We start from the raw sequence: 103,979 nt of genomic DNA on the forward strand, positions 1-103,979 counted from the left end.
GGGGAATATTTACCAATTATTTTGCAAAGAGCCACACTGTATTAAACATCTCCAATCATGCAAAGAGCCGCACTCTGATTGGCCAAGAGCCGCATGCGGCTCGAGAGCCGCGGGTTGGCCACCCCTGGCTTAGAGGGTATAATTTGATGGTTTCAGATGCAGCCTCAGTCTAACCTGCCAAGTACTCACCCTGCTCCATTCCGGACACCAGCCTCGTCCAGCCCCAGCCTTTACCTGGTCCACTCCGGCCTCCACCATCGTGCCCTCTCCGAACCCCGCAACCCCAGCTCCGCCCAACCAGCCTGCAGCCATTTTCCAACTATTGTAAACATTAATCTTGTAGTTATCTATTCTCCGGCTACTCTTTGGGTCCCCCAAGCTGAGGTCATAACACTGCTAAAAGCAAAGCAAAGTTAGTCTGAAAATGGAACGGATCAATGAGTACTTAGGTCGATACAAAGGCTATAGCTTTGCCCTTGGATGGACGACTCCGGAGTATCTCGATGCACTGCACAGTTTTCAGATTAGAGACAGTGATATTTTCCTGGTTACCTACCCCAAATCAGGTTAGTCCATTACAGTGTAAAGCTGCCTTAAGCAATGTCTTTTTAAAAAAAAAATCATCAGTAGGTGGAATAGTGAACTCTGCTCCACCACCGGGAGATTTTGCATTGACAAAGTGTTTTGTATTGACAAAGTGCATTGACAAAGTGATACAAAGTGTATCTGCCTATTCCTAATGTAGTCTATTATGTGATATACCTTTGGAATACATGCATGGATAAGTGTGAAACTTGTTACACACATAGAGTGAGGTGTGTGAAAGTCAAAAGAGTTGAGTTTTTGTGTTGACAATCTAATTTTATATTTTTAAACTAATACATATGATCTTAAAACGTTTTACATGATACAGTGGCAATAGCACCATCTGCTGACTATATGGCCTCATAGCGGTGCCCTTTGTCGAGAGCATCTATAAATCTTTATTTTGACGTGCTCAGTCTTACACAGTAGCTACATTGCACTTTGAAATGAGTCCATGGTTACACATTTTTGCAAATGTCTTTATTTTACGTTATCTTACGTTTAAAAAGTCATACATTTGAATCTACCAGCTGCATCTGAATGAGCTACGGAAATCTCAATAATCAAGCATTTATTTGCACATGGGACAGAGATGTGTTGGGGATGGTGCTGTGAGGTGAGGGAGGTGCGATGTGCAGCGCCGGTCTGCTTCTTTACGAGTGTGGCGTATCTGGAGGTGTTTATTGGTAATGCATCGGTACCGAACCAGCAAAACGGGATTTCCAAGAGTAGTTTTAAAGAACAGTTCACTTGCATTTAAAGAATTCTCAATTTGTGATAGATTTTAGTTCCAAATTGATTGCTTCTTTCCCAGTGTTGGGAGTAACTAAAATACAAAATACATGTATTTAGAAAACCTATTCAGAATTCTGATTTTGAGTAACTGTATTCTGGTAAAGTTACTTTCATTTGAGACTGTTTAGAATACATTTAATTTCCAAATATCAAGGGAATACATCCCAGTACTCAATCATTACATTTTAGCTCCACATTGTACAACATTATTAAGGAAGAACTTCTTTCGACAGTTCATACAAACACTGCACATGTGTCACATGGTGCTGTATCTGCTGCTCCTCTGCATTTGCCAAGAGAGTTTCAGTTCCCAATTAATGGTAAGTTTATAACTGGTGTTCCAACGATCGCAGTCTTCATTTTTGTAATTACACGGCATATTCATATATAAATATAATGACAATCAATGTGAAAGTATTCAAAGTATTCAGAATACAGTACTCTGATTAGACAGAGTAACATAATATGTTATAAAACACATTTTAAGGCAATCATTCAGTATTCTGTTAACGAAATACAATTTCAAAGAATTCTCCCCAACACTGTTCTTTCCACACAGGGACGATCTGGACGCAGCAGCTCCTCATCAGCATCTGTGAGTTGTCCGGAGGGTTAAATGAGTATCCCAACAACCGGGAGCAGATGCCGTGGCTGGAGTTCCCAGGAGGAAGAGAGGACTACGCGTTGCGGCCCTCGCCAAGGCTGTTCTCAACCCACCTCCCTCCTGCCCTGACGCCTGCGGGGCTCAAGGAGAAGACTGCCAAGGTGACATTTAAAGGGCCTATGTCATGTAAAATCGACTTTTTGGAGCTTTTAGCCATGTTGTTCTGCTATTTCCTTATCAAAAACACCCCCAGAGTGGTTTGTGGCTTCATTCACGCAGTTCTCAGCAATCATCCTGAATTTGGCTCTCTGAGCAGCTGCTCCACCCTCTGCTGGAAAACGACTGAGTTGTGACACTCTGACGTTTTTTACGTCATGGTGTCAAACAGGAAGAGCCCAACTTCTGTAATGTAATGCCTTACGGCCTGATTTTAATTTAAAAACAAAACAAGAAAAAGGAAGCGCTTCCAGGCCAGGGCTGAAAACAAACCCTGAGCGTCAATGATTTCTGAAATCAATATCATTATTTCCAAGGATTGAAAACTGTTCGCTTTCTACAAAACAAGGTTGAATTATGTTTGCATGTGGACAAGGAGAGTTGCGTCGTTCTGCAAAATATCCATTAATCCGTGTTTATGAAAACATCACGGTACATAGCCTGGCCCATCCGCAAACTCCGGCCAATTATAATTTCCCTACATGTAGGCTACGTCTGGGTCTGATCTCAGTGGCCGCGTAACATCGGTTGAATTTCAACCTACCATTCAGTGAGCGGGGGAGGCGGGTGTTGTGGGTGACGTCAAGCATTTGCTGGTTGTAGTTTGGCTATTGACGGAAGTGAGCGGGGGAAGTCTTTAGGAGTTACTGCGCGGACGTTTTGCTCCTCGTATCATTACACCTCACAATATAGTCCCCCTTTTTATCTGCTTATAAAATCGACATGCTACATTTCTGTGTAAATATACTTCGCATGAAAACACATCACGTAACTTTATTTAAATAGGGAACACGTGGAAGAGCTTGGTAGCTTCTATCGTGAGCTTTTTTGGAGCTATGTGATATGTGGGAGAGGCTGCGTATGTGCTCCGTTTGCGTGACAGAGCGCACGGACAAAGATCAGACGGGGATATATTAACTCGACTAAGTGAGGTAAGAACATATCTCGGTATGTAAAAACGGTGGCCTATTCCTTTAACATGTTTGTTCTTGTGACCTAAATGCATCACGCTTTAAATTAGCATTTCTTTTGACTTCCCAGATGATTTATGTGATGCGGAATCCAAAGGACAACATTGCGTCCTATTACCATTTTCACAAGGTTATGGATGTCATGAAGAATCCTTACAGCTTTGAGGAGTTTTTGGAAGAGTATTTAGCAGGAAATGGTAAGAAACTACCTGTTTGGTCTTGTATATTGTACCCTACTCAATTGCTCGCTAAAGTAAGTCCTTTTTCTGTGTCCAACATAGTGCCAGCGTCCTCCTGGTTTGACCACATCAGAGAGTGGCATTCAGTCTGTGACCAGTACAACATCCTCTACCTGACATATGAGGACATGATTCTGGTGAGGAGTCTTTTAAAAAAAAAAAAAAAAACGTATATTCTTCCTTTGTACTTACTGTACTTATTACTGTTTTGATTGTAGGACCTGAGGGGAGCAGTGGTGAAAGTTTGTGGTTTCTTGAGTAAAAATCTTAGTGATGCAGACATCGATAAAGTGGTCGAGAAATCAACATTTGATGCGATGAAGGAGGACTCCAAAGCCAACTATGCGTTTTATGAGCGGCTCAGGGGAGACTTCATGCGCAAAGGTGACCCTCAGCCTTGTAGTTTAGGAATTTATGTGAACAAGTTACCTATGCTGGTTCTCATGTGGTTTTGGGACTCAACCAAGCTTGACAAGCCACGATTGAATTTAAAATATCCATCCATCCATTTCCTTCCGCTTTATCCGGGGCCGGGTCACGGGGGCAGCAGTCTCAGCCGAGATGCCCAGACACGCACACCTCCTTCAGCTGGGGGACCAGGCCAGCTCGGAGACATAGTCCCTCCAGTGTGTCCTGGGTCTTCCACGAGGCCTTGTCCCACTAGGGGAAATTAAAATATTACTGACAATATTTCGTTCCACTAATACCCTGCCCCCGCCGTCTGGAACTCACTCCCACAACCCATCAGGAACTCAGACTCACTATGTAGAACATTAAATCTCTTTTCAAAAACCCCTAGGCCCGCTTTTACTACAATTCTGTGATATTTTTTTTTGTACAATGTTAAGCATCTTTGAGTGTCAAAAAAGGCAAGTTTTGTGTGTTATTAATATTATTATAATTATTATTATTATCATCACACTATTTTCGAGATGAATCTGCTGTTGTGTCTTTGGACTTCAGTTTTATCCAATCCAGAGGGTTGAAACGCATTTATCCTTGGGCTTTTTTTAAATTGTATTTATGAATGACAAATTTTATGTTGGCAGGTCGTATTGGAGACTGGAAGAACACCTTCACTGTGGCTCAAAGTGAAAGAGTGGATCGAATTCTGGAGGAGAAACTTGGAGACATGAATTTGCAGTTTATCTTTGAATAAAACATGTCAATATGAATAATCTCCACAATAGCTGCAAACAGGATAGATACTGAAATGCATATGTATGTACTTTGATGATTGTTGCAAAGCATGTCTTTAGAAAGCAGTTCATCAACAGTCTTGTTATTTGTGCTTCAGAAATCATTAAAAATGCGATCACAGCTATTGAGGGATCTTGGCTTATTGTATTTTCTATTTGCAACCATTCAAACAAACAAAAGATCCCGATCCTTGCTTTATAGTGGCTTGGCCTAAGTGTGTAAAAGGCAGACTAAACTGGGCGGTTGAGAAAACACATTTCTGAGTAAACTCCCTCTGATCCTGAATGACAATGCTACTCTTTGACCATTCTTCCAACTGCAGGATGAGGCTTGAGTTGAACTTTGCACAGGTTTGTGAAACAACTCAGGAATTAACTATATTATCGGTCAAAATTGTGGTCCTTAGTCAGCAGTAAGGGGAGACACTACAGGCAAAACTAAATTTTTTCAGTTTTCAGGTTTTGGGCCAAATTGGTCTCTGAACATACAAGCTTTCACCCGGAAACAGAAAATATGCCTAATCTTCACAATAACATGTTTAAATATTGCACTGATTCAATGGTTGCCCATAGACTTATATGGGACAATGCAATTTCAAGGGCCTTTTTTCCAGCCTTGGACTGAACAATATTTGGAAGATTTTTTCAGAGGGATTTTTTATTATCTAATCCCTAGCCCCATTTATTGAGTTTTGAATGTCAAAAAATAAGGCGAAAATTACATTTTTACAAATTTTTCCACTAAAAAACAGCTTATTTTAAAACTAAACAAGAAATCCAAAATCCCCTCTGAAAACGTCTTGGCAACTCATTTATCAATAAAATGAAAATTTGAATGTAGCTCTATCTATTATTCAGATTTCGTCGCCGAAAAGTGAAATTTGGAGCATTTTAGGCATAAAACACCTTGTTCTTATATGAAAAGATAAAATGACAGAAAACTTGCAATGTATTTTTTTCTCACATTTATGCCAGTAGTCTTCAGCAAAAGTTTCAAATTGATATCTGCAAATATACATTTTTTCCCTTTTCACCCTTAAAGGGATATTTTAGGATTTTTGACACAGGGCCTCATTTCCTTGTTATTCAGAGTGTTGTTGATTTCTGGAGATTTTTTTTTAATTCATGCAGTCCTTACATTTGAAGAGTTTAGTGGTGCTAGTGCTAGGCTAGCGCATGCCTATGGTAACTAGCCTGCATTAAAAACAGTCTAACCCAAGCACAGTGCACCTGAGGCAAGTCACTTATAACACCAGACTATATAAATGTCTGTGTTGACTAAGTAATTTTGAAATATAACCATTTTGCATTTAAAATAACTTATATTTGAGCAGCATCGGCTTCCAGGTTGTAAGCTACGAAGCGGCGGAGTGATCTGCTCGGTTACCGGTCCTACAGTAGTTTGTTTACCTGTGGCCGGCATTACTAAACGTGGAATTCACCGAGGAGCATTCTACAAATCAGACATGGCAACGTTTGGGGGACGACCCCTTGATTTTGAAGGATTTGAGGTTTTTAATGCAGGCTACTAGTTACCATAGACATGCACTATCTAGCACCACTAAACTCTTCAAAAATAAGGCATGAATTTAAAAAATGTATACCTTCAGAAATCAACAACACTCTGGATAATGAGGCCCTTTGTCAAAAATCCTGAAATATCCCCTAAAGGCTTAAACTTTCTAGCATTAATTTTTGAATCACTGCTTTGAGATTTGAGATAAAAGACAATGATGTATTTTGGGTTATTCATCCCAAATCAGGTCAGTGCCAGCTTTACAGCACCGTTTTACTCTTCAAAAGAAAAGTCCTTTGTTACACTTAAAAATAAAAGCCCTTTGTTACTCTTCAAAATAAAAGTCCTTTGTTACTCTTCAAAATGAAAGTACTTTGTTTCTCTTCAAAATAAAAACCCTTTGTAACTCTTCAAAATAAAAGCCCTTTGTTACTCTTCAAAATAAAAGCCCTTTGTTACTCTTCAAAATAAAAGTCCTTTGTTACTCTTCAAAATAGAAGCACTTTTCCACTCTCCAAAATAAAAGTCAAATTTTACTTTGTTTTCTAATCAAAAATAAAAGCCAAGTCTCCCTTCGATTAATTCTGATTAATTAATTACATGAGGCTTAATGTGATTAAAAATATTAATAAAAATGTATTAGGTAGACTTTACTTTAGCGGCCCAGACATTTCTTAGGAGGAACATAACCCTTAAACAGTTTTACAAATTTGATCCAATCAGATCCAATATTATCTGCAGTTTGCAGCCCTGATGGACGTGTGAAAACAGTGCTTTGTTCAAACAGACAATAGCTCATTGTAAAATCACCATCATTTCAGTTTAGCTAACACACCTCAAAGTAAACTCCACTGGCTAATCTGATCCTGGAAGAATAGCTCCCGGAAGAGGATGGACCTAAACCTTTTAAATACGTTTGGGACAAAGGTTGAACTTCATTCAGTCTCTGTGAAAATGATGGCCCTAAATCATTACAAAGGCTTTAATTTTCCGAGTAACTTGACATCGGCCGAACACATCGAATCACTCCAGAGCTTGGAGATACGAGACGATGATGTACTTTTGGTGACTTATCCTAAATCAAGTAGGCGACACCGATGATGTCTTTACTGGTGTGGAGGATGGGAATTATAGGGCTGGAAGAATCAGGAACATAATCAAATTGTATTTTTTTTTTCCCTCACATAATACAATTAGATTTGTAAATTAGTTCTGAAGTCAAAATTTCAAGACGAGACACTGTAGGTGAATAGGGAAAAAAATTAAATTTACAGAGATTCATTTGAAACTTTTGCTGTAGATTACTGGTATAAATGTCATTTTATATTTTTATATTCGCCTTATTTTTTGACATTCAAAACTCAATGTAAATGGTCTCAACTAATATAGCGCTTTTCCACCTACATTAGGCACTCAAAGCGCTTTACAGCAAGGATCCACTCACCCATTCATACACCAATGTACGCAGACACTGGGGGCAATGTGGGTGAAGTGTCTTGCCCAAGGACACAACGACAGTGTGCACCTTCTGGAGGTGGGATTCGAACCCCCGACCTTCCAATCATGAGACGACCCACTCTACCATCTGCGCCACTGTCGCCACAGGCCAGGAATTAGATATTAAAAAATCCCTCTGAAAACATCTTCAAAATATTGTTCAGTCCAAGGCTGGAAAATTTGAAGTCGGTTGGAGCTCCTGATGTGGAGATAGTGTCGCCACAATGAGAGGAAAATGCGTTTTGAGAGAAAGGCCCTTGAAATTGCGTTGTCCTATATACATCTATGGGGAAACATTGAATCAGCACAATATTTAAACATGTTATTGTGAAGATTAGGTATATTGTTTGTGTCCGGGTGACAGCTTAGCATGTTCAAAGACCAATTTGGCCGAAAACCTGAAAACTGCCTGTAGTGTCTCCTTAAGACCCTTTTGCTAAGTATGTCCAGTGGAAGCGTGAAGTTGACAGCAGGTTTGCTCCACACAGGCACCATCTGGACCCAGCAGATCATCATCTCCATCTATGAGTTGTCCGAAAAGCTGCCCGAGTATCCCACCAACCTGGAGCAGATGCCGTTTCTAGAGTTTAACCCATTTCAGGAAGATCACTCAAAACGGCCCTCTCCTCGACTGTTCTCCTCTCACCTCCCTCCCAACCTCATACCACCAGGAGTCAAGGACAAGAAATCAAAGGTAAAACTAAAAGATGCACAGCTATAAAATTACACAATGGAGAGATTTTTTTCCCCTCAAACTTGTGTGTAAATACTGCTAAAGTGGTGCTAGCCCACAGTTAGCTTTGCCTGTTAGCCTGTTAGCTTCTTCTTCGTGATTCCGTTAATGTGTATTGCGCCTCCGACCCGGTGCAGGGAAAGTTGCAATTGTGGTTTTCTAAACACCTAAACCTTTTCTAAACAGATTTTGTTTTGATGTTTTGATTTCATATTTACGTCTGTTGTTGCTGTTTCAATGCAGATGTTCATTAATGTCCACTGTCCAAATAAAACTTTAGTGCATGGCATGAATCAGTATAAGTTGTGGTTATCATAGTTTTTGTAAATATCTTCAGAAAGTCAATATGCAGTGAAAAAAACATAGAAAACCTCTATCGTGCAAAAAGGCAAGGCCGAATTTTGTACTGGAACTGCTTTTAATTTAGTTTCTTGAGAATGAGCCAAAAACATTGACTAGCCTACAATAGAAGATGTACAAAGTTTTTCATTGGCCCTCAAAGGGACGATACGGAGTTTAAAAATGTTAAAATTAAGTATTTTCCTCCCCCTTCATGTTTCAGCAATGTCCTAACGTGTAGAATGAGCCCAGACCTGTTCACCACAACTGCCGCTAAAATCCTGCACTGTCACTCAAAAAGGTGTTAATTCGGGTCCGAAGTGCCGTCATGCACGAGCTTAATATAGATGGTGCAGTTACATGTATGACCTGAGGTGGCAGTAGTGAGTATAAAATGGCTAACTTGCATCTAGCCCCTTTAAGGCACATGCAAGAGGTTCAGTGAACAAAAGGAAAAAAAGAGGTGAAATAGGACAGCCTTGCCTGGTTGCTCTAGAAAATGTAAAAGTCGGCCCATTAACACTTGTATTACCCCCAGAGGGACTACGGAAAGGATTTACTGAAGTAAAAAAGTTACTTAGTTCTTCTTTAACGAGCACACCTTAATATAAAGCGACATCCATGTTTCTCCTTTCTTCTAATCTATTTCCTCTGTCTTTTCAGGTTGTGTACGTCTCGCGAAATCTAAAGGACAACATTGTGTCATATTATCACTTCAGCTACGCCTTTAATGATCTGGCCAGCCCTAAAAGCTTTGATGACTTCCTGGAGTGCTACTTGGCCGGACACGTGAGTATGTGAGAAACTTACATTTATTTTACATTTATTAAAGCAGTACTAAGTAACTCTTGCCCCTAGAGGCCATAAGCGCATCTGCAGGTGTCGTAGCATGTTACGATTTTTTACCTTATTAATTGTCTTGGAGAGTAAATACTATGTTGACAGAAAAGGCGAAGGGAGAGAGGGATATTGTACATCCAATTATACAATGGAAATATTTTTTTTCACTCAAACTTGGCTGTAAATACTGTTTAAAGTGACGTTAGCCCGCAGTTAGCTTTGCCCGTTAGCATGTTAGCTTCTTCTTCGTGATTCTATTAGTGTGTATTGGTGGCTCCGGTCAGGTGGCAGCCAAGTTGCAAACATGGTTTTCTGGCCAGAGACACCAGGGGGAGATGAAAGACCCTCTGTGGGGGTAACACTTGTATTACCCCCACAGGGACTATGAAAAGGATTTATTAAGGTAAACACGTTACTTAGTACTGCTTTAACTTTGAACCACAGGCCACAACGTGTGCATTGCTTTCGACAAACCTTTAGCTGGTCCTCCATTTAAGACAAATTAAGAACATCTAAATAAGCATTTCAGACATAAGACAATTTATACATGATAAGACCCCAAAGACAATACATTTTTAAGAGGACATTTTACTGAGAACTGTCTTGATGAATTTAAAATCAGAAAATTCATTTATTATTGCATATGCAAACAGTACAGCGCCTCAATCATGAAACACTACTTTTATTCTCACTTGCTACGTGACAGTATCACGATTTAATTAGTGACAGTATCACGATTTAATTAACAAGAACACAACCGCTAATGAAGGGCAGATCTGTCCAAAAATACCCAGCTTTAATTTTCTTTATCATGGATCTGCTGTATACGTCCACAGTGGGGGCTTCCTCCTGGTTTGACCACATCAGAGCGTGGCATTCAGTCTCTGACCAGTACAACATCCTCTACCTGACGTATGAGGACATGATTCTGGTGAAGAACCTTTGAAAACAATAGGCATTAAATCTTGTAATAACCTTTGTAATGACTTTTGTTTTCTTTTGTAGGACCTCAGGGAAACAGTGATAAAAATCTGCACTTTCTTGGGTAAAAATCTCAGCGATAAAGATATTGATACAGTTGTAGAGAAATCCAAATTTGAGACGATGAAGGAGGACTCCAAAGCCAACTATAAGTTTCTTCCAAAGGAGAGGGTCAGCGGAGACTTCATGCGGAAAGGTAATCCTGAACCTCTATTGCCCTGCACTTTATAGCATAGATACAGACGGCATCTTGTCATAAAAGGGGGGCGTGGCTTCGCCCTGGGGGAAAATAGAATCTTTAGAGAAACACAATTTTCCACTGTTTTTGCCATTTTCTGGTGAAATATGAACTTATCTATCACATAAAAAAAGTCAAGTGTAAATCGGGCCCATATGGATATTTTCTCACAGCAGATTGTTCAGTAGAAGTGAAAAAACGGCAGTCGAAGCTAGCACTAGCTAACCGTTAGCATTAGCCCGATGCTAACATGCAGCATCAAGTTAGCATTCTCCATTATTCATGTATTTATGGGCTGTTGAATCACTTTGCTCCTCTGCATGTCTTTGTATCTTTATTTAGTAGAAAACTATATTTATAATTCAGCATTTGTTAAAGTAGTTTTTGAATAATTAGAGAAAGTTTATATTTTTCTCCAAATTGTTTTCCCCCTTAACTGTTTTCAAACATGACCATATATGGGCGATTCTAGAGATGCCGTCTGTATCTATAGGAGGGAGTCAATGGAACTCAAGTCTCGCACTCAGCTTTACATAAGTATGAGGGCTGGACTCGAACAACAAGAACTCAAGGCTGACTTGAGACTATACAATAAGACTTGGTGGAAGAGTGAAAAACATGTCCTCCTTTAAACACTCAGATCTACAACCTCCCGCTGACACTTTTAACAATTTATGAAGAATATGGATACAAATCTAATGGTATTTCCACAGGCCGCATTGGAGACTGGAAGAACACCTTCACTGTGGCTCAAAGTGAAAGACTGGATCGAATCCTGGAGGAGAAACTAGCCGGCCTGAGTCTGGAGTTCATCTGGGAATAAAAGAACAGTCACAAATAAAAGATTTTGTTTTGGTGTTTTGATTTCATATTTACGTCTGTTGTTGCTGTTTCAATGCAGATGTTCATTAATGTCCACTGTCCAAATAAAGACTTTAGTGCACGACATAAATCAGTATAAGTTGTGGTTATCATAGTTTTTGTAAATATCTTCAGAAAGTCAATATGCAGTGAAAAAAACATAGAAAACCTCTATCGTGCAAAAAAGGCAAGGGAGAATTTTGTACTGGAACTGCTTTTAATTTAGTTTCTCGAGAATGAGCCAAAAACATTGATTAGCCTACAATAGAAGATGTACAAAGTTTTTCATTGGCCCATAAAGGGACGATACAGAGTTTAAAAATGTTAAAATTAAGCATTTTCCTTCATTTCCTTCATGTTTCAACAATGTCCTAATGTGTAGAATGAGCCCAGACCTGTTCACCACAACTGCCTCTAAAATCCTGCACTGTCACTCAAAAAGGTGTTAATTTGGGTCTGAAGTGCTGTCATGCACGAGCTTAATATAGAAGGTGCAGTTACACATATGACCTGAGGTGGCAGTAGTGAGTATAAAATGGCTAACTTGCATCTAGCTCCTTTAAGGCACATGCAAGAGGTTCAGTGAAAAAAAGGAAAAACAGATGTGAAATAGGACAGCCTTGCCTGGTTGCTCTAGAAAATGTAAAAGTCTGTGATGTGAGGCCGTTTTTTCACATGGGCTGTAGGATTATTGTACAAGGCTTTAATCCACTAAAGACAAACAAACAAACAAACAAACAAACAAACAAACACAAAGTTTCAAATTATGTCATTTTTCTTACGTTCTTGCATTGGACACATCTTCAGTGAAGGACCCAGGGTCATAGGGTGTCTTTGATCTTCACACCCTCACCTGGGCGATCCAACCGGCGTTGATCAGGCCCCGGTTGGGTCGAGGGTTGTGTCCAAGCAGCGTGCTACTCCATGCGTCTCCCCTTTTGATCCACAGCCACCGAAAGAGGCTTTTTCAGCTGCCTCACTGATGTTTTTGGTAGCTATTCTCTAAAGCAGGGGTGTCAAACTCATTTTGGGTCGCAGGCCGAAATTCAGCTCCCACGGCGGGTCGCGGGCCGCATATAATAGAGATATTTTTTCCAATAAATTAATAATAATAAGCTGTGATTTGGTCAAAGCCCCAACTTGACTGTAGCTTCATTAATAACAACGGCTTATACTTGTATTGCACTTTACAAGCCTGTGTTATATAGTTCATTCACTCCACACTTGGTGGTGGTAAACTGTTATTGAAGCCACAGCCACCCTGGGGCAGACTGTCCATTTACCACGTGGATATATAATGTGTTCATATTCTAAGCTCTTATTATGTCAGTGCCCTCTGCTGGACACGTGTGGAACTCTTTCCTTTTTTTTTAATTTAATGCCCCCTCGTGGCATTCACACACAGGAATGGGCTAGCCTTAGTTTTCATCTCGTGGGCCGGATGTGGCCCGCGGGCCATATGTTTGACACCCTTGCTCTAAAACAACCCTCTTATGCCAAGGAGCCTGAATGCCCGATGCACAGTTTGACTTAGAAAGCCCCTGCAGTCCACTTCTACTGGCTCACAGCATACCTTAAGATAAAATTGCAAATACTCGTATACTCTCACATATTCATTGTGCTGTGTACCTTTTATCTCTATATGGGATAACAGGGTCCAAAGTGCGAGATCCAGCTTCTTTAGAGCGGCGGCATGGACTTTCTTTTTCCTTTTCTCTCTCCTATGAACGATGGAGCAGATCTCAGAGCATATAAGCAAATACAAAAACTTCAACTTTGCCATAGGTCTGACCACGGCGGAGTATATTGATTCACTCCAGAGCTTTGAGATACAAGACAGCGACGTTTTCCTGGTCACTTATCCCAAATCAGGTCAGTTATCACAAAAAAGTGTGGTTGAATTGATTCTGTAATAAAGGGGGGGATCCAGGAGGACAAAGTCATTGTCAGGGCAGTGCTGGGCAGGTGTAAATTTAGATTTAGATAAACTATTAGGCCAGGCAAGGCGTTATTAATAGGTGGTGTTCACGTTTTAGGGGCCAATACAACTCTATGGGAGAAATACAGTTTTTGTAAGAAATCTCAAAAACGAAAATGAGCAATGTTTTCCCTTCTCAGTATTTGGTAGTGATTGCATTCACAAACCCGCCGTATTATTTTTATGGCTGAAAGTCCTTACTCCTTGACATCAGGCTCATGTTTTTGAATATTGCCACCACTTTTGCATGCCTTTCAGAGAAAATAATTGAACATTAGCTCACATAGTCTGACAGAGAAGACAATGACGTTTGAGACCGTTTTTGTTTTATGTGGATTCTTCCAGTACTGAGTAAGATATTAACCAAAAACTAAGACAAAACAAATGTGAGCAAATATTTCATGTGGTGGAACTTCATTTGAAAAGTTATACTGTTTTGTATAACAAATGATGCCTTTCTATATTTGATCTACTGCTTTTTTGTTTTTTATTATTCGGGTCATTCCGCCAAAACGGTGCCTTTTGTGTCCAAAGAAAATAAACAGCCACAAAATGGCTAATTTTTTTGTAATATTTAATAGTTTTGAAACAATTTCACAATTTTATTTAAAAGAAAGAGAATCCAAAAATAACATTTTCATAAAAATGTGTCTGTGATTTTTCATCCTTTATAAGGTATAAAATGTGTAAATTGTTGCTAAAACTACTTAATTACTTTGTCCACTAAGACATCTCATTATTTTACTGTTTTTAAGTATGAAAAAAAAATCTTATTTCTAAGAAATATTTGCAGTTTAATGTGTGTCCCTAAGCTTTTGTCATTCCTGTTACAAACTACAAAAACTCTCCACATATTAATGGTTCAGTCCAATGACGTCACAATCAAGAAGTTGTTACATTCAGAAGAGACTTTCCAAAGATCTAAACCAATCTGTGACTCTGTCTCTTCAATATTTTACTTTATGAACTATTTGTGGACATTTGGAGAGGAGGCAAATATACACGTCATTCCTGTTCCCAATGTTTAATATGTAAATCCAAGTATGTTTCTGTTCCAACGTATTTAATCAATGTAGTTTCAGTGGGTACAGTCTGTGCTTCTGTGTTAGCATTAGCATTAGCCTGGAGTTGGCAAATTGGTCAAATTTTGTCATTCATTTTACCGTCATTACTGTTACCATTCTGAGAAAAGGAAAAATCCATTAAAAAAAATTATATGAGAGACTGAGATGACCCCCATACATTTTTGTACACCTAAACATATGCTTATCTAAAAAAAAAAAAAATCGGAAAAGGCACCGATTTGGCGGAATGTCCTATTGGTTTTGAGTGTGAGATCTCTCTACCTTTTCTCACATGACATTAAAGGGGATTGTAAGAGGAACTCACTCCCTGGAGAAGGATTTTTGATTTTGGCTGGGGTAAACACCCCACACACAATGTTTTCAAAGGCTTCACAGCTAGAAGGTCCCAGGTTCGATTCCTGGCCAGACGAGGCCTTTCTGTGTGGAGTCTGCATGTTCTCCTGCATAGGTTTCCCCCAGGTTTTCTCTGCCACTAAAAAAATGTACAAGTTAATCCTCCAGCCTGCTGCGTCTATCCACAGCTCCTACAGGTTGCCCCAGCAACATTGAAGGATGGGTGAACAAACTTCCCTACAGGGATTAATTAAGTATAATTGAACTTAATTCAGATAATTTTATGCAGAAAGAGTGCTTTATGTGCCTTGCTCAAGGACACAGGTGCTGTTTAAAGCCAGCACAGGTCGAGGCTGGGTTTACTTTAAACCCCTGGCTTACAGTATAATAGTGAATACAACTGCCTTGTTTTTCAGGTAATGCGTGTGCTCCGATACAGGAGTGTGTTTGGTCAAAAGATATGAACACGATTTTAATTTAATTATTATTTTCCTTGATCGTGAGTTAAAGCTTTAATTCTGACAAAGTCTCTCTTCACCGTCGTCTCCTCCCTCAGGTACGATCTGGACGCAGCAGATCATCGTCTCCGTCTGTGAGGCGGAGGGCGCTCTCGGAGACGACCAGAACAACATGCAGAAGATGCCCTGGATCGAGTACCCGCAGTCGGGGCAGGACTCTCTGAGGTGCTCCCCGCGCCTCTTCACCTCCCACCTGCCCCCGCGCCTTCTGCCCCCCCAGCTCAGGGACAAGAAGGCCAAGGTGATCGTGAACTCCAACTAAACTTAAATGATCACACCTTTAAGCGCGGTCTTAAACCTTTGGGACCGTGCTTTGTGAAAGATCATATCATAAGTCAGACTTCAATAGGCTACTTATTTGGGGGGCTAGATGCATGTTGGTCATTTTATACTCACTACTGCCACCTTAGGTAATACGTGTAACTGCACCTTCTATATTAAGCTCGTGCATGACGGCACTTCAGACCCGAACAACTTTTTGAGTGACAGTGCAGGATTTTAGAGGCAGTTGTGGTGAACAGGTCTGAGCTCATTCTACATATTAGGACATGGCTGGAACATGTAGGGGGAGGAAATACATAATTTAGCATGTATAAACTCCGTATGGTCCCTTTAAGTCATGTTATTCTTGAGTAAATAGTTGGTAACTTCTACTTCTGAGAACAGGACAGATTTTTTTTTCCCGTTAAAGCTGTGCAACATAATGCAATACTAGAATAAAACAGCGTTTTCCAACCAGGGGTACGGGAGCCCCCTTTCAAAGAAAGGTTAGCTCAAATCATGTTTTTCAGTAAAAGATTAGACTTTGAGAGTATTTTAGCTCTATTTTGTTGGCAGGATCCTCAAGTTACGGGGTACTCGGAGTAATGCTTCAAGGGGTTAGTGGGACAAAAAGGTTGGGAACCACTGGATTAAAATACAATAACAGGTGGTCAAATATGAGATTTAAACAGGGATCATCAACCAAATATTTTACTTTTATAACCCACTGTAAGGTCTCATTAGGAGCATGATGCACATTTGCTTATGCATCAGTGGTTTATGACTGTAGTTGAAGTTTAGATGTAGCAACAAATAACCCAAAATGTTACGCAGTGCGCCTTTAAAGGAACAGGCCACCGTTTTTACATACTGAGATATGTTCTTACCTGAGCTTAGACGAGTTGATACGTACCTGTCTGCTCATTGTGTGTGCCCTCAGTCACGCAAAACGACCAAAGATGTTGTTAGCATTTGGCCTCTCCCAGTATACTCCTATAACTCCAAACGGGGGTGAAGTTGGAAGCTACCGCGCTCTTTCATTGGCACGAAGACCAAACAAGTACATATCAACTCGTCTAAGCTCAGGAAAGAACATATCACAGTATGGAAAAACGGTGGCCTGTTCCTTTAAATTCTCTAAACGCTGTACCTATAAAACAAACTATTACCTACTCATCGCCAATAAACGGCCAATATAAAACGAACAAATAAAGTGCAAGGTACATCATAAGCGTATTGTTTTATGGCTAAATATGCTTAGATATCTTCTTGTACAGAGGGAAGTGGAACTTTTCTGTTTGTTACAAAATGACACATGTAGACGTAAAACAGGGGTAGGCAAGTTTGTGTCATGGAGGGCCGATTTTCTTCAACGCCAAAACACCAAGGGCCAAAACTCACTATTGTAGCCCAAAGTAAAGTACCTTGTTTCTACAGGTATAAGTTTTGCACATAATATATGACCTAATGGGGAGTTTTGCTGGGAAATGTGAACATATTGACAGTATTTTCCACATTTTAGAGTCCTTTTCACAAATTTGGTCATTGGACATTTATGAATAAATGTTTCTTCAAAAATTCTCTTGGGGGCCAAAGGTTTTATGCTGGAGGGCCGAATTTGGCCTGACGTTGCCTACCCCTGACGTAAAAAGTGCAATGCCAAAGTAACATTCGCCTCTCCCTGCAGTCACTTTAACGTGTTTTTTTTTCTTACAGATCATTTATGTCATGAGAAACCCAAAGGACAACATTGCCTCTTACTTCCACTTCAGTCAAGTCTACCGCGAGATGGACACACCGAAGAGCTTTGACGAGTTTTTGGAAAAATATTTAGCAGGAAACGGTACAAGCAAATCAACATTTCACACAAAAAAGAATAATTGGGCTCGTGATTCTGAAAACTTTCTGTTACAGTTGAAGGTTCGTCCTGGTTTGACCACATCAGGGCGTGGCGTTCAGTCAGCGACCAGTACAACATCCTCTACCTGACGTACGAGGGCATGACTCTGGTGAGGAGTCGGAAATGAATTACACCAAACCTGACAATTTCCTTTTGTGATGACTTCTGTTTTGCAGGACTTGAAGGGAGCGGTGGTGAAAATCTGCAATTTCTTGGGTAAAAAACTCAGTGACGCAGACGTTGATAAAGTTGTAGAGAAATCAACATTTAAGAAGATGAAGGAGGACTCCAAAGCCAACTATACGTTTTTACCAGATGGATCTCTTCAGGGAGACTTTATGCGCAAAGGTAACACTGGCTGGACTTATTTATTTTTGTTTCCGACTGCCGTGACGCAAAATCCACATTAGGGTTAGATATCGAGATATTTTGCAATCTCACTGAGGTTTTATGCAACATCCGAAGACAAAAACACAAGGTGACTTAAAAGTGCGCAACGGTCATTTATAAACTTCGTTCCAAGGCAAAATATTTCTAAAGATAAAATATAGCCTGATAAAACTAAAGAGAAAACAGTCAATGTTGTTGTCATGGCAACGTGTAAACAAGCAGCTACCTCCCCCTCTTACTACAGTGGCGTTTTTATGCCTTTTTCTGTGAATAGCATTTGCAGTTTCTGTGTTCCACATCATTGTACTGGATACTTTTGTACATCTTTGCTGTGTTTTTTGAGGTTCAGCAATTTTTTTGCTACAGAGTCCATACTAATTAAGAAGGACCCAGCATTTAAAAAGTAAACAGCTGGCTCATGAGCTAAAGACATTTGAGACCAACATATTTCTTCTTAAACACTGAAGAGGCACCAAGAGCCGCCCACACCTGCACCACAGTGGAGGCACCACAAGGAGGCACTACAGGAAACAAAAAAGGGAGAAACAAGGAGGTATCCAGGCAAGACTCGCAGCGTCACACATGCCATTTGTCCCTATTGTTCTGACAGATGTTTGTTCACTGGAGAATAAGACGGATTATATTCGACTGAAAAGCACATCCTAGAAGCTGGTAAAAGACTGTAGAGCGGAGGGAATGGAAGGAGCTAAGGAGGAGATGGATGAGCTGACTAGTGCAGGACACCACGCTCTGAAACCGGGACAAACCCAACACCGTTTCAGAGGAGACTGAAGGCAGTACTCCGGATACCTCGATCTCCAGAAACAGGCTGCTCAAATCAGCCCACAATGGCAAATAATTTGTTGACAAATAAAGCACTTATAGTAGTTACTGACTTAAAAATAGTAACTACAACCTCGCAATAATGACTTAATAAAAGGGAACAAACTGAGCGGGGCAGTTTTTTCCATTGCATCCAGCAGACCAGGGGTTCGGGAAGGATTTAATTAGTTCAAATGTAGTCTTTTGTTGTTAAAATAATTCCATATTCTTTCTACAGGCCTCATTGGAGACTGGAAGAACATCTTCACGGTGGCTCAAAGTGAAAGAGTAGATGAAATCCTGGCGCAGAGACTTGGAGACTTGAATCTGCAGTTTATATGGCAGTAAAACAGTTTTTTCCCTCTCAAGGCATATTTATTTTTTACTTTAATTTGTGTAACTGTAAAACTGAAGTTGGAAAAAAGACAAAATGCTCAGAATCAGGCCATTGTCTCTTTATTTATGTTAAATCAATGAAATTGCAAGAGGCCACTTGTTTGGTCACAGGAGAATCCCCACTTCAGTTTTCTTCTTCTGAAAAGACAAAGTTCAAAGAGTTTACTGACTGTGTTTCATCATTGGACCTAAAGATGGCACTAGTGTACTACACAATTACTTCCCCATTCTAAACCAGGAAATTCTGTAATGATTACTGGTAAGCAACAATGTTCGGAGCGGCCTTAACTCATTTCCATCTGTGCAAATACCTCTCACACTTCCAGAAAATTCACAACTTAAATCACTAAACTAGTTTCTTACAAAAAAATATTGTGCATCTAATTATAAACCATTTGTATCAATTTCATGAACTTGCAAGTTGAAAAGCAAGAACATGGAATCTCAGGGGACCCAGGCTCCCTGCAGCTGCAGCACCCCCTGGTGGAGCGCTTACATACTGCAAGCATTATTAATGAATAGGAAATATTGTCCGTTCGCACTTCCTAACCAAAACACGATCCCTTAAAAGTGCTTATAGACTCATCTCTATGAAGAAGTTTGGAATGAGATTGGATTTTTCTGTTGTTTTCAAGGTACAGGGTTTTCAACCTCTAACCCCCCCCCCTGAACAAAGCACATTTTCTCTGTTTGGCTTAACCCAAATCTAAAGACTTTTTTTTGGGGGGGGGGGGGGGGGGGGGCAAAATACCGACAAAAAAGTGACAAAAATGTGTGACGAAAATGGAAAAAAGTAAAAAAGAAAAAGAAAAGTAACAAAAAAGAAAAAGACAAAAGTGACAATGTGGTAACAAAGCGAGGTAAAAGATCCCTTTAGATTAGTTTTGTAGGTCTTGGCTTTCTAATGAGCCATTACACTTTCTGTAACCCTTTAGATTTGGGCAAGGCTGAACTGGTTATGGTGGGGGTTAAGAGGTTGATCAAATGCGTTTGGGGTAAAGCTTTGTCAGATGGAGAGATGAGCTGGAAGGGGTTTTAAATGCATCTATATTCCAAAAGTGGTCAAAATAAGGCACATTTCTTTCACAAATAAGACTTTGTTCATGATTACCTTCTTCCTCCTCGTCCTCTTCATCTTCCTCTTCCTCCTCCTCCTCGTCGGAGCTGAAGGTGCCGTCGGGAAGACTGTACACTCTGATCACTTGCTGCAATGATAAAGTAACAAAGGATCATTGAATGCAGTTGTAACATATTGGATTTCATCTCCATTTGGTCTGGACTAAGAATCTGATTGATCCATCATTTTTGTATTAAAGGGAGAGGCTGCAGGTTTAATGTTTCACCAAAGTAGTCTGTGTTTGGCGGGTCAGTGGCTCACCTTGTTGGGGTCCTTGAGGATGAGGTACTTGCCCTCGTCCAGTTTGCGGCAGATGTCGATGACGCAGCGCAGGATTCCCCAGGCGTTCTCCATGCTCAGGTTGATCTGGCTGGCGAACTCGTTGGGCTTGAACTGCTGGGTGCCCAGGATCACGTGACGCGCAGAGTCCTTCGTGTGGTAACGGGAGACGTACCTGAACAAAGTGAGGAACTGTTAACATCTGGCAAAATGAAGATATGTACGAACGGTTTATGAGCAGCATCACTGTCCATATGAAACAATAACTGTATGTTATTGTATGTTATGGTGGAAAAGCAGGAGCAACTAAACCTCTAGCAAAATAATTTACAGACCTGTACATGATTTCTTTCCAGTGGTGGAACAAAACTTGTTTTACCATCCTTTGGTATATTGTAAACGCAGACATTTGTGGAAATAATACTGTGCATTTAATTAGCATTTGTACCAGTTTTATGAAAGTGCAGGCTTAGGTAAAAAGTGACCCTGCCAGTGGTGATATGTGCTTAGAAACTCGTCCCTTTCAAGAATCGTGATCCTAGCTGGACCACAACTAACAATTTATGTAACTGGCTCCTACTTTCATTGTTTGTAATGAAAAAAGAAAACTTCAAGGTTAGGGCCTTAAAGCAGTAATAAGTAACTCATGCCCCTAGAAGCCATAAGCGCCACTGCAGATGTTGTAGCATGTTACGGTTTTTTACTCATTAATTGTCCTTGAGAGTAAATACTACACTGACAGAAAAGACAAAGGGAGAGAGGGATATTGTACATCCAATATTATTTTTATCACTCAAACTTGGCTGTAAATGCTGTTTAAGAGGCACTAGCCCACAGCTAGTTTTGCCCGTAAGCCTGTTAGCTTCTTCTTCTTGATTCTATTAGTGTGTATTGGTGACTCTGACCTGTTTTATGTGGAATAGTATATTACATGTGTGAAGAATAATCCCAATTTTACAATGCAAACAACATGAAGACAAAGAATTACACAAGAACAAATGGAGACAATGTACTCCAAAGAAATGGCGGCAGTTGTCTCGTGCCACCACAATCTCACTGTTCTGTGCAGGGCCAGTCGCTTACCCCAGTTTGAGGTACTCGGACCCGGCGAGCATCGCACAGCAGGTCCATCGGGCCAGTTTGTAGCTGTTGTTCTTCAGCTCTGTGGCCAAAACCGCTCCCCTCTGAGAGTCCAGCTTCTGACGCCAGTCCACTCCGTTACAATGCTGCGCAGGAAAGAAGAATGCAGATTTAGTGCACAAAGCCAAACAGTAAAACAGGCCAAAACATGGTCAGGACAGTAGATGTGCAACATTGTTTCACTTAAATGAAGTGTTGTGAGCAAAAAACATCACAAATGTTACTGAGCTAAACAAAACACTTTATTCTAATGGCCCCTTTTTCACCCTTTCTTCTATTGTGTATTGTATTAGTTCATTTTTGATTGTAAACCTGGAAAAGCTTTGATATGTACTAAAAATGGAGGGAAATTGAATCTGTGTGTCACAAAAAACATCACCGTGCATCATCTTTCAGTGTTTGCACCAATTCCTTATTGTCTGGACTTTAGCCCGTTTGCTTCAGGCCTCTTTAAGTGTCTGGGTTTCCGAATCATCCTTGACTTGACTGCGCCGCCTCTCACCCGGGAGTCCCACTCGTTGAGGGTCTTGATGTTGATGAAAGACACCTCTCCGTTGGCTCCGGTCATCACTCCGTCATGTTCACAGCGAACGATCAGGTCGATGTCCTCTCCCAGTTTCCAGTGACGGTATCTGAACAAGAACGAAAGCTCTAAACAACTTTGACAAAACCTGCATCGCTTCATCATTTTAAAACTTAACTTTCTCCCCATTTCCCAGATTGTATTGTAGGAACTTGATTTATACAGTGAATATAATTTCCTCAGCCAATAACACTCGTGCCTCTATGACTCATTATCGCAGTTCATACTCCTGACCTTGCTTTCAAAGGCAAAAAAAAGTACGCAATTAATATTTGTTTTCTGTCTTTCAAGTGTGAATGCTCCTGAATGCGTCTCCATGTGCCCTGTGAACTGAAGCTTGAGTAAGTTGTTTGTGTAGCCTTGGCAGGTACAGAGTTAAATAAGGAGCTACAGGTATTTTATATCTACTGCAAATTCTCTTTAAAGATGAATCAAATTAAGTGCAAACAGTTCTTAAAGTTGACATTTAGAGGCCTGACATTAGTATTCTTTACAGTCATTTCTTGGCAATGATGAGGTTGAAGAAGCTGCTTTAGATATTGGTCAAATTGATAAAGCCTCTAAAAAGATCTTATTTCAGACTCACCTGTACGCGACAGATGCCACCTCGCTCTTGTCCATATCCTCCTCCACAAAGGGATTGGTGTTGGGGAATTTGTGACGCTCCCCTCCCTAAAGAAAAGAGAAGCTTTAACAAACCGTCTGTGCTCTGTGTAGGATAACACGAGGCTCGTATCCTGACCATGCGCAGACACTGCTGGCTGAAGTTGTGGTTGATGTAGGTCGCCTCCATGGCCAGGTTTCGGGGCGAGTTGAAGGAGTTGCCCTCGTCCTGCGGCGGCTCGTTGGCGGTCTCACTCACAGTCAGCAAATCTACACAAGGAAAGATGTTCAGCGGCAATTCGCGAATGGCTAAACGTGACACAAATTGTGATGTCAGGAGGAAGGGCGGTACCACAAGCATCTACTTTAACATCCACTAGAATATCACTTTGCCCCTTTAATTATCATTCACATCAGAAAAAATAGTGTGGGCAAACTCGCGAACACAAATTCAAAATAAGGAACGAAATACAACTGGCCAGAAAAGAAACGGAAATTGGTAGGGGAGAACACGCTATCTAAATGATTGGTTTGTAACAATTCAGATGGCTTTTCGAGATTGAAAAGGTAAAAAAAGCCTCACCAAAGTCGGAGTTGTCTCTCTTGTCAAAAAACAACTTGTTGCCGACTCTCTGAACGATGATGTCCCAGGAGTTGACGGAGCGCGTGCAGCACATCAGAGTGGCCAAGATGGCGTCTGTGGCGAAGACATTCCCCTGAGTCTTTGCCAGCTGCAAAAAAAATTAAAGATAATAAACTTACACTTACAAGCATCTCCTTATACTTTGTATTTGCATAGAGTTGGATTGATTTCAACGCTGTGTATTTCCTGTGGCCGCTTTCCGGTCGCAAAGCAGCATAAGAACTGAAAGGAAGCTCGTGGCTCTATTCGCTTCCGCCGCTATTGGTGTGAATCCGGTATAAACGGTCTCCAATCCAAGCACCAGTCAGGCTCTACCCTGCTTAGTGTCCAAGGTCTGACGGGATCGGGCAGGGCAAAGGCGGTAGATCGAGGGTCTCAGCCTATAAGCAGCACTGGTTTCTTCAGCAGCACATTACAGTCACATGCACTGATCAGCTTGCGCAGTGGGCTAGTCATCACCGACCCGTGGATATTATATTATCCGCTAAGAACTACATTTTCCCAGCTCAATTAGATTTATAATTATGCTCAGGTTTGCCTATAAGTGCTATCACATATTGTACAACGACGACATGGTTATGGCATGAGTGTCACAGCATGTCAACAGCACAGCAAAAGAAGTTAAAGAATGTCAATGCAGAGCTATGTTTGTTATGTTCAGCCTGGAATGTTGATGGCTGTCCACATACCCTCCATTGTCATGCTTGGTAATTGTATTGGAACTCTAACTTTCAAGGCAAGAAAAGAAGCATATTTTAAACATGCTTTCTTCTTTAAACTGGTCCTACAAGCTCAAATATTGACCAACTAAAATGTTTAAGTATCACTCGCACCGTTTGGATTTGAAGCCCTTCATTTTAAGTTAATTGGGATAGATGCATTATTTTTTGGAAGTTGAAACGAAGCGAGACCTTGCGGATGACCGGGTCGTCGGTCGTGGTGACCGTGTGGAAAATCCTCTTGATGCTCTTGAGCTGCTTCTCGTTGCGGGTCGTGATTCGGTCGAAAGCCTTGTCGTAGTACTCCAGGCCCCCACAGCACTCACTGAGGAGGAAGGGGAGACAAAACATGTTTATTCATAGTTTTCTAATAGACTTTAACAGGTCTGGAGCTCAGTGTCGAACGCACATGTCCGTTGGGTCGGCCACCTCCATGTATCTCATCTTCATCAGCCGCGGGAAGTCCATCTCCTCTTTGACCTCCCAATCACTTCTAACCTCCACTGACGAGTCTCGGGGCTTCAACTGCGCCTTAGGACAAGATTTAGCTGAAGGTCAACTCAAAATGAAAGAGTGCAGCAGTGGCACGATGAAGAGGAAAGTTACATCATGAACAAGACAACAGTTTTACATTTTCCATGAATGTGCAATTTGGTGAATGGACATAAACATAGTAAATATATCTTTAGGGCACACTTTTCTTTTAATAAGCGAAAGGCCCTGCTAACGCACCTGGGATTTCTGGTCCCATTTTTGACGAACGCCAAACTGCTTCTGAAACTTCTTCTGCAGTCGCATCCGATCCCTAAAGACAAAGGGCATTCACGGTCACTCTTTCAACCTTGAAACAGTGAATCTTTACCATTTCACTCTCTCTTCTCACCTCTCTTTCTGCTTGGCGCTCTTGGGCAGCGTCTGCATGTTGAACTGCGTGAGGTTCCTTCGATCCTTGTCTCTGCGCAGGTTTCTCTGTAGGAAATATTATAGTATTAAACTTTTAAGTACATTATGAGGAGCACCTTTGAAGGCTTGTTAGAATCATTAAATGTGTGGAAGGGTTACAATAAGTCCAGCTGTGGGGTAAACAATAAGTTTTACCTGAGCAAAACGCATGCGGTTCCTCTGGTAGGCCGTTTTCTGCGTTTTTGCAGTGTCCACCAGCTGGAAGCTCGTCTCGTCCTCTTCGTGGAAGTAGGCATACTGGCTCCCACCTCCGAACTGAGAGGAGTACTTATCTGAACACACACAAAAGAAAGAGTTATTAATGCTGATGTAAAAGCTACTTCCACACATCAGGAATGCAGCTTTTCTAACTCATTTAAATGCACCGACAGAATACACTGGAAAACACTGACAATAATGATGAATTAAGTTTCTCACTGGTGTATCTCTTGTCCTGATACGTTGCTCCAGTCCAGTCAGCGACCTAACAAACAGAAGATTAGTAACATTTAGTCACTGCCTGAGTTTACTGCATGAAGCCGTTTTAAACGGCGCTAAAACAAACCTTTCCCAGACGGTCTCCTTTGCTGAACGGCTGGTAGGGCATGTCCTTGAACTTCTCCGGGACAGCGCAGGGACCCCATCCAGACGGGTTGTCTTGGATGACAGGGGCGTGGAACTTCGCCATGACCTGCACAGATAATAATGTTGAAGGAAAAAACAAAACACTTCTCCTTCACTAACTCACAGCCAAGATAGAATAGCCCCTAAAACAGCTGTGATTAAGTAATTGTCTAAAATGAAAGGATAAGACTAGAGTTGACTATATGGAGGTGGAAGAGATAGAGGGTCTCAGCCTAAAAGCAGCACTGATATCTTCAGCAGCACATTGAAATCATATGCACTGATCAGCTTGCGCAGTGGGCTAGTCATCACCGACCCGTGAATATTATAGAATGAAGATGAATCTATTCTAGAGCAAATTACTACTGAATGGAATCAGGCATGAATGCTAACATATGGCACAACAAGTGGATGTGTGAGTAGCGCATATGTTAAATTAGCGTTACAACATATGGTTTCATCTGGTGTTATGAAGAAATGCACAATGCGATTGTGCTGACTGGCTTAAGAAAAGTTGACATACGGTTGCCTAGTATAGCTACAAGTACAGGTTGATCACATGTCGTTCGATTTAAAGGTAGTTTACAAATAAAGGCAGAGTTAAAAAATCGTAAGTATTAGTTGTAGTTGTGAGATTTTCCACATATATTATCCTGTGGCTAAACGTTAGCTTGATGTGGCTAACGCACAGCGCTAGTCATGCTGCCAGGTGGCCGTGCTAGCGATGCTAAGCTAACAGGGCGGCTGGCTGATATGTCTCACAAACTACGGACAATCGGTCGGTTTAATGTGGGATTAAGGAGGACATGGTCTACAGTTTCATCACACAGAACATAGAGCCTTACCGTGTAATGCGTGAAGCCCAATTGACCTTTTTATTCCTGTGGTCCAGACACGGCGCAAATCCCGGACAGAGTGCCGGTGTGAAAGGAAGTGACGACATGTCCCCGGGCCTGAGCTGTACGTACTTCCGCCATTTTTTTTATTTTTATTTTTTATTATTTTTACTTTATTTATACTGACGTCTCGTTTTGTAAATCAATAGTTATTAAAAAATAATACAAAATAAAAATAAAATAATATAAAATAAAATATAACAATATTGATAAAGAAAACAAAACAAATTCGATTAGTCAGTTGATCAAAGCCTTGGAACATCAAATTAATGAGCCGGTTCTTCCTGTGAGAAGTCTCATAAGTTAAACAAATTCATTATATCTCATTTACAAACAGGGCATATTGAAATAATTGATTCAAAATTGAGACCATGTCAAAAAGATATACCAATGAATATATATTTTTATTTATTTATTTATATAATTTATTTTGTGTGTAGGCTACATGTTTTCATTCATTTAAATTTCCTTGGCCTGGTTCTTGGAGGCGGCAGTAGAGCGGGTCGTCTTGTGATTGGAAGATCGGCACACAGTTATTGTGTCCATAAGCAAGACACTTCAGCCACCTTGCCTCCAGTGCCATTGAGTGACGAATATATAGGTAGAAAAGCGCTAGAGCCTAAATGTCACCATAAATTTGATGTATTTTTTTGAATAGAACTGCACAGAGAAACACTGCTTGCACTATACCTTTGCATGTCGGAAAGTGATGGAAATATGCACTTTCTAATACTAGGTTTCTTTTTTTAATGTATGTTTTTTCTTTTTTCTACTTGGGTCAACATCTAGTCTATGATAGTAGACTGCACTTTGATTGCAGTTTTGTTTGGAGCTGAGTTTGTCTTTCTCTCGGGAAACAACATGTCCTTGCTCTTAAATCAGAGCAGGCGTGCGAGGCTGATGAGGGAAAACGCTGTGGAATTGCTCCCACTCATTTTAAATTACTGCGGCGAAAGGGTCCGTGCATCCTGATTACACAAAGCTACGAGTGGAGCAAACAAGCAGTTCTACTTTGCAAACTGGGTGGGCGGTAAGATAAAAGAAATTCATATCATGATTTAGCCTGAGCATTAGGGTGACAATTTCGCCCTTTTCGCGAGTCAGGTTTTCTCCAGATCTCAAGAGTGGACCAGTTCTCCAGAAATCAGGCTCTAATCAAACAACAAGCGTATTGTCAGAGGAATACTGTGAATAAAGGGTTTATGGGGTCAGAGAATCTCCAAAAATGAATCTGCAGCTCTTCATCAGTAGCACATGTTTTCTTCTTACATTATCAGACAAAACTTAAAAGAAAAAAAGAAGTTAAATAGAGTTTGTTCTTACGTAACTGCATTGCCGCCCCTGTACATAAGCAGCATTAATAAAAAGTTGGTTCAGTAAACACTTGACTTCTTGTTTGCAGTTCCCTATTGCCATAAACAGAGCAAATCAGCCTCATAAATGTCCAGAGTGGGTGAGCGCCGTGGGAGAGGGTGAGTCATGTCATCAACACTTTTAATCGAGCTCTGTACATTAGGCACCAGGGGGCAACTCGGCGGGATATCAATAAGGCCTCACTACTGTATTTCAGACGTGTTATGTCGAGTGATTAAGAGTTTACTGAAGACTCGTTCTACAGTACAATGCAGAAATGTTTCTATCAATCTACATATGAAGTGCAGTGGGTTTTGCATTCTAATTATGTTGGAAGGGATTGTTCTGGTGGTGAGTCTTTTATGGATGTTTTATTAAGAAATGTCGACAAAAAGTTGTAATTCCATCCACAAGTAGAGAACCAGGCCTTTTCTTATGTCCTGAGCCCATGTCTTAGCAGGAAGCCTCTGATCTATTGATGACTATTGATCCCAAGGCTTTTTTGTGCACTTTGTTGAGAAAACTGATTTGAAATGCGTGTATCCATGATTTTGTAAAAAGTCAGTCAAAAAGGCCTTGAGCAATACAATATACATTTAGTTGGATGTAGGGCTGGGCGATATGGCCAAAAAATCAAATCTCGATTTCTCTACTTAGTTGGGACGATTACGATTTGAATTGATTTTATTTGAAATAAACTTTACAAAGTCTCCTGATCTTTGAAGAAAACTGTTCGGAGTCCTGCTCATTAATATTTCATAATGTAGCCTGCAGTTAGGACCATTAAAGGTACTAGATGCAAGTTAGCCATGTTATACTCACTACTGCCACCTCAGGTCACACATGTAACTGCAGCTTCTATATTAAGCTCGTGCATCACTACTCTTCGGACTCGAAATAAAACTTTTTGTGTGAGTACAGGATTTTAGAGGCAGTTGTGGTGAACAGGTCTGGGTTCATTCTACACATTGCTGCATTTTTAAACTCTGTGTAGTCCCTTTAAGATAACATAACCCTTTATTTAATTTTTTTCTTTCTGTTTTTGATATTCCTTGTCCGCTCTCAAAAGTAAAACCTCTTAATAAACCATGGAGTTTTCAAAAGTGTTTTAGTTTTATCAAGCCTCTGCTGTGATGGACAACCATCTCCATGGAGACTCAAGGGAAAGGGGCGGAGTTAAATGGTCCGCTCAGAGCAAAGTAAGAGAAAAAGGCACAAGAGCAGACCGGAGGAAAGTGGGAAATTCTGTTTAAGCGCAAGAAAACTCCACCTCGTCCTCTTAAAGGAATAGTTCACCATTCTTCCATACTGTGATATCTTCTTACCTGAGCTTAGAGTTGATACGTGCCTGTCTGGTGTTTGTGCGTACCTGTGAAAGATCTTGGTCGCTTCCAACTCCACCCCCGTTTGGAGCTAGGAATATGGTCTTATTTTTTGACTGAGTGCACGCACAAAGACCAGACAGGTACGTATCAACTCGTCTAAGCTCAGGTAAGGACATCTCATCTCAGTATGTAAAAATGGTGAACTATTCCTTTAAAACACAACACGCGGCCTTTGTGAAGCAGCAGATCGTCAGAAAGTCGCTGCTTCTCCACTGGTGTCGATTTGATGATTTAGCCATTTTCCAACTCGTCTGTTGAGCATGACTTAATTGAATTAATTCGATTTATCGCCCAGCCCTAGTTGGATGCTCCTTTAAAGCACAAATAGAAAAACAATATGTTTTGCCACACATAAAAGACCCACAAATTTAAGCCATAAAAACCGCAATTGTCTCTTTAGAACTGTAAAATACAATCTGGACATTGTTGTGGCAGGTTTAGTTAAAGCTAAGCTGGTAACCAAACTGGTGCCCTGCTGCCGGGTGACCAGACCTGTTTCTTCCTGTACCCTAGATGGGCCATCTTCTAAAGCATCACAAAAGATCCCACTCTCCCTCTACCGCCAGCCTGAATTCATTCCCATGCAATGCACCGTTTGGTCGCTTGCATTTACATCTCCAAATGTATCACCATGTCTTTGTTCTGTTGTACTGCCCTTTCATGTATGTGTTTAAAACCAGCTACGAAACCTTGCTCCGCAGATTTACTCACAGATTCTCCTGTGTGTACAATCTCCGCATTGCTTAATAAACTTCACATCTTGACTAGACAAACATCTCTTAAGCTTTATTAAGTAAGAAAATCCACAACAACATTCATCAACGTGCCACTGATACATGCATTTTCAACTGCTGGAGATCTAGAGAAAGAGGAATATGCAGGACCACTTCTACAAAACACACCACCAGGTTTTTCATTGGCCACATTTGGGAACAACAACATAACATTGTAAACAGAGGCAATTTCAGCACACACAGGCCGATGAAAGCATAAATTACTGAAACCAATCCAATTATCTTGAATTCTACCTGGGCCTAAAAGGTCACAACATGCATAAATCTATAATTACACTCTCAATCAATAATATTCTAATTGAATCATGTGGCTTAACGTCGTCCCTTTGTTGCAACGTATGTGAGCCTTGTACGACATTCTGCCGCACTGATCGCATCAAGGGCACTGCAAATCAAGTGCAGCCGGAGAAACGGTGTCCTTAATGTGGCTGTAATGACAGTTTTATGCTCCGCGCCGTGGCTGGGCTGAGGGTGCGTGGGCAGCATGGGGAAGAGTGAGAAGAGGAGCAGTACAGCAGAAAACAACCTGAAGTTATTAGCTTTTGTGCTGGGGTTTTCAGCAGGAGATGTTGTTTCCTTGAAAACACACTCTATCGCCTTATTTTGAGATTTGAACAGGTTTTCCTCTGATACAAAGAAGAAAGATGTGTTTCGTTCCTATAAGGCCTGTTTGTGTAATCATGTATTTCCTTATCAATAGTTCTAAACGCTTTATGCTTCCTGTTTATGCCATTAGGGTGACATTTTCAATTGAAATATGCATTTAAAACTCAAAATTGTGATTGTGATCTGCAGTGTGTAACTACTGGCAGGTACTGCAGGTATTCACAGTTCTTTTGATACGTTTATTTCATTATTATCATTATCATTATGTTTGTTGTTTTTGTCTTAGTTCATTGAGTCTATTTTGTAGGAATCCTTTTTAGTTACTTGATTGCTTTTTGTAGGCTTTTTCTTTAACACTTCGCTCCGACTACGACCTATGGAGCAAGGAAATAACACACACAATTGTAACCCTACTTTGAGTTACTTTGGGCAGAATATAAACTAAAAATAGCAAGAGTCCTGCAAAGATGTTCTTCTCCTTTGCTTTCCCCATTCCCTTGTGTTTTGTTTTGACGACCTTAGCTACTACACGCAGGTCTTATACACCAACTTCCAACTTGATTTGGTGCTGCTTGTAGCTTGACTTAAAGCAGAACTAAGTAACTTGTTTACCTTAATAAATCCTTTTCGTAGTCCCTCTGGGGGTAATACAAGTGTTAATGGGATGATTTAAGGGTCTTTCATCTCCCCCTTGTGTCTCTGGCCAGAAAACCACACTTGCAACTTGACTGCAACCGGACCGGAGCAACCAATAGAGTTCGGGAAATGTCACAGTTACCATGGAGATCCGCCATTTTTGCAGCTGTTAGCAAACATTTCTATTGACTTACTTTAGCTAAACAGCATAAAAAATGGGGGGGGGGGAAGGTGTGGAACAACTCCGTTAGCTGCTGAGTTATTGCTGGTAAATACACGCTATGGTGTCCAAGTGTTTTAATGTGAACAATAACTCCAGTATTTTAACTTTTAAAATCTTACTTACTTACTTTACAATTGCTGCTAATCCCATAATGCTTAGCGATATGACATCACATTCCCGAACTCTATACACACTAATCTGTCATTGTTGTGTGTGTTTTTTTGTTTTGTTATTTCTTTATTTCTTTATTTTTTTTAACCCCTGGCATACATGTTTGAAACATTAATATAACTGTCCAATAAAAAAAACTTAAATAAAAAAAAAAATCCATAGGAAAAAAAAAAAGAAAAAATAGAATCACAAAGAAGAGAAGAAGCTAACAGGCTAACGGGCAAAGCTAACTGTGGGCTAGCGCCACTTTAAACTATATTTACAGCCAAGTCTGAGTGAAAAAAAATATTTCCATTCTGTAGTTGGATGTACAATATCCCTCTCTCCCTTTGTCTTTTCTGTCAGCGTAGTATTTACTCTCACAGACAATAAGTTAAAAAATCGCAACTTGCTACGACACCTGCAGTTGCGCTAATGGCCTTTAGGGGCATGCGATACTTAGCACTGCTTTAAATTGTAATGACAAATATTATTTTCTTGAAGTAATATGTTGTATTCCTTTGGTACTGAAATAAAGTAATATATGTTTGTACCTTGTACCTTGTTTCCCCCAAGACAATAAGGGGCGCAGTGGTTGGCAAAGTTCTAATAACTCAGTCAGTTACTTAGATCATCAGCACATTTAATCAACATTAACAATCAAAATTATATGATCACAAATAACATTTACATATAAAATAGAAGTTTTGTAAATAACTTTAAACATGGACAATGACATTCATAAAACATGTTTTTTAACGCAATTATTCAATATTTTAAAATGCTTTATTTTCTCACGTGAAGAACACAAGCTGCTTTAGGAGAGAAACGCATTCAGATCTATATACAAAATAATGATATTGTACAAAAATATATATACATCTGATTGTTTGTGAGTAATAGAATATCTTTGAACACGGAAACTGCAGCAATGTGATTTAACATTCACTGTGTACATGAAAGTGACCTCTGAAAACAATTAATGATTAACCACAAGACTTTAAGGATATTTGAGTGGGTTATCAAAAGCCCCTTGAGATCAAATATTTACAAACGGAGCCAAAGGCGTTGAATCCCAAAGGCTTTTTTGTGGAGGAGCTACAGCGCTACTCCTTGAGCAGCCTGCCCACTTTGTTGAGGAAACTGATTTCACCCGCTTGTTTCCAGGATGTTGTCAAAAGTCAATGAAAAAGCACTTGAGAAATGTATAGATTACAGTCGGATGCTGCTTTAAAGCACACATGACGCAGAAAAAGCAAGGGACAGGGAGGAGGACTCAGAAATGTGCTTGCAACACATAAAAGACACACAAACCTGTGCACGTTTTTAAAGCCATAAAGGCCACGATTGTCTATTTACAGTAAAAGATGACGGACACAAGTCTGGACATTCATAGTGTCATTGTTGCTGGACAGGTCTGGAACGGTAGTGAGTATGCAAATAGTGAGACTTACGTAACACTGACATTTCACAGCTACCATGCCAAAAAAAAAATACCATCTTTATTCTCTTCTTTATATGCAACAAGGAGCAGGGGACAGATGTAAATCTTCTTACAATAGTGCAGTATCTGAATGATGTCACCGATGACAAGACACCCCTCAAAAGTCCTGTATGCTTCGTACTAACACTGGCCATGTGCAGTATACCACTGATTAATATCACCACATTTTTGCAGAATTTTCCTCTCACATGTAATTGATCGTCCTAAACATCAGCCGCAGCAGTGTTGCTATCTACAGAACATTTCTAACTGTGCTAATCTTAACAACGGCGAGTGACAAACTCATTTACTGCAGCCGAATTTAAGTCTAATAAATAATCATGTACTGGTGTATTTACAAGCCAGACTGATCCTCTATGTTAGAGATACATGGGGATACAGGCTGGAAACCAAGACGAGCCAATCATAGCACGGGAGGCGGGAGTTAATGGCGCGTCATCTTTCACGCTAGGATTTCCCATCAACCAGCGCTCCTCAGGGCCGTAACCAAAACAACAGTGAAGACAGCGGCCGCGACACAACCATTTTTTACCAGTGCCCTTTCCTCTGTTTTAAATGAGCTGGACTTGTCCTTAAAGCCAAAGTAAGAAGCTGCTCTGAGGGCTTTCACCGGAACATTTACTCGACTGCGCGTGCGGACGACAAACAATCATGGCGGAGGATGTAAACGCAAAGCGTAGGTCGCTTTGACTGATTCGCTCTCATTCAAACAGAGATGATTAGCCCCGCCTCGAGTCTCGATTTGGAAATTGCGTCCTATTACCACAATTCCAGTCTGTCTTATATATGTATTTATAAATACATAAATAAAGTCAGTCTGGCTTTATGCCAGGCTAGTATTTACACCATTTTTAACAACAGATGGAAGAAAATTCATCGGTAGCAGTTCATGGTAGTTTGGTCTCGGTTTGTATGCAATTTGAGGACATTTGTGTCAATAAATTGAGTCAATATTTATTGACTAGGTTCGGGAGCAGGACTACGTCTCAACCTATCACACTTTGCACACCAACCACTCTTGCTTTCACCTCACCACGCCTCTAATTACTCACAAGCCATTATATACCAAGCCAAGCCTCGTCTTCTCAGTTTGTTTGAAACTGTCGACCCCACCCTCCCTCCCTTCATGTCTGTTCCATTTCAGCAATGATTCTACTCCTTAGAAGGGGGGGTCCCGAAGAGCTGGGTTCATCCGAGACGGAGCCCCCACCCACAGTCTCGCCCAGCTTCCCTTCACACTATAACCTTGTGAATAAAATTTTAATTGCACTTTGCTGTGGCGTAGTTTTTACTAGTGAACAGATATACAGATGTACGTATACTTATTGATATTTTCATGTTTGTGGTTTTTGCGGTTTCACAGCTGAAATTGACACAGAACGGTGAGTTGATTGTAGTGAGCACAGTGGAAATCACTGGAGTCGGACAGAGTGTTTGTCCGACTATAATGAGATATGCACACATGTGTGGTCAGTCGGGCTATGTTTAGCTCAATTGAGAACCAGACACAGCCATATATACAACTTACAGTAGTTTGGTAAAAGCTGGAGGTTGTTGAGGTTTGATCAGAAGGAGGGGCATGGAACAACATTGGCGTCTGGATATAACCTGCTTAATTTATACAGGGACTGGGATATAATGCCACTATAATTTACATCCCCTCAGAAAACGCATGGGATTAAGCTCGTTTCATAAACACTTGTACAAAATATACATAATAAATATAGATCACAGTTTTCTTTGTGCTTCAAAACGTTGTTTTTTTTCAAAAAGCAGAAAACATGTTGAGTTACTATAGGTAGCTGATCTCGACAGATGTGCTCTGCTCAGCTGTGTTCTCTTCGGGCAGTGCTTTGATGTTCCCGCTTTTGGTCCCGTTCAGAACAACCGGGGCAGCGTGAGCCGACCCGTTCGCGGAGTCTTTCGCACATTTCGGGTCCGCTGTTTTGTCCCTTTTCTCGGGCGAGGAAAGGTCGGTCATGCCCGGCACGGTCCGAGCGTCCGAGAAGAGCATCTGCGAGGTGTGCTGCTGGAACTCGCTGTTGCCGTTCTGCGCGATCCGGTAGATCTCCGTCATTTCCGACATGTCTTCGTCGTCGTCGTCCACCTCCCGGACGACTCGCCTCAGACTTTCGCGGGGCATCAGCGCCCGCCTGCTTTCGTCCTGCTGCTCTCGCCGCTCGGCCGGTTGGTGATTCTCAACCCTCCTCGTCGATCTGCACAGAGCCTTCCGGAAACCCCTTTTGAAATTGTCCGACAAGAAACCGTAAACGATGGGATTGGCGCAGCTGTTGGCGTAACCCAGGACGACGACGAAAAAGTACAGCCCCTGGTAATCCGGAGGCAGCGCCACGAGCAAGTTTATGATATTGAGGAGATAGAACGGCATCCAGCACAGGATAAACAGAGCGACTACGATTATGACCATGTGCGTGACTTTTCTCTCCGACTTCCTACGCTTCGTCGACGTGGCGTGGACTTTTTTCCCCGAGCTGCGGATTTTGAAAACGATCAGCAAATAGCAAAGGCAGATGATCAAAAGCGGGGCAAAGAAGCCAACCGTGGAGGTGTAGATGATGAAAGCGGCGCGCCAAATGTTGGAGGGTTCGGGCCAGGCGATGTTACAAGTCCCTCCCTTTTTCTGGATGTTCGAAAAGATCACAACCGGCAGGACGACGAGAAACGAAAGCGCCCAGATTGTCCCGTTGATGATTTTGGCCACTTGAGGGCGCCGCCATTTCGAAGAGCGAATCGGGTGGACTACGGCCAGGTAGCGGTCGATCGTCATGACAGTGAGGCAGAAAATGCTGGTGAACTGGTTGATTGAGTCGACCGTCAAAACCAAACGGCACATGAAAGGTCCGAATGGCCAAGACTGTAGCGTGTTTTGTATCGCTAAGAACGGCAACCCAAGCATGAAAAGTTCGTCAGCGATGGCGAGGTTAAGGATGTAGATGTTGGTGACCGATTCGATTTTTGAATAGCGGAGAATTATGTGAATTACAAGAGTATTCCCGCCCAGGCCGATGATGCAAACCACAATGTAGATCAGTGGAATCAGCACGCCGGTGATGCTGGGTCCCGAAGAGTCCACCGGCAGAGAGCAGTTGGTGCCGTTTAGAAGGGTGTCGTTTAGGGCGCTATCGTTGAACATGAGCAGGAACAGGCTGACCGGTGTGGGACTGGCCCAGCTGTCGTTCGCCCACACCTCGTCCGTTGTGTCCGCCCCGAGAAGCGGCATGGTATCTACCAAATGTGAGCCGCTTTTTTCTTTCTTTTTTTCTTCAGGCACTGCGGGGCTTCGTCCAACGCCTTAACTCCCGGCCATCTGCTCTGCGAAAGGAGAGAATCAGATGGTGAGAATACGCAAGAAGTTTAGTTGTAAATACATTTACAAAAACAGACAAGTTCCATTAAGAAAGTCAGTCTATGTTTCACTTGCACTGCATATGAGTTTTTTTTTTGACAGGCAAACATACTTTAGACCAGGGGTGTCAAACTCATTTTGGGTCGCGGGCCGAAATTCAGCTCCCACAGCGGGTCACGGGCTGCATATAATAGAGACTTAAAAAAATATATATATATATATGAAAAATATAAATATTATAAACAAAAATAATAAGCTGTGATTTGGTGAAAGCCCCAACTTGACTGTAGCTTCATTAAAAACAACGGCTTGCACTTTAGAAGCCTGTGTCACAAGTTTCTACATAGTCATTATTCATTCACTCCACACTCAGTGGTGGTAAGCTGTTATTGAAGCCACATCTGCCCTGGGGCAGACTGTCCATTTACCACATGGCTATATAATGTGTTGTTCATATCCCTAGCTCTTATGTCAGTGCCCTCTGCTGGACACGTGTGGAACTCTATCCTTTTTTAATTTTTTTATTTAATGCCCCCTCGTGTCTAGAATGAGCAATCTGGTTATTCTTTAAAAAATCATAACTCCGCACAGGAATGGGCTAGAGACTTACTTTTTTACATACTCTGGAATTTATGCTCTACAGGGCAGATTAAACTCATCTCACAGGCCGTATTAGGCCCGCGGGCCGTATGTTTGACATCCCTGCTTTAGAGCAAAAGCAAAACAATTGTAGGTATTTCAGCTCAACAGTACACAACAGAAGTCTTTTCTATCGTCCCATCAGGAAGTTTTTTTTTTAATTTTTTAATTTGTCTGCAGTTGCCAAGTGAGGCGTCTTCATCGTCCATGACTGTTGTGAGTGGATGTAGGGTGTTCGTCAGATTTACGGGCGTACCAGAAACACCAGAGTAGGTGGCGTTCACGATTCAGATTGTGATGATGTCAGAGTGTCAGGTGGAGGGCAGGGCCTAATACAACTCCATGGGAGAAATGCAGTTTTTGTAAGAAATCTCCAAAACGAAAATTGACGAATGATTTTCCTCATCAGTATTTGACAGTGATTGGATTCACAAATCTGCCACATTGTTTTTATGTCTGAAAGTCCTTCCTACTGGCCAACATCACGCTCATGTTTTTGAACATTGTTTCCACTTTTGGACGGAGAAAATAATTGGACAATAGTTTATATGTGCTGGAAGAGGAGACGATGAACTTTGAGACAGTTTTTGTTTCATGTGGATTCTTTCAGTAATGACTGCGATATTAACCAAAAACGAAGACCAACAAAAATCTGCACATTGCTAGTTACCACAGTTACCACAGTTACCATAGTTACCACCACGGAATTTTCAGTTGCTCCACCTCAATTTTAAACTATGGGCTCTTTAGAATGTTGTGATTTCACGTGAATGCAACCAATTGACTCATAACAACGGAAGTGACTTGCTGTTTCTATCCAGCACACCAATGTAAAAGCACCATCTTATTCATTAGTTCAGCTGTTCATTAGTTCAACTTTCTTTCTGCCAAACTATTAACAGACAAAACACTTAAAATGTGTGTATTTAGAAGAAGATCTTTGTTTATGTAGCGCCTTTCACAGACATAGTCACAAAGCGCTTTACATGAGACAATTGTAATTACAATTTAATAATAACACTCCTGTAATGTTGCAAGTACCTGCTGAGCTCATCAATGAGACGAGTTGTGTGCTTTTATTTTGGTGTGCTGGATCAAAACAGGAAGTCACTTCTTGGGCGGCGTTGTTATTATTTGAAGTTATGCAATTGAGTCAATTGTGTTAAAAATATTAACGTGTTCAAATCTTTGTAATTAACTGATCAAAATGAACATGTTAAAGTCCCAGCCCGAATAAATATATTTCAAACCCTGACCTGACATTCTTCAACACACACATTATACCTAAGAATTTGTCTTTTTTTTTTTTTTTTTTTACCATTTTGCTTATTTGATACAAAATGTATTGGTGAATTTGGTCTTAAATCTAAAATTGTACAAATTATAAACAATCTCCCAGTGGGGAAAAAAGCCTTAGATTTACACCGCACCTTTCAAGAAACAGTACCTAAGCACTTCACATCGTCCTTGTTCTCCAGTCACACTCAATGATGGTAAACCCAGTCACAGCTGCCCTGGGAGTGACCGACAGAATGGTGGCTGCCTATCTGTGCCAATGGCCTTTACGACCACGAATAACCATACAATCAAGCTTAAAGATTCCAGCAATCTACCTCTTACAGTCAGGCACAGTCATTCAAAAATGGCCTTGTGAAGATTTCTGTATGTCATGAATAAGAATGTCCTAATATTAATCCTATTAAGCTTCATTACATTCCTCATTTATTATTTTTTCTCATCTAATGCCTCATCTCCATCTGCTGTGTGAGGAGCGAGCCAGACAGTGATGTGCTTATGCAATACATACTTTGGAGAATAATAACCACGCGCAGACCCTTCTAGTATACTGTACAATAGAAACAGACTTAAGATACGTTTTTGAAGACAATATGAATTAAAGTTTGAATACATTATACTTTTATCCATTTGTCGAGCAACTGTTTTACTTGAATGAAGAGGCCACGGTTTTTACACACTGAAATATGTTCTTACCTGAGCTTAGACGAGTTGATGTGTACCTGTCTGGTCGTTGTGCGTGCGCTCAGTCACGCACAACGACCAAAAGATGTTGTTAGCATTTGGCCTCTCACAGGATATTCCTATAGCTCCAAACGGGGGTGAAGTTGGAATCGACCAAGCTCTTCCACGGGCACACACAACTCGTCTAAGCTCAGGTAAGAACATATCTCAGTATGGAAAAACGGTGGCCTGTTCCTTTAAAGGGGGGGGTATTATGCAAAATTGACTTTTTCAAGCTTTACATCATGTTATTATGTCATGCCTGAAGTGCTGCCTTGACACATTCACGTATTTTTGAGTAATCTGTAAAAACTCTGATGGCAGCCATTTTAGGGATAGGTTTGCCTGAGTCCTCCTAGGAACGCCCCCACCTCCTGGAGACGCCTCCGAGCTTTCGTCACCAGCCGAGTAACCAACCACTGCTCCTCAGCAGAACCCCCTCCCCACTGATGCCACAGACAGCGTGTGGAGGGGGCGTGTCGGAAAGAGGCAGAGGTTCTTAAAGAGACAGAGGCCTATTTCAAGACATTCGCTGCAGCCATTTTGAGAGAGCAATTTTATACAAGGCAGTTATTCTAATTTACTGCATTTACAGACCAACAGAAGGTTTCGTCATCATTGTAGTGTGCTATAGACTGGAGCTATGTGATTGAAAAAAGCATAATACCCCCTCTTTAACCTCTTAACCCCCACTTGAACCAAAAGCTTTTTGAAAAAAAACATAAAAATAGGAACAAAAATGTGACAAAAACACCATGAAAAAGCAACAAAAAAGCCACAAAAGAGCATCAAAAAAGTGACAAAAGAGTGGCCAAAAATTACAAAAACACCACTAAAAAACAATAATGAAAACACGTCGACAAAACGTGACAAAAATGCGCCAACAATGCAACAAAAAAGTTACAATCGGGTTTGTAGGCCTTAGCTTTCAAATATGGCATTACACTGTTGCTCTCCAGTCGAGAAGCTTTTAGATTTGGATAAAGTCGAACTGGAGACAACACACTTGGTTATGGCTAAGTAATACTATTATCGATATCAAGTAGAAGTAAAAGTACAATGTGGAAAAAGTACTGGAAGAAGTACAGCTACTTCTTCTCAAGCACAGGTACTTGAGTAAATGTAACTGAGATGTAGGGTTTTTTAGACACTTCTGAAACAATACAACCCAGGGAGTTCAGATCGTAGCGCTTCAGCAGTAGCAGAAGAAACAACCAAAGTGTACGAGATTTTTGACAAGGAACAACGCTATAATAACTTTTAAAAAAAGAGTTAATTTTGCATGTGTCTTGTTTCATGCTTGACTGCAGAAAGATAAGTTGTCTCTATTGCTCTTTTTGTGTGTTTACTGTGTTTAATTATTATAAAAACTTGAAGTACCATTGAAAAGACTTCCAATCCACTGAAATCAAATTATTCCTTCCACCCACTCTAGATTCAACAATAGCGTGTTCCTTTTTTATGCATATTCAAAATTTGAGTGAGAACCTTGAGCACAAAAAGACAGGAAATGGGTTTGTAATAAAGAGCCCTTGAATCGATGAATCACAAAGGGCCACAGCAGCAAAGGATCATGGGAAAGTGGGTGAATGAGGCTGACTGTCTGAGCTGCTTTCGTCACAACCATTAATGAAACGGGCAGCATAGAAACAGCGTGTTCCCATTGATGAAAGAATAACAAAGGGTAATTTGAGTTCATATTGGCCCGGAAAAGCGCCTGACTTTTCCCTTGCATTGAGTAAAGAGAGATTTACCAGATTTGCTGTCTATTATAAAGTCATTTCATGGTGGCGCAGTAGGTGCAGTGTGAACCCATCAGTGAGAGCAGCATTTTCATTTCCTTGGGTACAAGTGGAGGCAGCTGCATGTGGTTTCAAAATTGAGAAGCATAAAATTCTCATTTGTCCTTCAAAAAGAGAAGTGCAGTTGCAAAAGATCAATGTTTAGCTTAAGACTATTGTTCCAGTGATGGGATTTGTGTCGCTCTTTACAGGGCTTTGAAAAATGTGTGGGAATGAAATCTTGTGGCACAATAGGTTTTTTTTTTATTTTATTTTTTTTTATTATTGATTTTATTTTAAAACAGCCAGAGGTGATACATGGCACGAGGCCTTTCAGCATAGCACATTGCTGTCGCACACCGAGCCACACAAACTCACAGCAAACAATTTAACAGAAGAAGACAAGACAATAATAAGACGAACAAAACAAAACAAAATATTAAGTAAATACAAACTGATAGCACAGACAATGACAAACAGAAGAGAGAGGCATTAAGTAGTTTTAAGAATATAGATAACAATAAGTAAGTAAGGATGTGTCCCATAGAGCGAGTGTACCTTGGGCACAAATAGAGGGGGTGAGCCTAACCTGAGTGCTTCTAGGGCAGAACTCCAACCCATACGACATATGAGCTGCTGCACAGATTATGTAAAAAGTTCATTATATATATTTAGTATTTTGATCGAGTTCTTATTCCAACCTTTGTTTATATACATTTCAATTTCATTTAGGAATATTTTAAGGAGGGGATAACTACAGTTTTCACTAAATTTTACTTTATGAATATGGAATTTACGCACAATAGGTGGCGTTCACGATTTAGAATGGGATGATGTCATAATGTCAGATGGAGGGCGGGGCCAATACAACTCTATGGGAGAAATGCAGTTTTTGTAAGAAATCTCCAAAACGAAAAATGACAAATGTTTTTCCTCATCAGTATTTGATCGTGATTGGATTCACAAACCTGTGATTTTATTTTTATGTCTGAAAGTCCTTTCTATTGGACAACATCAAGGTCATGTTTTCGCACCTTGTCACCACTTTTTGATAAAATAATTGGACATTAGTTCATATGTGCCGACAGAGGAGATAATGAACTTTGTGACAGTTTGTGTTTCATGTGGATTCCTCCAGTAATGACTGAGATATGAGCCAAAAAACAAAGACATAAAAATATGCATTTTGTCAGTTACCGCAGTTACCATAGTTACCGTCAGTTGCTCCACCTCAATGTTAAACTATTCACCTTATTCCGCCCCGCCCACTTTTGCCACTTTTTGCGTTGTCTCGGCACCTCGTTTTCCAGACACTTCCGGTCGAGCGCGAAGTCCGTTCATTAGAAAAATGATTCTCCGCTCAAATCTGATGTTTAGTCGATTGATTTGTGTAAAATGACCAATGTTCATCTGCACCAACATGTCGACACTGCAGCGTTTCTCTGGGCGGCCTGAAAACGACTTTGTTTTCATGTAGTAACTGATTTTATGCGGACTTCTCCAGTCCCATGTTAACACATAGGAGAAAAGGGGCGGGCACAATTCATGGCGGCGCCCACGCGAGCCTCCGGAATAAGGTGAAGAGGCTCTTTAGAATGTTGTGATGTCCCGTGAACGCAACCTATTAACGAAAAGAGGCCACAACTGTCTTACAAATCATGTTTTCGTGCAAAACGATTTCACTCGCGTCATCTGCTCTGTTGTTGGGCAGATTGTTGTGTTTCAGGGGAGCTAAAGTTGACGAACAATCCATTGGGCTGTGCTCAATATATTGTATTGGCAAGAGATCGTTAGAGCATCTGACAATATGTATATCACATCGAGGCACCTGTATCATGATATACAAATGCAACTAACCATAGTTTTTATTCAGAACGTATCACAACATGCTACTCTAACTACAGTGGGTTGCATATGTATGGGCCCCCCTTTAACTTTTAAACATTTTGCCTTACTATGGACCATAAACATAAATATGTTTAATTGAAATTTTATGTGGAAGACACACTCTAAGCGACACACAATCGTGAAATGAAATTCATACATTTTTTTTTTTTTATAAAACAAACAGTTTCTGAATGATCACATGTTGACCTAATGACTAAATAGAGTCTACCTGTGTGTAACCTAATGTCAGTTCAAATACAGCTGCTCTGTGATGCTCTCAGAGGTCTGTTAAGAGGCTATTGTGGAGCAGAAGCATAGTCTGGGATGATGTTTTATCTTGAGTGTGATTAACAGATGGGTTTAACCAACCAGAGGTTGGTCTGTCGTATCAACTCTCATTACGAGGACAGAAAGAAAGAATGATATACAGGATATGAGTCTAGATGCTCCTGCACTCGAAAAGAAAAGGTCAGGTATGTTTGAAACTTGTACTTGTGTCGATTTAATATCAGCTAACCACTAACCAAAGGATTATCTAAAGCTCCAAACACGAAGGTCAAACGTTCCAAAGCACATTGCAGAGGGCGCTTCACAACAAGTTTACATTCACTGGGAGTAATGTACATCATTAAATTATATTGATTCAGGAGAGAATCACTTTATTGATCCTTTGAGAAAAATAATTAAGTTGCTGTAGCTCCAGAAGACAGATCCGTAAAAGCAGTAGAACACACACCTACAGTGCATGACCATCAATAGTAAAGTCAATAAATTGCTGCAGGGATCGAGCGTGCAAATTAAATGTGTAAAACCTCAGAGACGGACGAGAGGACGCGTGGAACAGCCCTCTGTGGAACATCTGGGCAGGAGCTGTCCATCGGTCAACACCTCCTCAGAGCGTTTGGTGCCGTGTGAAGTTCTCTGCCTCGATCTTGTTCAGCCGTCTCTGGGTTTATGATTACCCTGCAGGATTTTGTTGAGGGCCCACTCAATAACATACAGTATGAGTAACAGCTCAGGATTATGTCGTCAAAACCATTCAGATGTCTGGGATTCCTGGCATGTTTTATTATGAAAAACTAATTAAGATTTTTATAATGTATAATACTGGAGTTACTGTTTACATAAAAGCATTCAATCAATTGTTTAGTATAGCCCAATATCACAACAGGACTTGCCTCATAGGGCTGCACCAAGCAATAAAGCAATGAAACAAAACAATGAACAAGCATCCAGGCAAACATAATGTCAAAATAAGTGTTAGCAGCCGGTGGGGACGGACTGTGTGGCGTCCCCTGACCTCACACTCTACGACACGGGGAGGAAAAACTCAAAAACCCAGTGGGACAAAAAAGAAACCTCAGGCAGAGCCACAGAAGGAGAGAGTCCTTATTAGAGCTTCAGTTCTTCTTACAACAAATCACTAACACGGCAGCTAAGGGACTTGTTCTGCAGCTTTTTTTCGGTACTTTCTTTGTATTGTTTAGCGAATGTTTTTCTTCATACAATTCAGTCCCAAAAAGTATAGCTTTTGCTCCAATATATGTATACTTTTTCCTGAGCATTTCCATTTGTACTTAAAGGAACAGGCCACCATTTTTCCATACTGAGATATGTTCTTACCTGAGCTTTGACGAGTTGATGCGTACCTGTCTGGTCTTTGTGCGTGCCCCCAGTCAAGCAAAACGACCAAAGATGTTGTTAGCATTAGGCCTCTCCAAATGTATTCCTATAGCTCCAAACGGGGGTGAAGTTGGAAGCGACCACGCTCTTCCAAAGACCAGACAGGTACGTATCAACTTGTCTAAGCTCAGTTAAGAACATATCACAGTATGGAAGAACTGCGTGCCCTCAGTCACGCAAAAAAAACAAAGATGTTGTTAGCATTTGGCCTCTCCCAGCATATTCCTATAGCTCCAAACGGGGTGAAGTTAAACAGGTACGCGTCAACTTGTCTAAGCTCAGGTAAAAACATATCTCAGTATGTGAAAAGCATATGGTTTATAAACGTTGGACAATGGACAAATTTTATCGTATCGGCCCCTGAGTGTCATCATACGTATCGGATCGTGACAAAAGTGTATCGTCCCAGCCCTACAAAGGTTTTCGCTGTGCTATACGCTTCAATTCATTTTTGTAGTACATTTAATACACGCACATGTAATACAAATAGTTCATTCACACACAAAAACTCAGTGCTATTTACAAATGGGAACAGGTAAAGTCAAAAAAGCCAAAGAACAATAGGCCTCCTGTCGGTTTTATCAACTTTTTATCAACTTCGACTGTTATCGAAACAAAACTGCAGCATCTCCATGACGACGAGCTGGTGACGTCCCGCGCCCAACAGTTATACTTATTGTCAGAAATGCATTGCTTGATTAAATTAATAGGAAATCAAAATGACAATGAAACAAGTAAACACAGAGCCTTGCCTTATTAGTTGAACATGTCCTTCACTTTGTTTGTATAATAAAGCTTTTCTATTTTTTTACTTAATTAAAAGCAGACAAACAAAAAAAAAAACCTGAACCTGATCTAACACAAAGGTCGCTGTAGTCAAGTGCGTTACATAAGCCGTATTCCACATTATCTGGCGCGTTGCCTCCCACTGACTGCGCCCACAGCCGCTAAAGCGCTCGCTAATGAGGCGTTTCATTGTGGCAGGTTCAAGCTCATCTGACGGAGGAACTGCTCAATATATTTGAAAATTAATTGGTACAAAAATATCTCTGAGTTTAGCACAACCCCGGGGCCACAGACTGAGAGAGAGGAGCCGTCCCGGGGGAGAAAGTGTCCAAAATGTGACACTTTTCTCAGCTGCATTGTCTCATTAGCTGCAGGACCAGAACCTGAACCCGAAGGCAAGCGAGGCGGGTCAATTTAAGTGAAGATAGAGGATAGAGCAGCCAAAATATTTACTGAAGTAACCGTCAAGTTACTTTAACCTCTTAACCCCTTCTCTCTTCCGTCTGGAGTTTACAGATTTGAAAGCTAAGACCTACAAAACTCTTCTATGCCTCTTCCTTGTTTTTGTTATCACATTTTAGAAGGTTTTGTTGCGGGTTGTTTTTTATCGTCATGTTTTCCTTGCGTTTTTGTCAAATTGTTGTCACTTTTTTGTCACTTTTTAATCACTTTTTTGTCACATTTTTGTCACTTTTTAATTACTTTTTTGTCACTTTTTTTGTCACATTTTTGTCCAATTTTTGTCACTTTTTAATCACTTTTTGGTCACTATTTTGTCACATTTTCATCACTTTTGGTCACTTTTTTGTCACATTTTTTATCACTCTTTTGTCAAATTTTTGTCACTTTTTTGTCACATTTTTGTCACTTTTTAATCACTCTTTGGTCACATTTTTATCACTTTTTTGTCACATTTGTATCACTTTTTGTCTATTTTTTGTCACTTTTTAAACACTTTTCATTATCATGTATTTGTCAGGTTTTTGTATTGGCCGCGCTTCTGTTTATTTTTCACGTAACTGTGATCAAACCACCAAAATGTGACCAAAACAGAAAGCACAAAAATGTAACAATCATAGGGAAGAGGCTTAGATCAATTTTGTAGGTCTTAGCTTTCAAATGAGGCATTACACTGTTGCTCTCCAGTCGAGAAACGTTTAGATTTGCGCAAAGCCGAACTGGAGAAAATTCACTTGGTTAAGGCGGGGGTAAAGAGGATAACATAAATATATTATGCATACTTGAGCCTAAAAATAATCGTTTAGGTTCCGCAGCATTGATATTTTAATTAATAAGGCGAGAGAGAAACAATCTTTTGCAGAGTACTGATATAAATATGAATAAATGTATTGTCTATATTGTTCAGTGACTAAATCTAAATAATGGATAGACCCAGGTTTAAATGTGTGGTTTTATTTTTGTTGAAATATTATTTATTTATTTATTTGAATGGGACAGCATGTATTAATGAACAGCAGGAGCTGTAAATACTTGGATTTAGCTCAAGGCTAGTTTCCATCCATAGTCCCATGGGAATTATTATTATTAGTTTCACAGAATATTTCAGAGGGGATTTTGGATCTTGTTTAGTTTTGGAATAAGCTATTTATAAGTGAAATTTAAAAATTTAAATATCTTCTTGTTGTTTTTGTGGTTCAAAGCTCCATAAATCAAGATAGGAATGAATTTTTTTTTTTTAAATCCAGTCATGTCCAAGACGCAAAGAGTTACGAGTCTGTTGGAGCAACTTAAGTCGATCCATTGACCACGACTGTCCCCCAGAAAAGTAATGACCATATTTGGATTACAGCATCATCTTGGTCGCCTTTCTTGCTACATGTGGTCACCGAATACTGTCAATATTTGTGAATGAATGACTGAAGTGTGTGAAACCGGCCGGTGCGGCGCAATATTGTGGTTATTTCTGGGAAACCTCTGGCTCGCAGACAAAACACTGTAAAAGAAGCATTGCAAAGGTTGAGTTTTGACTTAAAAAGATCTTATGGGAGAAAGCTAGCTAAAAATATCAACACTGGCCTGGCCACTGCGGAGGGAAAAAGTCTCGTCTTAGAATTAAACATGACAACAAAAGACAGAAGTGTGAGCCTGGGCTGGTCAGGATTTCCAAATAGCCTTGTACCAGTACCAAAACAAAAGACCGGCTGACCATGTATGAATTTGCAGCGGCTTGAAAACTGAATTGGCAATGGACTCCTGTTGATTCCCAGAGTGCATTGCTGCAAGGGGGGATTCATTTCACCCCTCACTAGCCTCATAGGTCCCTAGATTGAATTCAAAATGACTTCATAAAACTCCACTGAAAAGCACATTTTGAAATAACCTTACCCTCCAGCTCAGAGCGTCGCGAAGCCCTGGGGGACCACGGCCCCACTTTGGGAACCCCTAGTTACGTCATACATTCATTGGATTCATAGCTCTGGTCTAGACTGCTACTTGGGCATCATTGCTGTGCTTAGAGATGTCATGATTTTACAGTTAGCACAGTTATAAAAACTAGACCACAACCTTTTGAGTTTCGTTGGCTAAAACTATACTAAAACCCTTTGAGTTCTCATCGACTAAAACTAAACTAAAATCTTTTGAGTTTTGTTGGCTAAAACTAGACTAAACCTTTTGAGTTCTCGTCGACTAAAACTAGACTAAAACCTTTTGAGTTTTTGTCGACTAAAACTAGAGTTTCGTCGACTATAAAACCTTTTGAGTTCTCGTCGACTAAAACCGGACTAAAACCTTTTGAGTTCTCGTCAACTAAAACCAGACAAAACCTTTTGAGTTCTCGTTGACTAAAACTAGAGTTTCGTCGACTATAAAACCTTTTGAGTTCTCGTCGACTAAAACTAGACTAAAACCTTTTGAGTTTTCGTCGACTAAACCTGGACTAAAACCTTTTGAGTTCTCGTCGACTAAAACTAGACAAAAACCTTTTGAGTTCTCGTCGACTAAAACTAGACTAAAACCTTTTGAGTTCTTGTCGACTAAAACTAGACTGAAACCTTTTGAGTTTTGTTGGCTAAAACTAGACTAAACCTTTTGAGTTCTCGTCGACTAAAACTAGACTAAAACCTTTTGAGTTTTTGTCGACTAAAACTAGAGTTTCGTCGACTATAAAACCTTTTGAGTTCTCGTCGACTAAAACCAGACTAAAACCTTTTGAGTTCTCGTCGACTAAAACCAGACTAAAACCTTTTGAGTTCTCGTCGACTAAAACCAGACTAAACCTTTTAAGTTCTCGTCGACTAAAACCAGACTAAAACCTTTTGAGTTCTCGTCGACTAAAACCAGACTAAACCTTTTGAGTTCTCGTCGACTAAAACCAGACTAAACCTTTTAAGTTCTCGTCGACTAAAACCAGACTAAACCTTTTAAGTTCTCGTCGACTAAAACTAGACTAAAACCATTTGAGTTCTCGTCGACTAAAACTACACTAAAACCTTTTGAGTTCTCGTCAACTAAAACTAGACTAAAACCTTTTGAGTTTTTGTTGACTAAAACTAGAGTTTCGTCGACTATAAAACCTTTTGAGTTCTCGTCGACTAAAACTAGACTAAAACCATTTGAGTTCTCGTCGACTAAAACTAGACTAAAACCTTTTGAGTTCTCGTCGACTAAAACTAGACTAAAACCTTTTGAGTTCTCGTCGACTACAACTAGACTGAAACCTTTTGAGTTTTGTTGACTAAAACTAGACTGAAACCTTTTGAGTTTTGTTGACTAAAACTAGATTAAACCTTCTGAGTTTTGTTGACTAAAACTAGACTAAAGCTCTTTGAGATTCGTCGACTAAAACTAGACTAAAACCTTTTGGGTTTTTGTAGACTAAAATTAGACAAAAACTATCCCATTTTGAAATGACTAAATTGTGACAAAAATGAAAACTATTTTCATCCAAAAGACCAAGATTAAGAGGGCTGCCATAAACAACACTGGGTGCTAGAAAGGATTTGAGAAAATCTCAGTATTTTATTCCTTCATTTCAATAATCATAAAATCGCAACATTTTCCTCACAATAATTGTCACTAAAAAAATTTGAATCATGACTAAAAAGATTAGACTTGGTGACCTCCCTACGTGTGCTTTTCCTTTTTGTATGACAGTATTAGAGCAGATGTTATGTATTGAACATACGGGACCGAACCAAACAATCTAGAAAACACTTCAAGCAGTGACTTTTATGTGAGAGTAGCAGCAGGTGCAGCACCGAGATAAAAGCCACTGAATGAGAGAGGTGCATTCAATTTACCAATGCACATGAAAGAAAGAAAATAAAACAAACAAGAATGAATAAAAAATCTTCTAAGGCAAGAGCACTTACTTGTGATTGTTCCATTAATCATTTTTCAATATATTCGCTTCCATCTTGTTGGGGACCAAGCGCGACGCATTTGTGCGAGCTCCATGGAAACTGCGGCAAGACGATAACTGCCGTAAATCAAAACAAACAGAATAAACCACGGCACAACGAGGAGAAATGAAGAAGGAACGAAGCTAAGAGTCTGCTGCCAAAGTGCAGACAACAAGCTCCTGGGGAAGAGAGTGGAGGATAAATTACAACAATAACATCTCGAGTGAGCGCGGTCAGGGGTCTACTCTGGAGAAAGAAACATTACCACTCGCCTCTCAAGGGTGGTTTTATTGACATGTTTGGAGACGCACTTGTCCTGGGGCAATTCTGTGACTGCAGCCTCTCCAAAAAGACACCATCACTGAGCGCACACCGTGATATTTGATCTATCTAATGGAGTTTGGTATCAATGTTATAAATTGAGCATTCTCATATGACTTTAGGGGGTACAAGCAAACATTGTGCATAGATTACTTTAGCAGAACAATTTCAAAGTAGAGAAAAAGAGAAATGAAACAACTCTGTTCCTCCTTTTCTATAGACGGAGAAACAACAGTATGGTAAACATTAGCATTTGTGAAAGACCCGCTGTTCCACCAAAAATACTATGCTTGTGTACCAGCAGAGCCAGGGAACAGTTGTACATTGTGTACTTCCAAACTTCCAGACCAAAGGGTGAGGAAAGTGCTTCTCTTTGGTCCTCATGGCGAGGAGCTGACATTCCTGCAATACCACCCCCTGGTGGCCAAGGGGACTCCAAAAGACATTTTTTTTTAAAACAGATTCCAATGGAGACTTTTCACCTCTCAGACACTTCTTTATAGCCTGGCTCCAAAGAGTTTATTTTGTGAAAATTGCTATGACCCACATGTCAACACTGGGCAAGGTGTCATATTTTTGTTCTGTAGAATTAAAAAGTTTAAGCCTGACGCTTTGATTGACTGACCCTGGAGCACTGTGTCCGCAGAGATTGTGCAGCCGTCATAGATTCTCTCTCGAATGGAGTAATTCATGTAAATGCAGAGGAGTGAGCATAAGAGGTCTATCAATATTAAGTCTATGTTCCAGACGTGCCACTATTCCCTGTTCTGATGTCTCTGGGACCAAACCCAAATCTAGGCCTTCAACCCAAATGATGTTTCCCACTAGTTGCAGTTCAATACATCGTAAAAAAAAAAAATCCTATCGCAACATTAGGTAATGCAATAACCGTTTCGCAAGATGCCACATATTGCAATGTCACTAAAGTCACTAAAGTCCACCATATGACACAGACATGACACTTTTTTTGAGGCTAAAGCAACAAGAAGATATATATATATGTAAAAGTTCAGCATTAGTTAAAATGTTCCTAATTTAGTTCCATTTTAGCCTTGTTGTTTGTGCTGATTGTGTGTTATTCCTTCTTGTTTTGACACTCCAGCTGAAAGAACAAACAACAAATTACTGACTTATTTGTGTTTGAGTTGAATCAATCAAATATCGCACCTGTATCACATGTCACGAGATTGTTCAATCTATCCCCAACATTAGCCCTGAGGAGGAAACAGCTTCACAGCTGGAGATCAAAGGCGCCTCCAGCGTCGAGTGTGGCTGCTCTCTGACATCCCTGGGGAAAATAATTTGTCGTGTCCAAGAATGAATGAATATTTTGAGCTAAGTGTCATGTGCCCAGTCCACATAGGCTTATGACACTGTAAACATCATGAGGAAGATGACAGTCATTTAACAGTATATTCAATATGACAAATATTTGATCAAAATCAAGATGGATACAAAGCTTTCAGTCTCATTGTTGACGTTTTTGTCCTTCTAAATAACCAATTCAACATGCCAACCAAAATAAATCAGGATTATTATGTCAAATAACTGTACAATAGACTAGAACATTAAGTGAATCTCACCCTTCGTCAAACACAGGCCATATTCTCCTCAGAGACCCCTCTGCAACGACTCACCTCCACCTCTAGAGGCAGCACTCCTGCTCCGAACTGAGCCCACAGACCTGTCTGTACGGAAACTCATTGCTGCCAGTGTGAGTGAAACATTTTTGACTGCGCTTTCTCGTTCGAACGTAATACCATCTCGTTCTAAGGAGTTGCCAATGTCGTTTTAACGAGTTGCCAACTCGTTCTAACGAGTTGGCAACTCGTTAAAACGAGTTGGCAATGTCGTTCTAACGTGTTGCCAAAGTCGTGTGAACGACTTTTTAAGCCCAACGCAGACGCTTGTCGGTGCGGCAAAAGAGCCGCCTCCTGTGATCCAGACGCGGTGCCGCGGGGTAAACACATAGCCCTACGTTTTTGACCTGCTGCAGAGGCACAGACGGGTCTCGGATGTAACAAACAGGGAGACCGCCGTACACTTTGTTTAAGGGGATGATAGAAGCAGCGGAGACAGAACCATCATCAGGGCTCAGGTGGAGCATGTTTAACTCACCAGCCCCCTATTAACCTGCAAAAGAGAGCCACGTTTTCTCTCTCTCTCTCTCTCTCTCTCGCAACACGGACATACGTGTCTTATTTTATTAATGATAAATGTATGAATTACGCGTTTAAAGCACCACATGGTTTGAGGAAAAGCCTCGTTAAAACGACATTGGCAACTCGTTAGAACGAGATGGTATTACGTTAGAACGAGATGGTATTACGTTAGAACGAGATGGTATTACGTTAGAACGAGATGGTATTACGTTAGAACGAGAAAGTGCAGTCAAAAAAATTTCACTCACACTGGCAGCAATGAGTTTCTGCTTTTTAAATACATTTAACATAAATCTCTGTGAAAAAAAAAACTATCTTTAAACTGAAAACAACCTCTCAATTTAACTGCTTCTGTAGTTACCGAATAATATCTGCCTGTTTGATATTTCACACTGTAAATTAGATGTTTTTACATAAATACATATCGTTAACATTCCACAGTTTCCAGATGTTTAATCGTAATCTCAGAAGTCTTGGTGGCTTTGAGCACAGTCTTGAGCCCTCACCATAGTTACTGCCTTCAAATGGCCTTCAACTTACACAGAAATGTATCTATAGAACTACCCTCTATACAGAAGCCACGACTGACAGACGTGATGCCACACAGTAATCCTGGACTGTTGCTGCTTCATGGGCACCTCTGTGGATGTGTTGTGATTGGCACGGAGGGAGTGAGTAAATGTGCGGTGTCTTTTTTCCTGCACAATCGCCTGCTCTCTGCCTCTGCTCTGGGGGTTTTGAAACAGTGGGTGGGAATTTCTGGCTCTTGAAGTAAATAACCCATAAATGTATTTTCAAAAAGCAATGGATAATTGAGTGTTTACAGAGAGGGCAACGATTGGATAAATACTGATCGTAATGCGTTAATCCAAGCTTTATGTAACTTTTTGGTTGCAGGGCGCTCAAGTCTGAATCATTGCCGGTGTGCCACATGCATTTATCTAATCAGAATGCACTTTGTCTGAAAAGCATTCTCCTGTCTTATTCCTCCCAGTGAGTCACCCCAGTTTTTCTTATTTGGCTGTGTACCGGAGCCAGCGCATATCCACCCCGCATTAACTTTAATTGAATTACTCATATTCGAAGAAAAATGGTTTCAATACTGTGCCGCAAAAAAACACTCTGCTCTCCTGCAATTTCGGAGCTTCCGTGCATGTAAAAAACGGCACTGAAACGAGACAATACTGGTAAGGTCAGAAGCTCTGATGCTTCAGTTTAGCGCCGGCGTTAATCTGATTTCTTTGTCTGTTTGTCTGTAAGTGTTCTTTTGTTCAAGCTAAAGTAAAAAAAAAAGGTGACAGCTTTTGCTTTAAAAAACACATTAAAGTCGCTGCAAATAAAACAAAGCTGGGTAGCGCTTAAGAATACAGCCCTCGTTCCAGGTGTAAGTACGGGGCAACAAGAAAGTAACTACACATGTAAGTACAGGTACTCTTACATGTGCAACAAGGCAGTACAAAGTGTAACAAGGGGGAACAATGTGTGACAAGGCAGTACAACATGTAACAATGTGTTACTATGTGTCAAGGTATTAATTTTCATTTTTTTTTTTTTATTACATTCAAACATGACATCATACAATCATAACAAAACCGCCAAGCCAATACAGTTTGAACGAAACGGAACAATTATTGGTGCTGAGCTATCAGATAGTTGTGGCAAAAGGGAATGTGGTATTGTGCATTAATTTTAATGTTGCAGGACAGTGTTACTGTGGTGACAGTGTGTAATTACTTTCAATATAAAAAAAAATAAAGAACAATCAATAAAAATGCCTGGAGTCATGTCTTCTCTTTTACAACAGTAATACTGTTGTGATTGTGATGCATGTCCTGCAACATTAGCACAATTTATAATACCACATTCCCTTTTGCCACAACTATGTGTTAGCTCAGCACCATTAATTGCTCTTTGAATATCTTAACTACACCTTGACACATAGGTACACTTTGTACTGCCTTGTTACATATTGTTCCCCCTTGTTACACATGTAAGAGTACCTGTGCTTACATGTGTAATTACTTTGTTGTTACCCCGTACTTACACCTGGAACATGGGCTGTATTCTAAAGCGTTACCCAAAGCTGAATTTATAGAACTAACGATGTTTCTGCATTCAATGACATCCTCACACTCAGACTACTGTATTACACCCTGGTCACTCACTGGAGAAACAAATAGAAAACATAGAAACCCTTTTCAAAAGCAGATACACAGCCTTGGTCGTATCATCACAGCAGCATCCTTGAAAAATACAAGATGCTCAGTTGCCTTATGTACAAAACCCTTCGGCGATCATTTACCATGGGTTTGCTCTCGTGCAAAAGGAGTTGTACGTACACAAACTGGATCAGCAGCAGTCATTTCTGTGGCGTGTAAACAAGCAGCAACCTCCCTCTCTCTCGGTACAGCTGCATTTTTTTGCCTTTTTCTGCGAGCTGCATTTGTGGTTTCTGTTTTTCAAATGGGATACTTTTGTACATCTTTCCCATGTTTTAATGGCCCTGAAGAAAGCCAGCCTGTGTGCGCTCGAATCACATCATTTCGAACTGCACAGGAGCCTGGGGACCATGGCTGAAATCTTTGCATGGATTTGGGGACGAATCAGGACGAGGAGGGACGGCAAGACGATGATGCTATTCGTCATACGGAAGCTTGTCGTTTGTTTACGGATACATTTTTTTTTTTTTTAAGTTACGGATCCAACAGCAAATACGACGGCATCTTTTGATCAAGCTTTAGACCGTGTTCTAAATAGTTTAGCTCGAAAGTTTAAAGCCGGTACGTCACATGCCATCTGATACGATTGGCTATGGCTATGTGCAGACTCATATGTGCCCCGTCGCGAGAACCAGGGACACAAGTCGGCTGACTCACTTCCCCACAAATTCGAGAAAGAGAATCTTTTAGTTGAGATCCCGAAGAAGCCTCACCATGTTTTAGAAAACAGTATTGGTATATTTAAAAGTGTGAAATCTCAGGGTGAAAAAGTCAGAGAAATAGCGCACGCCGTGGGGGCGTGTCATTGTGTGTGTGACTTCATGATTATGCAACGCTGCCCCGTGTGTCTCACGCAGGCCGGCTGCTGTTGCTAACGCTCCGAATAGCTGAATGCTAACGCTACTACAATGAATACTATTACAGAAGTTTGTTTTTCTGCGTGAAACCAGTAAACTTTTCCAGGCTGACTTTTTCAGTGTGACAGATGATGCCCTAGCTGCAAGCATGCACAGCGCCCTGCTGACAAGTACGTTTCCCGAGCCAGCTCCTTGCCTCAGAGCGTGTTTTAAGACAGAAGGATGTAGCGCAGATTTGCATAACTATACTTTGAAAAGAACTGAGCGATGGACATTTGTGACGCCCAATAAACGACTATGGACGATCGTAAACCACACCTCTCCTACGACAAAAAGAATTGGTGGTTCCCAGACTAAAGATAACTTGCGATATTTCGTCTGGCGATAGCCAGGCTAGAAGAAAGCAGTACTTAAAGGAACTATACCTGATTGTACAAAGACACAGGGTCACTCAAATTTCCAATTGCTCTTTTTTTGGTCCAAACTCATCTCAAACTTTCCTAATGCATTTACAACTTCCAAATTTGTCACGGGACTGAGTTTAAACCAGGTTTCACAACTTTCAGGGCGGAAAACTGTCACTTCACTGTAAAATATGCCGATTAGCCTGACATTTTTTGGCTGTTTAAAAGGCTTTAAAATCAGTATTTTTGGGTAAATATCTGCTTTTACCATATACTAAAGGACAAAACAAATTTTATTCCAATAACAGAAAATAAAAAAATCAAGGATAGCTCCTTTAAAAGTACAGCTAGCTCACTGGCTAAACCCATTTGAGGAGACATTTGAGACCTACACATTTCTTCTCCTGAGGCACAGAAGAGGCACCGAGAGCTGTTTTTTTCTTAGCTTTAAGTGCAAAAATACTAATTGCAGTGGCCTGTTTTGTTACTTTGCAAGTCAAAATTCTTAAAATTAATGTAAAAAATATTATTAATATCAGTGAATTTCTTAAAAAGCTATATCTTTTGTGGATTCAACCACTGTGCTCTCCAGAAACATTCAATTTCCATTTCTGTTCTTTCTTCCCAGATAAATGCCCCCTTCATGTAAACCTCCTCCTCCTCCACATGGATGTTCTTTGTCCAAAAACATCTCAAAGTCAGAACCTCAGCCTTCTGTATTGCTGCCCTGCCTCACACACAAACCCCTTTGAGCTTTGTTACATGTAAAGTGTCGGGAGGATTCGCGGGGTTCAGAGGAAGTGTTGGTCTGATTTGGATCCTGGCTCTCAGCAGGATCCCCCCCCCCCCCCCCCCCCCCAAAGGCAGAGCTTCAAACAGACTCCGGCAACAAGGCTGAAATATAAACGAAAGCACGGCATGGCAGGAAGAGCGCCGCACACTCTCCCAAACTAACTTCTCCTGCTTCAAGGCTAGTTTCTCACAGGTCGAATAAGTGCCGGGTGAAGCTGATGTTTGAAAGAGAGAAAGACAAAGACATAACAAAGGCAGTAGGATTTGAATGAAGCCGCAAAACTTTTTTAAACTTCAATGCCAGTCAGTAGAATGAGGAGGTCTAAAATTCAATTACGAGATGAATGGGTTTTTTTCCTTCTTTGCCATCAATTACTCAAAAGCTGCATAAAGTGTTATGGTGGATTGACGTCTATGGTCGTCACGGCGACATTGCTGCGATACCGCCCCCTGTGGCTTCAGAAGGTTTGCTTTAATGTGGAAACCGCACATTTTCTCCACTTCATACACACAAAGACAAAATACTTATGTTTTCCAGAAACTTTCTTAGTAAGCACGAAGCCAGCTTAGTAAATGTGTCCACATGGGTCGACTCAGGTCTGTGAAAACGGCGCAGTTCATCTCCCAGGCCTGTGTGAGGCGCTGTGACGCTAACACAGATAATAGGACAAGATGTAGAGAGCGCATGTGCAGTAAACTTATGTGGAACAGTGAAAATGAAGCTGATTCAAGGATTTACGATCTACAGAAGAGACGAGGAGGCGAGTTTATTCTTCAGACGTAACAGGACTAAAGCAGAAAAACCTGTCAGTGACTTTAACTGTCAGCCCCAAAACACAGACTGACTCGGCCGTGTTTTTCTACTGGTCACCTGTGGCTTGTGAACTGTCAGAGATCCATGAATAAAACTCATTGTTAGGTCAGTAGATATGGATAACAGACACCACTCTGGAGCTGCATGTCATTGTTTTAGTAAAAGCCGCAGAGACGTTGTAACAACAGAGCTACGTAAACGGCGTTTTGAGATCTTTCCACTCTGGGCTTGTTTGGAAAATGATCTTTTACAGACCCCCAAAACGCCGGGCTCGTATGGACGATACACTGGATTGATTAAATATCTTTGCGTTTGGTCCACAGCTTGACTTCATATGGACAGGGCCTTAATCTTAATTACTACATTTTTTGTCATAATGTGCTTAGTGTGTGAGCGGGTTTGATAGCACAGATTAGCAACAGCGCTTCCCCAACTCTGCCCCAGGGCAGCTGAGGCAACATAAGTAACTTCGCCTGTCACCACAGCGTATGAGCAGCGATCAAATAATGGTCCTGTGAAGCGCCTCGTAAACCCGGGTCCGTGAAAGCTCTAGACAATTGAACGCCCTCCCGTCCCTTTGTTCAGAACCGATCTCCAAAAGTGCTTTTAACATCCCGTGTGATGTAGCGCCATTTTACTAAGTGCTCTCCAGGTCCTCAGCTCCCTTTTCCCTTTCATCGGTTGAAATGTGGAGTCGGAGTTCGTTATATGTGAATTTTATCTATTGCCTGTTAGCGTATGTATCCAATCCATAATCTAAGTCAGTCTGGATCCTATTTTAACCAATCCATACCCAAATTACTCCCAATCTGATAGCTTTGTCCTTATCCCATCTGTGAGATCAATAAAGTATCATCTTATCTTATCTTATCTTATCCAATCCCGTTCCTCTGCCATCGTTATTACTGTCATGTTCCCTGTAGACTCATGATCACTTTTTTTCTTGTGCTCTTTGTGAAAGATACTCTTATTCAGTTTCTTTTGTGCACCTGTAGCCAATAGGGCAGAAGGTCACCATCCTCTACAATGATAAATGTAAACCTATTCCAAGTGGTCATTACGAGCCTCATTGATGTGCCAGTAAAACCTGCTGTGAAGACACTCCATCACTGGACTCCTACAGTGCAGCCGGAAAGTATTCACACCCCTACACATTTCCCGCATTTTGTTATGTTACAGTCTTATTCTAAAATGAATGAAATTTGTTTGTTGTTTTCTCATAATTCTACACACATAATACTCTGTAATGACAAAATGAAAAACCGTTTATTTTTAAACTGTTTTGCAAATTCACCCCCAAAAAAAAAGTTTCCTCTTTTTGCTTTGTCTCTGCACTTCCGTTGTCCTGACACTTCCGGTTGAGTGCGAAGCCCGTTCATTAAGCGGAGAACGAGGGAAAAAGTTCACAGCTCAAATCATAATCAAATAAAATGTCCGATGTTCATTTGCACCAACATGTCAACACTGCACCGTTTCTCTGCGCGGCCTGAAAACGGCTTTGTGACTGTTTTATCTGGACTTCTCCAGCCCCATGTTAACAGAGAGTAGAAAAGGGGCGGGCACAATTCATGGCAGCGCCCACGCGAACCTCCGGAACAAGGTGAATAGCGATTTGCAACAGCCAGAAGGTGCACGGGACACTTTCCAGTACAAAAACAAGAATCACAAAGCATCAACAGACAACAATAAATAAAAACACAAATGTACATATAAACAGCAGTCGAGTCAGTGGCTACTAGGGTTGTCCATGGTTAACCGATCAACCGTTAAAAATTGCGTTAACTGAAATCTATAATTTGCTGTGGGATTGAATGTACTTGTAATACATTTTTGCACCACCAGAGACCGCCAGAGCGCTCCCAGACATTTGCCCAAGAGAAGTAGTCCATTGCGCATGGCTAGCTAGTTTTGAAGCGGGCCAAAAAAAGTACTTCAAATATATACACTTCAAATACAACTTTGTTGTTGTTCCATCTCAACAGCCGACACCCGGGCATCACTTAAAGGGGCTAGATGCAAGTTAGCCATTTTATACTCACTACTGCCACCTCAGGCCATACGTGTAACTGCACCTTCTATATTAAGCTCGTGCTAACGGCACTTCGGACCCAAATTAGCACCTTTTTGAGTGACAGTGCAGGATTTTAGAGGCAGTTGTGGTGAACAGGTCTGGGCTCATTCTACACATTAGGACATGTTGAAACATTTTTAAACTCCGTAGTCCCTTTAAGAGGTAGCTAGGTAAGCTATAGACACAAAACTCACCTTTCTCGTTACTGTTAAAAAGTGGTGGAGATAAGTGTTGTTGTTGTACGCACAAATTACTGTTTCTTTGGACAATGTTTCAAAAAAGTTACTGACCCTTGCTGCACTGTAATTACCACTGCGTTTTATTTCTATTCATTCATTTCGTTTGAAATGTGTTCCTGTTATTAAATTAAGTAAAATGAAAAAACCCTTTCGCGTTTGTCAGTATAACGTAATGGAGGGGGGCGGTGCTCGGGAGGATTGGTTAGCGCGCACACTAATGGTTAATCAAGTATTAACTGCTAAGGGCCTCGGTAAATGTCTTCAACTGTGATAGAACTTGGGAGTGACCATTTCCCATTTCCTCAGAATGACGCTGGAGCTCTGTCAGTGTGACCATGATTTGATTTGATTTGACCATCTGACAGAGGCCCTCCCTGACCACCCCTCTCCCCTGATTACTCAGTTTGGATGAACGGCCAGCTCTAGGAAGAGTCCTGGTAGTTCTGAACGTCTTCCATTTACGAATGATGGAGGCCTCTGTGCTCTTCGGGACCTTCAATGCTGCAATGCCGTGTCTTTCCAAATCAAGTCCAATGAATTCACTTTACCACAGGTTGGTCAAGTAGAAGTCTCAAGGACGATCAGTAGAAAAAGGATGTACCAAGAGCTCAGTTTTGGGGTTGCATAGTGCATACTTACAATCTAAAAAGAAAAGTATATCAATTTTGGTATGAGAATACTCAAGTGGAGGAGTTCAAGTATCTCGGGGTCTTGTTCACGAGTGAGAGACGGATGGAGTATGAGATCAATTGACGGATCGGTGCGGCGTCAGCAGTGATGCGGTCGCTGTATCGGTCTGTCGTGGTGAGGAGGGAGCTGAGTCGATCGATCTACGCTCCCACCCTCACCTATGGTCATGAGATTTGGGTAATGACCGAAAGGACAAGATCGCGAATACAAGCGGCCGAAATGAGTTTCCTTCGCAGGGTGGCTGGGCGCACCCTCCGAGATCGGGTGAGGAGCTCAGCTACCCGGGAGGAGCTCGGAGTAGAGTCGCTGCTCCTCCACGTCGAAAGGAGCCAGCTGAGGTGGCTCGGGCATCTGTTCCGGATGCCTCCTGGTCGCCACCTGCGGGAGGTGTTCCAGGCATGTCCTAGTGGGACAAGGCCTCGTGGAAGACCCAGGGCACGCTGGTGGGACTATGTCTCCGAGCTGGCCTGGTGTCGCCTCGTGGTCCCCCCAGAACAGCTGGAGGAGGTGTGTGTGTGGATCGGGAAGTTTGGGCATCTCTGCTGAGACTGCTGAGACTGCTGAGACTGCTGAGACTGCTGCCCCTGCGACCCGGCCCCGGATAAAGAGGAAGATGGAATGGGTGGAATATGAAACAAAATGTGGGAAAAGTGTAGGGGTGTTACAGGTGCACTGCGAAACCATATCATCCATGAAAATAGTGTGATAAATAGCCTAGAGGCTGAAGTTCTTTTCCCTCCGCTGGAAAATCTCTGTACGGTGTTGTGTGATCTTGTGAAGCACTAATATTAGCTCAGATTGAATCAAAATCAATGTTCATCCAGAGTCGTTTTTTCTCCTGCCGTGTATCTGACTAAAGCCTTAAATCTAATCTATATTTTCAACTTTCACCACTTGACTTCCATCACCTGCTGTGTTGAAAGGGGAAAAAATGGGGCGCCAGGGCTAAAATTACACCCAATCTTTGAAGTAGTGCACTTTTTATTTCATCGGCTTGAGTGCAAGAACACATCTCACTTGACCGCACACTATATATACTTTTCTTTTATGTAGACAAAGGGTGAAGTTGATGCAATGTTTGGAAATGGGTTGCATGTAGAGGGCAGCGTATCATCCTTAGAGTCTAAAGTTTAAAAATACAGACTTTTAGTGAAAGGCGCATCAGCTTGAATGAACGCATCTGCCATTAAAGTGTTGCAGATGACATGACCTGGTTAATCTGTCATTTCTAAATAAATATGATAAGCAATATGTTTACCTTAAAATTCCAATAAAGATTGACTGATTCTCAAAACGTCGGCAACTTTGTATAAAAATGGCCAGCGTGGTTTTAGCTTAAAGGAACAGGCCACCGTTTTTCCACACTGATATATGTTCTTACCTGAGCTTAGATGAGTTGATAAGCACCAGTCTGGTCTTTGTACGTGCCTGTGGAAGGGCGTGGTAGCTTCCAACTTCACCCCCGTTTGGAGCCATAGGAATATGCTGGGGGAAGCCAAATGCTAACACACAAAGACCAGACAGTTACGCATCAATTCATCTAAGCTCAGGTAAGAACATATCTCAGTATGGAAAAATGGTGGCCTGTTCCTTTAAAATGTATAAAAAGAAAACAGTCATGTGTCCAAAGTTTTTTAAACCAAATGACGTTTAGATTGAAAAGTAGCCTGGCTGTGATTTTAGTCTGGTGTTAGCCAGGCTAGGAAAACAAAGGAGGGCACATTAAAAATTCCTCCAAAAACAAGTGTTGAAAGTATTGCAATACTTGATAAAGTCTCGATACTTGGTATTGCAGCAAAAAGTATTGTGATCCGATCCAACATTTTCACCCAGCCCTACCAAGAAGCACTATTTACTTGCTTTTTTAAAGTATCTGTTTTAATTAGTCAAGCTTATGAGTTTTCTCAATAGAAACACTAGTTGTAGTCTATGCATTGGCAAGTTTGTTCATTTTCACATTGGATGGACCAACGCAGACTGGATGGGGTGAGAGGGCGCCCCTCTCACCCCATCCAGTCTGCGTTGGTCCATCTACAAGGGAGGTAACTATGAGAGCCTTGTGTGCCTCATTATTGTAAATATTGAAATTGTAAATAATGTATTGTTTGTTGGGTTTTTTTGTAGTAAGCACCTTGGGAACGTCGTTTGTATAAAGTGAAAATAAACAGATGGTGTTATAAAAAACGTACAACCTTGTCACGCCGTTTCTAACACTATCAGCCATACGAGCCCCGTCACAGTTTTCCTTTGTTTTATGACAAACTATTGCTGTAATTTGGCATCCATAAAAAAATACATAAAAAAAAAAAAGCTTCGAGAAATGAACTCATCTTGCTTTTATTTAATGGATATTTAATTGAATTTAATTGATGTTACGCTGTTGTTTGCCAGGTTTGGATGGTGAAGGGCACTTGTGAAATAGAGCCTTCAACATAAACAACATAAATGATCTGCAAATGAAGACTATACAGTTGTTAATTATCGGTACCAAATGTTTACTCTAATGCCTTATTTTCACAAAAGTGGTCCTTATTGTGTAACAAAAGCAATAAATTATAACAAAATCCATTTCAAATTAACACAACTGAAGAATTTTGTTTAGATTTAGCCCTGAATAATAAGTTGGTGATTAAAACTATGATGAAATGAAATGGTGCACATAACATGCTCCCATTTCTGCTTAAAATCCCAGTAAATACATTTGATGGCAGTACTTGAAGAGTCAGTAATTGCTAACCTTTGACCCGTGCTGCTCGGATGACATCCATTGTTTGTGGAATGGTCTACTCTGCGCCTGAACAAAATGGATCAATACGAGGCAGGCACTCCAAGGCTTCCCACTAATATAGTCAAGAGTCTGGTGCTTCATGCGGGCAGTCAATTCACGACAGAGACGGACACATTAGGCTCTATTCCACATAGTGCGACTCGACAGCGCACGCCATGATCTATGTGCACGTATCGACTCCACCCAAAACACATTTCTGTTTCCACCACACACCCGCAGTCGTCGTGTACGGCGCCCCCACAGAGGAGCACGCTGCAGATCAACATTAAAGTTTTGTAAACCGCGATGAGAACAAATGTGGACCAATGCTGCCTTCTGGTGGGGGTTTTGGAATCATTCAGAAGTACCAAGCTGTAATAAAACAAAAAAGAAACCGCTAAAATATGAACTATGAAGGTAAACAACACGTAAATGTTATGCTAACACCAGCTAAAGTTTTATTAACAATGGCTAATGCTAATAATGGCAAAATTCACGTCCTGTTAGTGCAGGTTAGCGCGCTTTGGCCACAGCGAGAGGCCGATCACAAAACCTATACCTGGTCAGACTGGTTTGACCCTGGATTCTGCAATGAAAAAGCTCGCCAGACCGGGTTGAACAGGCATTGGCCTGATACACTCCTGTCTGTGGAAAAGAGACCATACTGTAACTATTGATTTGCCTCAGTTGCTTTATGAGTAACTTAGTCAATACTTGCTTGTCTTTTGACAATGGACGGATGTGCAGACAACCCCCCCACTAACACAAGACATGAACCACTCCATAGAGAGGAGATAAATGGCCACAGAGAGGAGATAAATGTCTCTTCAAAGGCAAAACGGCAAAACGTATTCTTTTTTTTTTTTAAGAAGTCAGCCTTATAACTCAGAACTAATCAATGTGAGGCACACCTTTCTTATAAAAATCATACAGTTTATAATGTGACTAATGGACGGGAGCAACATTGGGGGCACTTTTGTTGAGTCCCTGCTTTCTCTGGGATTTTTACGGTTTGTCATGTCAACAGAGTCTCAGTCTAAGTCAGTGTTTGAGCTGCTCTAGACGTTAGCATGGTACCGGTTAGCATGCTACCGGTTAGCATTTAGCTTCAACCGGTTGATTCAATCAACTGTCAATGGCTTCAACACAATAAACACATAGATGTGAGATGGCTCATATCTGTGAACACTGAGGAAATACTACAGTAACAGCTCAGCTCTGACCTCTGTCACATGTTGTCTCCAAGGCTAGATGTTTATGGTCCAGGGCTTTCTCTTGGAGAAGTCAGAGCTGAGCTGTTAAAGCTAAGTGCTAACCGGCAGCATGCTAACATATTGAGCAGCTTAAACACTGACTCACTGGTTTCTTCACCTAAACGTGGGGCTGTGTTTTTACTGTTTTCTTCTTGAGTAACGATTACGAGTACATAAAAATGCCACTGTCAATCAGTTGTCTTTCATTTTAATCCTGAGTAGAGATATTGTTACATGTTGTAGTACTGCATAATTCCACTTTGGCTGCCATAACAACAAAAGCCACATGACTGAAAGGTATGTGTATTTCGCTTTCACAATATACAAAACTACATCGTGGGCTTCATAAATTAACTGCATAACTGTCCTCTCTGTTAATAATTTGAAGCAACAAATCACTTCCTATTTGTTTCATGATGTAAATTAGAAGTTCTCAGACGATCTCTGCCCATGGACGAGAGTTTCTGTTTCAAACACAGGGGGCAGTAATCTTGACAGTATAGTAAATGTTCCATACACTCGACATTATTAAAACCTGAACGTTGCAGCGAGCACAATTAGAATATTTATGAGAAAAGATTTCCCTTTCAGTACAGGGACATCTTTTCTCTTATTTCATGTTTTGTTTACACCTACGTCTGTCGCAAATATATCCATTCATAAGAGATAAATTGAACATCCTTGTGACTCTCTATGGCAATTCAAAATGATCTATTTGCTTTTATTTCCTAGGGACAGTGTATGAACATTTATACACATGCCAGATGTTATGGCCATGAGATCATTTCTACCCATCGACCAGCGCTCACAATTGTGTCTTGTGTCATGCTCATGGACTCATATATGACGACATTATTATCGCTTGCTAATTGTGGTAGTTGCGGAAGTTTGCGTGAAGAATCAACACAAACTTTTGAAACCTGTAGAGAGCTGGTGCGGTTTTCTGAAAGTATGCTCTGTTCAGATGCTCTCAAACCACTTTTGACCGCTACGAAGCAAGCCTGCCCTGAAAGCCTCCAAAAGGGACAAAAATGTCAGGCAATACTGCTCTATGAATAGACAGTGCATGGTGTAGCACAAAAATAAATACGTTTTTAGACCATATTTTTAATAATAAAGAAATATGGTAATAGCAAAAACGGAAGAAAAAAACAAAGTTAACAGGAATCCTCAAAATGCGTGAATGAAAAACGACTTTTTGATGGCCGTTACATTTGGTTTGATACATCTCCTTGTATGTGTTTGTCAGAGGGGAAAATGTGAATATAAATACAGAAACATTGGCTCTTGATCCACAATTAATCTGAAAACAGCCTGTACATCCACACATTTAAACTGTCTGAGGAGTGAAATGCCAGAATGTTAGCTGTCAAACGCCCGCACCACAAGCTGATCGCCCATCACAAAGGTCAAAGCTGCGCACTCTAAAGGCTTCAGCAACCGGCTTCATCTCCGGATCCGTGCCAATACATGGCAGCCGCTCACCCACGGTTCAAACAGTGCAGGATCCCGCAGAGATAGAGGATAAACATACAGGACTTGTTATAGACGCTATAGAGTTGAGCAGTTTTGCTGAAATATCTGTGTCCTTTTTCTGTCATGTTGTACAAGTTTTACATACTGTATTTTTCCCATGAATAGGCCTGTCACGATAACAGATTTGAAGTTCGATATATTGTGGCAGGAAAGTATCGCGATAAACAATATTATTGACTCTAACGATACTAGATACTGTCAACTCTCAGGCACAAAAATGGCAGTAAACCTTGTTCTAATGGTGCATAATCATGTCCTAAAATACCACACAAGCTGCAATAAACAGGAAATATAATGTAAATCAATTTGCTTCAGTTAAAAATCTAACTTTAAAAAGAAAAAATAGGGGGGAAATGCTAAAAAATGTACAGACGATAAATACAATAATAATAATAATATTGTTATAATATTGTTGAATTCAACAAACTCAAGTAGTGTTTGTACTTTTTTCTGTATAAATATTAAAATTAATGTTTTCTGGGAAAGGCTTGTTACAAATTGAAAACCACCAGTAGTGGTTCACAACCTTTTTTTTATCTAGCGCACCCGCTGAGTCTTTCATTTCTACTCAAAATAGGCGAGACCGGGGATATCTGTCATACGGAGTGATTTGTCAAATTGTTTTTATAGCAACATGTTTATATTGCTTCTTCTTTTTCAATAATAATTTCCTCCAAAGAAAAGATTTTTTTATGCCTTTTCCCAAAGTGAAATCTATCCCTTATTTCGAGGGTGAATTATTGAGAAACGTATCAACTAAACTCAGATTTAATTATATTTAGTACTTTATAATAAGGCAACGACAGGAAAATATCACTGAAATTAACTTAAACTCATATTAAAATGCAGTTCAGTTTCATCTTATTTTTGATCTGAAATCATTCCAAGGACCCTCTGCCAAACACCCAGGGTCCAGATCCGGACCTCGAAAGCCCTTTCATCCTCTCAATATACTTAATTTCTAAAGCTGAATTAAAAATGATCTAAACAATTTGAATAACATTGAAATAAAATGGAAAAAATATTGATTTTGATTCATTGGTCAGCTCTGCTATGTAAATAGACAACCTGTGCTCATGTTTTAACATTTTCAAGAGTAATGACTGATGCAAATGTCCGTCCCCTGGACATATGTCAAAATTTATGAAAGAAAAGTTTGCGGACCTCCAGCTGATTTAGTTGGGGACCCCTGCCCTATAGGGTTCTCGTACCCTGGTTGGGAAACACTGGTCTAGACTACAGATTTGGCAGGTTTTATGGCCTACAGAAGACTGTTTCATCGAGGAGGTTCAGAAAAAACATAATTTTCCCACATGGAGTGGCCGCCACAGAGTCCAGATGTTAACCCTGTGGAGAATCTTTGGGGTGTGGCTTTGCACAGTGGTCACACTCTCCCATCATCAACACAAGATCTTGGTGAAAAACAATTGATCGCATGACATTGCAGACGCTTATTGAAACAATACCACAGTTAATAGGCTCAATGTGGCCAAATGAAATATTATAGCATGTGACCTTTCTTGGTCAGGCAGTGTATTTATTTGTAATGCACACTCCAGCAGACGCTAATATAAATCCTATTAGACTCTCACTCTTTCATCTTGGATGTGGAGCTCCTCTGTGCTTTGTGCATCATGAACAGTAAAACGGTTGAATTCTGTGTGAGTCCTTGTTTTTATGCTGCATCTCTTGCTCAATTAAGAATTTTCCACAGAGAAAAGTGCGATCTGAATGCCTTCCGGCACAGCTCGTTTTTGCGAAGAGTATAAGAGAGGACAGGGAGCTCTCAGAGACTAAAAAAAAACAAAAAAACATCTAAATAAAAGAGGGGCCAGGGGTCTCAGGGATTGGCCCCATGAACTGTTTGGTGAGAAATAGCCTCATGTCTGTAACGTAAGTGCTGAATCACCTGTGAGAAAGAAATATATGGACTTTAAGTGTTGTTATCAGAATTCAAGTGCCCACAGTCGTTATCTATTACATTTCCACTTCTTTCATGAGTCACCTGACCGCTGCAGTGAGCCTGGCCTTGTTTGAAAACCGTATCTAACGTCTTTTGTTTGAGCTGCCACAACAAACGCCAGATTAACTCTAAAAGCTCATATAGTAACCGTGTAATCTCTGCGATGAATGGCAAAATAATTGCGGCTGTTTTCAAATCTACTGTTTGGTCTCTAACCTCAATCACTGTGTTCTGCAAAGTGGATAATACAGGCACTAATTACAATCCTGTGAAGTTAAAACAAGAAGACTAACGTTTTACTCTCCAATAGATGCAGACGGCAGCTTTGGAATGGCGCCAACAAAGAAGGGAAAAAAATATGAATAGTTGCTCTGATACAACCCCCTCAATCTAAACTTTGCACTAAATGCATCCAGACTTTCCAAAAGAAAATAACTCTCTGGTCAGAAACTGTTTAAAGCCTTTCAAGAAAAGAATGTGACTCAGACTTTGTCAGTAAATGCTTTGTGTTTACTTCACACACAATAATGTCAAATTTAGCACAACATCTCAAGCGTAATGGTCATGAGTCATTTCTATAGATATCACTGTCGGTTTGCGCACGCTGCCACTCATGTCACTGTCAAAGGGATAATTACAATAATAATATATCCATCATTCATCTGTATGACTGATGTGTGCCATTATATTGGAGAGAAGCTTGAGGTCTTAGCAGAGGACATCACGTCTTCAATTTTTGTTAGGCTTTAGTAGTGTAATGTTAGGGATGAAAAAAATACAATATTGGGTATCAGCTCCAAATAACCGATACTGAATACCAGTTTTGGCTCTCAACGCCTTAAAAACCTAACTTTTACCTCCTAAATCCAAGTGAATATGGGCTGCATATCATTCGCTGCGCAAAATGCCGCGATTAGCGTCAATATGCTAAAGCGAAAACTAATCAAGGCTGGGACAGAAACTAACACAGAAATACCTAAAGTTGCCTAATACAATAAAATCCACCACTGCTGAAGCCCAGTGTTTGTATTTTAGTTTAGGACATAACCAGTGCTTAATTTGTAAATTAGTATTTTCAGGAACACTTTTGGTCTGATGTGATGGATTGGGGAACAGGCCAAAACATTTGCCGGAACACTCTCATTAGACACCATTATATCAGATACATTTTTTGCCGGATCCTCCTAAATATTTCCCGGATCCTTTACCCTGAAAAAAACTGAATTGGGGGAATGCGTTCCCCCAAACGGGGGATCAAATTAAGCACTGGACATAACTGATTTAACATATTTGTAATGACCAGACCACTTCATGTGAGTTGTTTATTTTAATATAACCTAAATCGGCCCGGCCTACGCAATGTATTTAGAGTAGAAAAGTCCATTGATCCTTGTTAAATGTTTATCCAAGAGTTTATCAATAGATCCATTTTCCGTTGCCGGGTCATGGGGGCAGCTGTTGGAGCTACACCAGCCCCTATGGCTCCACCTGCAGGTGGTGGGTCCACAGAAGGACCCTAACCTGCCCTGTTGGTCTCTCATAAGGGGCTTGTGGACCGCTCTTTGTCTGACCCGTCACCTCGGACTTGTTTGCCCTGGGACCAGGGGCACGAAGCCCCCGACAACAGATGTCCCAGGATCATTCAGGTGCTCAAACCCCTCCACCACGTTAAGGTGGTGGTTCCAGGAGGGGTTTATCAATAGATATAATTGATAATTAATCCGTAATATCATGACAATAAAATATGACTTTATTAATCTTGAAATGGAGAATAGAGTCAATTAGACTTAGAGAAAGCCACTTTTAAGAAAGTGGTATCGGTGAATATCGGGTATCGGCAGATTCTGAAAACCCAGTATCGGTATCAGTAGCAAAAAAGCTGGATCGGTGCATCTCTAGTAATGGTGTCGAAGTTTGGTATTTTTCTGGATTAGACATGGTTCACGCCCACTTCAGGTCTACTTGGTGTGAAAACTGAGAAAATTCAATTCATTTGTTCTCTATAATTACAGATGCAGTGTACGGTGAGGTTCAGACAGTGTTAATGGTATGTTCTATAGGAAAAATCTGTGGGAAGTATGTTCATTAACAATGCATACATTATCAGAGAGTCTGCTGCTGTAAGAATGGAATCTGTGCCTCCTACACACCGTCCTTAAGCCCAGTGATCTAACCCTTTTCACTACAATACATTTAAAGCATTTTTAAACCATTAAAGCATTAAGGCATTGCAGACTTATTGATTTCACAGTGCATGATAGTGTTCATTTACATTCGGGATTATTCATTGTAACAAGAGGCACAACTCGATGAGTCTTGTTAATTGTTGAACAAACTCAAACCAATGTAAATATCACAGAATGGAAAAGTGATGACGATAGGTTTTGTCAGTTTTGCAGTTAATATACTGCTATAATTGTTATGGAGCCGTTGTCATGGCAGCAGCAGAGGTGTGCTATATGAAAAGAAATAGTACTAAGTCATAATATTTGATTAATTTACGCATCAAATTGGCTATAGGCAAGATTGGGCTTTAGGTTGTTGGACCTCTGGACATTGGAAGAACATGCAAAATCCACACAAAAGGAGTTTGTCTGGGAATCAAACTTTCTTCCTGTGAGGTGCAGCACACTGGAAAAATTAAATCTTAGACAAAAATGGCTTAAAAGTGCTCAAATTATCAGAAATTGTTCTGATTTTGAGAAGGTTTGGACTATTGCATTACAATGGAACTAGACCGATTTGTCTTGTCTTTGAATTTATTTCACATTTCAAGTATGTTTATACCGCCCAATTCGTCAATAATTCGCATTTCTTTGAAGCGCCTTTGCCTGAAGCCTCGTGTCGTGTACTATCGATTTAAGGCTCGAGGACATACCAGACCACTGCCACAGCTCGCACAGTGTTTATGTCAGAGTGGGAAGAGAAAAACGCAGGAGTCAGATATGATCCTGAACACAACGTACAAGTTCAGCCTTGGGTGGGCGAGATATAGACAATAACAAGTGTCCTTTACACAGTGCATCTAAAGCTACAGCCGCACTGGACTTTCTAAATGTGACTTTTTTCAGGAAAATATAGAATTTTATTTTCTATGCAGACCACAGAGTGCATTTCTAACATGCCCTAGATGCCTTCAACTCTCAGGCATAAAAATGACAGTAAACATTTGTTCTAAAAATGCATAATCATATCCTAAAATACCACACAAGCTGCAGACAATAAATATTGAGCCCAAAAATGCATCATTTATCTGTTATTATGTTACTTATCTGAACGATAAGTTGATATAGTAATGATCGTGACAGCCCTATGTGAAATCAACTCTCGGTCTAATCAAGTCACTACAAAAATAAATCAATTGCCTTCGTCCACTTAACAGTGCAGTATCTGAACGACGTCACCGCTGGCAACACCCCCTCAAATTACTACACACTGGCATGTGTAGTATACCACTGATTACTATTCACATTCACGCAGAATTCTTCTCAAATTTAACTTTTAAAAGTTTTCTCTTGCATATCATACTAAACATCGGCTGCAGCAGTGTAAAATTACGATCGACAGAACATTTCTAAGTGAGTGACGAACTCCTTTACTGCAGCCGAATCAACGCCTAAATAACCCTGAACATGTACTGGTGCATTTGCGGCATTTTTATCTACGAATGGACGAAAATGAATTGCTAGCAGTTCATGGTAGCCTGGTTTCGTACTCAATTCGTTTCGTACAAGGGTCTGGACCTTCACAATTGTGCTCCGTTATCAGGTGGGGGAGATGAACTCCTTTGAAACGATTGGATCTGATTTTCGCTAGCGTTTGGTCGTGACATATGTAATGCGCCCGAGTGAGTGAAGCAGCGATCATAACTCTTGAAATTCCATGCACATTCCAAGGCTTCAGTTTTAATTTCTGGATAGTTGGGAGCCGTGCCAGAACGAATGGAAGAGCTTCCATTCCCTTTGTACCCGTCGCCATTGCCAAACTACAACCAGCAAATCCTTGACGTCACCTACAACCCCCAACCCCCCGCTCGCCCCGATGGAACGCGACCACTGAGGTCAATCCGACAATGTAGTTTGGGCCTATTCACCTTATTCTGGAAGTTTGCGTGGGTGCCGCCATGAATTGTCCCTCCCCTTCACACCTATTAGTTTACATAGGACTGGAGAAGTCAAGATAAAACGAGTTACTACACAAATAGAAAGCTGTTTTCATGCCGCGCAGAGAGAGAGTGCAGTGTTGACTTGTTGGTGCAAATGAACATTGGACATACAAAGGGGCACAGTGTAGTCCTTATCAGAGTATCTTGAATCGCTCCGACACAAACCACAGCTACAGTGCTTTGTTATCACCATTATTCTGTGGTATACAGCTGAAATTGACACGGGATTGCTTGTTCATTGTAGCGAGCACATTGGAAATCAATGGAGTGGGACAGAGTTTGTCCGAATATAATGAGATATGGACACATGCGTGGTCAGTCGAGCTATTTTTAGCAGAGGTGGGAGCAAGTCACTAAATGCAAGTCTGGGGTCAAGTCCAAGTCGTGAAGGTCCAAGTCCCAATTAAGTCCAAGTCAATCGGTCATGGGGTCAAGTCAAGTCAAGTCATAGCTTTTGTCAAGTCTTGCTTCAGCTGGCAAGTCACCTCAAGTCACAAACGCCAGCGTATCTACTTTTTACAATGTGTTTAATCTTGAAAAAAAAAACACATGCTTTCTCAAGATATAGTCATTTTGAATTTAGGCTAAAATCAAACTTTTTAAATGCACCAGTCTATGTAGAAAATTACTGGGACAGCATTTTATGGAAGGGGGCCCGGGGGGGCTACTTAAAAAAAATGAAACAGAGCCTTTTGCACATGAGCTGCTTTTCCTTGCAGTCTGAAATATAAATATAACAAGTTTTTATTTTTGTTAGTTTCTGGCAGTTTTTTTGTCAGTGGTTCCCTGTAATGCCCCAGCCCCTGTATACTTGGATTCGCCCCTGCTCAAAATAGATTCCGCACAGCCTTCAGTCCCGCTGTCACTGGGCTGTGTGCGAATGCGTAAAATAGCCACTAAATGCTGTTAACTTTGTGTGAATGCCTTAAACATCCCCAAAAAAAAAATTCTGTTGATTAATCCAGCTCTTACGCATCGTCGTTCTGGAGGCCGCCTGTGCTGTAGGTACAGTCCATTGTTTCAAACGTTTTCCTGTCCATAAATCTCCTCCTCTTCACTGTCTTTGGAAAACTTTTAATGCATCCAAAGACACACATCATATTTCCTCCTGCCTTTTCACGCTGTATTGATTAGACAGGCAAACATGCATGTGGCTAATTACCATATAAAAACATAGATGCGCCGCTTTTACAAAATGAATCCTGATCTTTCGACAGTTTCACTCAAATAAATAATAACTATAAAATCACAGCAAGTCATTGAGAGTCATTGGCCTCAAGTCCAAGTTAAGTCTCGAGTCACAAACAGCAAGTCCCAAGTCTTTTTGGAGCTTTGGTCAAGTAAGTCTCAAGTCCCGAAAAGGTCATTTGACTCGAGTCTCCCACCTTTGATTTTTAGCACAATTGGGAAACCAGACACAGCCAGATTAATCTGTGGACATGCCATACCTCATTTGAAAGAACCTAACGGAGGCCTGCTCGGGCAGTCTTGATCGGGGGAGCTACAGGAATTTGTGAAAAGTATCAAGATCAGAGAATCCTAAGACGTTTACTGTGAAAGATTTAGAACAATTCATGCGCGTACTATCTTTAGCCGGGAGAAGATTTAAATGTAAGCTACTCAACATGTTTATAGAGGACGAAACCACAAGCTCAGCGGGTTTTAGACAACTAAGAGGCCCCCAGAGAGAGGATGTTCTGTTGTTTGCTGATGACATAAGACTTCCGAAATAACTGCAGCCGTTGTAAATTGCTTACTACCGCCACTCAAATTGCAATTTCAGTTTGGGAGTAATTAATCCTAACGCCTCAATCTCCCGTCATTAAGCGCTCTTGTGTGCGTTGACGGCTGGGCGATTAGTAATATGATGAAATCTCCATATTTCATTAAAACGCTGCATTATGGATGGACAGGCGTGTGTGTTGCTTTCTGTTTTGGGCGGTTTCTTTGGACATTGCCACAGTCTGTTTCTATAGAGATGATCGGAGCTTGTTTACAGAGAGAAAACATGGACAGCTGCGGTGAGACAATAATGAACAGATTTCTACGACTGACAAACTCGACAACTCCGCACACACTGCAAGAGTCTCTTGATCTTGATCTTAACTTGTACACATTTTCTGAAATTTTAACAACTGTAGCCGCTCTCTTTTTTTCCTGACAATCTGTGGAACGGTAGTTTTCTCTGGACTGAGATGTCAGAAGGTTTTCCTGGGATCTGCTGTAGCCACTCCAGCCTGGGGAATACTGTCCCGAGAGGCTCACGGTCACCACTGATGCCTCCATCCACTTGGATTCTCCGTAATCTTTAGTGAGCCTCTGGTGTTTCGCCTGGAGGGAACTGGGGAGCTTGTTTTCCCGTCGTTGTTCCCCAGTTAGTTTGCATTCAAAAACAGTCTTTCATCGCTGATTAGTGTTTAACTGAGTCAACCATTTAAATTTAGTGTTAGAGTCTCGAAGGCTAAACATAGACTTTCTTTTTGGTAGAATTAATTTGGGCATAAACATGTTACTCCAAGGACAACAACAGCTTTAGAGTTATTTTCTCCAATAATGCATCCAAATCCCAAAGCATATAGACAGGAGAGCTTAGAGCCTATACATGCATTTCAGTCACGTGACTTCTGTAGTTCCAACCGCCATTTTGAACACCGCTGGCTAATGCAACAGTATCTATCTGCGTCTCAACTGTAGTTGAATTCAAGATGCTACATCAAAAAATTGCACACTTGACAGCAGACTCTGTAGATTTTTTAACGCCACTTAAAACCAGTGACAGTTCGCATCATCTAACGTTTGCGGACATTTATATTATACATAATCCCTCTCCATACACCGCTGAAGCCGGACTATGCTTTATCTCAGGATGGGTTACGGATGCCAAGATACATCAGGGGAAGAAGCGCATAATGTTCTTGGTGACGGGAAGGGTAAGTAATAAATTAAAAAAAGGTATCTGGTTGCCTTTTGCGAACGTTAGCATGTGTCGGCACTCATCTCTCTCAAACAGTAAAGCTATGTGGGTTGTTAGTTTGTTTTAGTCTACTATGAGCCATGTTTTATCGATAGTTTATGGTTTTATCAGCTATGGATCAGGGCAACGTTAAGAGAAGTGTGTTTACGTTGCTCTCCCCTCTTTTTAACCTCTTTTAACCTCTTTGGCATTAACCAAAGCTTTTCGACTGGAGCTTACAGCCTAGGCCAGATATTCATGTAGGTAAACAGATAGCCTAGCGTTTGTTTGTAGCCTATCCTCGTTTGCGTTACAATGTTTCCGCGTTGCTTCACTTACCTGAACCAAAGTGCTCACTGCACCGCTTGGAGTCGGCTGTGAGTCCAGTGGTCTCTCCTGATGGCAGTTTTCCATTTCTGTTGACGAACTGGGTCTTTAGGAAACTTGCAGAAAGCGAGTCCCTTTTTTGAGACAGGGTATTGTACATCCCACAGCGGAACAGGTGGAAGGCATAACGGTGTTCGGTGCTTCGGTATTCAAAATGGCGGCCACAACAATGCGTGACATCACAGGAAACACATGTATATGTTAGTGTTTTAGCTCATGTGAAAGCAAAGACCTTCTTAATTCTAAAAATATGTGCAAGATCTGTGTGAGTGAAACACAACCTAATTATAATCATAACCCTAAACTTAACCCTCTACTATCAGCCGAACGGCAACTAACAGGTTAAGAGATGATAATTAAAAAATCTTCTTTTATCCTGAGTCCCCCCAGTTGTTTTCTCCTGTCGTGCATTTTCCACCTGGGGAAAATGTTTTCAAGTTCCCGATGACAACCCGAACGATGTATTTCTTCTTTCTCATGTTTCTTTTCCCTGATGTTGGCACTGGTATTGCTGTCAAGTACAACAGCTTAGTCATTCCTGGTTTTGTGCAGCTCTTGTGTGATTGTCACAGTCTGCAGTCTGTTTCTACCCAAAGGCTCCAGAGAAGGAACAGCGATAGACTCACTAGGCTACATTTCTTGATTTGTAATGTTGAAAAATAAACACAAAAATGCTACCACGCACTTTCTTTATTTTTCAAGTTAAGTGTCCTCTTCTCGTACACACCTGTCTTGCCTTCCTCCTACTATCTATTTGAATTTGTCATGTTTCATCACAATATTGTGCTATTTTCGCATGAGTAGGTATAATTATACGGGTTCTCTTTCAGTTGACATCTAAATCCCGGTGAGATGTCAGAGAGCTATATTTACTCAGAATTGTGTCTTATTTGGATTTAATTTGGTCTTCTGAAAGCTATTTTCCCCAGAATTATCCACATGATTCCACCTGATTGGGTCCCTCCCGTGGGTTCTGCTGCTGCCTTCACAAATGTATGTAATTACTTTTCAAATAGACAGGAACCAAATGCGAGGCAGTAATAATTATTTTAAATCAATGCTGTTTGATGAATACATTCTTCACATTTACTTCCACAGCAAAATATGAAGCAACAGCTGTGCTTTTAACACTTCTTAGCAAACAACCGGACTATGTCTTGTCGTCAGTGCATACATTCACTGCTTGATCCAAAAAAAAAGAAGAAAAGGCACCACCTGGATTTAACTAAATGTTATGATCTGGGGTTGATGCAGTTGGTCAGGTCTCGGTTCAGCAACATTATGTTCAGATCAGCTGATGACCTGAACATCTGGAATTACCAGGTTATTCCATAAGTGGACTTCTTGTTCCCTGACAGCATGGGAATATTCCAAGATGACAATGCCTGCAGGATTCATCAGGCTCACATTGTGAAAGAGTGGTTCAGGGACCATCAGACATCATTTTCACACATAAGTTGACCACCACAGAGTCCAGATCTTAACCCCATTGAGAATCTTTGAGGTCCTATTCCACATAGCCAGGGGCGGATCTAGAAAAAAAATCCCGGGGTGGCAAGCAGGGTCAGGGATAATTTTCCAATGTTCAATGTTCATAGCGGGGGCACGCAAGTTTTGCTTGATCACTAGGCAATTTTTCCATTTAGATGCAGGCAGAGCCCCCCAAAATTATAGACAAATAGTAGCATTATACGTAATATAAGTAGGGGGTTTCTAACTCAGGTAAAATGTAAACTTTTGTAAAAAAAAAAAAAGAAAAAAAAATTAGCAGGAGTTGGCACCTTGCTCCTTTTTTAGCTAAAAGTTGTTATAATTCTTTGTCCTGTCAAAAAAGTACTAACTGAGAGCACCCAAGTGGCTTCTAGAGCAGATGACCACATGACAATGGGATGGCAGCTGGGGTGGCAAGACCATTACTTAGGGTGGCAGCTGCCACCCTGTGCCACCCCTCTAGATCCGCCCCTGCACATAGCACGACTTGACCGGCACACCACGATCAAGGTGCACGTATCGACTCTACCCAGCACACACTTCTGTTTCCACAAGACAACACACCAGCATGTGTTGTCATTCAGAGGTGTCAAGGCTAATAAACTAGAAATGCAACAGCTAAAACATGGACTATTAAGGTAAGCAACATGCTCACACTAGCTAAAGTTGCGCTTACAGTGGCTAAATGCTAATATCGGCAAAATCCCCTTTTCGAACAGTGGTATGATGTTGTGAAATATTAAATCCGTCTGACCTGCTTGTCACTAGTGAAGGCTGTTCACTCTCCTGTTTGCAGCAGCCAGCAGTCTGTTCATGTCACGTTAGTACGATTCAGCGCTTTGGCCACAGTCAGAGGCCAGTCCCAAAACGTATACCTGGCCTCTGTTTTGGAGAAGCTCGCCAAACCGGGTTGACCAGGCATTAGGCTGATACGCAGAAAGCCTCTGGAAAGGCAGCTTCGGCATGTGCTGGAGAAGGCTTTGCCCAGTTACTTGATTGCACATTTCCAGTCTATTTTTCACCCCCTGAGTGTCTCTTGAGAGTTGATGGAGCAAATTTTCCATTGTGAGATCAAGAGTCTTATCTTATCCATCTCTTTCACATCATCAAAAGTAGAAGTGGGTGAAAAATTCATGCACCGTTGGATCTACCATTGCTTAAGGTGAATGCTCTCTCCTCTCAATCATCCTGCCATTTTGAGGACAACATGCTGTGCAACATTCCTTTGCTGCATCTCCACAGCAGCAGCAGAAAAGCAAGCCAGTCACTCCAGATCACACCATGGAGAGGAGCGGTCAAGTTCACTTTTGGCGTGTTCCCACAGGCAGGCCCCATCCAACCCATGTGCCTGTTCTACCCGGTAATGGAAACCCACAAGTGGAAACTCACAAACACCCCAAACCGCACCATATCACTCCTGTGAAAATGCAGGCAAGGTGTGGGAAATGTCTCTCTCAATGACAAAACGACCACCAAACCTCCAATTATAATATGACCACTGGCTCTGCGCCAAATCTGGATAAAGCCTAACTTAAATCTTACCTGCCCTCGGCCTTATCTGCACATGAAAACTTGTACGTAATTAGAGAAGGCATTTCTGAATATCCTTGTTGGCTCATAATCCCCCTGTCAATCACAGCGTACATATCTGCAGGGGATTTCTATATTCAGATGCTTGGGATTATGAAAATGTCAAGCGATATTTCTCTAAAGGCATAAAGACTGGCTGCTGTATAAATAAAGGGATCCATATCATTACAGTGGGACCGGATGCAAACGGAGGGCTATATATCAAGACACTGTTGAGCTCATTGGGGGACAAATAAGCAACCATTTTGGCCACAATCTTTATACGTCCAGAAGCGTGGGTTGAGGTGACTGTAACATTGGAACATATTACGCTTATATTATACTCTACATATTATTACAGATGTCATATCGTTGGGTTTCTCAATGTCAAACCTCTCCGATCAGCACTGGGGGTCAAAGTACTTCATACTTTCGTCACTTGAGTAAACAAAGTGCAGATTGTTCTGGTCAAATATGACTCCAATAAAAGTCAAAGTTGCCCAGTGAAATTATGACATAGTTTACAGGATGTGCACTGAAAAAGAAAGCCACTAAAACGATGACGAAACTATGAGGACAAATGGTCAGTTCCCTCACGTTATTCCTCATTTGAAAGCTGAGAACCTCGCGAATTCAGTCGCTGAGCGCAGACTGGAGGCTGCACTATAGCTGTAATTAGGATTTGATCGGGGAAAGGAGCTGGGATTGTGGGAAGATGAGGGGAGAGTTAGATTATGTTCACAGCAAACTGCTTTTAGCCATAGGATCTGGCAGAATAAAGAGTGCACGGATCTCATTCTGATTTCTGAGGGGAAAAAATGTAATGTTCTTGTAGAGCTGGGTGATTTTTTCTCCCCCAAAAATCTGCGTTTTTCTTTGTAAAAAAAACTCGATTTACGATTTGATTCGATTCGATTTCCATAACCCCCCCCCCCATTCAAATTATTATACTGTATTTGGATTGAGCTAATAAAACAACTAGAAATCCTGAGGTAGACTCTGTTCTTTGTCGCACTTCGTCCTTTTTTTGGAAGATATGAATCGATTTGACCTACCAACTGGATTTTTTTTCCCAGCCCTATGTTATGGAAAATTGTAAATAAATCAACATTACAATTGTTATCAGGAAAACAATATTTCATTGAACATGTTTACCTCATAGTATGGTAGACTGTAGACGGGTCATGTTTATGAAATACTTACTAAACATCGTACAGTATATATGTTAAAGCTAAAGTACTGATATGTGCCAATGAAAATACTTCAGCATTTAGAAAAAAACGTAGAGCTAATTTTAATGTCATTTTTTTTTAAATGGTGTGAATCATTACTTCTAAAGTCAAAATAGTTTGTTTGATCATGTCAATTAAACTGTATATGTAATGAAAAGGTTGAATTACGAAGACAAGAGACATGCGTGTGTGGAAGGAACAGTGTCACGTGTTCGTACTCCCACAGGTTAAAAATGATGGCAAAGGCCGAAAATTTAGATCCACCTTTTAATTACAGTGCAGCAAGAAAGAAAGTATTTACAAAAGAAACCAAAAACCTTACAAATTCAAGGCCTCCTCAGACCACAGCCAGCTCCAGACTCCAACAGAGCCCAAATGCTCCCCTTTAATACCCCCCAGCCCCTCCTCCGGGCAGACCAACACTAATTCTTATTAAACAATTTGACAGAGAGACACAAAACCAAAGAAAATAATACAAAATATTCACACCACACAAATGAAAATAACATTCTTTACAAGGGACAACAGAAACTCACATCCAAACACAAGAAATCACAAAATCATTACAAAACAGACGAAATGGAACCGCCCGGGTCACGTGGTTGGCCCAAGCGCGCCACCACGGGCTACATGACGCGGCCCAGGAAGTGCCTCGGTTTGGCCCCACTACCAGAGGCAACCGGACCGACAGGACAGCAGGAACGGGTGGGAATGTGGTGTGGCATGTAGGCAACGAGTGTGCACCCTCGTGCGCAACAGCCGGGAAAACCAGTTGTTACGGAGGGACAGTTTGTATGACGCATGACCGCGGGTGCGTGCGCGGCCTGCGGGGAACCAGTCTTGGAGCGAGAGCGCGCCCGAGCGCTCCCTGCGCCAGCACTCTCCCAGGCCAGGGGAGAGGAAGAGGCGCGGGGACAGAGAGTGACGAGGTGACTACTGGCGCCCCGTCACAAACAGATTGAAAGTTATATAATATTTTGCACATTTTACCCATAAAAATCTTCATTTGTTACTTTTTCAAACTGCCACAGATCTGACAATAAGCAAGACTGCCCCAGGGTTGAGACGATTTCAAATATATGACGCTCAAAAGTTTGGGGTCACTGCACTGCGTTTTTCTTTAAAGGAATAGGCCACCGTTTTTACATACTAAGATATGTTCTTAGCTCACTTTAGTCGAGTTAATATATCCCCGTCTGGTCTTTGTCCGCGCGCTCTGTCACGCAAACGGAGCACATACGCAGCCTCTCCCACATGTCACATAGCTCCGAAAAAGCTCACGATAGAAGCTACCAAGCTCTTCCACGTGTTCCCTATTTAAATAAAGTTACGTGAAGTGTTTTCGTGCGAAGTATATTTACCCAGAAATGTAGCATGTCGATTTTATAAGCAGATAAAAAGGGGGACTATATTGTGAGGCGTAATGATACGAGGAGCACAGTGTCCGCGTAGTAACTCCTAAAGACTTCCCCCGCTCACTTCCGTCAATAACCTTTAGGAGTTACTGCGCGGACGTTTTACTCCTCGTATCATTACGTCTCACAATATAGTCCCCCTTTTTATTTGCTTATAAAATCGACATGTTACATTTCTGTGTAAATATACTTCGCATGAAAACACTTCACGTAACTTTATTTAAATAGGGAACACGTGGAAGAGCTTGGTAGCTTCTATCGTGAGCTTTTTCGGAGCTATATGACATGTGGGAGAGGCTGCGTATGTGCTCCGTTTGCGTGACAGAGCGCACGGACAAAGACCAGACGGGGATATATTAACACGTCTAAAGTGAGGTAAGAACATATCTTAGTATGTAAAAACGGTGGCCTATTCCTTTAAGGATAATCAGAATACAGTCCAGACATTGTTAATGCAGTGAATGCCTATTCTCGCTGGAAACAGGTGATATTAATGGAATATACATCAGTGTGCAGAGGCGCATAGCAACCATCGCTCCAATGTTCTGGTACATTGTGTTAGCTAATCGTGTTAGGGGGTTATTGATGATTGAGAGAAGCTAGAACTGGGTGACCCCAAACTTTTGAGCGGTAGTGTATATATTTTTATTATTAGCACGGCGCTCAAATTCAACAATAACAGAGCTTTTGAGATCTTAAGATCTAGGGAAAATAGCCAACATGAATATTAATAACCAGAAATAGCCCCTATGGCACAAAAGAGAGAGAGAAAAAAAAACGGTGACACTTCTCAATCATTTCTGCAGTTCTTATTACAGTGTGTTTTTATAATTGGACCTAAAAGCAGAAGTCGGTCATTATGCATATTGTGAGTGGGCTGATACAAAGAGGGAAAACTGCATATGGTATGGGTGCTACAATGGCCAATGAAAACCATATAAAAGGGCAAAATTAGGGGGAAATTAACATAAAGACCATGTTCCTAAGTCATATAATACATCTCAATGTGATAATGAAGCTGTGAATTTGGCATGCTAAAATAGACATATAACAAAACAGCACATGGGGATTGAAACCATCCTAAAATAATGACCAGGCCGAAATTAGGAAATACAAGACAATGCCTAAATTAGGACGAGGACTGCACCAAGACCCAGTAGTAGTCGTAGAAATTATTATCCCTGAGTGGAAATTCATTTGCAGTGAGCAAAAATACACAAGGACGACAACAGACAGATCTAAACATTGACAACATGTAAAGAACAGACCTGAGCTCAAACCACGGCCCATCAACCTCAGTTTAAATTATGTTAAAAATGTTATATACATCCTTTAAAACCCTCTCTGACAGACCAGCTGTACAGAATAAAAAAGAAAAATCCCAAATTGCTACTTCATTATCTTCACATCATCTTTGTTCCCCAGGACTAAACCTGAACAAAATCGGGACTCTACAGGACTAATGAAGCCTAGGCATTAATTCAACCTGGTAGACTAGTTTCAGCATCACCTACCAGTGATCGCTTCCGAGTGGGCCACACCCCCACCTCAGCCCATCAGCGTAAGAGCCTCACCTCCGTAGCAGCCAATCATCGCCCTCGGTCCCGCTCTTAAGCCCCAGCAATCATTGTTCGTTTGCTTCCCGGCAGTGCTGCGACCCACCTCCGCCCCCGTCTCCACCTCCCCTGCTGCTTCCTTCACGGGTCTCCCATACCACCCTAACTCCAAGCTGTTCATCCATACTGACTTTCATACATACATCGATGTCTATACCGCCGCGGTCTGATCGCCAAAGCTAATACACACGTTAATAAATCTTCCTCGTCGCGGCTTTCGTCTGTTTGAGTCTATATCCAGGTTGACAATCAGGAATAAAGCTCAAGAGATGCGTGGAACAAAAGCCCATTTGTGCCATTGATCTGACCTGCCACAGGAGCAGATGTAGCCTATACTCGCCCACTTGTGAAAAGCAGGAAATTATAGATAATAGGCCTATTACACAGCACTGCCAAGAAAAAAATCTAATCTCTGTCAATAATTCATCATGGGAAAGCCAGCCTGTTACACAATGGGTATAGTCATACAATACAATGAAAACATGTGTGCCCCTGTAGATATCAGATAAAGCATTAATTGCATCTAATTTTCAAGCATTGTCTGGTTGAGAGTTTTGAAAAGCGTTAGACTCACTTTAATCTTTAGTTGTTGTTTTTTCCCCCCGTTCTCCTAACTTGTCGATAAGGCATAAGGTTTCCACTCGTTAGGCTATTTGTGAATCCCCACCACTGCCGCTATTTTTAGACCGTAGACCCGACACTATACAGCAACGCAGGTAAGGAAAAAGCCTCCGTCTGGGTTGGGGCATGGCCAAAAAAAAAATGCGTTCAAAGTCTTCCACGTGCGTAAAACCCCCAAAGCATTTATTTCAAAGTGCTCCAACAGTCTGACTAACTAAATGGCAAGTTTAGTGCAGCTACCCACTCACCTGTACGCAGGACACTTGTCAAACTCCGCTGGTTTCGTCAAGTCGTGTGTGTTTTGTTTTTTTTAGGGCTAAATAACAACAGGAGGGTGCCGTTTATCTCGTGTCCCCGACCCGGTTCATCGTCGGAAAGAGAAACAGCGGTGTGAGCTCTTCTCTCCTCTCGTCTTCACGCCCGCGTCCCCCTCGCTGTCCCTGGACCGAGTGATGCGCGCAGTCGCCAGCAGCAGCAGCGGGTCTCTCTCGGCTGTATCTAGGTAACGGAGAGGAGGAGGAGGAGGCGTCCCCGTGCCGGCTGTGTGCGCGCGCGAGAGAGAGTGTGTGCGTGCGTTAAAAAAAAAAAAAAAAAAAAAAAACGTGTCCTAATTTAGTTGAGAGGGTCCAGCCATTTTACTTTAAATCTCTATACCCCCCACTTTAAACGAGCACATGTTCTCCATTTCACCTTTGCCCAAATCTAAAAGCTTCTCGACTGGAGTTTGCAGCCTGTAGGCCAATGTAACGCTTCATTTGAAAGCTAAGACCTACAAAACGGAACTTTTGTGTGTTTGTGCGATGTTGCCGCATTCATGTCACATTTTATAAGCGTTTTTGTCTAGTTTTTTTTTTTTTTTTGCTTTTTCATCACCTGTTTTCGGTCACTTTTTTGTGGCTTTTTCATCACTTCAGCCAGCTCAAAAACCCATCCCTCCTGTATTGTTTGCCTTTCTTTATTTACTGCTGTTGCAACACTAGCCAAAAAAGGTTTACATATCAAAACCCCTATAATGTAAAAAGACACTTAAAGCAGTGCTACGTAACTCATGCCCCTAGAGGCCATAAGTGCCACTGCAGGTGTCGTAGCATGTTGCGTTTTTTTACTCATTAATTGTCCATAAGAGAAAATACTACACTGACAGAAAGATAAAGGGAGAGAGGGGTATTGTACATCCAATTACACGATGGAGATATTTTTTTTTACTCAAACTCGGCTGTAAATACTGTTTAAGTGGTGCTAGCCTGCAGTTAGCTTTGCCTGCTAGTCTGTTAGCTTCTTCGTCATGATTCCATTAGTGAGTATTGGTGGCTCCGACCTGGTGGAAGAGCAGTTGCAATTGTGTTTTTCTGGCCAGAAACACCAGGGGGAGATGAAAGACTCTCAATCATCCCATTAACACTTGCATTACCCCCAGAGGGACTACGGAAAGGATTTATTAAAGGGACTATAAGGAGTTTAAAAATGTTTTAAAAATTATGTTTTTTCCTCCGCCTACATGTTCAAACAATGTCCTAATGTGTAGAATGAGCCCAGATCTGTTCACCACAACTGCCTCTAAAATCCTGCACTGTCACTCAAAAACGTGTTACTTCGGGTCCGAATTGCCGCCATGCACGAGCTTAATATAGAAGGTGCAGTTACACGTATGACCTGAGGTGGCAGTAGTGAGTATAAAATGGCAAACTTGCATCTAGCCCCTTTAAGGTAAACAAGTTACTTAGTGCTGTTGTAAGAAAATTATAGCATTACATTCAAGGGCTGTTCCATGACTCTAAATCACAACAATAAGAAACGTTTGACTTGTTTCTCCAAGAGAGAGAGTCATTATTATTGTGTTGCGGCACACATGGACATCAATATCTAGTTATCTAGTATTATCTAGTTCGAGTTAGTGACTATAAAGCTCTCAGACACTGGTTAGCTCTGTTGCCTCACAGCAAGAAGGTCTCAGGTTCAATTCCTGGACCTTGCGGGTCTATCTATGGAGTTTGCATTTTCTCTCCCTGTGTCTGGATAGGCTTCCTCCTGTTATTGCGTTTTCCCCCATCAAACCAAGAACATTAACAATAGGTAAATCCAACAGAAGTGGAGTTGGGTCCCTGAGCACTGCACATGGCTGCCAATTGGTCCTCACATGTTGCCTGTAATCTGTCAAACATGTCCAGCAGATGACAAATAAACCAGACCTGAACAAAAATAGAAGAGTTTCTTCATCAGGTCAAATATTACAGAACTCTTTGGCTGTGTGGCTAAGGGGTAGAGTGTGGGCAAGTCGCCGCCTTGGCTTTTGTTTGTCAGTCTCTCTCTCCATCTTCTGCCTCCAATTTCCTGCTGCGCTGCCTTATCAACAAAGCATATGGGCCAAAAATATCAACCCAACAGATATAAGAGAGACAGAGAGAGAGAACAAAACTAAAAGGCCTGAACTTTCCCTGCACCATGGTCCGCCACTGCCTCTGTGAGCAGAACACAGTTAGTCATGGCTCTAATCCAATTATAATGATGATATCTGCCACTGAAAACACAGCAGTGGACCTCCGAGCCCTGAGCCACATGGCACATGGTGAATGGTGAGTAATGCACAGCCAATGTCCCCATGGATTAGTTACATACGAAACATGGCTGTGAGTTATGCTTTGAGCATAGCAATAAGCCTGCTGAGCCCATGAGAGATAGGCCGAAGTCTTCTCACTGTTTTGAAGAAGTATTGCAAAACTTATTACAATTCCAATAGAAAAAACCCAGGACTAAACCAAGACTGAAACTTATCTAAGCCAGCGCTTTCCCTGAGCAAGAACTCCATAATAATCAGTAGAATTAGAATCTGCATTTATCACGATCCTGAGCTGTTGTTTATTATAGTTGAGACATACATAAAGTTAAATCTTATCAAATAACTGAGGTTTTGATCAGAAAGAACTTTAGCAATAGGGGGATACAATTTGACACGATATGAATTAGAACTAAATCTGCTCCTACAACCACGTTTTTTTGTAGAAGCTGAGCCCAAGGCCGATTAATCAAAGATCTTTTGTGCAGAGGAAGCCAATACTATATGGAACACACAACCACCACATTGATTCCATCTGACTTCTTGTAATTTGATGTACCATGTGTAAGAATGGTGTTCTACAAAAAAACGTGTCTTGCCTTGCCTGCTTTACACGTTTGAATGAACCTATGACTAATTCAGAGTTCAGGACTGAACCATCAGCGCTAATTCACCCACGTATGACTCTTACTCCTGCGAGTCGACTACTTCATTATTCATGGGCGAAATCATAAATGATGTGTATGAGATAATTGAAGTGGGCATATCATGCATACTTGTGGCTTATAACCTACTTCTGGGCACCGCAGCTTTGATATTTAATAAATTGTAGCTTGAAATCATTTCCATGTATTGGAAGGAGACTCAACGTTTGAAAACACTCTCCATAGCTTCAGTACAGTCACTCTCAGTGCAAGAAGGAGCGCTACTGCAGGTCCTTCATCCCCACTGTCGGACTGTGCAGCCCTACTGTAAAGCAACGCTTGTACAATAACTTTTGTGCAAAACCACGTGCAATAACCTCTGCATCACTTCCCTATTCCCCTGCACTGACTGTAAACTGACTGTTAGAGGATAACATTACATCACTATTCATCATCCTGGGTCAAGGGGGAAGCTCAGGGAGGAGAGGGAAGGGAGGGAGTTCAGCATCCTGATAGCCAGAATTTTTAGGCTGTATGTTTTTTGGCTAATGTAGCTTAAATGATGAGATCTGATGTTAACAAATGTGGCCGAATTTTCCATTTGACGTTAATTTGATAAGCGTTTGAACTATTGTCGACTCTATTCTCTGTTGACAGATTTTGTTTGTCTTGCGAATTTGTCTTGTTCTGTGTCAAATTGTTGTTGTTTTTATCCTATTTTGTTTTTAAAAAGATTCAAAGATTTCAAAGATTTATTGGTCGATTCATTTGTCAATGAATTAAAATGATCGTTCTCTCGTCCTTGTTGTGGAGCAGGGGATGGGGAGTGAGGGTTCAGAGCACAGGGAGGAGACTGTGTGATGGGTGCGAAGGGTCCCTGGTGATTCTGACGGCTTTGCGGGTGAGACGGGTGGAGTACATGTCCTTAATAGAGGAGAGAGAGCGGCTCCGTAGATCTTCTCCGCTGCTCTCACGATGCGCTGGAAGCTCCTTCGGCAGGAGGCAGTGCTGGTGCCGTGCCACACAGTGATGGAGCTGGTCAGGAAGCTCTCAATAGTCCCTCTGCAGAAGTTGTTCATAAAGGAGATGGGACTCTGGCTCTTGTGGAGAAAGTAGAGACGCTGATTACTTTTCTTGACCAGTGATGTAGCGTACATGGTCCAGGAGAGCTTCTCTGTGATCTGCACACCCAGGAACTTAGGTCTGGTCACCCTCTCCACAGCAGCACATTAGCATCAATTCCCCCACCCCTGGTTTTTGTAGTTTCTTTTGCACCCCTAGAGTTCTTGAGAGCTGATGTAACGAGTGAATTTCTTCATTGTGAGATCAACGAGGTTCTATCTTATCTTAAAGGGACTATATGATGCAGTTACGCTTATGACCAGAGGTGGCAGTAGTGAGTATAAAATTATCAACTTTGCATCCAGTCCCTTTAAATAACTTTAAATAAACAAATGAACAAAAAATACAATAGTTAATAGTTGCCATAATGATAATCCTAACTCATAGAAATGTTTTTTGTTGTTGTTGTTAATACTGTACAATAGATGAACGATCTACGTGATTTGCATTCATATTTTACAATGCCCACAGCAAAAGCACACCTTTGTTGTCACTGACAGAACAGAGCTGCATGTTTCGGAGTGTGTTCTGAGAGGTATTGTCCTGTTTCAATGGCGCCTGTTTTTCTGTGGTTTCTTTGAGCATCTTCACCTTTAGATTTTTGCTTTCATCCTCTCTTCTCTCATCTCCAGTGGTGCCGCTCTCCGGCTCCTCTTTGGGTTTTTTATGGGTCCTTTTTTGAAATCTTGTGACAGAAATCATTATAAAAGCAACTAGAACTCAAGCATATCTGATTACTGTTATTATGTGTATATTTCAGGCTGGAACTCAAACAAACTAACTTGTGGGCTGCTGTAAAGCTATAAGGCTGGTATCTGTATGAGGAAGGCGTGGAGCAGCTCTGCAGGATTGAACAAGGTCTAAAACAGATAAAAGTCATGATTAAACCAGGCCTAAGAGACTTAACCAGGAAGTGTTAAATTATCCAAATAAACGCTGTGAAACTGTCTGGACTTACCAAGTAAACAAAATCTTTTTCTCTTTATTGGATTTTTCACATTCCAACAACATTAGTAAAGTTTCCAGATTTTGAGAATGAACACAATGCCTTACATGCGTCAGACATTAAAAATCAAATAAGCAACAAAGTATATTATTACTATTATGTATACTCTAAGACCAAGTTGGAAATACTGTGACAGATCACTTAGAAATAACACTGCATTTTGTATCTGTTCAATTACTCGCCCCATTAGACAAATTGTAAAAAGATGATCACACCGTCCAAAAAGTATCTTCCCGCCCTTGCAAAGAATACCTTATCTTTAAGTGCATCATTATCTAAACCGGTTCACATGTATGGGAGGCTCTGCCAGCTTCCAGTTCATTCAAATTCGCGCAAGTAAAAAGCATAACCTTGCGATGTGACTGTTTTTTCACTTATAATCTATTTTTTCAAAAATTGCTGAGAGGATTCAAATCAATAGTACCGTGTAAAGCCTTTGATAATGTTGAAAAGATATTTAACCAAAATGTTCACAGCTTAGAGCAACCCCAAAACATGTGCGACAGCGCCTGTTTGCAACGCACACACAAAGGATCCACATCCGGAAACACCTTGCTTAATTTGAGTCTGGACTAATGGAGCCTATGTATGATCTTAAACTGTATTAACCCATGTGGGGCACACATTGAGGCTGAATGAGTGCAGGGAAGGGCCTGCTCCCACTGTTCTTCTGAGATATTTGTGCCGAGCTCATCCTCCCATGCAAGTGCTGTAAAGTTTTACAGCCAGTAAGTTGGGACAATTTACTATACAGAACTGAAATGCCCCCTTTCGTAGCTGGATTATTAAGGAATATAGAATCAATAGTAAAGAAAATCTGTAGTTATTTTTGCTTCCAAAATAGTATTGACCTAGCCTTGTTTGACTAGACCCTCATGCTTACTTTGTTTCGCATAGGAGTCTGGACCTTCACCATTGTGCTCTATTATCAGGTGGGAGGGGTGAACTCCTTTGAAACGACTGGATCTGATTTTCGCTAGCGTTTGGTTGTGATGTATGTAATGTGCCCGAGTAAGTGAAGCAGCTCAATCATAACTCCATCATAACTCTATCATAACTCTTGGGAACATTCCTTGCACATTCCAAGGCTTCAATTTTAATTTCTGGATATTTGGGAGCCGAGCCAGGACGGATTGAAGAGCTTCCATTTCTTTCGTATCTGCCACCATTGCCAAACTACAACCTCCCCTGCTCGCTGAATGGTAGGTAGAAAGTCAGCCGATGTAACGCAGCCACTGAGATCAGACCCAGACGTTCATGTAGGGAAATTATAATTGACCGGAGTTTACGGATGGCTAAGGCCAGGCTAGTATTGATCAAGTCCACTGTGTTTTGTTTTTGATTGTGCGTCTAAATAAAAATTGAGAGCATTTGAGTAATGTTGCTTTGTTGTTCAAAAAAGAGTAATTAAACACATTTTCTCAAACACACATGCCTCTATACACAGCTTTGACAATTGAAACTACTTTTGTACTAAACATACCAAACTCTCTTGTCCAATATTCTTTGCTTGGTGGGAGAGACACGTCGCATGCTGCTCACCGTCATTTTGATCAATAGCCCGAGCTTCAAGCAGTGACAGTCTTTCGCCAAAAACCCCACACACACATGCTCGGTTTACTGGGGAGAGGGACTGCTTTGTGGCCATTGTGATCGAATGGCATTGTACGGAGTCACACGGAGAAATGTAGTAAATTCATTTGCAAACTGATGTTCAGATGTCCTGACAAAACAAAAAGTTTGGAGCTCAGGTGCCTGTGATCACAGCGGAAGGAGGGGAAGGCGCAGCGAGGTTTCAAGTTTGCTGCGACTTCAATGAGAAGAGGAGCTCAGGTTATGGGGCACTAACTATTGAACTGTTACATCTACACTCAATTCATTTAACTCTACAAATATCTTTGCAAAATGTCTTGCAGTGGCCCCTGTTAGTTTGTAAATGCTGTATTTTGCCACTAAAACTGTACTGCATGTTGGAGCTTTAACAAGAGTCACATTTTTAGAATGTTTGTGGAATGTTTGGGTACATTTAGTCGTTTGCAGGAGATATTTCTGCCTTTGTAATTCAACCATTTAAATTCTCAGTGTTATTAACCTTGCAACCTGAATTCCTAGTCTTTTTACATCACGATATATTTCTCACTAATAAAAGGGCTGGAGCAGTGGACTGAAAAGAGTCTTTACGAGAGTTGGATCGTGTTTTGGTCCCCTCGGCTTGAAACAATTGGAGTTGGATTTAGTGCACATGTCCCCATCGAAACCGTTACGTCTGTCTGCAGTGGATCACAATGACTAATAGATATTGATCTGTGCCGAAGATTAGATAACTTGCAATCAAGAGGCTTTCAAAGACGGCCAGGATATTTCGATTGTGTAAGTGACGACCCTCAGTTGTACGGATGCTCGAAGTCGTGAAAAAGCTCCAGTGATTGTTTTCATGAGATTGGAACATTGCACATATACAGCTTGTAGCGAAAGACTTGGCTCATAGTTGAAACGATTGTCCACGGTTCCAAAGGTCAGTGATTCGGATGACCGCTGTTGATGTGTCTTTGTGAATGACACATCTTCCATGGCGAATGGGTCAGTGATTTGTTCTTTGATTGATAATTTCATAGCGCCGCAGCAGTTGCACCGGCCTCACAGCGTTTTATGTCTACAGCTGTGATCACGTACAGTAGGGTTGCAACTGATATTCAAACCTCTACACTTGTGTGTCTGACACCTCACTTTCTGACACCGTTTTATGGAATAGAAAAGTTGGACATTTGCTGTTATACTTATAGAGTCTTTACATTTATACTTTGTTCCTTTGAGGACACTGTGTATTGATCATCTGTTTGATGTTTGAATTTCTAAGCTGTGCCTGTCCCTTAGAGCTTGCTGCCGATTGCATTTTATATCCCAAACATCTAATTTCTGTGAATGGTTATCCTCTGACCTTGCAGTGATATTTTTCCCTCTGAGGGTGCTATTTTCACAGCCCTTTATGAGTCTAACTCTGCTTTCAAATGGACTTGGAGTTGTCTACATCTAGCAATAAGATGGACAAAATTGCCAAAAATGACCTTCACGTTGTTGAAAGTTGTTTCTATACATGCCTTTCAGTCATGTGACTTTTGTTGTTGTTATGGCAGCCATTTTGAATACCAAAGTAGAATGATGCAGTAGTACAACATGTAACAATATCTCTACTCAGGATATAAATGAAAGACAACTGATTGACAGTGGCATTTTTATGTACTCATAATCATTGCTTAAGACGAAGATGACAGTAAAACACGGCCCCAGAGACGCACGTTTATGTGAATGCTAGCATGCTACCGGTTAGCATTCTACCGGCTAGCATTTAGCTTCAACAGTTCCGCTCTGACTTCTCCAAGAGAAAGTCCTGAACCACAAACATCTAGCCTTGGAGACAACATGTGACAGAGATCAGAGCTGAGCTGTTACTGTAGTATTTCCTCAGTGTTCATAGATGTGAGCCACACATGTTTTTATTGTGTTGAAGCCATTGACAGTTTCTAACCAGTAGCATGCTAATGTCTTGAGCAGCTTAAACACTGACTCTGAGACTCTGTTGACATGACAAACTGATGAATCACTAAGAAAGGTTTTCTGTTTTCTGTTTCCTCTTTAATCTGTTAATTTAGTCTGAGAAGTGAAGCAGATCTTTAGTTAATCCTGCTGTAGCTCGACAGACAGCGCTGCATCGGCTGTGCCACATTTTCTGGTTTTAATCACATAAACGTGCGTCTCTGAGGCCATGTTTTAACTGTTATCTTCTTGAGCAATGATTACGAGTACATAAAAATGTCACTGTCAATCAGTCTTTCATTTTCATCCTGAGTCGAGATATTGTTACATGTTGTTGTACTGCATTATGCTACTTTGGTATTCAAAATGGCTGCCGGAACTATGCGTGATGTCATTGGAATCGTATGTACGGTACGCATGTAAACTCAATACGCATGTTGTGGGTGTGATTGGAACGCACAGTATCTTGGGAGATCAATAGACGCAGCAAACCTGATTAAAAATGAGGCCCAAGGCTCGTTAAGTGAAATACCTCCGAGGTTGCAGACGCTGTTGCGACCATGGAAACTGCTGTCTGAATGGACGTAGGGGACGGCACCTGCTTCTCAGTCATTATGTTCCGTGTACCGACGTGTCCGCTGCCATTGGAGAAAAGGTTGAATTCTCCTTTTGAAAGATGTTCCACAGATCTTTTATGGGATGTTCCAGAGAATAATTCCAACAGAGTGGTTTCATCAAGGTTTTCTGACCTTAGTCGTCTTTGTATGGGAGTGGACAAGGGACATGCCACTTTCATTTCAAGTGCCTTTAAAGCAGTACTAAGTAACTTTTACCCCTAGAGGCCATAAGCGAAACTGCAGGTGTCGTAGCAAGTTGCGATTTTTTTACTTATTCATTGTATTGGAGAGTAAATACTACGCTGACAGGAAAGACGAAGGGAGAGAGTGATATTGTACATCCAATTATACAATGGAAATATTTTTTTTTCACTCAAACTTGGCTGTAAATACTGTTTAAAGTGATGCTAGTCCGCAGCTAGCTTTGCCCGTTAGCATGCTAGCTTCTTCGTTGTGATTCTATTAGTGTGTATTGGTGGCTCCGGTCCGGTGGCAGTAAAGTTGTAAGCATGGTTTTCTGGCCAGAGACACCAGGGGGAGATGAAAGACCCTCCAATCATCCCATAAACACTTGTATTACCCCCAGAGGGACTACGAAAAGGATTTATCAAGGTAAACACGTTACTTAGTACTGCTTTAAGAGAAACCGCTGTAGACACAGTTTGTGCTCAGAAAGGGTGAGGAGATGATTTATGTTCTAAGGGCTTTAACCCCCACTTACACTGAGCACATTTTCACCAGTTCAACTTTACCCAGATCGAAAAGCTTCTTGAAAAAAGCGACAAAAATGAGACGTAAATGCGGGTGAAAACGCAGCAAAACGGGTGACAATAAAGCAACAGAAACTAAACAAAAAAGTGACACAAGTCTCCCCTCACCTATGTTTTGTGTGTGTATGCCTACTCACCTGGGTGGAGCTTGCCATTTTCCCACACCTGCTGCTATCACACATCTGAGGTCCATCTACAATCAGTCCAGTCCTTCATTACCCGGGTTCAGCAGCCATTCTTCTCCAGTTCGTCTGTAAAGCAACAGCGGTACCTGTCTCTTGGCTCAAGACTTAGATCTTATATTTCGTCCCTATGTTTTGGATCTTTTTGTAACTTTGTTGTATCCTGTTTTTCGAGCATTTAACCTGGATCACTAACCTGCTGCACGCCATCCACCAATCCTCCTGGACCCAAGGCTCTGTTCCATCCTGCTCCAGCGGCTCACCCCAGCACCACCCCTACCAGCTCCCTTGGCCCCCCAGCCCGATACCTACCTGCTCCATTGGCCCCCAACCCAATACCCCTTCCTTTGAATACATTTGGTCAACTTTGCTTCGTGTTTGAGAACTGCTTTTGGGTTTAAAGTCTGTTCCGAAACATACACTGGCTACAGGCTGTAAGCTCCAGTCGAGAGGCTTTTAGATTTGGGTAAAACTGAACTGGAGAAAAGGTGCTTGGTTAATGCGGGAGTTGCAGAGTGTTTTATCTATTCCTATATCCGGGAAGTACCTAGCTGCATTTTACTTACTGAATTTTATTTGGAACTGACTGGATGCACCAGGAATCCAAACCCTCATTGCTGCACAAAATTCAAGCAAGTTCTTGTGATTACTTTTTGGAGAAAATGAGCTTCTGGCTTTTAAGAAAATCAATATCACATCCGTCTAATCAATGTTTCACTCAAGACCAGGTCTTCAGAGACACTGGATTTGCGTCAGAGTTTCTGCCATTTCGTCCAACTGATCACGCTTCAGAAAATTAATATAAATGTCAACCCTTGGGTATTATGAAAATGCAAACATCTCAAATACAAGAATACATGTTTTGCTTTTCATGGACCACTGACAATGAAAGAAGAACTTCATGAATGAGAAGAGGTGGAAGTCAATGTCGCTCACAGACAAATATATTTGCAAAAGATCAACACCGCGACTTTTCTGAAAGCCTGTGTCATCCTTGGCTTGTACACAATTCTCTCCAAATTACTTTCATGTACTTAGAACAAAATAAAAGCCTATTCAAAAGCCACAACCTGAATTTTTCTCTTGCAATGATCAACAATACATCGTGGCTGGTTGCTTTCGGAGAAGAGAGGCAAGGACCACTGTATAACTGTGCACAAAACCTTGTCCAATTAGATAATGACAAAACACTTTGCCTCAGCGTTAGGGGAGAAGTGGACCTTGAGATATTTCTGTTCATCTGTTGAAAGAGTCATGAAAAATACTTTGAAGGTAAAGTCAGATGTGTCCAGACTGAGGTGGTTTGGACAATTACAGCAAGTGAATGTATGAGTGGAAGGATGACAGCTGTCGAAACAGGAGACAGGAGCTCGATCCAGTACCAAGTAGCTCTCCTAAGACTTATACATTTCTACATATGCTCAATCAGTCAAAGTTTAGTTCTTAACATGTTGAGCACAATCTGTCAATATTGAAGTAAATATAGTAGCAACCAAAGCCGAGACTCCGGTCAGCTGTAGGATTAGATCAAAGATACTGTTCTTGTATGGGCTGGCTCTACACGACCTTTCTGAGCTTCAGTCGATCTGTGATCCAGGTCGAACTTAGTGATCATCCATCCGTCATCAAAAGACTCTGGATTTGCCGAAATTACAGCTGAAAACCAGAGGGGGCCAGGCTTTTACCGTTGACTCTGAAACTCCCTTGAGTTTGCAAAGGGCCCAGTCTCTTAAAGGTGCATAATGCAACTTTATATGTAGGAAAAAAGCTGACTCGGAGGCTGTATGAGTGGTCATCACGGCCATTACTTTCCATCACAGTGGTCTCTAGGTCTCTAAAAGTTGCATAATGCATTTTAATGTTTTTAAGTCTTTGTTGAAAACCCATCTTTTCGCACAGGCCTTCAACATAAGCTGAGCAGGTCTTTTGTATTATTATTGTGTCATGTTGTATATTAATGTATTCCTTAATTGCACCTTATAAGGTTGTACAGCACTTTGGGCAGATGTAGCTGTTTTAAATGTGCTATAGGAATAAAGTCAATCTTGGAGTGTAGTTGCAAAGTCAGTGTCGCATATTTTAAAGGGATATTTCAGGATTTTTGACATAGGGCCTCATTCCTAGTTTTTCCTAGAGTGTTGTTGATTTCTGTTGTTTTGTTATTGTTTTTTTTTTACTCATGCAGTCCTTATATTTGAAGAGTTTATTGGTGCTATGCTAGTGCATGTCTATGGTAACTAATAGCCTGCATTAAAAAAAAAACTCTTCAAAATCGTGGGGTCATCCTCCAAACGTTGCCATGTCTGATTTGTAGAAAGCTCCTTTGTGAATTCCCCGTGTAGTAATGCCGGCTGCAGGTAAACAAACTACTTTAGGACCGGTAACCGAGCAGATCACTCCGCCGCTGCGTAGCCACAACCAGGAAGCTGATGATGCTCAAATATAAGTTATTTTAAATGCAAAATGGTTATATTTCAATAACGACTCAGTCATCACGGACATTTATATGGGTAGTCTGGTTTTATAAGTGATTTGCCTCAGGTGCACTGTGCTTGGGTCAGACTGTTTTTAATGCAGGCTACTAGTTACCGTAGACATGCGCTAGCCTACCACTAGCCTAGCACCACTAAACTCTTCAAATAGGAGGACTGCATGTATTAAAAATGCATGTATATATATCGACAACACACTGGATAACTAAGAAATGAGGCCCTATGTCAAAGATCCTGAAATATCCCTTTAAGTGAGTATCTTCCAAGCATGATGCAAAACATTGAGCACCCCTGACTCATTATGGACTTGGTGAAAGAGAACAATAATCGTTAACTCTGCCAAGATGCATTTCTCCATAAACCAGGGCTAAACCATATGCCAACCAAGTAAACCAGGACGAAAACAGATTCACAATCATGTCTGAGACCAATTTATTTTCAAGGTTCTTCAGCCCACTTGTATTCTCAGACATTAGCATTAGGTCTGTGGCCGCAAAACAGCTTCTTTTTCCACATAGAAGTCGTGAATGGGAGACATATACCACTCAATTGATGGAGATTTAAAGAGGCAAAATTGTTCAAGGCCTTTTCATTGGAGAAAGCAATTAGACAGTACATTAGCCAGACTGCAGGTCAAATGTTTTTACCATTTATCAAAATAGCCTAATCCCTTCTGCTCTCAGTTATGAGCTTTACTGTTTGAGTATAACCATTTATAAAGTAGGCCTATAATAAAATATAGATTGTAAATGCTGCAAGATTTATAGAAAGATGCAGACATTTCTGAACAAGATCCCTAAAGAGATTTCCGAGGTTTCGCAAACCGTCTAGAACTTTGCTAACGGCCAATCACACTTGGAAAAGTTTTGTGTTGATCCAATCACAGAGCACGTTGTCACGACAGGAAAACCCTGCACTCACGGGGCGGGCGCAGCCTCCACAGAGCCAGTCACTGTACTTAAAAATGCTTCCAAATGTCGTACTGATAAACAAAAACCAGCGTGGTTATAAATATTTCACCTACATCAGCGTGGTCACATGGGTCATAGCGATTTTTAGAAAAAGAGAAACTCTTGGGAGCCAGGCTTTTAAGCCGTTCTTGGGACATTTCAAGTCCCATTAGAATCAATGCTCCCAAGTGTCTCTTGGAGTCCTCCTGACCACCAGGGGGTGGTATTACAGCATTGTCTGCTCCCCGCCATGAGGACCAAGCAGAAGCATGTTCCTCTCCCATTGTCTACTGGCCAATAACCCCCTACATACCTTGTTTACAAAATACGCCACATGCCGCTTGCTTCATATCCGTTTCTTTCTCTGATTGGTTAATACGCTCGTCAATCACGGCCATCAGGAATTCGAAGAAATCCCCCCTGATTTCAGACTTCACATCTTTGTAAAGAATAGGAAAAGTGTGAATTCTGTTTTTGATGGGTGAAAAAAATAAGGAGATTATTGTTTCCTTTTTGCATGATTTGTCTCCTTAATGCCGTTTGTAGAGAGTTTTATCCAACCAACAAAATCAAAATATCTTCTGAATAAACAGCCCACACTTTTAAAACTCACCTGCTCAACTTTGTTCCCTTCTGACATTCTTGTTAAGTTCTTGCTCATTGTCATGTCTAACTAAAAGCTTTTTTTGGAAAGCCAAGTCTGGTAATAACAAAATGTGGTATTGATTTGAATGTCCCCAGTGCAAGGCTCTCATCGCATGACCTCGCAGTGAGAAAGAAATGTTTTCAGTTGCAAAGCTGGAGGCCATATTTTGAGGTTTTACGCAACTTCTGCTTTTTCTAGCACAGTCCACCCTTAATACCATGTTGATTTGATGAGTTTAGCAATGTTTGTAATCAATCATTTTTTAATTAGGTGCTCCTGTCCTTTGTGGCGGCACCGGGCACAGTTGCCTACATCACATTTTGGCCAAATTGAGATTTTTTTTCCCCTTCAATTCTCCAAACACTGCTGCTGCTTTAGATATCACAGGCTCATAAGGCTTATTATAATGAAGTTAAACCAAAGAGGAATTGTAATTATTTCAGAAGGCTGACGTTATCATGTTAAATGAGTTTATTCTCTCATCTTTCAAGTAGTACCACTGGAGATGATCTTGGTCGAGGATGCTGCCAGTAGTGCCCACAGTTCTACCTGGGATATTTATAAAATGTGCATTAGGGTCACCTTACCAGTACACCACGCATACCCCGAAGGTGAAAATTCCTCTTTAAAGGAGACATACGTATCAGGAGACTTACCTTGTTATAACATTGTTCATCTGCCTGGCCTTGTCTTCCCCGGGGCCTCCTCCCAATGGGATGTGCCCGGAACACTTCTTTCAGTCATGACCCAAATCTCATGATCGTAGGTCAGAGTAGGAACGTAGATCGACCAGTAAATCGAGAGCTTTGTCTTTTCGACTCAGCTCCCGCTTCACCACCACAGTCCGACACGGCGACTGCATCACTGAAGACGCCGCATCGAGCCGTTTGTCGATCCCACACGACATCCCTCACTCGCGAACACGACCCCGAGATACTTGAAATCCTCCGCTTGAGGCGAGGACTCTCCACCGGCTTGAAGAGGGCCAGCCACATTTTTCTGGTTGATAACTGTGGCCTCAGATTTGGAGGCGCTGATTTTCATCCCGGTCGCTTCACACTCGGGCTTGATCCAATCAGCACAAACTCTTCTCGAACAAAAACAGAAGACTTTCAGAGTGTTTGGAGAAGTCCATTCTGCATGCTTCCCCATAACAAAGATTTTTTTTTTTTAAACCAAGGTCTCAGTGCTTATATTTTCTTGACTCTCATTTTAAAGCTCCCACACAACATTCTTAAAAGTGTAAGTATGTTTCTATTCTCTTCTATTGTGTTTTCTTCAATTCTCCAAACATTGCTGCTGCTTTACTGGCTCATAAGGCTCATTAAAACGAAGTTAAGCCAAAGAGGATTTGTTGAGGTTGTTGTGTCCTTGGGCAATACACTTACCTGACATGACTGAGAGTGTGCGTGATGCTGGCGGTCAGTCAGGTCTACTCTTCTGCGCTGTTGATGCTCAGTGGAAATTTGTTTGCCTCATGTTAGATGAGTTTATTCGCTCATCTTTCAAGTTGTACCTCTGGACATGATCTTGGTCGAGGATGCTGCCAGCAGTGCCCTGGAATATTTATAAAATGTGCATTAAGGTCACCTAACCAGGAGTCCACCACGCATACCCCGAAGGTGAAAATTACTCTTTAAAGGAGACATACCATGAGACTAACCTTGTTATAACATTGTTTTCCTGGAACTGATAACAGGCGCAGCATTCATACATAGTCAAGGAGGGTGAAGTGCCTTGCCCAAGGACACAACGGCGGTGGTGCACCTGTTGATATATATATTTTTAAAAAACACTCTTCCCCTCTTTTCCATCCAAGCTCGGGTCCTTCCCCAGAGGCCTGGGAGCTTGAAGGTTTTGCGCAGTATCTTTGCTGCACTTTTCTGGACCGAGAGTCTGATGTATTTCCTGTGATCTGCTGTAGCCACTCCTCTAGTTTGGGGGTCACTGCCCCGAGTGCCCCAACGACCACGGGCACCACTGATGCCTTCACCCTCCAGGCTTTCTCAAGCTCTACTCTAAGCCCCTGGTATTTCTCTAGTTTCTCATGTTCTTTTTTCCTGATGTTGAAATCGCTCGCTACGGCTTTCCTCTGCTCTTTCTCCACCACCACAGTGCTGACTTGCTGAAGCCATTCCTGCTGCACTCCCTGTTGAGTTTAGCTCTAATCAATGTTGCTGAAAACGCACAACGTTCTTTTGTATAATGAATAATAATAACCGCGGTTAGCACTGGCGATTGAAGCCAAAGAAAAATCTATTCCAGTAAGAGCACTAGTCGATGAACGGCTCTTTCAGACAAGCAAACACCCAAAAAAAAGAGACACATTCGTCATGCTTTGCTTTTGGCGCACCAAGAGAAAATGTTGAAAGAGATTATCGTTCATTTGTGCGGGAAAATATAAAGGCACGCTTTCCATGTGAAGTTTCAAGTCGAGTTTCTGCCCTCGCTTCCGGCCACTGTTGGATCGGTGACTGCCCCATTAGTCTAAATGTACAAATGGAGACCAACTTGCTGAACTTGCTGCCGATATGTGACCTCCTGTGCTTTTCCCCCCATACCATCTATCAGGACCACGTTAAAAGGTCTTATATAAGCTTCATTTGGGCTTGGTATTTCTTGGTATAAATGAAAAAGAATGTTTAGAAAATACCGTTAGTTGTGTTTCGTAGATGCCACGACTAGAGTATCTGACAAAGGAATTCCTGTTTCATATACTCTAGTCGTGTCAGATTTTTCTTCAGCTAAAGCCGTTCGGTCTGTTATTCCCATAGACTGTATATATAAATGGACAGCTTCTACTCACTTCTCCCCATTTACCACAATGACCACGCTCGTGGGGGAAATCATGGTGGATTTACAGACTCCCCCTCCCCAGCTCTGACGAAGCATGTTCCTAGAAAGGGCAAAAGGGCGAGATCTTCACCGTAGACTCCGCCCTTGCGTGACGTGTAGCTCGCGCAGCTACAATGCTAACAGTCTGGCCCTCATTAAGTACGAGATTTCAAAAATTCTTCTTACAAAAAAACAGCCTTAATTGCAACGAACCCAGCGTTAGCACAGATAGTTCCAAAAAATTGGGACCAGGCTTTAAAGTTGTTTTTAACGTGTCTAAAGTCCAATGCATTTCAATGGGGGACCAGCGGCGATATGGAGGTACTACAGCAATGGCGGCCTCTAGTGTTGTGGCCAAAAAGCAGAGCAGCCAGCGGCCATTGGTTATTCCTGATTGTGCATGATTGGTAGGCTTGTCTGACTTTGAGCTGCCAGCTGGATCATGGAAAGATTTGAAAATTGTGCAATTGGATGCTGTTGGAACGCACACTTACAAACTAAAAGTGAATTTCTCTGGTGCTTGATTGTTTAGCTGTGCCAATCGCAGCTTTTGAGATTCAGCTGCGATTGGCTAAAATGAGGTGACCTTGATCTATCCATCCATAAGTAAGTAAGTAAGTAAGTAAGTAAGTAAGTAAGTAAGTAAGTAAGTAATGTTTATTTTTATAGCACCTTTCACAGACAAAGTCACAAAGTGCTTCACAAAAATACAAAATAGAAATACAAAGTACATTTACATTTACAGTCACAAAAAACGTGGTCATGTAACAACCCCTAGTCCACTGGAATTTAAAATGCTTTCTGAAACAAGAAGATTTTCAGTTTACTCTTAAAAACATCAACACTATCAAGCAACCGCAAGGAAAGCGGAAGATCGTTCCAGAGCTTCAGCGCGACCACCTGGAAGGAGCGATCTCCTCTGGTCTTAAAACGAGTACGAGGAACCATGAGGAGGTTCTGATCCTGAGACCTCAGCCTCCGAGAGGGTATATAGACACAACAAGTCTCTAATGTATAGGGGGCCTGGCCATGCAAGGCTCTGAAAGTCAACACCAGGATTTTAAAATGGAAACGAAAACAGACTGGAAGCCAATGAAGGGCTTTCAGAATGGGAGTAATATGAGCCCTTCTATTTGTGCGAGTCAGTAACCTCGCTGCAGAGTTTTGTACCTGCTGGAGACGAGACAGCTCCTTTTTGTTCAGACACGAGAATCCATCCATCCATCCATCCATCCATCCATCCATCCATCATCCATCCATTTTCTTTCACTTCGGGGTTGGTTGGCAGCAGGCTGGGCATCTCTGCTCAGACCCAATCCTCGCACACCTCCTCTAGCTCCTCAGGGGGGATTGCAAGGCATTTCCAGGCCAGTTCAAAGATTAGTCCCTCCAGCGTGCCCCAGGTCTTCCCCGGGGCCTCCTCCTAATGGGATGTGCCTGGAATGCTTCTTTCAGTCATGACCCAAATCTCATGATCGTAGGTCAGAGTAGGAACGTAGATCGACCGAAATCGAGAGCTTTGCCTTTCGACTCAGCTCCTGCTTCACCACCACAGTCCGACACAGCGACTGCATCACTGAAGACGCCGCGCCGATCCGTTTGTCGATCCCACACTACATCCCTCACAGCCCAGAGATACTTGAAATCCTCCACTTGAGGCGAGGACTCTCCACCGGCTTGAAGAGGGCAAGCCACATTTTTCTGGTTGATAACTGTGGCCTCAGATTTGGAGGCGCTGATTTTCATCCCAGTCGCTTCACACTCCGGCTTGATCCAATCAGCACAAACTCTTCTCAAACAAAAACAGAGGACTTTTCAGAATGTTTGGAGAAGTCCATTCTGCACACTTTCCCATAACTGAGATTGATTGTTTTGGAACCAAGGTCTCAGTGCTCATATTTTCTTGGCTCTCTTTTTGAAGCTCCCACACAATATTCTTAAAAGTGTATATAAGTATGTTTCTATTCTCGTCCTTTATCTGCTTGTCATTCACAGCCCTAACCCCTATTATAACCCAAGGCAGTGCGACGTCGTGTTCAGGTGTGCTGCCGCTTATCGCTCTCACTCCTCAAAGACTCCAAGCTGCTCGTTTCCCACAATTCATTTTGGTCAAATAGGGGCCAGATTAGATATGCTCTCTCTCTCTCCCGCACACAGTGGCTATTGTTCTTCCTTTATGTTTATCACTTATCTGCATGTGCTCTGTGCAGGCTGCGTGGGCGAAATGTCAAAAAGGTGTCATGTTTTGAATAACATTACGACCACTTTATATCTTACACACAGAGCCAAAATTGATACTCTGCATATTTTGATGATAAAGTTGGCTTTATGGCGGGTAAATTATTCTTATTAATGATTTGCTACTTACATTTAGTGATCGCTCATGGCAAAAATCAGGAGAGAATCCGAGAGATACAGCAAATGCAGCGCAAACTAATCAAAAGTATATCTTACAAGTTATAACACTGGGCTCCACAATTTTAACACAAAGAAAAACTAATTGCGAATAATGCTAATTACATTATTATATTTGATACATTTAAATGCACAAACTGCTAAAATGATGAGTGAAGGAAGTCATGTTACTTTTTAGTCTCTCTTTAGAACAATACACAATAATCTCCATCCATCCATCCATTTTCTTCCACTTGTCCGTTTCTGGGTCTGTTGGAGCTGCCCAAATCACATTGCACCAGCCCCTATGGCTCCTCCTGCAGGTGGTGGGTCCACAGAAGGACGGCCTCACCATTCAAACCGAGCCTGTTGGTCTCTCATAAGGGGCTTCTGAACCGCTCTGTGTCTGACCCGTCACCTAGGACCTGGTTGCCATGGGAGACCCTACCAGGGGCACGAAGCCCCCGACAACAGAGCCCCCAGGATCATTTGGGCGCTCAAACCCCTCCACCACATTAAGGTGGCGGTTCTAGGAGGGGACACAATAATATACTTAAAAAAAAAAAAAAGTGTTTTTATATGTATAGCACTCTCTTCTGGAGGAGTTTGGCTTAGTGTCGATTTAAATACTTTAAGGATGAACTCACACTTGTCCATCCGAACCGTGCAGGCACTG

At 41.3% G+C, this 103,979-nt stretch overlaps 5 protein-coding genes across 7 annotated transcripts; 3 read left to right on the forward strand and 2 right to left on the reverse strand.

The window, feature by feature from the left end:
• Positions 1–424: 424 nt before the first annotated feature.
• On the forward strand, positions 425–4,569 carry LOC306969119 (amine sulfotransferase-like; the record flags this gene model as incomplete). Its single annotated transcript, XM_079564720.1, has 6 exons — positions 425–566; positions 1,940–2,145; positions 3,242–3,368; positions 3,453–3,547; positions 3,629–3,794; positions 4,460–4,569. 6 exons carry the CDS (start codon positions 425–427, stop codon positions 4,567–4,569), a joined length of 846 nt encoding a protein of 281 aa, XP_079420846.1.
• Positions 4,570–8,064: 3,495 nt separating this feature from the next.
• On the forward strand, positions 8,065–11,576 carry LOC306969121 (amine sulfotransferase-like; the record flags this gene model as incomplete). Its single annotated transcript, XM_079564722.1, has 5 exons — positions 8,065–8,316; positions 9,358–9,487; positions 10,371–10,465; positions 10,540–10,711; positions 11,467–11,576. 5 exons carry the CDS (start codon positions 8,065–8,067, stop codon positions 11,574–11,576), a joined length of 759 nt encoding a protein of 252 aa, XP_079420848.1.
• Positions 11,577–13,344: 1,768 nt separating this feature from the next.
• LOC306969122 (amine sulfotransferase-like) lies at positions 13,345–19,249 on the forward strand (the record flags this gene model as incomplete). The annotated part of the gene is made up of 6 exons (XM_079564723.1): positions 13,345–13,486; positions 15,567–15,769; positions 17,506–17,632; positions 17,704–17,798; positions 17,866–18,037; positions 19,140–19,249. 6 exons carry the CDS (start codon positions 13,345–13,347, stop codon positions 19,247–19,249), a joined length of 849 nt encoding a protein of 282 aa, XP_079420849.1.
• Positions 19,250–19,333: 84 nt separating this feature from the next.
• eif3d (eukaryotic translation initiation factor 3, subunit D) lies at positions 19,334–26,929 on the reverse strand. Of its 2 annotated transcripts, none has more exons than XM_079564465.1 (16): positions 26,793–26,929; positions 25,889–26,014; positions 25,762–25,807; positions 25,480–25,616; positions 25,265–25,350; positions 25,114–25,186; positions 24,791–24,906; positions 24,574–24,706; positions 23,603–23,750; positions 23,159–23,289; positions 23,003–23,088; positions 22,336–22,465; positions 21,777–21,919; positions 20,676–20,868; positions 20,409–20,502; positions 19,334–19,435 (listed from the first exon to the last, which is right to left on the reverse strand). In XM_079564465.1, the coding sequence occupies exons 2-16, from the start codon at positions 26,009–26,011 to the stop codon at positions 19,422–19,424; spliced, it is 1,653 nt and encodes a 550-aa protein (XP_079420591.1). In that variant the 5' UTR covers positions 26,012–26,014; positions 26,793–26,929; the 3' UTR covers positions 19,334–19,421. The 2 variants fall into 2 exon arrangements, with proteins under 2 accessions (XP_079420591.1, XP_079420590.1); XM_079564464.1 differs by having other exon boundaries at positions 24,791–24,912.
• Positions 26,930–34,898: 7,969 nt separating this feature from the next.
• On the reverse strand, positions 34,899–83,913 carry sstr3 (somatostatin receptor 3). 2 transcript variants are annotated; one of them, XM_079564498.1, is made up of 2 exons: positions 83,806–83,913; positions 34,899–36,822 (listed from the first exon to the last, which is right to left on the reverse strand). In XM_079564498.1, exon 2 carries the CDS (start codon positions 36,733–36,735, stop codon positions 35,287–35,289), a length of 1,449 nt encoding a protein of 482 aa, XP_079420624.1. In that variant the 5' UTR covers positions 36,736–36,822; positions 83,806–83,913; the 3' UTR covers positions 34,899–35,286. The 2 variants fall into 2 exon arrangements, with proteins under 2 accessions (XP_079420624.1, XP_079420623.1); XM_079564497.1 differs by having other exon boundaries at positions 34,899–36,827.
• Positions 83,914–103,979: the final 20,066 nt, after the last annotated feature.

The sequence above is a fragment of the Gobius niger genome, assembly GCF_951799975.1.
Source record: "Gobius niger genome assembly, chromosome: 10".
NCBI classification, from domain to species: Eukaryota; Metazoa; Chordata; class Actinopteri; order Gobiiformes; family Gobiidae; genus Gobius; species Gobius niger.

What these genes read in the sequence shown, in the direction of transcription:
- sstr3 (XM_079564498.1), bottom strand. Translation starts at nt 36,735, where the DNA reads ATGCCGCTTCTCGGGGCGGACACAACGGACGAGGTGTGGGCGAACGAC.
- eif3d (XM_079564464.1), bottom strand. Translation starts at nt 26,011, where the DNA reads ATGGCGAAGTTCCACGCCCCTGTCATCCAAGACAACCCGTCTGGATGG. An exon ending in AAGGAGACCGTCTGGGAAAG is followed by an intron (nt 25,808 to 25,888) that starts GTTTGTTTTAGC and finishes TCTGTTTGTTAG; the next exon opens with GTCGCTGACTGGACTGGAGC. An exon ending in GAGAGACAACTCCGACTTTG is followed by an intron (nt 23,290 to 23,602) that starts GTGAGGCTTTTT and finishes TTCCTTGTGTAG; the next exon opens with ATTTGCTGACTGTGAGTGAG.